This window comes from Manduca sexta, chromosome 25, assembly GCF_014839805.1.
Source record: "Manduca sexta isolate Smith_Timp_Sample1 chromosome 25, JHU_Msex_v1.0, whole genome shotgun sequence".
Lineage (NCBI taxonomy): Eukaryota > Metazoa > Arthropoda > Insecta > Lepidoptera > Sphingidae > Manduca > Manduca sexta.
Genome location: NC_051139.1, coordinates 14100142 through 14244320, shown reverse-complemented (window position 1 = coordinate 14244320; position 144179 = coordinate 14100142). Strand labels below are relative to the sequence as shown.

The following is a 144179-nucleotide window of genomic DNA, read 5'->3' as shown; positions in this document are numbered from 1 at the left end:
GCGAATAATTTACAGATTAGACCGTTAAAGCTTTTACGTTGACTGTTGTTATTTTATCGATTTTTTGGTAACAAAGGAATCTGATTTTGCTCATATTCCGTGAAGACGTTGAAGTTCTAAATTTGATATCTTAGTAAAGCAATCAAAATTTCTTCCGTAAATACGTTTTGGTTAAGATTTAGAAGTACTCAAAATGCCTATTCTTTCAACTGTAAAAACTATGAGCCAAAACAAGACTAACCGAAAATGTACCAACAACATGTCTAAAACCTCTTGCCGTCCAATTTCAATCTAAGCTGATGTTATATGATCGTGATAGGTATTGTAAACACGTTTATCAGAAACAATAAATACACGAAGGCACAGTAAATCCGAATACATCAGAATCTACGATCCTGTTCCCATGCCAGATCCACTGCAAATATTTGCGTTGCGTTTGTTCCGGCTCAACGCTCGTTTCGTATACCTAGTACTCGTGCACGAATGTCTTTGGCATTTAAATTTTAAATTTCGAATTCAAAACATCTTATCTGTTTTTTTTTCTTACTAATATTAAAATAAGAAGGTTTGTGAAAAAGTTTGGATATGTGTGGAGAATCTCATACTTTCTGTCGCTTCTCTTGGGATCCAATCGCAAAACCTAACGGTTACATCCTAAATAGAAACATATGAACATAAAAAAATATTAATGTATTTGGTCTGCAAATCGAAAATCACTACTATTGTGCATTCTTAAAAACACGAAAACTATTTCTCTGCATCGAATCACTATGTACGATTTCAAATTCAACTCTTAGTGTTACATTTTAGAAAAGATCTCGTGACTTGCCAACTGTACGCAGGCATTTTCTAGAATAGCTTTCTTTTCCATTTATTTTAAATGTAACAAAGTCATTGAACATAAGATTATAAATCATGCCCAAAATGGTGGTACATGGAGACTTTCCCACCCTCACACCCACCAATACAACTCCTGTAAGCCAGGATCAGCAGTAGCACGCAATTTATGACACCGAGGGATGAAGCTCGGCGAGTCTTAAGGAACACTAATTTGTCTTAAAAGAAGGTATAACTGCTTTTTTATCTTTTTGCCTGGTATTATTCCAAGCTATATTCTAAGATGCGTCTAATTTCTTTGTGACTCACATTTCTTCGATATTGTACATGTTCCTTAATGACCCATCAGTTTATAATATGGCCATAATGTAAGCTTATATTAGTACCCTGAACCAGCCCCACATATTGCACACAAATCTCTCTAACGATTCACCTATATTTTAGTATTAAAAAAAATACACCGATCGACCTTGTAAATTCTACTAAGATCCTCTAACATCGGTTCCAATGAGGCGATAGAAACAAAGTCTTATCATAAAAAAATAAGAAAGTTTAACGCTCCACTCTGATAAGTTGGAGCTTCGCAGTTTGTTCGCTCGTAAAGATATAACTATTTTGAGTTAGTTGTTAAAGTTTTTAGAACTAGCAATAACGTTACGTCTTACACAACTTTATACAATGAATAACGTATGCCTGTTTGTATCTCAGAATTGTGGGACTGGTAAATTGAGTTCAGCCAGAATAATTACCGAATGATTCATCTGTAATAATTTGATTACTTGATCTAGTGCATATGAGAATTTGAACTATATCCACCTGGGACTCAGCTGTCATTTAAACTGCATAAATCTCTATTTTATTAAAACTAAATACCTACAAAAGATTCACATTTAACTATACACAGAGCTAGTAAAACCTAACATTTGCATACATTACCAAATATACAAAAAAGAATACACAATAGCCCATATCTTCAAAGTATAAAAATACATCTATAATACAAGGAAGAGTTTACACTACGCAAAAACGACGCCACAGCCGTATAAGCAAACATATTTGCTGTAAAAAGTCGATAACCGGGCTTTACAGGCATAACAGGAATATTTCCTCACACCCGTTCAGCGGTTAAGTGGGGTATAAGTAGGCTTCGGCTGAAGGGCCTTAAAAATCACCTTTAAGACGCGATGAAATCATGCTAAGCCCTTACCCTACTCGTGGATTCGCTTTGGCAAACATAAAGTTGTCATCAAGTAATGTATCGGTTTCACCCTTTAGTATCCAAAATGCTGATTTTAAAAAGAGTAAGGTAACGTTTATACATGAGAGTTTCCCACGAAAATTTTAAAGTAATGTGCAGTCTATCAGCGTTGGTCAAAGCTTAATTTTGATTAACAAAAGGAGTCTGTGCCCTGTAGTAGAAACATTTATTGTACTCAGATACCTTTATTTTAAACATTAACCTCCTTACTGCCAATTAAGAATAAAATAAGGTTTAAAAATAAAGCAACATAATGTTACCATAAATCGCAATTACATTTGCGTGTTATTTCAAATTCAAACACGGTACTAAAGTTAAATCTTAAATTGTAACGTTTCCCGTAAATCAAGAAGCGAACATGTTTTTGATGAAACTTTGCATGGGTGAAGTTGAGGTGTTAAGTTAACATTTAGTTATCTGCTCGTCGCAGAGTTCCCGCGAGAAATGTAGCGTCCAAGAGAAGCCACTGCGCTTCTAAATGCGTACAATCTATTCCAGTCTGCACATGTACGTGTTTTAATAGCCTTAAGAACTAAGATATATATTTCATTTTTTTTTTTGTTGTGTTCCATTTTTCTTTTACCCGTATAGCGTTGTGTTAGTCAATTAATCTCGGTTTTTTTCTCTGTGTCAAATTTAATCCTTATTTATTCAGGGGTTTTAAATGCCCTAGTTTCAAACGCAACTTTCACCAAAAACTAAAAGTATTATTTTATATCAACCTTTACAGCATATGTGTGAATTGTTTCTTTATTAAAAAGTATAATAGGTTATGATTCATAAGCTGAGGCACAGAAACACTCTGTTTTCTAGAAAATTCCAACGTAATTCTGGCGAAAATAAGAAAGCACAAAGCAAATACCACACTTTGTAACAAAGTAAAGATTTTGGTCACTCCGATATTCCGCTTGAATCTTATTATGTAGCCAAACGAGGTTTGGGTGGCCAGACGTTGGGATGAAATTAAATGCATTATAGTTTAATACGGCCAAAAAATTAAAAGGGCAAGTTATGCAAACATTATATTAAATATATATTATAGGGAGGTTAAGTGTGTAATTTTTATTGTGGGAGTATTCTCAGGCGTAATGAAAAAAAAAATAACTAGAAGAGAACTGCATTTTCCCTGAGCAAAAAGACGATATAACTTTTATTTTATATGATGCCTTCTATTCTTTCATTCCGAGAATAGGCTTTTACGCAAACAGGGTTTCTTTTTTTTGCAAATAATAATAAAAATCTTCACGTCCTATAATCATATTGCATTAGTATAACGATCAGGGTATAAAAATTGGAATAGGGAGAAAACGAGACCTATTAAAGTAAATGGTTGCATAGCGTCTCTCCCCTTCTCATTTCCCCCAAGTGCGGTCCACGAAACGCGTCACGGTGACTTCGGGAATATGATTTTTTACAAACCACCTACAACGACGTGAGAGCAGAATTATATTGTCAGAAGGTTGAAAAAAGTACATAATAGAGTTCGATAAATTTGGAACCTCGTAGTGAACTTGTGGCTTCGACTTATTTAGAATATGCTTGACAAGAACCATTTTATGATAGATTTTTGTTACTATATGGATGATTAATGAGTATGCGTTAAATCTGCGCTCGTCTGAACCATTAATGAGCTAACTACAGTTTTCAACAAGCAAAGAATACGTATTTTCATTCCCTTTATAATTCAAGTTATATCACAAAAAGGGACCTTGTTCTTAAAAAACACATAATAATCCTGATAATAATAAAGAACAATCCCCACACCTGACAACCCTAACAAGTGTGACGTCATGCGAAAATTTGCAGCGAGAAATATGAAAATTTAATTTTCATAGCCACTTGTGCGTCCGCGTATTTGACCGTAAAGTTGCAAGGTTCCAGACTCGACTAACCACAGACCACGAACGATTTATAATTCTCAACATATTGCATGTGAATTTGTGTTATGATTTGTAAATTGTACACCGTTGATTGTTTCTATAATTTTCTAAATGTTGCACAAGTTCTATATAAATATTATTTTATAGTTATAGTATTAAACAGCTAATGTAGATAGTATTCATTTTATTACCATTTATTTGGGAGCATAGATTAGAAATGTATTTTGTATTTAGTCAGCTTATACATTTGTGTGACAAGTAGCATTTACTCAGAAGTTGCAAAACAATAAATTGCATTACATTGTTGTGTTAAATAATTTTGAATATTATTTCAATATAGACAATGTCGATAATAGTTTTACAATAAAAATATGTCTGCACGGTGCTCCGCCCCGCCCTAAGAGTGCGATAAGTAATATTATATACACTGAATTTATAAAAATAAAAATGCAAAACGTACATACCTCGCGCTAGTTACCCCTCGAATCGAACCTAAACCTGCGTTTCTCAAATCCATTCCTCATTGTCTCATCCATTAGAAGTATTGTATACTTCTAAAGCTCATTTAATTATATTTTTTGCGAAATTTTAAATAGTCAATTGAAATCACAATGTTTCCCATTACAAACGACACGCAAACTACGAGCCCTGCCAGCTAGTAAAAACACAATCAATAATCAACGCACGCAAAGTTTGCACAAGCCGTCAACAAAACAGCATTTAACACATAAAATGTGTTGATTTAATCCATTTGCGTCGCGGTAAATCTGTTTAATTGAGAGTAGTAATGTACTAGGCAATTATATGTTTTATATTGAGCGTCACATTTTACGATGCGTGTGGATTTGTTGGCAGCAATTTAGTTAATTATTGTACTCCAGTAATAAACTTAGCATATCATTATTGCACTATTTGCCTTTGCAGACTGTTGAGAAAAAGCAGGCATCTTATGTTAATTTATGGTATTATAGTGGTATTAATGTAAATATACACAAATTATAAAAGTATGTAGAATAAATGACCGCTATAAATTCTTTGCCTCTTATAAAATGAATACATAATATATGAGCGGCCCTCGTCCTAACCCTCGAAATTCACACTTTTCTTCAATCAGATAAGCATATCTGTCAATAGGGTTGTCAAAAATAGTTAGGGAAAGTATGTTACCGCTCTTCTTAAAACAAATTTCAGAGAAAATGTATTCGTACCCTTGTTTCGGAGGCGAGTGCCCGCAGTTCGCCCGCCGCTGGCCTAACGCAATACCTAAACGCCTAGACTAGTAATCAGGGTTGTCAGTTCGAGGTTCTTAATTTTCTGTTTTTTTTTTAATTATATACTAGTGCTATAGTAATGACCAAGCGCAGACTTCACACCATACTCATATAAACTCTCCAAGTAGTTAGGATTTAATAATTCAAGCGCGCTATTTTGTTTGAGCAAACTAAATATTATCGAGTATTGTGAAATCCAAAACTGTAATGACAATGAGTTGCATAACTCGATTGTCGCCATAATTATGCCAGTAGAGCTATTTCTTTATCCTATTTATTCCAGAATTCATTTATAGAAACATAACCCAATAAAAACCAAAACTCGCGCAGAGCTGTGAGTAAACACTCAAGGTCGACTGGCAGAAGTGCCTCTGACGTTAGTCCACCTATATACTTATCTGTACATATATATTAATACATAAAAACCAATCTCACCAATTAATTGATGCACAGGTATATCAGAAAGGCAACCCTGCGTGTAACCGAGACGACTGCCCGCCCCAGACGACCTCGCTACAACCCTAACCGACTTGATTTGAATTTATTGTAGACTAGCGATTGGATGCGGCTTGGATCGTTAGTGCAGTAGTACACTGCGACAGTATCATGTGCACCTATATATTATATATAAGTATATATTACCTACAGGTGCAGAGAGGATACTGCCGTGTCCTCAATAAAAAAAATAAAGACTGGTTTGATTCAAATTATTTGTAAACACAATTTCCTATTGTATGTCACCAGGGTCCCATCTGAAATCAGCGCTGCAGTATTGGTTACGTTGTACTGCAGTTTCGAGCTGAATGAGGGTTCTCATTGTTGGCACAATACCATATATATAACATAAATATATAGCCCAATTTTTTTTTGTTCCAACTATAAAAACCTTTCTTTCTTCGCTTTAAATTGAACATATTATGAGTATTAATATTGTACTCGTTAGAGCATTTGCAATTTTTAGCCCCATAAGTTACACGTACTCTTCGTTTCTCCTCTGTGATACTTATACTAGTACTGACCGACTTTAAATCTCGGAAATCATATACTATTCTCCAAAAAAAAACAGACAGATGGACAAAACATACAATACCATTCATATAAAATCCTTATATAAATGTGACACACGGACCACCTTTTACTATTGTATTATAAATGCAAATTTTATGAATTTAAATAATAAATCATGAAAGAATATCTCGATCTTATTTATAGTCAGCACAATCAACTTCAAATATAAATTGCCATTCTTAATGTTACGACTTTTTACGCGCAATCTGTTTGAGTAATGTTAACTTTTGTACTAAAGGATTATTTACTTAAAGGTTAAGTGGATAATAGTAGATCAGGAGCAATCGTTCGAGAAATTAATATAATTTATATCAGAGTAATTGATTATAATACGTATTTCTACGCAATAAACACTGTTATAATATGTCGTTTTGTTTTTTTTTGTATACGGACAATGTTATCCCACTACGCCTTAAGATGAATGGAGAATCCAAAATCTGGATTCGAGATAGAGTGTCGACTGACTAGAGAAGATTACCCCTCGTCAGTCGTCACAATTATGCCGACCTGTATGAACAGGCTGATTCCAGAACGCGACATACTGACATGGGCCACTATGGTTGATTTTACATCTAGGGGTTTAGCAAAGATGTCTTTCCACAATCGTTATCGCTACCATTATGTATGAGAATGACATTAGCAGTAGATTTATCGATAGAATATGTCATTACTATAACTTTTTCCGTTTTTTTAGCGTTAACGATTGCATAGGGATCTTGGCTGCGACTGCTTCACCCTAATGCACAGTGGTCGCTATCAAGGCGGAAACAAATAAATTTCCTACCCGATTTGTAGATGATAGAGTATTCTACTTCCAAAAATATTGCACTCACCTTTTTTTTTATATTATTTTATATGTTTGTCTAATGTCTCAAAATGACGGGCTTGTGCCTTGCAAGACAGTAACTAAAAGTTTCGAAAGGCAATACTAAATAAATAAATACATACAATATATAATAATTGGTTATATATATTTATCGGTTTTATAAAGCACTTTTTTAAGTACACAATTTCTAATAATGATTGTCACGAATAACGTTTAATTAATTTCAAATGGAATTGAACGCACTTTTGATAGGCAACATTCTCTTTTTTCTAGGTTATCCGCGTTACCCCGATCCATTAGTGTTTGGCTCCTCGAAATTTCTCAGGTAACCCGGTTTCAACCCTCTAGGGAGTTATATCAAACACGCATTTTACTATACCTATACATTACTTAGTTTAGATAGGATACAAACTAACTCTACATGGCTAGGTTTAGCGTTGGATTCTATAAATATAACTAGGTATTCACATACCTTTTAACCTACACGATAGGTATAAAGTAAGCCCAAGTGTATCCCCTCATCTATACATTACGTTCAGAATTACATTATCCTTTACATTACTTGTGTGAATTATTTACTCATTCCAAAAATAATGAACGAAAAGGCAAAGGAACGTACCTTATATTAAGATTTTCCTTGCGTTCGTACATTATTTTAATTCGTACTAATATTATAAATAGCAGTTTGTGATAATGTTTTGATGTTTGTTAGAAGTAAACGCAGAGATAGTTGAACGAATTTTGATAATATTTAGCACACGGATATACTATAGCCTGGATTAACATATGGGTTACTTTTTAACCCAGTAAGTTGCTCCTACGGTAAATAATGTTTTTTTTATCTCACATTTGAAATAGATGGCGCTAGCGTGTTACAGGTGCCGCTATAAGTCACTTCAATGATTTAGGAACTTGAAGTGCAAAGGCTTTTCACGCAGGGAAAACCGCGAGCACAATCGATAGGTAATAATTAACATAAATATTTTTGTACAATTAATAAAAAATTGTAAAAATCGCTCGCGATATAATAAGTGCCACGCCGCGCCCACCAAACACAATATTACAAAGAACTTTGAATTAAAGAGTCCTTCATGCAAGTGACACTCCACTACGCTCCTCACCCACGCATAAGATGTCAACATATAATTATAATTTTTTGTGTATTTTATACAATACAATAGCTATTACTAACTTTGTTTGAACATCACATACAGCAAAGGTAAAACAAAAGTGTGTTGCGTAGTTTCAAAAAGATATTCGAATCTACTCGAATCGAATATTTTTTTTTAAATCCAGGTGGTTTCATCTAAGTAAAAAAATAAATGTTACATTCGGACCGAACAAATCCAATCCTGAACTGATATTTAACGATACCCATTCAGTTCGGTACATAACCTAGAAATCCGCTTGGATTCACCATCCGTTTTCATTGAAAACTTTTTAAACTGAGCACTTAAGCGCAGCAGAGCGTTTCGCTCGCAGGAGCGTGGCGCGTTTCGCTCATACGACTGGCTTCACACTCAAAGCTAACACTTTTATATTTTATTGTTCATGTTGTGACAGCTTAGGTTGCAGCGCGTGATTGTGGATTACTTTTATTGGACGAAGATAGGATGTTTCTTTTGTATTGGCACTAGTGTCTTATGGTTACTGACTAGATATTTTAGATGAAGAAAGCTTTAACCCATTTTTTATCTATATTGCTTTTACATCACTTTAAGACGGGTGGTGTGGTTGTATTGTGTGCGGTATATGACTACTATAAAGTCCTGAGTTCGAATTCCGGGTCGGACAAAGTGATATTGGAATATTTCTGCTCAATATCAGTCCAGAGTCATAATTTGAGCTCGATATGGCGATAGGCTCTTACCTCATCACGGGACGGAACATACAGGTTACAAGTGGGTGCGTTGGTTGTATCTCTGGGTACCCTTTGATGATACAAGTATGATGTGTTTTCTTTGTTATTTCAGGGCTATTAAAAATATTACAATTAAATTAAATAATAAAAATCAAAACCTAAGTCTCTCAAGACCTTAATAATAATTCATTCAAGTTATGTCATTATTAAAAACAGAAAATTTTAAATAAACGTTATTTATATTGTAAGAGGAAGAGATAAGATAAAAGTCTTAAAGACCAACGACTCCAAAACCAAATGCTTATAACAAACTTTATCTTTAATATTTACCTAATACCTATTCCTATGTCCTTAAGTACTATTTTCCAAAAATATTTTATATACAGACACAATGAAGCTACGATTTTATTGTACATAGACAGCAAAGTGACAAGAACACACAGATTAAATAACGTGACAAGGGTCACTTTTGGCATTACTTTTTGGCTGTCGAAATGGGAGACACTAAATAAATGAAGTAGGACCTATTTTGATCTATTAAATTTGGAAGTAGTAACCTTGTTCAGCGGGTATTTTAGGACTAATATTTTTCTTTTGAAAATGGCCGAGTGACCTTGAACAATGGAATTAATTATGGAATATAGTTTCATATTGATGCTTATACTCTGCAAATATACATTTGTAATTATTGACTTATATTATTTTAAATAAAACTATAACTAAGTATTAATATTTTGACTTCGATATGGCGATAAACTCGCCCCCGGCGGAACGGCGGAAGGTGTGTGCACCAGTACCGCCTCTGCCTACTCCCTTGTGGATAAAAGACGTGAGTGTGTGTTAAATTATAGAAAAATAAACGTACACACAACGTCACGCATTTATCCCCGAAGGGGTATGCAGAGGCGCAACCAGGGCACCCACTTTTCGCCAAGTGTGTTTCGTCCCATGATGTGACAGGGGGCGCGCCTATCGCCAAATCGGACACAAATTCCAGACTCCGGGCTGATACTGAGCAGAAAAACCCAAATATGGCTTTGCCCGACCCGCGATTCGAACCCAGGACCTTAGAGCGCTGTCGTATCACGCATGCAGTATAACTAGGCCACCGAGGTAGTAAAAATAAACTTTATTCAGAATAATCTAACAATCGCAGGCCATAATTCAAAAACACTATAACTACTAATGCCTTTTTATATAGAGCTTATATGTTTAGACTTTTATATAAAGTATGTAAATAAATAAATATGTATTCGTAGAATTGCAATATTCTAGCATAGTAGCAATCACATACTTCTGCTAAAATCCTGCAAAACGTTCAAATCACTTAGATAATCATACCATTAGTAAGTAAGGATACACAAATATTTGACTAATAAACCGATTACTCACTGTTAAACAACATTAAAAGCCGATATTCTAAAAATATTTGTTCCAACATTTTCACCTTTGTGCAAATATTTGCAATATTGGGCCAACGCCGTCATCGCTTCATTGGGACAGTTACGTTTAATATTCCATTTAAACGTCCAGTCTTCAAACATTTGCGCACATATTTGGAAAGCGACGTTGCATGTATTTTCAGTTGGCCACACCTGTTCGCCTTATGCAGGCAGTTATTCTGTTACGAATCATTCTATAAACACGAGCTCGGAGGTGGCCGCTCGTTTGGATATTTTCGAGTCATAAGCATTATGTCCGTGTACCGAAAGGGTTTTGTTGAAAATCGAAATGAAATTCCAAAATAGTCAAGTATGGAATCATGATAGTCTTCCCATTTTTTTATGCTATGTGAATTATGTCTATCGTTCAACTGTGGTATAAAAATAATATCACCTCATCCCACTATCTTTTATTCCTATGACAATTTTAATCGCTTGTTACCGTTCTAGTAAATGCGATAATTACTCTGTCTGTCTGTGTGTTCGCTCTGACGGTACTTTTTGCTGAAATTTGTACAATAAGTTTGAACCGCGAAAAAAGGTATTTATATTATTTTTAAAATATTTGCCACAAATCTACGTAGGCGAACCCGCGAGCAAAAAGTAATGTAATCTTCTTAGGGAGGGGGGGGGGGGTGAGCTGCGTTTCAAATCGTGGAACCTTGACCTCTCCGACATCCTACTTGCGAAAACACGTTACTAACAATTACTGTGAATAAATAAAAGTCAAATTGTATAATCATTGGAAAAAAAATCTTCTGTATATTATTGGCATTTCATAATAGTCTATACCCTCGATCTGCATATAAAGCGTATTAAGGCAAGGTTTCCCGCAACGGTCATTACGGATAATCGGAAAAGGAACTCTTCACGACGCACTCAAAGCGAATGACCCGCCTATTTAACTTAGCAGATATGCAACTTTGAAACTATAAGGTAATGACTGTGCCTAGTATTAAAGTGCCTGGAAGCAAATATTCTGTGAAAGGTTCTTTACCATGTGGCAGGTCTGCCGTATGCAGAGATGTATATCAAAAATAACAATACATTAACATCCAACACTTTTTCCGCTCTATGTAATATAATCTGATATACCCAAAAAGAATTACCTCACTGTCAGTCAAAAAAGCAATTGAAAATGAGTATTGAACTCTGGAGTCCTGATTGTCAATCTAAAGATGCCACTAGACCTAGTATTTTTTCACAGGTTTTCTTTAATGTTCGAACATAAATTATTATACGTAATTCAAGTTTCAACCTCAGTAATAAATCGTCGCCATAAATTGTAATAAAGCTTATGTGTTTTGGGCCGAAAGCAACCCATGAATGGGTTTCTACCTTCTAAAAGAAACGGCGAAATCGAGCTTATTTTTTTCAGCTCAAAGGATTCCGAACGTATTTGCACAACTTGGTAAAACAATCCGTCGATTCCGAACACTTTAATAAACTACTGAAGACATAATATTGTGAAAATCTTTGGTAAAAATAATAAAATGGTTTCTATAAATGTTGTCTTCTAAATTTGAATTACATTCTGTATTCAAAAATGTTAATGGCTGTTTGTGTCGACCCTAAATTGGACAAAGAAGATGGGAAAAATAAGAAGTGGCGCTGATCTAGAATATCAGAGTAATCATTAACGTCTGCTAACAGTTCAAGTTAGATATACGCATTATTTTTCGGCATATTCCATCCTTTACACAAATTTCTTTCCAACGGTAAAATAGTACTTCTATAATAAGACAATGGTACTTATAAATAGCACTTATATACATATAAAAATGACTGATACTGTACACATCATTACACTCTTTTTCAAGGTTGATTTAACATAAATAGAAATGTTCTAACACAAAAGTCTAGTAAAACCAACAATAGATACAAGTTGCACAATCAATGTTCCTACATTTACAAGCATTGTTAGGGTAGTTACAGAATGGCGGAGGTTTTAATGGAAACGATACCGGCGCGATGCGCTTATTGTGTCACTCCTCCTGTAGTGCGTAGGTATGTCGATAATGTGGTACTTCGGAATACTGGGCCGGAATATGGCCCCGAGGGGGACATGATATCGACAGTATAATAATTAAGACATGAGCGTGTTGCTCGTCTGATATATAATACACGTGTGCATAATAATAGATTACATTTCTGCATTACCGTACTCTCGTCACTCTAGGCTATTAAATATTATGCTGTTAAACATCATTTTACAAATATATTTTTACCCTTGGTTTTTATTGTGTTTGTATTGTTTGGATTCTGTTTGTTAGTTGTGCAATTAATACTAGTATGTATGTTTACATTTGTGAATTTTTCAACTGTAAGCAAATTTAAATAAATACATATTGTATTGGGTATAGCTTCTATTGCTTACAGATGCTTTTTATACGGGAGCATTAAAGTGGTTCTACTGCATCTAATGGGAAGCCCAGTGGACTCTAAAAAATAGTGGAAAATGATTACTCGCAAGTCGACATAATTATGCCGGTCTGTTTTGATAGGCTAATCCCAGATGGCAACGCAGTTAAGCGGGCCACTATGGCGGGTTTTACACCTTGAGTACCATGGTCGCTATTCGGACAGATAAAAATATCCTACCACCAGTAGCTCCATAATGGTATGTATGACTCCCACGATACATGAAAACGTGAAAAATCTACCTATAACCTGATGATTATTATTATTGATGATAATCACCAAGTGATGATGACGTATGCCACTGAGTTAGCCATGACCTCTCTTCTCTTCAAAGACAATGAAAACGCTTCTGTTTGTTAGGGAAGCCTGGATTAAAATTAAAGACGTAATACCTTTGACATTTAAGTCATGGAATGCGACCCTCCCGCACATTATTCCTCGTGTTCTTGTTATCGCTGTGGAAAACAATGTCATTACATGATCTAATTATAAGCCTTAGGGTAGGGAACATAAACTCTCTATTTATAGAAACTAGGGAGCGACATTTTTTATTAACCCGTGTTCAACTGCTCTACAAATTCACGTGTAAGTATAAGATTTATTTTTATTGACTGCTTCGGGTGCGTATTTGTAATTGTACAAGGTACGATTACTGCGCTAAGGTCCTGGGTTGAAATCCCGCGCCGGGCCAAAATAATTGTGGCTCGGTTTTTCCGTCTTAAATAATTACTCAATCTCAACTCGGAGTCAGAAAGTTGGCGAAGTGATAGCCCCGTGTCTCTTAAACCACGTAAAGCCGTTAGTCCTGTGCCTGATATATCTGATAAAATAATTATCCCCATACATTTCAATGATAGATTAGGTACACGTAGTCTAGGACGCCCTGATGCACGATGTACCGACGAATAAAAAAAGCGGTGGGTAGTGGATGGACGCGGGCTACTTGGCGCTGAATTGGAAAGGCCTATGTTCAGCAGTGGACGGCGACAGGCAGAATGATTGATTGATTTCAATGTGATACGATATATACTTATTCAATTTATAAAATTACAATAAAATAAGTTGTTATTAGTTAAAGAGAAATATTATAGTTTTATTGTTATAACTGTGTATTTCGGGCATATCATAGTTCCAAACGAAAGAACCTATTTTTGTGTATGTTTCTTATTGGATTAAAAGTTTGTTTGGCCTATGTTACAAATAAAAAACAAATATAACCCTGTATATTACAAAACGTTCACATATAAAAATCCTCATTACATCATCCTTTGTGTTTAAGGCCCGGGTGCATTCTCTTACGGCGAGTGGACAGACGCCATTGCCTCTACATTCATCCTCGTAATTGTTAAATTGTTCCGTAGGTCGTAATTCCTTTACGTGACGCCCTTAAGGTTATCTTCCCTTTTTGCCCAGTTTGAGTTATACAAACCATTATACGAGTTTGTATAGCTTTCCAGATTTTATACATAGATATTCTGGTCTGAGGAATGTTATTTTCCAGGTTTACATTTGTGGTACAGCGTCATATACCCGTACGCGTATTACTTTCTATATTCGATTGCACGAAATTGTGTAATGGTTTTCAAATGCTTTGTTCGAATGTTTAAAAGTCAATTATAATATCTTTTAGTTCACGTTGTGGCCTTTACCTACAGACGGAAAATTGCAGGACATTAGTCTCAAGTGTGAAAATGAATAAGTACCATTTTGCAGAGTTAAAAAGAAGGAACCATACTCTGTAACCGAGTTAAAAGTTAATAAAATCGATTAGTAAATAATTCATAACTCCCATACAAGTCTCTGGGGCAAATACCACATTCAACTTTATCTCCGCTGGCGTGTTCCCGACAAAATACAACTTTTACCCCTCTTTAGAACTCTACTGCAGTATCAAAGGATGAATACAGAATAAAGCAAAAACTTTTACTCAGAAAAAGCAAAAACTCTAAGTACCGGTGAACGTTCCGAAGTAAATCAGAAACTTACTTTTCATACCTCATTTTAATAAAAGCAATTACAAAGAACATTACGAAGTACTCTAGCAATTATGATAGCATAGCGAAGAGGAATGGCTTAGGGAAACGGAAGTTTGGGTTCGATTCGAAGGGTAACTAACAAGTAGTAAGGTACGTTTGGCATTTTAAGTTTTATTGATTCAGTTTATTACTATTGAACCAAAATTGCACGTGTATATAATAATACTTCTCGCTCTCTTAGGGCCGCCCAGATATAGCCGAGCGCAATGCAGATATTTTTTACTGTCAAACTACTATCAAGATTGTTTTTATTGAAATAATATTGAAAATCCATTAACACATCAATAAATTGCATTAGATTCTTCAGCACTATGGGCTAACTGGCAACATTGGTGCATTTACAATTGTCAAACTACTCCGTCGAATTAAAAATTCGATTATAGTTACCATGTCGATTAAACTCTTTCCGTAGATAATCTCAACAATACCATTTTATCACTTTTTCATTTTCGTTTCCACGCAGAAAAACACTTTTAATTCACTTAAGTCATGGTACTATCTTAGCCCATTCTTTTGTAAACAAATCTACAACATGCTATGTTAAGCCAGACGTTTTAAAAATATATATACTGCGGCGAAATTAGTCACAAAATGCTGTAGCGGACAGAGTAAACACAGTTTGCATCATTTGCATACAAATACTATGAATTAAGAGCAGCTTTGTCGCTGTACCGCGATAGTATACTCCATAAAAATATATTGCAAATATTAATTATATATTTTTATAAAATGAGATGGAGCACGGTTATTTATTGGTAGTTCGTTGATGGTAATGTTATATTTAGGAGTAGTAATATGCTATATTTGGGAGTACATATTTGTTTATGAAAGGTGATCAGTCACGCTGAACTGCCGGACATTTTATAGTCTATCTACAACTTTATTAGTTCTAACAAATACCTAATTCAAAATAAACAGAATAACGATAAATGGGTGCAAATTAAAGTGCTACATCTTATAGAAAAGCGATTTTTTTAAAAATGATTGGGTATTTGTTAAAGTAAACGTCGAAACTGTTTACTGAAACTTATTTAGGCAAAATTTTACTCGTGCTATACATTCTTACAAATAAAATTGTTATAAGAATTACAAACAATAACTGTGATACAACAAGAAATATCATAATTGAAATACCAGTAAGGTTCAAATTCGATTTACATAAAACCGGAATTATAGAAGAAAAACGTACACTCCGCAGTAAATTAATTACCGTGGTTTATTCCTTCTGTGCCGCAACGAACTCGGAATATCCCTTTCAAAACACCTTTGAGTTAAAATGGTGCCATTATGTTTTTGTCGACATTTCCTGCTATTTTGTAGTGGGAACTAAATAAGACTAAAGAACTACAAAGGACTATCATGTGCCACGTATCTCTTTATTCTACCGATCAAGGATATAAACTGGCTTTATCCCGAAATAGCAAATGCAAACTATTTTTTTATTCGTTTGAATGACGAGACGAGCTTGCCGTTCGCCTGATGGTAAGCGATACCGCTCATAAACAATAGAAAACCTATCCAGCACTTTGAATTACAAAGTATTATTTGGTATTTAAGTCGCTCGCCATTCTAAGACATGAGACGTTAAGTCCTGTTATGTGCAGTAGTTACACTGGCTACGATGTCCTTGAAACCGAAACACGACAGTGACTACACACAGCTGCTTGGTGGCAGATATAGACATTGCGGTGGTACGTCACCAGGCAAACTCTCACATAGGAGAGACCTACCAGTAACTTCCAAATACGACCTCGAGGTGATCAATAAACTCGCTGCGCTATTTTCGGATAAATACTGCGAATATACCAATCTAATTAAACTACCTACAAGCGTGATAAACATAGTATATTCCAATAATATTTCTGTGATCGATCAAAGATATTCGAGTCGTCTATTAAAATCAACCTTTAAGCGAATATTTTTTGTTTTTTGGGATTCCGTTCCTGAAAGGGACCCTTGTAGGACTAGTTCTTGTCCCTCTGTCTAAGATCCTTTTTGTCGAATCGTGTAGAGGTATCAAGGTGAAATTAATATTAAAACCTTATTGACTACGGTCGCTTTAAGCTGTGAAAAAGTCAAAGTGAGAAACAGGTATGACCGTTGACCGTATTTGTCGCATATATGGTCGATTCACAAGGGAATCAAAACTGGTTAGGTATTCTTCGTTGACGTAGTATCAAGGCAAGCAGCAACATATAGCATATGTAAAGAAAAAAACTGAAAACCATACATATATTCTTTAACAAAAAAAACGCGATTTTACTATTACAAACTCATTTGCGGGTAGTGCAATAACCGTGTCTAACGATCGAACGGCAAAGGTAAGTTTGTCAAGTTTGAACTCACATAATATGTACGGAACCTACAGTGCGCGAAATCAACTCGCATTTATCCAGTTTTTGTTATGTTCTACGGGATTCAACCCACAGATCGACTCCAGACGTCTATGCGCCCACAGCGGCTTAAGAATACCTAAAAATCTTCATAATACTTTCTTAATGCCGGTGGAAATATAAGGAAAATGTTATTTTCTCCACTCACGTAGTACTTACAAGAAAGTTACTCCCAAATATTTGTAGAGCACAAAACCGTATTCCTTTGAGAGCTACCGAATATATCACTAAATTATCCTGCTATTTTATTCGATTTTTTTCTCGCTACGCACGCATAAATCTTCATGAATACACCACGAGTACTCAGAACGAAATACTAATAAAGCGCTCATGAAATGAAATTCATTCCTAAAGAAATAAAGGTGAAAAATAGTTCCAGTGCCTTCGAAAGACTAGGAGCTGGTTATGTAAATTTGTGTATAAAAATATGTTAACAATAAATTACATTATCAAGTAGTATTATATACTGTGCCGCTGCTGGGCACGGGTGTCCACTATTACTTAGCCCTTAGGGCTTTGTCCACCACATTGGCAGACTTCACATACATTCAAATTATATAAAGAACTTTTCAGGTATGCAGGTTTCCTCACAATATTTTCCTTCACCGTTAAAGTAAGTGATAATTCACAAAGAATACACGCATAAATTTTCATAAAAGTTAAAGGTACGTGCCCTTAGGTAATATAACTATGCGAAAGATTAAAACGTTAGTAAGAAGCCTGTTTAACAAAGAATGCGTAAGGTATATTTTTGTTGTGAGAACTAAAATACTAAAATTACGTAAATTGAACCACTTCTTAACAACTAAACTGAAATTACTTAATAAAATTGAATTAAGAAATGTTGCTACAAGCGACATCTATTGATGTTGCCACTAGATTCTTTGACGCCAGCCGTTCCACAATATAGTACGCAAACTGTTATTTCACAAATTTTATTAATCACTAGCCTTATTTTAACAATATAGTTATTTTAGTAATAGTTATAATGACACAATTAAATTCACAAATAATAATAGTGTATGGTCCTCCACTCTATTTATGAGCCATCTTTGGACATTTTAATCATTTTTTATTAGACTTAAAGCCATGGCATGCAAGTCCTAGTATCGTAAATACGCCTATTTGAGGTTGACCTCTCTCGTTAAATAGCACATACCACGTATCGGAGGCTATCCTGGACTCTACACGACCGATTTTAATTAAATTGAACGCAGTAACCAACTTGGATGGCCACTATTGCTTTGATTTAAAGTATTATTTAACGATCAAAATAGATCCTGTTGTTTAAAGGTCAATAAATAAATAAAACAAAAATATTCCTTCCAAAATGTGAAAGCAGCCTCTAAATACACATGTCAGATGTTTTTATTAGATCCTAGCAAGAAATTACAATGTCTATAATTAGTCATTCTCTACAAAAGTATATTTCTACGTAAAATTTTGCAAATATAAGCATCATATTATCAATCTTGTCCGCTGACATAAAAATATAATACGGTTTCACTACAAAATCTACTTTATTACATGACAAATTAGAAAATAGAGCAACTACACGTCAACCTAAATAAGAATACACTACAAACTCCTTATCTATTTATCACGTTGTCGTCCCGCATGTAAAATATTATGTCACGTTGTATAGACTACAAAAACTATAAGTCATTTATAACCAAAGAGTTCTAAGATTATAGAGCGGACATTGAAGATTGTCGCACAAAACTTTTGCGCTCATGCGATGGTTACTCAATCTGCTGTGGAAAAATAAAACACCAATGTAAAATACTTCATATTTTTTCTGTATCGTGATTTGTACGTTTTTAATGCACATAGAATATTTTCTGTAAGTAATTATGTTTTTTTTTTATATCTAAGGACGTTATGACATCTTGCCACACGGACATTTCAAATAAGACAACTTATTAAGTACCAATTGGTAGTAAGTTTTGGAGTACAATTTGATTCTTGTGTCCTGTCTGTAACTATACTGTTTAATGTCTTTGTTTATAACCGTGTACCGAACGATGTAATGGGAATAACATAATTTATATACAGGTACTTAAATAGGATGGTTTATTGACGATGTTTACTTTCGCACACCCTGTAAATTGCAGGTAAATGTCTACCGCACGCTGCGAGTATTCCCCGTGGATCATGTACAAGGAAGCGACGTGTATTTGCGTTTACCCGATAACCCGCATCAGCAGCCGACGTTTGCGAAGCCTTTCAACCTATCTGTACGATAATGTGTTAATTTAGCTATCTCCGTAAACATGTTTTTAATCTGTAGTCGTTGAATGAATTTAAATTTGGAAGTTGACGAAATTTTTAACGTTTGTATAATGATGCACAAATAATGCTATAAGAACACACAGTCCCGAACGCATAGTGTCGGTAATTTCATAGTTTTCTTTGCCGTTATTAAACTTTGTTTATCTGACAGTCAACTGAAGTAAAGATGCTTACAACACAACGCCCCTATGCTTACAAACTGTAAAGGCTAAAGCCCTCACAGTTTGTAATATGAAAACACTAAAAGCATTGAGAAACAGACTTATAATTATCACACTTTTACTTCATAATTGTGAATACGGTCCTAAATTGTATAATTTTATTCAACCATATTTATTCATATTGTAAAGATTTTTTAATACCAAAAATATTCAAAAGTGTGTACATTTTGGTATACTAAGTCACAAAGTATATTTAGATTACATTAGTTGTCGAATAATATCGCAAAAGCAATATGGTCGTGACTATGTTGATAAACGTTTCATCTAATTCACTTGCACATAACATATTTAAGAAAGTTAACCCATTAAAGCTATTTATCAGAGGCGAACATGAGATTACTCTAAGCACTTAATACAGAGTGGAGGAGGCGATGCGGTTTAATTAACTTAGATATTATTCTGTTTTCATATTATCTCTGCAAACGCGTTAATTTTAAGAACGGGGCGGAGGCTGCTGTGTTGCTTTTGGCTGTATTCACGTATTGAAACACGTAATAGTAACGAAGGGAATACCTCCTTACATTAATTAGCTAATATTCGCGTAAGGTTTGCATTCTGATACACAAGTATTTCGGCTTCAAATGAACAATAAACTCTGATCAGTGGCGGAGGATGAGAATTTCCTTAAGGGAAACCGACACAAAATATACGTAATAAAACTAATGATTATTATAATTCAATTTTAGGTCACTATAAATATTAATTATTTATTAACTAACTAGCGACCCGCCCCGGCTTCGCACGGGTGCAATGCTGACTATTTAATGGATGTTATTATTATGCTTATAAACCTTCCTCTTGAATCACTCTATCTATTAAAAAAACCGCATCAAAATCCGTTGCGTTTAAAGATTTAAGCACACATAGGGACAGAGAAAGGGCCTTTGTTTTATACTATATAGTGATAATATTATTTATTTTAATATTTTTCTTTCATGTATTACGAAAGGGAAGCCGGTTGGAATCCGCTTGTAAGAAGCCTTCGCCACTACCCCTGATACTGTATTTTTTTTATGTTTCAATGTTGTTCAGTTTTAAACCTCTTTGACCACCAGTTCGGCAAATTTTTAAAAGAATTTGTGTGTAGGTACTTCTGTGTCCACTTTTTTTTATGTTTTACTGTTGTTCAATTTTAAAACTCTTTAACCATTTTGACAAATTGTTGAAAGAATTTATGTGTACTTCTTCTACATTACGACATGCTAAACAACAAAGTATATATAAAAAAATGCTTAAAAGAAAAAGTTACTAAACCTTCCATTTTAAGTCCTGCAATTTACATCGCGCCTTCACTTTATAACTAACAAAGACACAAATGAAATAATAGTATAACATCAACAAATTAAATATACGCCATTAGTATCAGAGTTCTCACATTTAATTTTATCTTTATTCGTGCAAAAACAAAGGCCATTAGGTTTATAGTCCTCTGAAAATTCTTTGTTTACAATACGAAAAATTATGACAATGTTTTTCTTACCTCGCCAACTACGTATTTAGCTCTACAGAAACAACACACACATCCCGCCTTTATCACCGAAGGGATAAGCAGAGGTGTGACCACGGCACACATTTTTCGCCTTTACCATATCGGGTACAAATTCTATATGTCAGGTTGATACTAAGCAAAAACTTAATATTACTATGCCTTACGCGGGATTCGACGCCAATACCTCAGAATAGTTTCGTACCGCACGCGCATTACTATTACGCCACCAAGGCAGTCTACAGAAGCTCTACAATTTACAAAATATTACAATATCCAATTTACGAAATTATAATAAGTTTTGCAACTAAATATAATATGATTCAGCGGCGGTTCAGAGATAAATACTATCAATAAACCGCTGTTAGACAAAATGATAGTTTTAAAATATAATTGCCAAGTTTGCATTAAAACTTCGCTTAAAATAATAAATTTTGGTACTACTTTTTTCTTGTTTATTTGGCCTATAAATAATAAGAGGTTGCGATGACACGCTAAGGGTAATACCTAAAAAAACGTATTTATATGGGATAATGTTTAGAATATTCAACATTTACATTTTAAATAGAAAATATATTTTAGTTATTGACCTAACAGAATAAAATTCTGCCACTACACCGACTATCATTTGCCAACCTAACGAAGGAGCCACGTACACTGGTACAGGTAATATAAATGTGACAGCTGCTACCAGTCCACCTGGCGCTGACGACTGACACGAATACCGATTTTATACGAGCATATTCGATAATATATAAAACCTGCAAATACTCGTGGCGCCAATCTTTGACTTGTGTACTTAATAAGTCCTAACTTATAAATAAGTCCAAAATTAAACTAATTTTATCGCAATTTCTCAAAATTATTCAAACTAATGTTTAAAAATAAATAAAACCGAATTGTGGGTAGCGAAAGATTTCAGCCTCAATACCTAAGTCCTAACTTATAAAAAATAAAATCCAAAACTAAACTAATTTTATCGCAATTTCTCAAAATTATTTAGACTAAGTAATGTTTCTAATACAAATAAATAAAACCGAATTGTGGGTAGCGAAAGATTTCAGCCTTCATAGGCACGAACGGTAAATTAATTTCACTTTAATTAGACTGAACAATAGTTTGCTCATTTTTACAAACACGAGAGTAAATAGTACTCAAAAATACAGACGACACGAAAGTTTTAATGGGACCTCTGACCGATTCTACCTTTAGGTAAAAGTAAACAAATAGCCTACTTTTTCTCCAAACTATATAAAGACAGACAAATTTATAGACGTCGTGAACGAATTGGTGTTCAAGAGATATTACAGAACCCGGCGGCGATGTTTAACAATCAATGTTGCCTACACGTACCTACAATACAAATTTAAAATCATTTAATTACTTGCAACGGCAATGGGATGCTGTAGATGATGATATTGGCCGACTGTTATTCCCACATGCCACTTTGATTACACACGTCCCATCGTGTGGAGGTGGGTGGAGCAACAGGCGCCCGCCTGATCAATGAACTTCCCCATTCCCCACCCGCGACCTTTCTGCGCGCACTTGTTGCGCGCGCGGACTAAACCAATGCACCACTGCGCTACACCACCTCCAGGTAACCACCACCGACTATCGCCTTTATTCCAATCCATTAGAGACCACTTCGTGCTACTTCAGTACGAGTTCTGACTGACGTACTATCTTTATCTTGAGAACACTCATGGCCCATTATGCTCCCTTTTGTTAGACCCCCAATTATCTTTTGTACATATAAAACTGTAGAGATCGCGTTTGTTTAGAAATCCTTTGTGCAAGCATCTATTAGATCTAGATATGGAAAGTGGTTTTTAATGGGACCGTCTGTTTGTCCATCCATCACGTTCAGACAGTTTGCTCCTTTAGAGTATGGTTACACAATGCAATTTCCATTTTAGTTTGATACCGTTTACTTTAAAAAGTTTGTTTCAGACAAATAGGTCCTAAGTTCTTTAGTAACAATAGCAGGATTTTAAATTCACTCGAAAAACATGTTCTACTCCATAGGCCTTTATCGTAAACATTTGTACTACTATCATCAATTACCAATATTACACATGTAAGTGATTATAAAAAAACTTAAATTCAAATTTGGCCGCATTATGTTTTTTCAGGGTTTTGATTATCCATAGAAGTTTGTTTATTTTTAGTTCTCCCTTGAGTAATTTATGGAAGATATACGAGTCTACACCTTTGATTTATTACAGTAATAAAGGTACTTTCAAACTGGACCGCTGACTTCAATAACTTTATGATCGATTATGAACAAGGTAAACCTATTTCAAATAATCCAAACCTAAATAAACTACTAAAGAGAAGCTCTGAAACTGCCGAGTGGCAACAAATGACTCCGTGATTGATTGACTCGCAGTGCCTAACACTTTCTGAAATGGCTCGGAAAAATTGCGTTTTTCAATTTTGTCTCTATTCACTGTGCGCGGACAGTTGGGTGGTTTTCATTCGAATCTTTTTGCTTTCACCGTTCTTTTATTTGCATTCGAATAGTAGAGACTAATGTAATTTTGATATATTCGAGCGTCACTGATTATGCCTTCCCTAATCGTTGATCATCTTCTTCCAGTGACCGTCCTGAGCCGAGGTACGTAACCCATCAGTGGCTTGCTCTCAGTATGGTCGCTTAATTTTCAAGTGTTGCAAGCGCGTAAAGCTCTCTCCCAGAATTCCGGTATGTTTGTATAAAACGATCCTTGTCAGACCAACAAACGTAAGCTATGGTAAAAAAAAATATGAGCCTTAGTTTAAAATTTTGAATATTATTCTCAATTAGATAACCTAAATTTATTACAAAAACAACTTGGGGATGGAACCCATGACCGCTAAACAGTCCAAGTACGCTGACACTAGATCAAAAAGGCTATTCAGACCGTTTGAATACGTATTTTTTTTATACTGGTTTGGGAAAGTGGCCTGTGGGGTCATTTTGCCTACCTTACCTAATGGTAAGTGAAATGGATAGACCAGAGAGTAATGACGAGAAATGATTACTCTTCGACAGTCGACACAACTCTGCCAGCTTGTTTGAAACCGGATAAAATGCCTGATCCCTGTACGCGACCTACTCGGTTTAACTTGAAGTGTAGAGTACTTTGATTACTATAGGCACCTTGTCTACAGTAGAACCTGGGACATTTGTAAGTCCATTCCATTCCCAACTAAGCTATCGCCGCTAAGTATTTAGTGTTATCATTAAATCTATCTTTATTTTTATTTTACTACTTACTTTAAAATTGGACAAAGACACATTTTTGCTGGAGCATAAATTGTGATAACGACCGCGGCGGGAGGAGCGCATTTTATGTGACATATTGTGTAAATAGGTTTTAGAATTTACATTTTATGGAAGTAAACATGGAGAAGGAAAATGTTGGATTCTGCCACCTTTATTTCATACTAAAATTTTATTTGTATATAATTATAGGCATTTGGGTGTTGTGTACTAGCTAATCAAAGATATACGATTTTTTTATGAAATTTGCCACTCAAATAGTTGTAAATCAAAATATAGGCTACAATTATCCCGACAAAACGCACAGTGTGATGTTAATTCTGGAATAAGAAACAAATATGCACTAAGTCGGTAACAAAGTAGTTGCTTTATAAAAAATAAGAAAGATTTACATAAAAAACAAACACTAACAATAACTAAATATAAAACAATGTAAAGCTAGTATTTTTTTCTTTACTAGCGCTTCTACGTGATTACTCTACACTGAATTATAAATATTCTATACAGCTAAGTAAATGCACGTTAAATCTGACGTTGGCAACACCCGATGTCATACACAGAGTTCAGACTCGACGCTAAGAAATAAGTCTTGTCATTTTACTAAGCGATAAGATTCTTGTAAACAAGACTTAACAACAGGCGGTGTACTTAAGTATATTAGTATTCAGTATTATAAAAAAAACTTCTGTACTAGGTATATGGAAGTATAAGGGACTCTCGGGATATCATCAAGTCCTAAAACCAACATTTCAGAATTACACAAACATTTGTTTCGGTGCAGGTGACATCCGCGCCTACTTATTTGACAGTCGGCTCACCTGTACTTCAAATACTACACGAATCTTGAAAATGAGGAATAGAAAATACATTTTACTACCATCAAGATCTTTTAGCAATAACACATGAACGTTAAATTCACGACGATTCTCGAACGAGCCATAAAATATAATATTCATACGACTCAAGTAAAAACTGGCACAAGACAGTAATACTCAAGATCAGCACAATGTCGCGACGTAACATTTTACGTTTCGTTTTACAACTGAGTTTACTTTTGTGTGTAAAACCGTTATGCAACAAAACCATTGTGGGCCGAGCGGTTGCGTTGAATAGTTACACAGTACACACATCACAATAACTGTAATATACCGCTTTCATATGCAAAAACCGCAAACAGGAACTGCACCGCGTTGTGATATTAGCGAATTCTTTTGTTTTTACATGTATCTTAAATACTTCCCTTTGCGCTGATAAATACTCCCTCAAAGTTTTTCGCAGTTGTTTAAGTATAACAAGGAATGTACTTAAAGCTTTTTATTACGTTTTTGTTCGTCTTTCTCGTGTTCTTCAAATGATAACAATTGAAGTTTTAATGTAGGTTTATACAATTTTTTCGCTTGCTACTTATTAATAACATTTTTATTACATTAGCAGGAGTGGACAAAAAAAAATGTATACTTAAATTAGAGTTATTTACTTATCTTTCCATTTAAGGTTCCTAAAGTTGCTATGAAAACCCTTAAAGTAGATTATAACATGAATCTCTACTATTAACTTAGTTATTTTTCAGGGAGAGTTGTATTATCTAACTCTATGAGTAACATAGAGCGAATGGCATTTGGTGACACGTCTTTGGCTTCTATCTTCTGTCTTTATAATATAACGAAAAAAACAGTAAACCATTCATGGCATTAATAGTAAAATAGTTGGTGGTTGTTAATGTTTTTTCCTACCTCGCACCGCTCACTCTCCTTCCGTCATTAACATATAACCATAACTTACTTATGGCTTTTGGGGTTTTTAGATATGGCATTAGCATCCAATCTTTTAACCCATCTCTATGTTTGAGAACTAAAAAAGAATCAAGCCCGAACCTGTAAAACGAATTTCTATACTTACCTTATACCAATTATAGTTGGGCTTCACTACAGAAACTAAACTACAAATTAAAAATTATTTTGCAATGTGCATGACAAAAAACTGTATGTTGAGATGTGAAATATTTTCGCAACATACAATTAGTTGGTATCTATCGAAATTCTCAGGGATCTTGAGAGTATGGACCGATGAATGAAATATCCAATTTCGTTATTATCTAAACCTCGCCTCTACATTAATGCCACCTACCGAGAGATTTGTGGAACTGTTTGGAGGTCAGAACACCCTAATATTTTTGTACTAAACGAAATCTACTACGAAAACTACAATATAACGTTATCTATAATACTTCGTAGTTTTATGTAGTTTTTTGACTTAGAGCCTCACTTTATAAACAGTTGAATGTGGTATCTCAAATAATTAACCGAAATTTTAAGAAGACAGTGTGAATAACACTGTAAAAAATTTGCTCACCAGATGTCGCTTGAATGGAATGCGTCAAGGCGTTATCTGTCAATGTCACGTAGATATCGTGAAATACGATAGATCTCTGAATTTTTCGATTTTTATTCAATGAATTAACATGAAAATAATCGATTCAAAGCACTGCTCATACGTCATCATTCACCAGAATAAATGGTTACAGATTAAAAATACTTCCGTCATGGGACAATTTTACCCCCTCAAGTTACCTCTGTGCCCTCTGTCACCATGAAAAGTTTCGCTGTTGCGATGCCAAAAGTGCCTACATAGTGTAAATAAAAAAATTGTGAATTACTTTTCAAAGAATTATTTGCATTATTATTAATAAATTTTATTTAATATTTCATTTTTTATATTATTTATTACATCAATGACGAATACAGTGGCCGCTGTAATAGATTGACTAATAAGAATCAGTATAATATATTATACATTTTTAATTCGGCTACAGATATGATTCTCATCCCAAATCATCTCTGTAAATAAATAAATTTAAACTTATTGACTTACTACACTTATATATGTGCGAATGTGTAATTATTTTCACCAAGACAGTAAAAAAAGTAATTTACAGTTAAAATTTTATTTCTTCGCTTGGCAACACTGGCCTTCGGGAACCACAGAGTACACAATCGCTAGTGAACATCAATTTTGTGCTATTTTTGTATTAAAAATTCCATTTTGTGCCGTCGTAAAAACATTTATAACAGACACGATAAGACATATACGCCTGATAAACGGATATATAGTACCTTGTGAAACTAACGTGTAAGTTGTTGACCTTTGTCTAGCGCTAAAGTCTGTGTGTTTCGTGTAGCTCTCTCGAATCTCAGTAGCGTGCGCATAATGAAAAATATTGGGAAAAGTTGGCGTGACTCGGCTACGTTGATAGTGCTCACGAAGCGTAGTGGCGCGGCGGCATCGGCAGCGGCGGGCAAGCGCTCGGGTGATGTTGGCGGCGTTAATTACGATATATTGTTGCAGACGCGCACCGGCGGAGCGTCGTTCCCCAACAGCGTCGTGTTCCCTGGCGGGGTTGCCGAGCGCGCTGACGGCGACGAGCGCTGGTCACGTCTCTTGACCAGCTTCGGCTTCACGCACCAGGACTTTGAGTCGCTGCACCGCCGAGGCAGTACTGTTCCGGCCATATTTCAAAGTAACCCCATTCAGAGGTAACATTAGCATATTACAATATTATCGGCTACCGTGATATTGAACGCTAATGGACAACGTTAACTTCTAACAAAAGTAAAGTGATAAACACTATTTGTCAACATAGATAATTTTTATCACAATTTGCTATATAGATGTCACCAAACATCTAGATATATTATAAGTTGCTACAGAAATGTCAGAATTAGCATATTTTTATCTATCCACGATTATGCAAATTAAATATAAAAAATGAATACATTAATTTGGAATTCTAGAACTGTTCTAATTGGACAAGAATTCAAATTTAGAATATGTTTAAAAACAAAGCAGCGCTCTATTCTCTGATGACAATTTTAGGCACATATCTTTGAGAGTAACTGCAATAAGAGAGACATTTGAGGAGTTGGGACTTCTGCTCTGCAGTAGGCAACAAAAGAATCAGAGAGACGGCATTTGGGCTAATATCATATCAGATATAGATGTAAAGCTGTGGCAAAATAAGGTGAGAACCATTTATGAAAGTGGTGAAGATAGAATTTATTGATCATCTAATGTTGAGACAGACTACTTACAAGGTTTTGGTTCATTATTACCTTAGTCGTAACAAAGTTTCTACACAAATATAATATTTTTGCATAAAGAATAAACAAACTGTCAAAAACAAAAATAAACAAAACAAATTTCTTATTGGAAAATATCTATATAATGTTACACATGTATAAAAACATTTGAAGGATAACATGTTTGTTAGAAAATTGTCCGCAGAAAGCACTTAACTATTCAGACAATATTTGTACATAGGGAGTCCACATCCTGGGTGAACATATCAAGCCTTAATGATTTCTTATGTTTACATGAATGTTAGACATTGAAATAAAACTATTTTACAGTTATTTTGCAGTCTGCATGGTACGGTCCCACTATTACCATGAAGGCTGCAGTCTTCGAAACATTAGTAAAAACTATAATATAAAAAACCATGATAAAATCTATAAAATAGTCTTATTTACATACAAGCCTTTTCTGGAATGTCATTGTTATGAAAATTTTTATTTTTTTACTAAATAATTCTTTTTTCTTTATTAAGGTCTTGTTATATGTGATTAATTTTCCAACTAAACACTGAAAAATACCACATATATTTTAGAATTTATAAAAAAAAAGTCTCTTGTTACAAAGTGACATATTCAATACAATAATACTCTTCCCAAAAAGGCTTGTATTATAGTCAACTTTTTATCCGAGAAATTTATTCAGTGGAATTTATTTTAACAAAGGTTGGTCAGCTGTATCCAAAAGCAACACCAAGTAAATATACTTATTTTGAGGTTAATTACTAAGTTCATTATTATCAATTTATATTAAAGATTCATACATACATAGTATCACGCCTCTATCCCAAAGGGGTAGGCAGAGAGTATTTCCACTTTTACACTATTCTGGCATACTTCTCTCGCTTCCTCCACCTTCATTAATCTTTTCATGCATTCCCGCCGGTTCCGGGTACTTTTGACCTGACCTTTACTAAGAATATCAGATATCTGACATTCGAAGGTTCGGTGCGGTCGACTCTTACCGGCTCTTCCATCCACATTCGCCTTATAAACCCTCTTTGTACGTCTCTTATCATCCATCCGCTCCAAATGCCTAAACCACCGTAGCATATATTAAAGATTCTTTATGAAAAATTAGAGTACATATCTGACAATAGGTCTTAATTCTGTCGGTAAACTAATTGGTATTGTGGACGCATTTAGCACAAATTGAATGAAGTTGTGGCTAAATGATGATTACTAAAAGGTCTTCTCATTAATTAATATGTCAATTAAAGTGATTGCTGTTTAAAAGTTTGTTATCTCTGGCTAGTTTTCTCGGTTGAATTTTATTCAAAGTAATATTTTAATTACAATGTATATAATTCATAATTTTTGGATTAGCATAAGTTTGTTATTAACGGAGAGTGAATAAGTGCAAAAATATGTGTACTTGTCACACGCTTAAACGGTGCGAAGATTCGGGCGGGTCCAAAAAATGGTTATAATTCATAGTCCGGGGGCCTCGGAGGCTACGCGCGTTATGCTGCCTAGAACTACAGTAACTACTCCCCTGATTGCTACTGTAATTACCAGACATTCCCACCTAACACACACACACACACACACACACACACACACACACACACACACACACAAACACATAACGCATTTGTCCCTAAAGGACTATGCAGAGGCGCAACTAGGACAACCACTTTCCGGCAAGTATGTTCCATCCCATGATGTGATAGAGGACGATCTAATAGCTATATCGGGCACGAATTCACAAATACTGATCACAAAATCCCAAATAATTCTCACCTAATGTTGGGGTGATAACCACTCCAACAGTACAATAAGTTTTGAGCGATGTTGCTTTTGTATAATCGTGGCGCCTGCCGTCAGACAATCGGCTTGCTAGTCTCGTCATTCAATAGTGTAAAGAGAACGCAGTTGGTTTTTCTATGTATTTCTTTATTGGCGATATATTGACGTATTCATTATCGCTTGATAAATATTTAATACTGGATAATGCATTTAATGATCTTAGATTTTTTTTAATAATAAAACAATTTCATATAAATATAAAATCTATTTGGCAAAATTAAAATACGGTTTTTTTAATTTATATACTATAACTGTCTTTTTATCTATCAAATAATTAAATTCGTATCGGTCTTCAAAATCTTAGAATACGTCGTAAAGATTTTGTTTGTTTTGCGGCATTAAGTTTCTAAAAGTCCTTCAAAGTCATTTTGGATGACAATGTTACGATGTCAGTCAATATTACATCGTAGGACCGACATAGCTAACAATTGATATTTTTATTGATTTTATTAACATTGATAATGTAATTCCCTTTTCTGCATTAGCAAATACGCTAAATATACAAGTAAATAAACTCAGATGGATTATGTTCGACTGATAATAATTTATAGTACTAACAAAATATTGTGACGTCGTCTTTTTGTTATATGTTTAAACAGCTTCTAGCCGCTTCACGAACCGCCTTGAATTGCAAAGTTTTATACATTGTCATTTCATTCGTCTGACTGCCTCGGTGGCGTAGTTGTCCGCCTCACGAACCGCGTAAAATTGCTAAGTTAAATTTTATACGTATGTCGTTCTAGTTATCTGGCTACTTCGGTGTCGTAGTCGTACTGCATGCGCGGTACGGCAGCGCTCTCCGGTCCTGGGTTCGAATCCCAGGTCGAGCAAAATGTTATTTGAGTTTTTCTGCTCAGTATCAGCCCGGAGTCTGGAATTTGTTCCCGATATGGCGATAGTCTCGCTTCCTATCACATCATGGAACGGAACACAATAGGCGAAAAGTGTGTGCTTTCATTGGCCTCTGCGTACTCCTTCGGGAATAAATGCGTGATGTATGTGTGTGTGTGTGTGCGTGTGCGTGTGCGTGTGTGTGTGTGTGTGTGTGTAAGTCAGTTGTGATAGGCCTTGTATCCGCCACTCAAGAATTACGCGTAAAGTGTAAGGCTTAAATTGCTTTGCATGTTTCATGCGGTGTTATACAACAAACCGCAACAAGGCGCCATGTCAATTCAGTTGAATATATTACTAATATCATACTACTTATATTAAAAAAAATGCGCAGGATTGTAAATGTGGTAGGATTTATTTTATATCCGCCCGGATAGCGACAACCGTACACAAGGTGTTAAAACCCGCGATAGTTGCCCACGTGTAAGTACCAACACGATACCAACTGGCCGGCATAATTATGTTGGATTGAGGACATTCTATTGGACCCCACTCCTATTACCATCAGGTGCAGTAAAGTTCCTCTGCCTTGACAGCATAAAATAAAAAATAAACACTTGGCGAATTATCCCGTCCTCGTCTTCTCTCTATAATACTTTTTTTTTTGTAAATACAGCCTAAAATACCATTCTCTGTGTGAGATAACCACGACTGACTGTGCATCTATTTAAAAAGATAATAATCCAAAACTTTCCCGTTATTAAAATGTCCAATGACTATTATGCGGTTTAAATTTATTTTCCCAAATTATTATCACTTTAGAACGGTTCTTGAACTCAAAAAAAATTACGTAAAAATTATTATATTTTAACTAGATAGAATGACGTGTGTGAGAAATGTATGTTTTTTTTTCAAACGCTACACTTCTTAATATTGTGAAGTCTCACGTTTTATATACTTAAACGTGTCAATAACTTTGTAACTACAAATCAATATTATCTAGAAAACCATGGTATGCTGTACATTATAAAATATTAAAAGTAATAATATAAGCCCTTTAATTGAAAATTGAAAGTGTATTTGTGATAATATATTGTGTGGTTCACAGTTTGTCTAAAGTCGAATAAATAAATGATTGTAGGTTAATGTCGCCATTCTTAGTGACTAATTAGCACTTATCAAAATAGTTGACGTAATCTCCCTAAGTACGAAAGATAAAATATTTTAGAAATGAAATACTCGATTTATTAGTAAAATATATTTTTCTTGATTCTTATTGTTATTTTAAGTTAATAAATGTGATCATTGCTACACTTCACAACTGAGTTGTAGAGACCTTACAAATTGTGCGGTGTCGAAATATTTACACTGAAACGCCATCCTCCGCGCAACCCAAACGAGTTACTTATTAAACTCACGTGCTGCGAATGCAACCCCTAAAAACTGTGTAAAAAACACACACAAACACAACCATCACATCAGGCATTTATTCCCGAAGCGGTATGCAGAGGCGCAACCAGGGCACCCACTTTTCGGCAATATGTTCCGTCTCATGATGTGATAGAGGGCGGGCCTATCGCCATATGTGTGTAAAAAAACATTTTATATATGACCTCTGGGCACTGTCAGCGCGTGAAATCGATTGCTCCAATTGTCATCGGCTTACAAATAATCTATTGATGGTTTTTCAATTGTTATTCTAAGTAGTCACTATAATATGAACCCGCATTGCGACGGTCTAATGGACTCGCTTCATTGATACTTGGAACTTTAGATATCTTAGTAGAATGGCTTTTATTCGAGTGTATATACAAAAGTTTACAACCATCTACTTAAGTATATAAAGAAACGTATTCAACCGACGTATGGAATAGACGATAATAAAATTGTATTTTAACATAATCCTGCGCATGTTTTTTTTTCTATTTGAAAGGTATTCCAATAGCATACATAAATAAATGTTATCGTATATTAGCTCCGATGTCTAGATTTTGCGGTAAAGTGACACACAATAGCTTGTCATTACCGTTTGTAAGAATAACTGTTTGAAGAAATCGCGCCACGCCTCTTGATAAGATTAAAGCAAAATTTAAACGAGTACTAGAAAAACAAAAAATACGTGGTCGTGACTCGATTATTAGGAATATTATAAATTTATCTACAATTTCAAACTCGCTACGTAACATAATTAACAGTACGCGAAATTTAACTTCACCTAACTGAAAATTTTCACAACTGCGCTGGTTTGCAAAGACTAAATACATAGAAGTCAAGTGAGCCACTAATAAGGCCTACTTAAACTGCGGGGACTATCCATAGCTACGCCAAAAATCAAGCTAATTTGTTCCAGCTAGCCAAAGACCCGGACGAGTTGTGGAATTTATGCAAGGAGTATAATTGTTACCCGGACATATGGTCGCTTCATTACTGGAGCAACTGGCTGACTCCAAAGATCTTTCCCAAGCGGTTCGACACAGCGTTCTTTGTCACCGCAATAGAGAGTAAGCCCGACTTTATCAAGGCCAGTTCGGAGGTGTTCAGTGTCGAGGTAATTGCGACATTTAAATCTACGTTTAAAATCTAGATAGCGTTACTAAATGCGTAATGAGGTTTTGAAATTGGTTCTTAGAGCCTATGTACATTACGACGTTTAATCGCGCTTCAAACGCGAGAAAACGAGCAATAAGAATATAGTGGGGAAAATCATGTATTTATTTTTTACATTGGAATGTGCGCATTAAAAAAACTAAAAATGCGAGACTCCAGTTTAAAAAAACATCTTGTGCTTTAGTCCTTGAGACATAAGCGTAGATAGAGAGGAAAGCTGTAGACTACTGAGAATTGCTTGATGCCTATACCCAGGATGTTCAGGGAGTCTAAACCCTCAAGATATCAAATCTGCAATAATAATTATAAGTCGTTTCCTTTTGTCTGAGGCACACAGGTCCATCCGGGAATGACTAGAATCGAAGAAATTCTATTATGCCTGTATCTATACTATTATATAAAGCTGAAGAGTTTGTTTGTTTGTTTGTTTGTTTGTTTGTTTGTTTGTTTGTTTGTTTGAACGCGCTAATCTCAGGAACTACCGGTCCAAACTGAAAAATTCTTTTTGCGTTGGATAGCCCTTTGTTCGTGGAGTGCTATAGGCTATATATCATCACGCTATACCCAATAGGAGCGGGGCAGTAATGGCTAATCTCAGGAACTACCGGTCCAAACTGAAAAATTCTTTTTGAGTTGGATAGCCCTTTGTTCGTGGAGTGCTATAGGCTATATATCATCACGCTATACCCAATAGGAGCGGGGCAGTAATGGCTAATCTCAGGAACTACCGGTCCAAACTGAAAAATTCTTTTTTGCGTTGGATAGCCCTTTGTTCGTGGAGTGCTATAGGCTATATATCATCACGCTATACCCAATAGGAGCGGGGCAGTAATGGCTAATCTCAGGAACTACCGGTCCAAACTGAAAAATTATTTTTGCGTTGGATAGCCCTTTGTTCGTGGAGAGCTATAGGCTATATATCATCACGCTATATTCAATAGGAGCGGAGCAGTAATGGCTAATCTCAGGAACTACCGATTCGTACTGAAAAAATATTTTTGTGTTGAATAGTCCTTTGTTTGTGGAGTGCTCAAAGTTATATATCATCACGCTATGACCAATAGGAGCGGAGCAGTAATGGCTAATCTCAGGAACTACCGGTTTCAACTGAAAAATTCGTTTTGTGTTGGATAGCCCTTTATTTGTGGACCGCTATAAGCTATATATCATCACGCTATGACCAATAGGAGCGGAGCAGTAATGGCTAATCTCAGGAACTACCGGTTTGAACTGAAAAAATCTTTTTTGTGTTGGATAGCCCTTTGTTCCTGGAGTGCTATATATAGGCTATATATCATCATGCTATGACCAATAGGAGCGGAGCAGTAATGAAACATGTTGCAAAAACGGGGAAAATTATGAGTTTTGAGAGCTTCCGTTGCCTGCGCTGCGTAAACGGTTAAAGTTATGCAACAATGATGTATGACGGGATTGTTTCACTTAAAAAGTTCTAAATAATATAACCAAGTCCCCCGCTGCATCTGTCTGCCTTAACGTGTTAAACTCAAAAACTACCTAACGTATTAAGATGAAATTTGGTATGGAGACAGTTTGAGACCCTGGGAAGAACATAGGCTCCCGGGAAACTACTATTTTTATAACGGAAACCTTTAGCCTGAAAAACTTTATAACGCGGGCGGAGCCGCGAGCAAAAGCTAGTCTTAGATAAAGTGAATTCTTATCAATTATAGATTTCTAATTACGTTATAGAAGATTCCTTCTTTTTATGTTCAAATGTAATCTTAAATGTACACAATGATTTACGTTCAATGTGAAATAAACATAGTAACTACAGTATGAAATTCGTAATAGCGGAAATTGTCTACGAGTTTTTTTGTAACAAAATATAAAATTCAGGGTTAACAAGAATGTCAACGACAAATATTAGATTTTAAATCTTGAGTAAATCAAGAAGGAAATAATTGGGTTTTCAACCTTAACGAAACACGAGTAGTACTAATTTCGTTTACCAAGTCATGATTTACCGTTTTTTTTTCCTATTGTAATCTAACCATACTATAAATGAAAAAGTAAATTAACCTGAATGTTATATACAAAATATAAAATGTCATGGAACTGAAGCAACGATGTTATCACGAGTTAATACAAGCCACACCGGCAAAGGGCGCACGAAACACACGTTTATATACAAGACGGCAATGACCTTAATCGAGTACATGTAGAAATCTCTTGTTTCAGTGGTCGAGTCCAACAGAAATATTGAATAAAACGAATGTGGTAGTGTATCCGCCGCAGATCTACGAACTGACACGGCTCTCTCATGTGACCGACTTGGAGGAACTGATCAAGTTGGCCAAGGAGAAAAGCATCCACGGCGACCCGTGTATATATCCTGTTGTTGTTCCCGCTAAGGATGGCATGGTTCATTTATTGCCAGGTAAAAAAATATTCCTTTTTATATATATATTTTTTTTATTTTTATGATATTCATTGTAATTTTTTTCGTTCCAGGCGATGACTTATATCCAGAAACTGTAGATTTTAATGACAATAATAAATTACCTTATACAGACAAAACAATATTAGAATTAAGAGAAAACTGCGGCACGATACATCGGTTGGAGAAACCAAAAGCTAGTAACCAGCCGCCGGTTATTGTTATAAAAAATTACAAAACTAAACACCCTATCGACATGGGCGATACGACCATGATACTTAACGAAGTTTAAAACAACCATAGACACAGCACATGCCTTACAGTTCGGCCTTACTAGAAGTACATTAGATCGGACATTTTAATAATAAAAAGTAATTTAAATAAATAAATATGGCGGGGTCGGGACACACGTGGCCGAACAGCCAAGACGACTACGAACTGCTGGAGGTGATCGGCGTCGGCGCCACTGCCGTCGTGCACGCCGCCTTCTGTCGCCCGCGCGGGGAGAAGTGCGCCATCAAACGAATCAACCTCGAGAAATGGAACACCTCCATGGACGAACTGCTCAAAGAGATACAGGCCATGTCCAGCTGCAATCACGAGAACGTCGTCACATACTACACCAGCTTCGTTGTCAAGGAGGAGCTGTGGCTTGTGCTTAGACTTCTCGAAGGTGGCAGTTTGCTGGATATCATTAAGCACAAAATGAGGATTTCAAATTGTAAACACGGCGTGTTCGACGAGGCGACCATCGCGACTGTCCTCAAAGAGGTATTGAAGGGTCTCGAATACTTCCACCAGAATGGACAGATACACAGGGATATCAAAGCCGGCAATATTCTGCTCGGCGACGACGGCACTGTCCAAATCGCCGATTTTGGCGTGTCTGCTTGGCTCGCGACCGGACGCGACCTCTCGCGACAGAAGGTGCGCCACACGTTTGTTGGCACGCCGTGCTGGATGGCGCCCGAAGTTATGGAACAGAACCATGGCTATGACTTCAAGGCCGACATCTGGTCTTTTGGCATCACTGCTATCGAGATGGCCACCGGCACGGCGCCCTACCACAAGTACCCGCCAATGAAGGTGCTCATGCTCACGCTTCAGAACGACCCGCCAACATTAGATACAGGCGCGGAAGAGAAAGATCAGTACAAGGCGTATGGGAAGACGTTCAGGAAAATGATATCGGAGTGTTTGCAGAAGGACCCCTCAAAACGACCCTCGGCTCCCGAGTTACTCAAACACTCATTCTTCAAGAAGGCGAAAGATCGCAAGTATCTCGTCCAGACGCTCGTGTCGATCGGTCCGAGTATGGAGACCCGAGTGTACAAGGCAAGCAAACGGCAGCCGGGCGCGTCCGGGCGGCTACACCGCATGGAGACCGGCGAGTGGGTGTGGGAGAGCGAGGAGGAGGACGAGGACGACGACGAGGCGGCACGCGACCGCCCCATGAACACGCTCGAGCGCGCCGAGTCCTCCGACTCGGAGGGCGAGGAGCCGCGGGCCGGCTTCACGATCGGCTCGCTGGGCACCGGCGAGGCGGCCGAGGCGCCGCAGATCGACCTCGTGCTGCGCATGCGGAACGCACGCGACGAGCTCAACGACATTCGGTTCGAGTTCGCGGCCGGCAAGGACTCCGCGGACGGCATCGCGACGGAGCTGGTGGGCGCGGGGCTGGTGGAGGCGCGGGACGCGGGCGTGATCGCGCAGCAGCTGCAGCGGCTGGTGGACGCGCAGCTGTTCCCGGGCGAGACGCCGCCGCCGCGCTCGCTGACGTTCCGGCTGGACTCGGCCGACCCCGCGGCGCCGGCCAACGAGCAGGGCCTGGTGGGCTACGCGCAGATCTCCATCGTGGACTGAACTCTGTCGGACGCACTCGGCCCGATGTGGAATTACTTTAGTAGTTTACGGTTTGTGCGGCTCCAGTTTCCGCATCCCGAAGTCTCGCGCGATGTGCGGAAACCGTCGCATGGCTCAAATGGATACATGTATTTTACACTATGATAATGATTAAGGGTGAATCTGAATTTGTAAGAGTATTTTTTGTGATCGTATCGTGTCAATTTCGCTGCTTTGTTTTTTAAACACTGTAATCGATTTATTTTGTTTTGCTCATAATTTTACGTTATAAAGTTATATTGAATTTTAAATATGTAGTTAGATAAGAATGTTTGATATGGTGCCGGCGGGCCGCCGGGTGCGCCGCGATACTTAGATTCCAAATCATCCTAAATTTACATTTTGTAATACTATGACATATTTTATACTATATTGTATGTAATGTAAGTGCCATATATTATGAATGTGTACCGTAAATATGAGTTTTACAATGAATCCCGTTCGTTGGCGATCATTACAGTGTTGAATTTGAAATAGCAGGTCTATGTAGCACCACAAAATGTTCTTTTTACATTGTTATTTGTTTGTTGCTTATTTTGGAAGTATTTTTAATAATAAAAGATAAAATCTATTTCGGCAGGATGTTTTATTAAAACCTCTATGATCTTTCAAAAAAATAACTAAAACCTAACTTACGCTAATGTTACACGCTATGTAGCGAGTGCCTCGGCGTCGGCGACCTCACCCACTTACTGTCGCACCTCGCCCAACACAAAGCAGGTCACAAAGAAAACCCTCATTTTGGCAACTATATATTGTGTAGAAACGAAACTTGTATATTTTGTCAATGTTCAGGCTCGTTACAAGACATCCTTAGATCTAAGCGAGTTAAGAATTTAAAAAGCAATAACGTTATAAAAATAAGTTATGTTAGGTAAGTACAAACTTAACAGTAGCATGTTGGTCCACAAAGAAAAAGTCCTACTCACCAGCTATAGTACAGTAACAAGACTAAAGGACCCTCTCCACTGCTTTATGTGAATTGATTCTCATAGGACTGCAGTTTGCACTTGACCGCATTGTTCGAATCTCAATTTTAAATATGTTTTAATCAAATTAATTAATTTCTCAGTATATAATGATTATAACTTTATTTGAAGGGAAGGCATTAACCTAGCAGTATTATTGCTAGAATTTAATATGTGAAAACTCTAAATACAATACAGCCAGGAACCAATTTCAAATCAACTATAAGATTGGCGTTGGTACTCTACGTGACATTCCCCCACATCAGGCTATGTGCTATACTCACTATAATTTCCATTTGTATTTCGATCACGTTATTAAATATGCAGGCCCAAAGAATCAATTCGCGTAAGTGTAAAGTGGTCCTAAGAGAAAATCAACATTTACATTTAGCCTAAACTTAATGTCCAATATTGAGTTACATTTTTAACATTTTTAATAATTCTTAATTGACAACTCTATGAGAAAATGATTTCTTAACCCTTTAAAATAACGTAATTTCAAAAGCAGCTTATTTTACTTAGAACATAGCTACATACTATATTTTAGTAAGTCAATTTATGCTGTCAGTGGTTACGAATTTGCGTTTTAGAATATTGTACACGGAAACTTCAAATAATATACTGAATGTAAAGATATTACAGAGTTACTTAGAAAATTCAAAACTTATAGCAGTTGTTTGGTACTTACTTGCTAATATTAGAATTATTAGCAAGCAAGTACCAAATCTAAATAAGCGCGCAAATGTTCTTGAATATAATAAATCTAAATACAGTAACACTTCAAAGCTGAAATTAGGTGTCAATTATAATATATCTACAGTTTTATTAAATTGAATATTAAACAAATTTGTAACCACTGAGCAAACGTAAGTACCACAATTTGCTTTGTGTAAAAAATATTCCAACCTGACTTTTATAGAAATGTCATGAGTTCCATACGACTAGTTCTAACAATATGAATGCATCAGAAGAAATCGAATACATCACGTGACTAGGCGAAAAGAAGCATCTCCACAGACCCTAACCTAGGGCGCACAGCACTGGATTGTTGAACACAAATTCACATGAGCTATGAATTTATACAATGTAGCATTTTGGTCTCTACCTCAACGGAGTAATGTAGAAAATTGTATGTATTTTTTTGGATATACACATATGTCTCTTTAAGAGACCAATGTCGAGTGAGTGAACGGATTCACATGAAAATATAAATTATTTCGTTGAAATTCATTATGTGTCGTATTTTCGGGTTACTTCGGTTCAGCTCTGTGCTCATTATATTTAGGATATATATAAAAAAACTTCGTATATTTCATGTAATTAATAATAAAATATGTTTATTTAATTTTTCTGTCATAATGTCAATATCTGCGTCCCATGCCGTTAGCCCTACGTTAGGTACTGCGTCCGAACAATAGCTCACTTAATCTAACACACTCACTCTAATAAGGCATTAACAACATTCACATGTTATATAATTTTATCATTGCAATTTCCAACGTAACAAATAAATATTTCAAGCAATGAAAAATACGTGAAAACAGTTTAGAAAATATATTAACTATTGTGCAACATTACATGACTAGGAAAGAAAATTCAATATGGCACATACCAAAATATAAAGCATATATATTAATACATTGTGCTCACTTATTAATAACTATACATTACAAAACTCCGCAAGTTCAGTTTGTACCAGGGATGGTGAACCATTGGCACGCCTATAATATCCCAACCATAATTTTTGTCCAAACCAAAAAGAGGTACTGGGCAATAAAGCCGGTCCTGGATGGCACGTTATCCGCACATTTCATTTTTTAATAATGGCACGTTACCCAATAAAGGTTCGTCACCCCTAGTTTAAACAATTTTTGAGTGTCGTTCAGAAACTTACTAGCCATTTTATTATTTAACCAAAAATAATTTTGTATCAAATGCGCAGACTTATAGCGATGTAAACATTATTATGTAAACTGATTTGCGCTGTTGTTCAACCGAAAGACAATAAGTTGAATCATAAAAACCTAACCATTTACCAAAAATAATTAAATTGCGTCATGACCTAACCATTTAATACTTGGTGCGTTAACTTACAAGCTAATAAATAAACTTTAAATGTAAATAAAATTGTAAATAAATACTTTTGTTTGGAAGACGAAAACATTGAGTGGAATGTGAAGAAGCAACTGCTTGAGATTCGTTACATCGCAGATCCGATAAGATTCTAACAAGATGGTACGTGTTCATCGCCGAATTATACCCTGACCAGAAAAATAAAAATCCTCGCCATGTTTTTAAATGTGGAATATATTTCTTGTATGGACAACATTAACTTATTGAAATAGCAAGTGGCACCAACAAGCATACTTTTTATTTTTCTGGTCAGTCTTAATATTAAAAAAAAACGTAAATTGTTAACAGATTGTGACACGGTTGATTTATAATTAATTTAATTTGTAAATAAAAAAAATATTTGTACATAAAAACGGCACCATCATTTTTTTTTCAGCGAAATAATATTTTGATACATCATCAGGGTAGTTGACTATTAAATAATAAATAATTTCATTTTTATCACATAGCAAATTAAATTATATATTGCAATTTAAGTTAATAACCGATATGAAAAACAGATCATCAAAAAATTAACACTGCTCCTTTACACCTCAATTAGAGCATATTTCCAAAAGGACACAAGAAGTTGCCTCGTCTGAACCTAGCGAGGCAATTCTAGCCCTTATTGACAGGCGAGACTGGCTTAAAGTAACCCACTTCATCTAATTAAGGCTTTAATTTGCCATACGTCATCACATGTCATATTTAATCACTACTTTTTTATTGCCTTAATAGGCAAACGAACAAGCGGTCCGCCTGATGGTAAGCAGCATCCGCCGGCCATGGACTAAAGCAATGCCAGAGGCACAACCAAAACGTTGCCTACCGGGAGGTGAGCACTCTTTTTAAACCTCATATAAAGAAGGACATGTCATAGCGCTCGGGCAACACCGATGCTGTTCATACCAAAGTTAATAGTAATGACATAAGCTCCCTTTACTGACCATCTGATAGGATAGTGTATTTCTAAATCAACTAGTTCGATTCCTGACTAGAACTTTTGTTTTTTCAAAACATATTAATTATGAGTTTTTATGAATTCAACTAGTCACTCTTTGACGTTTTTTTTATTTTGAATTATCCATCCACGCTCGCTTAGAAAGTTCACTCTTTTTATTATTTACAGTCCGACCAACCTATAATCTTATTTAAAAGGCAAACTATCTAGCGTCATTATTTCATCACAAAAAACAACATAAATTGTCAACTCCCTTAATATTTATTTACTTTTTTATGCAGAATCTTACAAATCCCTAGTGCCGGTGTGCTAAGCTTAAAAATAAATTGTACTATAAGAAAGCGTATAGCGGTGACTTAAATATAAATGCGATTAAATACAATGTACAAATATCTATTTGACTTCGCCAGGAAAACAATAGCAAAAAATAAATATTTATTAAACACTAAATTATTTTAAAATATAAAAAAAATTGTCTTGTAAATAAAAATATAATTTGTGCTCCTCTTTCAAAGAAATAAATTATATAATTAGCTTAACACTTAACCATAATAATATAAGTAGATTACTGTTTATATTATCTAGCTCAGCAGCTTAACAAATCGTTATAATCCTCCAAAAAATCTTTTTCTGCAAAATTTTAAGTACTGCCGTGTTTCAAACACAACATAAAAACATATTATAGACAAAATGTTTTCCTGGTAAAGATATCCGAGATTCAAAAATAGACTTAACCCTAAATATCCTACCGTGTGCTTGAAAAATTTGACACAACTCTGTAGACAGCGTTCAGATTATTAGATACATTAACGGCATCAGTCCTACCTAACGCATCAGGCTAAAGAAATTTCAGTACAAGTCGGTAATACAAACGAAAATGTCAAAAAATCGCATATCAATATACAACGTACGCACCAATCACAACGCTCAGTTGACATCGACCGATCGCGTCGGACGACAGCCGATCGGAATCAAAACAACTCGACCACCTTCCGCTTGAGGTACTCCTTGAGGGGCGCGTAGTAGAGGCGGCGGAGGGCCACCAGCTCCGGCTTGCGGCGCAGGGCTCGCAGCGGCGCCCACTCCGTCTCGAACACCAGCAGCGCCACCAGCGCCAGCGCCGCCCACACGAACACGAAGCACGGCACGAACGCACGCACCAGGCTGAACGGCCGCGACCCCGCTGCCCCGCCCGCCGCCGGCCCCGCGCACTCCTCCGCGCACGCGTGCGACACGTGCGTGCCGTGCGACGCGTGCGTGCCGTGCGACACGTGCGTGCCGTGCGACGCGTGCGACACGTGCGACACGTGCGACGCCGCGCCCGACTCCGACGACGACTGCTCCAGCAGGTCGCGACCCGCGTACTCGGGGGCGCACACTGCACACAACACGTACACAAATATTACACAGGATGTAAAATATTATTTTATTACATCATGTCTACATAATTATTAATATTAAGACTTAAAATAACACACCTTTGCTCCTTATATTTTTAATTAAACTAGTAATACTCAACCATTTTTACATTGGCCACAAAAAATGATAATAATAACGAAAGCTCAGCAGGCCACAGTTTCAAAATAGCAATATGTTTTAAACTGTCAAAACATTGAATATGTGATAATGTTGTCAATTAAATGTAGTACCTGCAGGCTTGGACTCCTCGGAGACGGGGCGCAGATGGTCGCAGCAGGAGAGCGCGATGTCGACGGCGGGCCCGCTGAGCAGACAGCCGCCGTTGCAGGCCTCGCCCGCGCCCAGCGGCCCCGCGCCTGCGCCGTCCACCGCACTCTCCTCGAGCGGCGCGCTGTGTGTCGACCGCGGCAGGCTGCTGTATGCTGTCAAGTAACATCACTAGACAATCAAATACAAAATCATAAGTAGTAAAAATCATTCTAAACACCAACAAAATAGGAACAGATATTGACCGCAGACTAGGTTTGCCTCCTTTTACACGATGCATAGTTCTGTCATCATCCATTCTTTGCAACCACTTATAACTATCTTCAGACCACAAGAATGAAATTATAATTATATTTGATGTTTCGCAAGGTTTCAATAGATTATATATGCAATATACCGTAAAACTCACCAAAATCACCAGTCATGGGTGTCGACGGTGTCGCCGGTACGCTGGAAGCTTTCCTTTTACCTCCCGTGGTCGATCCTTCTTCCTGCAATAGAAAATCTGTATAGTTAAAATTAATAGTCCTTACGGTGAGAATATTAATTCTGCCGCGATAAGGAAATAGGTGAAAAAAAAAAAGTTAGATAATATGTTTTTATACTGATCATGAGTATGTATAACTCAATTTGGGAAAAAAAATTAGTAACGTCTTTTTCATTATGACAAAGGAAAAATGTACCACAGCTGCTGCAAGTGTATAGAAAAGTATTTAAAAATATTATAGCCATTCAATATTCTGGGTGGTGTTGCTACAATCTAGAGCAGTATTATTATTGTTAATCACTATTGTTTACCCTCAGGCGAGCTACTTACTCGACTCGTCATTCAATTATACAATAGAAGTTACAAAGTGAGTACCTGTGGATCTCTAGGTGCCAGCAGTCCGTCCCTCTCAAGAATCTCCCGCTCAGTGCGGCCCACGTATTTGAACTTGGTGCCCCACGAGAACAGACCTCCGCCCGAGTACACGCACGCCTCTGATGATGATGGCAACCTGAAGGAAGCAAAGCTGGTTAAACGTAAAATAATGCTACAAGCAGTTTTTATGATTTAACATATTTATGACTTAAATTAAATTTGAACAACTATAAGAATGGAGAAAAAAAATTAAATATAAAAAAATGTAACATCTCATAATTATTATATCACCTGTATTTAGTATGACAATTTAGTATGAGAAATTATCACCATATGTCGAAATTCAAATATTTAATTTGTTTTGATGCTTAAAAAATATTTTATTATGATATATCTTATGTTTCAAAAATACTTGCTTGTATGCACATAGTTACTTAGGCACTATACTTAGGGTGTCTTATTTATTTTATATGTCAATAAAAAATATTACTTATTAGTATTATAGTAATTTATAGTAAAGAATAATAAACTCACGTGAAGAAAAGCATTTGTTCTATGGCGCAGCACCACACATGCCGGCACGCGGCGCCGCTCGGACATTTGAATCCCACCGTGTGTTTTTTCTGCAAACATAAATTTACTATATTTCAAAGCCATCATTACAATGATACCAGTATCGAAAGAGTAAAAAATAGTCTTAAGAATACATTAATGTTATGGTTGAAAAAATAAATATTATGTAGTTTTTTTGGGGGGGCACACAGTACCCACAAGAAAAAATTCGAATAAATTGCCATTAAAAAGTACAGAAAAGGCGGGGTGTACAAAATATTATGAACTTACAACTTTCGTAAGTTATGGTGTACCCAAAAAAGAAGTGCCAAAAAAAGGCCTGTATATACACCGTGATTTTATAGTCATTTTGGAACCAAAATGTGGTTACTTAGAACAATTTGTTGGACCAGACAAAAGCATGAATTAAATGTACTGTTGTTAATTAAAGAAAATAGTTTTTCATAATATTATTTTTCACTCGTTAGAGTTTGATAATGATAATAACGTCGCGATAATTATTCATAGTTATAAATGGAGCCGGTCGTTGTGATCATAGTAGTACCACCAGTTCTCATTTATTATTCGTAAGCATTAATTTTAATGTTTTAAAAAAATATTTTTATTTTATTACATTGGTATTTTTTTAAAACTCTATTATTCACATAGAATACAAAATTTTCGGTTCCAAAAATATTATAAAATCACGGTGCATAATACATACTTATGATGGCCATGACACATATTAATATCCAAAATGCATAGCATAACACCAGATACACAGACATACAATAATTAACATTCAACTCATAAATATTCATTCTGAGTGATGTGGCCAGACCCTATGCATAGTTGTTTATTCCATACTTTGAGGTCACGCTACACACGTGTTTGTTATTAGCAAAACTTAGGTAATCAGATGGAACATTTAACATTACATCACTAGAATCAATAAACTGTTGCACATCAAACACAATAAGTCCGTGTAATGAGATAAACAAATATAATGTTACTAACTATTTCTTGCAGCTTCACACGCGTAAAAGAGTTTTAGTATAAAAGTCGCGCTATATGTATTCTCAGGGTAGAAAGTAGCCTATGCCCTTTTCAGGTCTTCATGGAATTCCGTTGGGTAGTTTTTGAGTTTATCGCGTTCAGACAGGCAGACAGATGCGACGGGGTCTTTGTTGTATAATATATTTTTAAGAGGAATTATTCCGTCATACATGATTGTTGCGTAACTTTAAACATTCACACAGCGCACGCAACGAAAGCTCTCAAAAGGAAAAAGAAATCCCTTTTCTGCAACATTTTTCGTGGATGCTCTGCTCCTATTGATCATAACACGATTTTATGTAGCATTTAGCCTTCCTCAATAAATAGGCTAACACTAAAATAATTTTTCAAATTGAACCAGTAGTTCATGAGATTAGCGTCAGGCTTAAGGTTCGATCCCCAGGTCGGGCAGTGTTATTGGGTTTTTCTAGTTGGTATCAGCCAATATGGCAATACGTTGACCCCTATCACATCATGGGACAGACTACACACGGCAGAAAGAAAATGTACCAGATTTGCCCCTGCCTACCCCATCACAGATTAAAGGAGTAACAAAGAATATGTATATCAAAGAAACGTTTTTGAAACGTCATTATAATAATGCCGGAGCGAACTTTACAATGTGTATATAGAATGATTCTAATATATCTGAGAAACAATTTCTTACCTCTGGATAATTAAGATGAACTATAAACATTCGTCCCTCAAAGTTAATTTTGTGCACCTCGGACCATTTGAAGTGATGAGTTTTCCTACTGCCTTGAAAAGTTAGGATACCGCTATGGTTGATACCTAAGTACAGTTGATTCCCTCTGTGGTCCTGGAAAAAAATTATGTTGAGGCAAAACGCCCTTTAAAAAAAAAACAAAACTATCATTAGTTCACACCTGTACACTTAAAATTGAAGGATCGAATTGCAATAAAAGAACACCTAAAAAAATATATAACCTAATATATCTACATCAGTATCAGTGAAATGAAGGATAAAGATGGAAGGAATAAATTGAACTCACTAATAAAAATGTATCACTTAGTCAGTAAGATACACTTCAAATATCCAGTGTTAGTATTTTAGTTTGATTTTGGAATACATTCCCTATATAAGGATGTGTTGCGTAAATGCCCATATACTAGAAGATACAGTAGCTCATGGTCTACCTTTACAGGATGAGGGTCGACTCCATATGTGTCCAGCTGGCAGGCGATCTTCACGAAGGATCGTTCCGCCTCTTGCGTGGACATGCCTTTCACCCCTCCACTGCCTCCAGGCGTCCCCTCCACAGGCTCCCTGTGCAGTTCCTGGAATTGTACACATTCAAATAGTAACAAAAAAATATATATTTTGAATCCGTATGGCGCGTAGTATGCAAAATATATTTTTGACTTTTTCACTCCTTGTATCGGCATTACTATATGTAATTTGATAGTACTTCAACTAACCTGTATCCTCGCTTCGATGGCATCTGTTTGTCTGAGAAGCAACCTCATCTCCGTAACATAATTCCCAACATGAATACTAGGGTCGTAATCACCAAGTTCAACTGAAATTAACAACAGTGAACAAAAAACATCTCTCAAACAAGTAACATAAGCAGTATGAGGGACATTTTGGGCAGTGATATTTTTAACTATTAATCTCAAGGTAACAAGTGCAGTGCAGTGACATACAATGCTTTATAATTAAGAGTTTTGTGTGACATTATTAGCAGGTCTGGCACTAATATATAAAATTTTAATACATACTTTGTATTATAAGTGCTCCTAGCATAGCCGCTTCGTTGGATGTACAATACAACCGTCCATGTAAGAGATCCCTTTTTAATTGCAAGTATATCTGGAACCTAGTGACGTCTTCTTTCAGTAGTAGAGGATTTGGTGGATAGAACTTCACCCGGAAACTAAATAGTATCGGTGACGCATCTGCAATTTAATTTGATATATTTATAATCTTTGACTTTGACGGAATAAAATTAGTAAAAGGTTATTTTACAAATATTATTCCGTCATTTGTGACTTATAATGTGAGAAATACTCCATTTATCATCCAGCTTGTTGTATTTTTAGACTATCATAGCATATCGTAGGCTGATTCCTAGGTCTATGAATTTTTACCTTTTTTATTATATTATTTTTGGAAACTAATATTTTTTTATAATATAGTTGGGGTCTCAATCTAAATATATACCCATTTCTCAATTATATACATTATAATTTATGTATTTGACAGCTACTTATACAATTTTAGGGACATGGATATTATTTTGAGTTTGTTTACAAATAAAGTTTTCTTTACAGTACACAGCATAATATTTTGAAAATTATATAATGTCACTGTAAAAAAAAGAATTCAAATTGTATTCAACAAGAAACATTGTAACTTCAATCTCAAGTTTAAATAAAATCATTATCTAACATTGACTTTAAAAGTTAAGAGAGTCAAAGGTCACTGCATGATTATGTTTGTGAGTAATAGAAAACAGTTGGTATAAAATGTGATTTAACAATAAGTACCATGCATGTCTGAGACTCGGCTTAATGGTCTAATTCTTTTTCATTCAGTATTAATAAAATGTATAAAACCATAGATCTCTATAGTACAAGAAATGTTTTTCTAGCAAGTTTAAAGTTAATGATGATTAATACCCTTAATAAAATGCTTATTTAAAAAAATATAATGACTGTATTATATTTTATCCAATTACTGCCATTGAAAATATTTACACCTTACGCTGGCCTTGTGCAAATTGGTAGACTTTATACCTTTGAAATATGTATTTCTTTTAATCCACAATACTATTAAATCTACCTTAATAATTTTTGCTACAATTTATATACATAATACAGTAATTTTAATATGATTGAAATCTTGTAACATGAATCAAATGTGTGTTATTTAATATCCATCCACTTGATGTGTTACAGATTGAGTTGGACTTGTAATAGGATATTGTTTCTTTCCAGTCACCTGAATATGTGGAAATACTCGATTTCATTAAAACAAATATTTTTGTGACAAAATAAAACGTAAAATAAAAATCAAATGATATTGGAGTTATATTAAATTTATAGTTTGCAGGCATTCTATACAACGCCAAAGCAATTTCTTCTCATTTTTTTTATAATGCTCTTCTATGCAAAAGTAAGGAGCGCATAAGCCAATTTTGATATTTTTAATATATCTAACAAGTTAAACATGCAATGACTAATCAGCCAGTGTTAAGAAAATTATTATGAATTTATTTGTAGATGTGTTTAATATTTTGAGTATTTATTTACACTATTTGGCTAAAGATGGGTAATATACTCTTCAGACCCAATATAAATATTATTTTTTCAATAATTATAAATTGTGTTCATATCCGTAATTTATTGAAGTTAATAACTCACCTTTCACTTGTTTTAAAATTGATTTTGCCATATGCAACCAGTGCTGAAAAAAAATAAAACAAGTTTGAATACTAAATTCACTCTAAGTTAAATGTGTAAGCAACATAAAAATATATTTTTAATTGAACTTACTCTTTGACCGCCGGCATCTACGTACCGAAGCCCGAAATAATCAGTCTCAGTAAGATTTAGTTGTTGACACACATGTTCCAGCAAAAATTTTCCCTTGTACGTAGGCTAAAAAAAATCTGTATAAATATACAATAATATAGGGAGAACATAACAACATAATATAAAACTTACGTGAAATTCACATTCTAATATTTCTGTATCCTCCAAGAGTCGCACAGTACATTTATAAACAATATCTCCACGGCTTTTAAACATGCTGAATATGTACAATTTTCAACTATTCAGATCTAAAATTTTAACACTGATTATACATTTCATACCTTTGCCACACAATTAACCTAATTTTAATTATATTAACGAGGAAAAACGAATTTTCATTTGTTTCGCTTTTCGATTTCGGTGTAGAAAACGGGTTGACAAAGATGAACGCAACGAGGGGGAAGGGAGAGGTATTTGACATTTTCAAGTTTTATCGCCGTATAAAATATTTTTTGTCATATTTTGAATTATCATTACATACCTACCTATACCTATTTATTTATGAGGTATTTTGCCAATATTTTTAATAATTTGTTGTAGCATACGAATAGTGTATAAAAAATAATTAATTTATTTGTGATGAGATTTACATTTTACTATAATGTTCATTGACTTATTTAGGTCAATAAATAAATAAAATATTTTATATAAATAGTTCATACAGTATTTGCATATTTTTTAATTTCATTATCTTTCTAAAAAAAAAACCTATGGACCAGTTTGTTTCTGAACTGTATACGTGCGTGCGAAAATGCAACGTCATTTCCTTTCTCTCTCATTTTATGGAAAATATTCAGCTAGGAAAAATAATACCCCATTTTTAGGGAAATATAATAAGAATTTTGCTATTCGAGTAATAAAATGTATATCTAAGAATAAAATAATAAATAAGTAAGAAAATAATTGATAATAGTCAGTAATGAAATGAATCACGTTTTTCAATTAATATGCCGCTAAGCATAATTTGCACTTTGTGTGTAAATAATTTTATTTATTATAAAATTAAAATATTAAACTTCGCTACCGACAATTACTAACATTACTAAGGGCTTTTTTCATTGTAATATAAAAGTTAGACAAAATACTATTGAAATTATAAATTGTATTCTATTGTAATAAAGACTACACGGCTCTTGCGGATCATTTCATTGTATTTCAGAATATTTTATAACCTAAACCTCACGGACAGGTGACATAAATAACTGAAATAGATTTCAAGTGTATTTTTTTTACATTAGTAGAAAAGCTTAGTAATGGGTTGACTGTTCTGATATTCGAACCCAGGATATCCCAGCCCACAGCCGATATATGCTGCACCTACAATTCTACTAGTCCCGTACCACACAGAAACTTAGTTAAATACTAGTACTTTCTTTTATCCGTGCATCGAAAATTAACTTGTTAAAAATAATAACATTGTATTGATAAATACGAATAAGTCTTTTTAAGGTTAGATGTTTTTTCTAAGATAGCCAACTGCCACAAGTAATATTAGTGTAGGTAAAAATTAAAAAAAAATATTTATTTAGAATATCTCTTATATTTTAAAACTACGTGGGTTCGTGATTTCTTTTTTGATTGCACGTGTCTCCTAAATAGTGGGGTAATTTTATTTTAGTATTGCCACACAGAGCACCGGAAGTGACTCTTCGAGTTCTAGCCAGCTGAAAGAAAGACAATTTCTCGTCCATTCTGTTGGAGTCTATCTCGGATATTACACGCAGTTTGTAATCCGTGGTGAGTGTCGGAAGAATTGTTTAGTGAAGTGCTATAAAGTGAACTATTTCACCGTAAGCATAAATAATTCACCCATTTATCGCTGGAAGGATAATAACAGTTTTATTTTAGTTTTAATTATATCGTTCTATCGCGCCGATAAACAACTTTGCCGTATGTTCCAATGTAATTTGCTCATTATCCACGTTGTCACTTTTACAATACTATTATTCATTTGTTTTCATTAGGTATTAATCATTTCAAAATTAGAAAATTCCCGTAACACGGCAGTGCTTACGCGTCACACTTCTCGCAGGCCGGCGCACACCACCACGTGGTTGTTGCAAATTTGTTTCTAATATTTTGGAGATACTTAGCTATTCTCGTTTTTTCTATTCGGAGCAAATCGTTAAGTATGTGATCATCTTGCGAATTATAACGCACTTTTTTGTGAATTTACCATAATGGCTGACATCCATTGTGAAATGTCAAGATAGGGCGAGGCGGCCATGCGGCGGCCATATTGCCGGCCGATCGATACATGAGGCTGCGACCTTGCAAATGCCGGGTCGCATCATTCAATCCCAGTGCAAATCTGTAGAAAGCAAAATAGTTACAACAATTCTTTTTCTTCTTTTTCAGACTAACCAAAAATGGGCAAGGAAAAGATTCACATTAACATTGTCGTCATTGGACACGTCGACTCCGGCAAGTCCACCACCACAGGTCACTTGATCTACAAATGCGGTGGTATCGACAAACGTACCATCGAGAAGTTCGAGAAGGAGGCCCAGGAAATGGGTAAGGGTTCCTTCAAATATGCCTGGGTATTGGACAAACTGAAGGCCGAGCGTGAGCGTGGTATCACCATCGACATTGCCCTGTGGAAGTTCGAGACCAGCAAATACTATGTCACCATCATCGACGCTCCCGGACACAGAGATTTCATTAAGAACATGATCACCGGAACGTCGCAGGCTGACTGCGCGGTGTTGATCGTCGCTGCCGGTACTGGTGAGTTCGAAGCTGGTATCTCTAAGAACGGTCAGACCCGTGAGCACGCGTTGCTCGCCTTCACACTTGGTGTCAAGCAACTGATTGTGGGCGTCAACAAAATGGACTCCACTGAGCCCCCATACAGCGAGTCCCGTTTCGAGGAAATCAAGAAGGAAGTTTCTTCATACATCAAGAAGATCGGTTACAACCCGGCCGCTGTCGCTTTCGTACCCATTTCTGGCTGGCACGGAGACAACATGTTGGAGCCCTCCACCAAAATGCCCTGGTTCAAGGGATGGCTTGTGGAGCGCAAGGAGGGTAAGGCTGAAGGCAAATGCCTCATTGAGGCCCTCGACGCCATCCTGCCCCCTGCTCGTCCCACCGACAAACCCCTGCGTCTTCCCCTGCAGGACGTATACAAAATCGGTGGTATTGGAACAGTGCCCGTGGGCAGAGTTGAGACTGGTGTCCTGAAACCCGGTACCATCGTCGTATTCGCGCCCGCTAACATCACCACTGAAGTCAAGTCTGTGGAGATGCACCACGAGGCTCTCCAGGAGGCCGTACCCGGCGACAACGTTGGTTTCAACGTGAAAAACGTGTCCGTCAAGGAATTGCGTCGTGGTTACGTCGCTGGAGACTCCAAGAACAACCCCCCCAAGGGCGCTGCTGACTTCACAGCTCAGGTCATCGTACTCAACCACCCTGGACAAATCTCAAACGGTTACACACCCGTGTTGGATTGCCACACAGCTCACATTGCCTGCAAATTCGCCGAAATCAAAGAGAAGGTTGACCGTCGTACTGGTAAATCCACTGAAGACAACCCTAAATCCATCAAATCTGGTGATGCCGCCATTGTCAACCTCGTTCCCTCAAAGCCCATGTGTGTGGAGTCCTTCCAGGAATTCCCGCCCCTCGGTCGTTTCGCCGTGCGTGACATGAGGCAGACAGTTGCTGTTGGTGTCATTAAGGCTGTCAACTTCAAGGAAGCTGGTGGTGGTAAGGTGACCAAAGCCGCCGAAAAGGCCACCAAGGGCAAAAAGTAGCTAGTGCTGCACACAGCACAATTCTTCATGCAACTGCGATACTTCATTCACCGAAAGGTGTTCAGAAGGAAAGAAAGGCTACGAACTCATTCCTTTTCTATATTTTTTACAAGGCTTATACTGTAACATTATTTTATAATTTATATAAGGTTATACATATATCTGAATTATTTTGTTGACTGCAAACTAAAGTGTAAATTCATAGAATAAAGGTAGCCTCCATTAATTTGATGTGCAACATTTTATTTTCTACCCTGATTACACAAAACGCACCGAACACAACATAACTTTTTACACCTAACACTTATCTAAATAATCTTGATACCATCATGCAATAAGTATTAGACCTATTAGAAAGTTACAAATCATAACTACAATGCATGAAAAGCAATTTTACATGAAAAACATGAAAGATTTGCAGATTGTAATTAACATTACCAAAGTAAGAATAAAAAAATATATAAATTCAGTTGTTGCTTCACTTGGTGCCTGATATGGCGATAGGCTCGCCCCCATCACAGCATGGGTGGGAGCACACGTGGCAAAAAGTGTATGCTATTGCACTTCTACCTATCACCCTTCTGGTGATATATTATTCCACTTACATCCCAATAGGTAGATCATTACATCGAAATGCATTGAGTAGCTATTGGCATGGCGAAATCCAGATGAATCAAACCATTTCCTTCACCTTCATACTTACATGTAATATCTAGATGTTTACAGAACGTACCTAATAATTGACTAGGTATCTGACCAATCAATTTGGTAACAAAAATAAAGTAATGATTAGTATATTTCAAGCCTTTGTTTTAAAGATGGAAATTGTTTTTATGTTATTATGTACTGGTGACAATTTAAACGACAATATTTTACAGGAGAGTTAAAAAGATATTTTGCAGTTGAGCCCCAAATCTATACTTTTGAAGTCAGGATAAAATTGTCATCCTAATGATTAAATATTCAACATAATATTAGGATAATCGAGGGCTAGGGAGACCAATACTAAACTGGACATGCTATATGTCATTTGAACATTGCGTTAATAAATGGAACCACATATAGTTCCACCTCAGATAACATTGTGCCAAAAATCATGCATGAATAACGAATATTTTCACCAAAAGTGCTGGTTTTAAAGTAGGGCATGTAAAATTGAAATTTCTTATTATTGATTACTACTTGATTAATTACTTTGTTCGAAACTTACACTTATCTTTGCTTTGAGTACCTTATTATGAAGTATTATTTTCAAAGAGATAAGTATGTTTTCATTTAAACGTTCAAAGTCAAGTCAGTGAAACCGTCAAAATAAACCATATTTGAGAATTTTTAAACTATGTAGGTAGCTAATACATATTATGATTAAAATTTTTACTATTTCAGTAGATAGGTATGTCAATAATTAGGATTTAAATTCATTTTCTATGTATGGCGCAACACACCCGCAATTTACCAGAGTTACGAATCCATTGAAATGTTTACTGCTTACGTACTGCTACTGAAATGAGTAATGCATTATTTGAGTCAGCTCGCAGGGATATGCAAGGGATTTCATAACATTATTTCAATAATATAAGTATAGTGACTCGAGGTTAGTCTTTCAAGGTACCTACTTAAGTGGGTACTTATATTCTTAAACATTTCCCAAAATATTTTTTGGAACTAGGTATTGGATTAGGAAGTAATTTAGTGATTTACACGATAGACAAACTCTTATTAGTACTTATACCTATACAAGTTTCAAAACTAAAATACTTTTAAGCACTAGTAATTTTATTTTTCAAAATATGATATGATCTTTGGGAATTACTTAACTTATTGGTAAAGGGGCCGTTCAAGTATTACGTAACGCAATTTTTGAAGATTTTTGTAACGCATCGTAACGTTTTACAAGACCCCCCCCCCCCCCCCGCCAAATTATGTTACGTAATAATTGAACGGCCCCTAAGAATCTATACTTATGTATTTTATTGCAACAAAACGGAAGCTCTGCTTACCACAAGTATAAGTAATTAAAGATATAAGGGAGACTGATATCTGAATCTTACATGGTCAGGCCCCTTAATCTAATCGTGTTTAAAACATAAAACTCGATGCAATAATTAGTCGGTGTGTGATTAACAATCACACCGATGCTTCATGACTGTTTTGCGGTTGCCTTTCGTGTAAAGTTTTCGGATGAAATATCAAACTGAGACACGCATTTATTCCTGTCTTATGAATTCGATAATACTTATGTCTACAAACGGTAAGTGTCTTGTACGTAGGTATATAATTAGCAATCACAAAAGAATCAAATCTTTTGATTAAGTATAAGTACCTACTTTCCAACTAGAAACTAAATTTAGAAAGTGATTTAGGAGACATGACGTAGGTATCTACATATTATCTAGATCACCTCTTTTTTTGTATGAGGTCATTAAACTAGCTGGCAAAATTATTGGTCATACGCACGATGGGTACCTGTATAGGTTTTTTCCTACTCATATAATTTTGTTACGGTAACTTATTGATCACTGCTCAGTATGCTATTACATTTTATACAAATTTGCTTTATGTAAATAATTATTATATAAAGATAATTCCAAGATGTTTTGTAGATAATCAATGAGTCTTAAGAATCACACGTAGATGCCTACCTATTCAAGAACAAATTTAAAGTAAGTATAAATAATAATTCAATGAATTAACAATATTAATTTGGCTTCATATTTTTATAGACCCTTAGCATTATAGGTAAATCGCTCATATGCACAAAATTGGTGCTGCGCTAACCGTACATTGAAATAAAATTAGGCTATGATGATGATGTGGCTTCCTTATTGGTCAAAAATTATAATCATTCTTAATAAATGTAAATTTTTATAGTACCAAATTGGTTGTAAAACCTACTACATTGACATTGCTTTAGAATGTAGAAACGATTTTAGCGTAGGTGTGTTGTCAGTTGTGCATTACGCGTGCGCGTTACCAGCCGACGGGCAACGCCCTACGAACCGCAAATTCCAAATGTGTATAATTGAAGTTTATTGCTACGTAGGTGCTATTAGGCGTCTCCATTATATTAGATAGGAATATGCAAAATATGGATACAATAAAATAAATTACTTAATACAGTATAGTATTTAAAAGGTTACTCCTTTTCTCTCATCTGAGGAATCTTTCTTCTATCTTTATTTCCTCTTCCGAAGACGTAAGGACCATTTCGATGCAAAGGAATTTAGTGATTCTACATTTTTCAATACCTAAGTGGGTTAATAATATTATGTACTTACTTAATTATTTATATACCTTACGGGCACAGTTATAGCAATTCATTTTTATTAATAAAACTCATGCTTTTCTACTGATCATAAATGAGGAGTAGATACATAGGTAATAACTGCTAGAGGTATAAATATACAATGTTTAAGATCTAAGTAGCATATTGTGCCTGAGCATCTGCCTTCCTTTTGCATATACTTAACTTATAAGAATAATAGTTGATCGATGACAACGTAAGCAGCACACTTCAATAGGTACACACTACTCAGAACACTCTATGCCTAATGGGTATATAAAGCAAATTCACCATTAAATAAGTACCAAATTAATAAATTGTAAAGTAATATAATGGATTATGGGCGCTTATGGCTCAAAAACCTCTCAGTAAAAGATATTTACAATAACACTTTATTTGGTAGGTCATTTTATAAATAATACAACGAAGAACTTGAATTTATATTTAATAGTACACTACCTACAATAATTATTATGCACAAATTTCAGATTAATAGGAGATGTTGTTAGTCCCGTCCTGGCCATACTCCGCATTTTCTTCTTGCTCCAGTATCGCATTTGCCCATTGTTCAGCTTCTCGGTATCTCTTTCTTCGCACATAAGGAGCATAAAACATTCTGTGGCACACTACCACTCCAGAAGTTATAGATATAGCCATAAGGAGTTTGGTTACAGGCGAAGATGACCTAAACCATACTTCGAAGCGCCCCATTATTTATTCAGAAACTTTTTTCACGTCACTTTCTTCTGCTGCTAATTCAGCCAATCTATTGCGTTCTTTAAAAAAATCGACAAATAAAGGCTGCCAAATGTAGACCCCTCCGACAAAGCCTAGTATTGTACAAAGAATAATTTGACCAGTTGTTATACCTCGAGGTTTGTAAATGCGCATTATAACACTGCTGAAAAAGTAGTGTTTACAGAAGTAATAGCATTTCCTTAAACAAGTTGCTTTTTGAAGAAAAAATTCTAAATTTTATTTTTAGGTTATGTTGTTACGTCACTTTTGTTTTCTTTAAGTACGTTTTTTAATAGTTTTGGCAACTCGTCCTTTGAGCCATTTGAGTAAGTCCTCAACGCCATCTTTTTGAGGAGGGCTTAAACTGCTTAGGTTCAGAAAAAATAGGGCTTGGCATACACATCCGGAATATCGTTATGAAAACGGGAACGGGATTGATCTTCGTAAAAATGGATCCTAAACCGATATATAAAATGTACATAGGTATTATGTAGAGACAAATATTGATAATTCGTAATATTGATTTTGCCATTCCAGAATTCATAATGTTTTCCAGTATCATTCTTATTCTTGAAAAGATCAAAATATGTATGAGGTATTATAAAATTATATGCGTGGTTAGTTAACTTTCATAATGTGAATTCATAACGACATGCTGAACACATTAGCTCGGTCAAAAATGTAACCACAGAAAAAGTAATTTGAATAACACCTTAGATTAATAACTAAATACAGAAAACCAGTCGATAAGTTACGTAAGTCAACTCATTTCCTTTGGTGTTCCTTTTTCTTGTTGTATTTCTTTTATTGTAATGTAAATATTTAATGTGTGTAATAATGTAATGACGAGACGAGCTTGCCATTCGCCTGATGGTAAGCGCTACAACCGCCCATAAACAGTAGAAACACCATCCAACAACCTTGAATTACAAAATATTGTTTGGTATTTCACTGCGCTCGCCATCCTGAGACATGAGATGTTAAGTCTTATTATGTCCAGTAGGTATACTGGCTATAATGTCCTTCGAAGCGGAACACAACAGGGACTACACACTGCTGCTTGGTGGCAGAAATAGACATTGCGGTGGTACCTACGCAGGTTGACTTTCACATGTGAGAGACCTACCGCCAGTAAAAAGTATGTATATGTAAATATGATAAAGACGAAGAATTGATAACCCTATAAATTTCGAATGCGTGAATGAGTCTGCATCACTTTCTATCACCTGTTTTTTTTAAATTTCTGGTGGATAAAGTCCAACCCGTAAGATAATGTAGTATCTATATAAACAGCGTAGATATATCAGCATGTTTCTATAGCTTCATTATTGTTCTGATGCCGGAGCCACATACAGACAAATATTTGAACAAAGACTTTTCCACACTACTAAACATAGTTTTTCACCTACCACACAGGCTTTGGAAATAAATTCGCTCACCGTATTCAAAGAGACAACAAACACGATGGACCGCGATTTTGTGAACGCGGTCTACTTGTACTGTTTGTGAATATAATTATTTATTACATGTTCCTATACAAAAATAAACTAAAAACTAAGATATGGAGCAAGATAACAATTTACTTGTTATTCTCATCCAGGCGACACTGACCAAATACCAATTTTTATGGCTTTTATTTTTAGGTTTTCATATAATCGGTTCTCTTTCAAGCAACTCCATAAAACTGAACTTTGTGCAAGTGTGGCAGGATACACAAAGGTTTTAACTTAGGACGCTTTGATGTGTGGTCGAAAAACTGATACCAAATGGCAAATACGCAAACATTTAAACAAACTTTGCACAAATACGCAATAATACAAATACCCGTGCCACACATGTGTTCAAACAAATGTTCAAATAAGTGTTCAAATATTTTTGCTATGTGTGGCGCCGGCATGAGAAGAAACTGTCAAGAATATTTGTTCAGCATCAAGTGTCATTTCAATGAAATGTCACTAGTCGTCTGACATTCTGTCTGACATATTTACATGTGTTGTCTGTTGTGAATTGTAGCTCGTGTTATACTTTTCTTTAATGCGGCTTACTACCTAAACTGGAGCGAATTTAACAATATTAAATTGTAGTTGTATGAATTTAGAATTTCTTTAAACACAAAGATGGTCCCTACTTCCCGGAGGATACCTAACATTCTAATAACAGGCAAGTACTACTCAAATATAAGTTTGTAACCACGTGTAATATCTGCGAATCTATTTTATTTGAATATGTGAATTTAATATTTCAGGTACACCTGGAGTGGGTAAATCTACAATATGCCGAATACTTGAAGAAAGAACCGAGCTGATATGGAGAGAAGTATCGAAGCTTGCAGCAGAATTTAACTGTTTGGATGAATTCGATCCAGAGTACCAGTGCCCGTTCTTAAATGAAGACAAGGTACCTGAAATTATTTATTGATTGCAGTTTAAAAAAATAATGTGACATAGTATCATTTTTATTTGTATTGAACTGGATACCAACTAAAAACCAAATATAGTAACTCATGCAACGAGTCGCGATGTTTAAAGCCTTCCAGATTACCTAACATAAATAAAGTAAGGCGTTTCAGCATAACTTATAATTCCTTAATTTATTATTATTATTATATATGTTGTATCCTGGTTAATTTGAAATAAAAAAAATACTTGCTATAGACATTCTCCACCACTTACCTTAGGCAGTGCAAGAACATAATAATGCATTATATACATTTATCACACGCCCACATAATATTTTAAACACATATTTGCCAAGCATGATTTAGACATCTGGATATTCTATTTTTCAGTTAATGGACCACATGGAAGGTATGATGGCTAAGGGAGGTAACATAGTTGAATACCACGGTTGTGATTTCTTCCCTGAAAGATGGTTTGATGGTGTGTTTGTGATCAGAACTAACAACACAGCTCTGTATGACAGACTTACAGCAAGGTAATAGATCGAACTATTTTAAATGTTTTGAATGCATGATAATTATATTAATTAGGTCCCATACCAGTTTAAAATATACAAGGATTACTATATGGCAGTGGTGAATGGTCTATATAATCTGATTCCTGCTGCCTTCCCTTTCATAATTTATATAAAATCAAACTACTAGAACAATGATTTGCAAACTGTATTTGTATTAGTACATATATGTTGTGTTGGGTTCCCTTTAAGAAAATTTCACCCTTTGCCACTGCTATATGGGTCAGTGGGAATGGGTCCATATAACCCAATTCCTGCCTGCTTCTCTTCATGTAGAATCTAATTCTCATTAGAATGTCTTGCAGACTGCATTTATACATATTACTTTCTATATGTCAGGTTCCATTTCTGAAAATTTGATCTTTCACCACTGATATGCACAATACACAAGTATTGGTAATGATTGAGACAAATTTGAATTTTTATTGTTTTTTATTCACTATCTTGTCCCGTATGAATTTTTAATGCCTAAGTTTTTATGATGACTATAATGATGATCCCATAGATATATAGCAATCCATATTATCTCATAAAAACAGTTATAAAATTACATCAATTATTTTCATTTTTATAAATGCGTCCATCATATACACACATTACCTATCGAAATATTTACAACTAGCGACCCACCCACCCTGGCTTCGCACGGGTGCTATATTTCTCCACTATTTAATGGATGTTATTATACATATAAACCTTCCTCTTGAATCACTCTATCTATTAAAAAAAACTGCATCAAAATCCGTTGCGTAGTTTTAAAGATTTAAGCACACATAGGGACAGAGAAAGCGACTTTGTTTTATACTATGTAGTGATTACCATCTTAATTTTTGCTTTTTCAGGGGTTACACAGGCAAGAAACTAGAAGACAATATACAATGTGAGATATTTGAAACAGTATTAGAGGAGGCACAAAATTCATACAAGCCAGAGATAGTGATTGAGTTACAAAATGATTCCGATGACCAACTTCAGGCGAATGTTGATGCTATTGTGGAGTGGATTGAAAGGTGGAGAGAAGAAAATATATAGCCACATATAGTTGTTTGTTATTATTTTATTTATTACTATTATCTTAATAGTACAGCCATGAAGCAAGCATTGTGTAATGGAGCTTCCACACATTGCAGTTATATGTTAAGATTTTATCAAGAGATATAACAGTAAATTGCAACAAATATGGCATATGTTACAGGATGCTATGTTGTACAGGGTTTTATTAATATTGCGTTACTAAATAAAACAACTTATTTTCAAAATAATATGACAATAAGTTACTCAAAACATAGATGTGAAATAAAAGAAGTGTAAGTTTTTAAGCAAATAAATATCAATGACAAAGTAATTTAAAAAGTATTTGGTTTAATTTATATACATAATTCCAAAATTAGCCTAAATATATATTATGTTATATAACTGATGTGTGGGAGCATGTATTTCTGTTTTCATATGAAAACTGCAGCTCGATTAATAGTTGGCAGGATGGTTTAAAAAAATGTAGACCCCTCTACCTTTTTTGAAGTTGGTAAAAATAATATAATCTTATTGCAAATTGGGTAATGATCCAGCAAAATATTTAATTTCACTCTATGTAATTAAGTATAAGGTGTGTTCTGTGGACACTGTAGAAACAATGTCAATTTGTTATTCAACAAGATGATAGCCTTGCTAAACTAGCATAATTACTTTTATTGTATATTTCATGAAGTAAAATATAATTTGTTAAACTAAACTAAAAATTAAAAAAATGAAAGAGATCTTCAATGAAATTGTTGATTACAGAGGCATGTTAACAGATTCAAGAAATAAATTATTTTATTAAATAAAGATATGAGTTTTATTTGCTTTCTTTGCTTGATAATTGATTTTAACTATTTATGTTCTAATTTGTTAAGAGCGTTTACGCATCCGCGCGCCGTATGTCTCAAAAACAGCACTTTTCGAAGGAGATAATATCCATCAAAACATTATTTTAAAAACATATGAATTAGTAATTATTATAGAAAATTTTGTTGTCTAAAAAGTTAGTAGAGAAAATTTTTAGATTTATTGAGTATTTGTAAATTGTTTAATGATTACTGAACAGAGGTTTTCAAATTTGCGCTTCGAACGTCTATTTCGAAGCTCAAAATATCTTAAACCACTAAGGAACATAACAATATGTTATTTTTATCTAACTAAAAAGATCCTGAAGAAAAAAAGTTAGTAGAGAAAAAATATCTTTTTATGTTTAATTCATGAGAAATAAAAATTTAAAGAATTCGAAAATTTCAAAAATGTTGGTCATTTAAATGATTTTTTTTTATCACTATACCTTACTTAATTGAATATAATATTGGATTACTATAATAGAAGAACATCTCCTTAAAAACATACAATTTAAAAATTCTACAAAATTAGTTCTGTTATTTTTCTATAAATATTTTAAATACCACTATAAAACGCAACGCGCAAATCGTTTCAAATTAGTCCGCCTTGAGGCTTTCTAGAGAGAGGACGTATCGCTCGTCGCTCCGGCGAGACTCCAGTTGGACTTTGCTGTGCGTAGAAAAATAGTTACGTGTATACAGTGATTGCCACATCTTAGTACTTTAGTAAGTAAAATATTTTTTCTTTAATGATTGACAATAATTTTAGTAGTTACTATAAATTATTATTATATTATTATGTTTCAGACACAATGGGAAGTAAAGCTATTTCTAGGCAAGAAAAGGAAACGTAACAACGCTGAAACTTCGGCTAAAGCAAAAGCTAAAAGATTGATGTACTAATGTTATAACATGCGTCTGTAGTATGGTTGTTGCTTTTTTTACTCATTAAACACTTGAGCATAGTTACTCGAAGGAAAAAATTGAACCTTAAGCTAAAAACAATTAGCCCATTGAAATGTTACATGAGCTTTGTATTTTTAGAGGACCCAATTTTATTTTTAGAACATGTGTCGGGGGTCAATAGAAGCTTAATCTCAAGTTTGTGAGGTCGCCCCCTTGTCCCCTGGCCGCCATCATGGAAAAGGGGTGAAAACACTTTTTCGCGATATCTCAGAAACTATGAGTCTTACATAAATTTTGTAAAGTCATAATTTGTAGCAAATTGTTTTGCCTACAAATATGTTTATATAACTTTTTGCCCTAAATTAAAAATTAAAGAAGTTATAAGCAAAAATGTGAGAAAATGTTTATAAAAGTTTTCTTTTTGCTCTATAACTTTTTTACATTTTACAAAAAAATTACCTCAAACTAACTTGTAAATGATCTTTTGAGGAAAATTGTTCCCTATATTTTTTTTTTATTTCATTCATTTAAAACGCTGTTACAGCGCTCCAAAGTTTACCGGGTTCGTCAATGCTCATGAGAATCCGGTCGAAACAAAATGTTTAACTTATTTTTGATTTTTTTTATTGTAAATATAATATTATTACAATTTTTTTGTTAAATTCGTACAACTTTACTTATTTATTCCTAACTCTTTTCTTTGCCATAGAACTTACCAAATTTAACTTATCGAATGTTATGCAGGTAGAAAAGGTATGAGTTACCATTTGGGGATAAAGGAGAAAAAAAAACATATTTGCAGGCAAAACAATTTGCTACAAATTAAGTATGGCTTTACAAAAATTTTGTAAGACGTATAGTTTCCGAGATATCGCGAAAAAAGTGTTTTCACCCCTTTTTCCAAGATGGCGGCCGGAGGACAAGGGTGGCGACCCCACAAACTTGAGGTTAAGCTTCTATTGACCCCCCACACATGGCCCAAAAATAAAATTGTGTCCTCCAAGAAATGCAATATTCGGTCCTTAAATTGTAACATTTCAATGGACTAAACGCACATTTCAACACTCGTTTTACGCCCGCGGGGTGCGCGGTTGTATGCGGTACCCGCTGTATTGGCGGCCAACTATTAGAATCGTGCGGGCCACGGTAGCACCAGCGCGCTCTGTGGTTAGTAGGTGGGCGACTGCAGTAGTCGGTAGGGGAGGGGTGGTTACAGAAATCTGACGCCATTTTCCTCCATCGTGATCGTTTCTGATATGATATAAAAAAAGAAGTCTTTTATTTCTCACTTTTTAGTTATACACCTAAAAATGACATCCCATTACATACACCTTCTGACTCAAAATATAAATTCCAATATGTAATTTCTAATGACTTAATTTAAACTTTCAATACGCTAAATATTAAAAACTGCAGATCTATGGAGTAATTATGTGGTCCATTATAAACATCGTAGCACAGTAATTTTCCTGATTTATTGTCTGATTACGGAGTTCTGGTGCCTATCTTTCGGCTTCATGATGAGCTCCACTTTACTAAAGGGTACTTTCTAAATGCAAATGCATTTGCATTTAAAAGTGAAAAAACAATTTGTAAAATTGCCGTTAAAATTTGTTAAAAATGTTTATTTTTTTATAATTACAAAATGATACATATAAACTATTTCATGATGAATTCTTATATATATAATAATAGAATTCTTCATTTATCATAAATTCATAAATCATAAGTTACATTCCAATTAGATAATTAAAGCGAAAAGATCAAAATTGGTTGGTCTGACTATAAAGATAGCCGACGCGCTAACTCTACGCACACAGCTACGCAACGGCTCTGTGTGAGTGAATTTTGCGAAGAATTACCTATAGTTGACTTCACGCGCGGCACGTAAACGCTCTTAACATTAAATTGTAATTATATAAGTTTCTTTTTAATTATAAGCAGGTATATGAACTTTATATTGACAGGTAAATAAAAAACAGTGTACAAATACAACCTAATTTATTAATTACTCCACCGACGTTTAAGAAATGCATTCAATATTACTGTATTTCGAAACTAAAATATATAAAACTGACGCTTTAAACTCGATAAATGAGTTTACATACAAAATTATAATATTCTTACTGTATCACACACACAGTTGGAACGCGGCAGGACAAACATAGCGGCATGCAGCTACAGATATATTGACATGTATACCAGACCTATAACTGTACTTGTAATAAATATATTTCTGTACTTAAATATAAAGTTAGTTTAGATATTAAAATCTGCCATACAGTTTTTCACTGGTTTTAAAATATGTTACAAGCCCCTTGATGTAATCAATAAAAAAGGGGTATTTATTTGTTAGTGTATTGCAAATCTATCTTGTGTTCTACAACTGAACCAGTAAATTAGGGTCACTGCAACCGCATGCCACAATGTCTCACACAGATTTAACCGCAAATCACTCAGTCCACTCGCACACAGATCTATAATGTTTATTCTACAGCTCCTCCTTGCTGGGTTTCGCGTTGCCCTTTCTGTCATAACCCTTCAGCTCATCACTGGCTTGTTCTGATACGTATTTGATGAAGTCTTCTAGAGCGCGGCCACCCTGGAATGTTGAACATTGTAAGTTTAAATGCAATTACAAATAATACTGGACTCGCAGCAGATATTGCAATACACAAACTTCTGGCTGTAAATTGCGATGGCATACTGGAATAGCAGACTCCCTCAGTAACCATTTTGCTGGTAGGATATATTTTATATCAGCCTGGATAGCAACCACTATACTAATAAAGCATGTGTATATCTGGTTCTAACAGACCGGTATAATAGGGGACCGGCCTATGCTTGATTTTGTACATTATTCTATATGTAATGGCTTTTAATACGAAAAAGAAGCACGTCTGAGAAAACAGCATAAAAATTGGTTAAAAAATGAGCGAGTAATTCATATTTAAAATATTGTAACGTGCAGAAGTGGGCACGATGTGGGGATATCGCTTCATCTCTTTCTTTCGCACGCGTCGTAATTCCCAATGACGTCACATGTGGATATTTTGTCTCTTTTCTGTTTCTTGTTAACTACCCCTTGCACCGAAATTCAAAGACTTATAACTTGTTGATTTTTTACCAGATTTTAATAATTCCTTTTGTGTTATAATTTATATAACGTAAATATTTGATAATAGTAAAGAACAAAAATGAGTCCGGTACCCTATTGTGTCGACTGTCTATTGGACCCCACTTCACTTACCATCAGATACAGTAGGGTCACATTGCCATATATATAAAAAAAGATGGTACATCGGAATATATTTGGGAATTGATCATGTCTGCATCAACATTGTTATAAAATAATTTCTAAGCACGTTTTTAAAACAATTAAATATATGAAACCTTAGCAGTAGATTAGTTTCAATATTATCATGTATGTATATTCATCACCCAATATCAACATAAAATCTTGATGGTAGTACAAGAAAATTGTCAAACACAGCACTTACATTATATCTGACTGGTTTCTTGGAAGAGTCCTTGGGTTTCCAGAAGATTGTGGGGAAACCAGAGACGTCGTATTGAGATTTGGGCCAGTCATTGGCAGTCGCGTCAATCTTGATGATGTCCACGGCTTCGTCCTTCAGCTGTTGGAACAATCATATTCATTAGCTATCAAAAATTATATTTAAAAATACATCATATATTATTGTAAAACTTCTTTTTGTGCCATTTCGCGTGCACCATACTAAAAAGCCCTAATGCATTTTGAAAATAAAATCATCAGAAATAATATACTAAACGCAGCTTTCAATAAACTATCACAATAGTTATTTTTGATCTGTCGCAAAAATGCATCAAGATTTTTTTTTAAACATTTACTTGACTTATTTTGATTTGCTTATCCACTGGATCGGAACGAAGATTATGATTGAAATAGTTCATTAAAATTGGCCGTTAATCAACCAGAATTCAGACTACAGAAAGAGTAGTATGACGTCATCCCCATACTAACCTTGCCACCGAGCTCTTCCCACACGGGCGCTAGTTTCTGACAGTGTCCGCACCAGGGCGCGTAGAACTCCACCAGCGCGTCGCGGCCGCTGTCCGTGACCAGCTCCTTGAAGTTCTTGCCGACGGCAACCTTCACTGGGCCGTCGTTGCTCTCAGGCACGGGTTCCGACTTGATGAAAGGCTCCAGTTTACCGTCGACCAGGTCCTTGGCGAACGTCAGTAGGTTTTCAATGCTGTTGAAGAAGATGTTATTTTGGATGAACTTAAGCGCTTGAATGGATTGTTCATTTCCTTGGTGATGCTTTGATGTGTTAGTGCTAAAATATAGCAGTTTTTCAGGAGAACTAGTATATTGTGTAAAAATGAAGTAGTTTCCTGTTACATATTATTGATAAGTCGAAAACATACAATTAAAGATAATTTTAATTATTCGACATAACTTATTTTTACGATTAACTTTAATTATACGCATTTCAAAATGTTAAAACAAAATGCATCGAAAGGCTTATCTGTGTTTTAAAATACCGATAAACATGTAAATGTAATTAATGGAGCGCGGCACTTCATTACGAACGTTCAAGTGTAGCGTATATGCGAATATAAAATGCGTTCTTTTGTTAACGACAATATAAGGGAATATTTTTAGATCCTAAAATTATGACACATTTGGACATTCATTATAATACAAATTATTTTATGGCTCAGCCCTTGTCCTTACAATACTTATTGTGTGTACATAATAATATGTAATTAAGTAATTTCGCATCTAAATAAATTTTAATAAAACTGTCTACTGCACATCAATTTTTTTTTAAATTATTTAGGATGTTGTTTATAGCATATAGCCACACTACGCCACAAACCAAGTATGTGTAAGTTTAGTAACTTGCCAAACTTGCAACTACTTGAATGGATAGTCCATAGCTTTACAGTACAGTCAAGACAAGTGCTACCAACCTGAACTCAGCGCTCATGACGAACTTGTTGCCGTCGGCGTCGCGTCCGGCCACCATAGGTTTGTCACCCTTTGCGAAGTCAACTCCAAATTCGTTCAGCTCGTGCGTGAAGTCATCTTTGTCGCTGACGGCGAATGTTACCTCGGACATCTCTTTGGCGACCTGATGGCAAAGTGATTATGGACTTTAGGATCAACATATCTAAGTAACATTTCCTGTTAAACTTCATAGAGTCTGTTGAGTAAAGAAGTGTGAGAGGTTTCAAGCATTAAAGGATAACCCATATAGAAATCTATCAACACATCATTACTCATTAGCAACAATCTTCAAGGAAGAATAACACTAACCTAAACTCAGAAATCTAATACACAAAACTGATGTCTTATTACCTTGAGCACACGGTTCCTCCAGTAGTTGGTGCCCTTGGGGTTCTTGACGTAGTCGACATCGTAGTAGGCGACCACCAACGGGTTGGTGAAGTCCTGGATGTTGTCCTTCTGACGCACGCCAACCAGGCCGTGGCTGTAAGTTTTCAGTTTATTTAATGCATTGGTTGCGGTGAATATTCGAAGAACAATGTTTGAGGAATATTTAATTTTTTTTTACATTTGGTTTGGTTTTATTGTGCACAATTTATAAGAATTAAGTATTATTAAAATATATAAGAGCATTGTTATTGTTATAATATAATTGTATCGAAAACCCATCAGTGTCCATTGAAGTGGCATTTAAACCTTTAATCAATATTGTAGTTATTAGAATATTGACAACAGTAGAAGACAGAAGCTTCGAATTATATTAAGAATACACTATAAAGTAAAACACGTTCATATTTGCTACATATTGTTCATCATTAAAATATAACACCCTGTATACTCGAATCTAAATGGCGGAACAAACAATACCCCCTTCACAATAAACAGTATTCATGTTCTTAAGCCCTTTCATCACAATATCTTGTGTCTACAAACAAGAGTATCAACTTACTAATTCTCCTTGACGAAAGCCTTTAGCGAGTATTTCTCGGTCTCGCCTTCGTACACCACTGAAGAGTCTTCGAACTTGTTCTGCAGCCTCTTGGGACGGTACAACACCACATTGTTCCTGTGTACAATTGTTCTTATGTAATACGATAATGTAACTGGTTACATGTTGTTTTGTTGTTCATATGGTCTATTTGCTAACTGGTTTAAACATGGTAGAGTTCATTATTCATAGGTGCGTAAATACTTGATTATTCCAATCATTAAACATTTTTACATAATTTAAATATGTAATACAATGGAAAAAAAGAATTGTTTTACTATGTTATTTGTAAATATGTTTCACATAATGTATTTTAATGTCCTATTTTACACCTTATTATTGTTCCTCATTTGGAAAAGGTTATTAAAATTTATTGACTATGATGCAAAATGGACTTTTCCTTATTTTACAATTTATTTTTAATCCATGTTATCGATTTTAAAAATCGTGTCATGGTTTCTGCTAGGTATTACACGTTTAAATTGAAAAGTTCTTGTTTGCATTCGTTATGCACTAGATATAAATTTATGGCGCATGTAAAGGTAAATCATATACATTATAAGAAATAGAGAAAACTAGCGTAGTTAATTCATTTTATGGTAGATATATAGGAGAATAACCAATAAACTTGGTATGTAAAATTTTGTTTATAATATTAAATAAGGTGTAATATTATATTCATAGTACAGTTTTTTTCAAAACCGGTCTATTAGCACTTAGTTGTATTTATGTGACGCAGATTTAAAATTAAACTATTTTTCGGATTTTAATACATTAGTTTAGTTGGGGAGAAAACTAAATTATTAAGACTGCGATAAAATAGTTTAATTTTCAAGTTTTATTATGCTTCTGCTGGCACTTTATATGTATTTATATAATCAGAACAAGACGTATTTGAAAGTGAACAATATACATAAATTTCAATCACACAGGACGACCGTAATCAATCACAAGGGGAAATAAAACAATTACTGAAGTATGAAATCGCGGAAAATTGCGTTTAGAAACTCAATGCCTGTTGGACTTCACGGACATTTTGGTAACCATAATAATATAATTTGTAGACTAAACTATATTCTACCGGCATACCGCGCCGGCCGCTTAATTCGCCGGCGGAGGTGAATGACACCGGTCAGCAAACAGCTGAATATTTACTTAAGCCATTACCCACCGTGACGCGAATAGTATTGAGTCATCTATCGTTGCCTGTTAGTTTAAAAGCCTTACGACTTAAGGCATGTCCCCGTGCAAACGGTCTTGAGTAATAAGATATTTTACTATGTTCGATTTTAAGTATTATTCGTAATAGCAAATAATAAGATGAAGATGCTCTTTTGTGAAAGCAGGAATGTAATTTTTTTTTTTAATAAAATTAATAAAAGTATATAAGAAAAATAGCCTGATCAGTTTATACTTGTCGGCACGCGTGTAAAGGAGGGAATATGTTAAGATTTACGAATAATTTATTCAAAACATATTTTTTTGTATTTTTGAAACTTTTAAATTACCCAAATATTTCTCATTGAATTGTCTATCTAATACTGTTAGTTGCAAATTTAAATTATGTGTACTTTAGAGATATTTTACTCCTTTAATTTATCATAGTAATAATCGTATCGAACAGATATTTTCTCGGACTAGGTCCACGCCCCACACCATAGCAAATACCATTGAATTAAGCCCGGAAATGCGTGGGAAACAATATAACCCCTCAATCGGATACATATTGATAAATCAGACATGTCACATTATTAAAGTACAGTCAGCCACAAAAATAGCTCAACAAATGCAAAATTTCAAATCGCCTTTAAACTTATGTGTCTTTAACAACAGTTATTTTTTCTTCACTAAAATACACTTTAAATGGTCAACTTTATTTTAGGTAAAGAAACCGGAATACTTCGGTTGAAGTTAATGTGTAAAAGTGTTTTGAAATTTGGAATTTATTCAGCTATTTTTGGCGCTGACTGTACACCTACTCGTATTCGTTTTGCTTAGCTTTATTGACAAAACCTTTCTTTTTCAAACGCATTGTATTGGAGTAATGTAAACGAGCCTTATATTTCTCACTTTCGAAAATTATGTTAGCGGGCTATTCGATTTCAAATAGGACGAAAGTACGTTTCATAGCATTTTTTCTACTATATCTCGCTAATAATAGCGACAAGTGACAATAAATAATGTAATGAAATAAAATTTGGACGAATATATTATTACCTAAAGATTTCTTGGAAATGTGAAATAATGTTGGCAAAGTTAAAAAATCTTTATCCAACGCCGCAATATAACTGCCACTTCACAATTTACGATATGATGATAAGTTATCACTTTTAATAGTTACATGCGAATAACGGTAAACGATTTTATTGGCTAATGGTATCAAATAAAAATATATTTCCAATGTCTAAAGAATTTGTTGCTATGTAGTTTCTACAGTTTTAAAAATATTTGAAAATTTCTTCTTAATAAGTTACAATACAAAATATGAATGAAAAATAAACATCAAAAAGAGCATCAAAATAAGTTGTAAAATGGGATATCAATGGATATTTTAAATGTTGCAATCAGGATATTCAAGCAAATAGTGAAAGTGTTTGGCTGTCTCGCTCGCACATATGTGCCATAATAGCAATGACGTCATTCTCCTATAAATTGATAAATGGCTTCTTAGATCAACTGTGAAATATTTAATTTCTTAGAGACTCGTTTGTTTTATTAAAATCAACAGATTGAAATGCAAGAATTTTGACTTAAATATTGCAGTAATTATAATATTTTTATATAATACATGTTTTACTGTCTTTGTAAAGAAAAGAGCAAAATGTTAATTAAATTCAATTAATTTAGTTTCTTTTATGAGTTTCCGTTGGTATCTTGGAAACTAATTACCCCTGGACAGTTCACACAATTACGTCAGCCAGTTGGGACTGGATAAACTTAGGCTTCACATTTACGTGGGTCATTATGGCAGGTTTTAATACCTTGTATATGGTGGTCACTATTCGGGCAGATATAAAATATATCTCATCACCTGCAAACCCTATGTTTCTGTTGCCTATTTATTTTAATCACATAAAAGTTGTCATAATTATGAGCACCTATATGTGATTTAAAACAGGATAAAGTTTGAATCTTATTTTTTATATAACAGCAACTGTAACAAAAAAAAAACCAAAAACATACTTGTGTCCAGTCTTCTCCAGAACATCTTTAGCCGATGAATGTCCGAAAGTGACTTCCTCACGCATCTTGTCAGCAGTCTTGAGGAATTCTCCCTTGAGGTCTGATTCCTTTTCGAAGAAACCAATGACAACCACATCATCCTTGGAGGTGAAAGCTTCGAAGTCAGCAACGGATTTGAGTTCCTTGGAGCTGGGTCCGACTTGGGCGCGCATGTACTTAACAATACCATCTGATAATGGAAAAAGTGATTATTAGCCTGAGATGGTTAAAGATTTATTTTTTGTATCAAATAAAATAAAAGTATATAAGATTTCAGTAGTGAGAAACAATTGAAAAAAAAAAACCCAAAAGTAGTTTATCTTTACACAAATAATCAATTTAGTATTAACATATTATCATTAAAGTTTTTAATGTAGGTACTTTGAATTTTTCACATGAATTGACGGAACTAATATTGGATTTCAGATACACTGAATTATATTGATACCAGCTATTAACTCTGCACAAAATGTACCTTTGGCTAATTTTGATAGAATGTAAAATTATTATTTCTTTATCTTTTCATAAGTCTACAAAATCTCTTTTTTTTTGTTATAAAATTAAGAATTTTTGAATACCACAAATCGCTCAATAAGGAAGTAACTCTCCTGTAAATTTGCCGTTATTAAGTTACTATAGTGTTAATTGTAGCTGTCAATATACAGGTGTAAAAACAACACCCTGTATAATAAAGACCTTCTAGAAAGAATTGATATTTGGGCAATTTGTGGCAAAATCTGTTTGTATGTTTTAAGAATTGGCTACATTGATTTTTAACAATTAAGTGATTCATTATAATCTAGTAAGGACATTAGTCATATTAAGTAATTGTTTACAAAAATTATTGCAGATAATAATTTACTGTATGAAATGCTGTCTATAAGATGTTTTTATAGTTTTACCCACAAAACTTTTTTATTGTGGTTGTAATGACATGGCAGTTTTGACACTTACTGGACTCCCTAGGTCCATTGTACTCGGATGAAAGCTCGCCCTTCCTGAAGATCTTAAGTGTGGGGTATCCCGATACGGAGAACTGTTCGCATGTGCTCTTGCCGCCTTCAGTACAGTCTACCTTCGCCAGAGCCACTGGAGGATCATCGTTCTTGAGCACGCCGGCCGCTACCGCGTATTCCGGCTTCAATCTCTTACAATGTCCGCACCTATCAATTAATAATAGTTTAATTGACCATGAAACACTTTTCACATCAATATAGTCACTGTAAGATGTGAATGACTTACCATGGAGCGTAAAACATGACGAGAGCGGTTTCATGTTGAGCTATTACTGTCGAAAAGTCGGAATCTGTAAGATCAATCACGTCTTCTTCGGCAGCCCGGCATAAATATATTACGCCTAACAGCAACACTATCTTGAGTGATCCTAACATTTTTATTATACAGGCGCTCTTCGTAAAACCGTGCGTAATTCCTCGCCGTCTATGTGAACCTGAGGAAAGAGCTATAGAAAGGACAAGAACCGGAAAAATACACGTATGATGCTGCCGATGACACTTGCCGGCACAGCGTTGGCTGATTCTGATTGGTCCGTTATAATCGCGTTCGTAAATGGTTGTGGAAAATAAACAATGTAATTTTTTTTTTAAATTAAGATTACCTAAATATTTTATTTATAACACTCATAAATCAAACACATGTTTAGAATTTAAATTATACTTTTACTATAAAAAATCATTTGTTTTTTTTTTTAAAGAACAACACCTAACTATCACACAATGTTGCTACAAAATAAAAGAGACAATTCAGTTCCACAGTGTAATTTTTAAAAATTTCTTTGTAATATTAGAGGCCCTTACGGCCCTTACCGCTACCGCTACCGATTACCGCTCACGAAGTCGTTGTTGACACCAGTCTGATACAGATATACCAGCGGCAGTATCGGACTCGCTTTAACGAGTAATAACGATGGTTGTAATTTTCGGATAATAATATGCCTGACCGAAGAATTACGCATTGGATTAAGTGCGCACCAATTTCTAACTTTAGATCATTTATCATAGTGCTAATTTAAATAATAAGAATTATTAACCTCACACTGTATCGTTTCGCCAGGATTGAGTTATAGCAGTTAGACAACCACATAAAGCTTTGAAGCTTTAAGTAGTTGTCTAACTATGTCGCTAGTTGATGTATTATGATTGATGTATGATGTATGAATAAATCAAGAATACTTGATTTTTTGATGTAGTCTTGTATATAAAAATATACAAAAATATTGTTTTTTTACGTGGACTATCAGGTTTATTTATTTTATCTGGAATATTTTTTTTACGTGAAGTGTTATTTATATTATGATATAAATGAATCCGTATTAAACTTACAGAATATTATTTTTCGTAGCTCTACGTATGGTAATCCTTGTTATATTTTTTTTTTATCAATTCGTAGATTTTGATTCAAAACCTTGCAATACCGAAGTCACCGCTTTTTGTCAGTTGGCTTCGCTGTCAAACGGAAAATGGCAGCGACGAGTGTTGTCGTTCTCGATAGAGGCAACAATACAACTTGTACCGTAAATCTTTTCGGTAAGTAACTATTAAGATAATTTCTTATACATACAATCTTATAATAATATAGCATTTTTAAATATACTCGTAATATCAGCATAATATTCTGTGATGGTGCCTAACCTTAACTTCTTTATTTATTTTGATGTTAGGCGCGCGGAAATTAAAAAAATAAATAATTTATTTAAGTTTTGTCTAAATATTAGAATATTATTGAGTGTACCAAAAAAATGTGTTGAGACGTCGTCGTATTAATAGTGGTCGTGTACTAGGTACTTAGTTGTGAGGTAACGAGTTTTTTTTTCAATGAATAGAATTTAGTTGTCTGCGGCGGCTGCGACCTTGGCTATTGGATTGTAGGAAGTAAACTGCAGATACTTGCTTTTAAATTGTAGGTTGGTATTTGATGTACTCACAAAAAAACATAGGTAATACTTTGGTAATTTGAGCAATGTGGTTGAATTAGTCTAAGTGGTTGAACTCAAATTCTCATTACTTGCTTGAAAAAGTTTTTAATATATAATTTGATGTTTATTGCTTCCTTTTGAATAATATATTAAATATTTGAAGCACAGCTTTCCTTAAATTTTATCATGAATAATATTGAAAATATGCATACTTTATTATTAAAAATGTTTCTAAATATTTAAATTCATCAGTTATTATATTTAATTTGAATGAATATGTAAAAATTAAACTTACACAATGATGTATAAAAAGTAATTATAATTAGAATAAATAAATGAAAATAGTAAATTATTATATGTTTAAGTAATAAACATGTGTGGTTTACATACAGTATTCTCACACAACAATGCATCATGTCTTGTATTTGTACATAAATTAGATATTCTACTACATCAGTTACATCCTTTGTATAACTAAAAAAAACTTTTTATAATTTATTGTTGCTCATACATATAATTTTAATTGTTTTTATATTTGCCTGCAGGTGCCACGGTAGTATCATGGAGGGTGAATAATCAAGAACAGTTATTTGTAAGGTAAGATCTTGTATACAACTTTAATAAAAATGTAATACTTTAAACACATACAAGTTATAAATACCGTTAAAATATAAAGTGGATAGCATGGATTAAATGAAATTAGTTTTAAATGAAACCATATACTTTTCTTCTTGAAACAGTTTACTATAAGTTATTATGCATATACATGTAAAAAAAATTAAAATTTGAACAAAGTAAATATTATTAAATAAATGGCCACTATTGTTACATGAAAACAATTTGTTGTAGTGGCAACAATAATCCAATGTATGAACTTTCAATCAGAAATACACTTAAACACATGCTATAATCATACTCAACTGCAAATGATAAAAATTAAAACTAGGATTTTTGACAAATATATTTTTTATTCATCATAGATAATTTTTGGCACAATGATAGCAGAGGTAAATACTTAATGTGGTTTCATTTAGTAAGGCAACATAATAATTGCCCTGTACATTTCAATTTTTTAATTTGTGCCTAGTACTGTTATAATTAGAAGTCTTATTAGATGGATGTTTTATAATAATATATTTTTTACTTTTGACCACTTAATTTGTTTTTAAACCTAACAGAAGTCTGGAATTGACATACCTAGTTAAAAAAATGCATTTTACTGACGAAAAGCTTGGTAATATGAAATCTTTATTTATTGAGGTTCTTTGCTAGTTATAAATAAATTAATGTAGGTAGATATATTAAGAAGAAAAAAAATATAAGTACAAGTGTTTCAAATAAAAAAATTACGCGCGTATTACTTAGGATTGGAATTGATGTTCAATATGGTAATAGGTTAATGCCTTGCTGCATGTCGAAAATAATCTCGCTGAATGTTTGTTGTACTAGTTGTGTGTCAACCTACCCTTCCAGCGATATAGGCAATAAACCTTAAACTTTGTAGAAAGTACATCACAATAGAATTTCCGTTTGGTTTACAAAAATGTAGGAGTATTCAAAGTCCATTTGCAGTTTCACAAATGCTCTGGATAATTGGTAAGTTTTTGTTTCGAGATATTATTTCGAGAATCGAAATAATTATATTGTACAGGCGACCTGCCACGGCTTCGGGTACTAGAACATAATATATTTCTTTTTTTTTTCTGCCCGACAAAAAAATTATGAATTAGCCGTCCTATTGAATGACTTCGTCCATTGGTGAAAACTGTATGAAAATTAATTCTGTAGTTTATGAGTTTATCGCGTTCAGGCAGACGCGGCGAAGGGACTTTGTTTTATAGTATGAATAGATTTCTCGGCGAGATTTGTTATTTACTAGTCCTGACATTCGTCGTGCTGATTGAAGTAAATTCTAATAACTTTACTTTGTTAATAGGTATTTTTTTAACTCCAAAAGGCACATTGTGGAACTTTTCTGAAGAAATGCTTCACGCAAGGGCGGGGTAATATCCAGTGTTAATAATATAAAATCTAAACAAATAAAGGAAATTAGTGTCTCTGATTTCGGAAGAAAAAGTTTTCCGTCAATATTTTGTTAGTCTATTTGGGCAAATTTTTGTAACAGCCGAACCGATTTTGATGAAGCTGTCATAGGCAGGTAGATATTTAAAGAGTATTCTAGACTATATATCAGGCGGAATATAATGTTGCCTAAGGCTTAATAAAACGTAGTCATAGCAGCGATAAAAAAAAAAAAACTAGTAAATGATAATATTCTGGCGCGAAAGTGCACTAGCATGGACGATCTCTCGTACGAAACTTATCCCCAAAGTGTATGGAAGGGCACGCCTGGCCATTACCGACAGCTGTGTCCGCACAATCTAACTCGTACAAACATATGAAACACTCGTTTACAGCGTATAAAAGAAATAGAAAATGTTCTATCCCTGATATAAGCAGTGTCTATAGGGAAAGATTGGGAAACGAGTGGGTGAGAGACCAGGCGCCTTATTCTCTATCCTACACGTTATTTTAGACAGTGCGTAACAAGCACGTAACGCACGTCATGTTTAAGACAATAGAAATTGGCGTACAGTGTACCATTCCACGTAAATTTCATGAAGATAACATGGAACGGTCGCGTTACTCGTTTATTTTACAGAATAAGGCCCCTGGTGGTAAGCAGTCAACGTTGCCCATGATCATGGGCGCCGGGAGGGGGGTCAAAGTAGGTGCACGTGCACCCGCCTAGGAATAAATCACAAAAAATATGTCACCGAATAAATCTGCAACGATGGGAATTAATGAAATAGTATTAAAAAACCATGCGATTTGAATTTGAAGACAACTTAAAAATATTATGTATTATAGTGCGTAGGTTCAGATGCACCTCCCTAAAACTAATCTTGGCGGCGCCCATGGCCATGATCACTCATAATCAAGGAAGCGCGAGCGCATTGTCTACCCCCAACTATTTATTTCTTAATTTTATAAATCTTCACATATTTCAGCTGCTCCGTTCAGACACCGTAAAATAAATTCCGAACACAGTTGTAATTTGGTAAACGCCATATTAAAACAAGTTTACAACTCTATCACAAAAACACGAACCATTCACCAGTATTAAATCTCGTATCCTTATATAAAAAATGTAATCTAAGTCAATGTCCAATTTACACGTGTACATAGGTGGAAAAAATCCAGCGGTGTAAGTAAAAAAAAACACCTAATTCGGCCAGATGTTAGGCACTTAATGGCAGATTTTGCATTTGAATCACGGCGGTGATTACCATTCGGCTATTAATTCATATTTGACACCGTGTAATTACACCTAGTGTGTAATTAAATTTGCATTAATTACACTCAGACGTATTTGCATACTTTTAATGGATATACGTAATGTTTGTGGGTGATTTGTGGTCGATAGCTTAATTTTCATTCGTCGATTTTCTTTCTGCGTTATTTATGCTAAAATGTGTATTTAATTTGTGTAGTATACATAGATTGTAAACCATTGGCTAATACTCGTAAATGATGTGTTGAATTTTAATTACCTTTAAATAAATCTCTTGTAATTTCCTTGATTGTCTATGCACGATAATTTTATTTGAAGTTTCGCTTAATCTTTTCAGTTTGTTATTAATGCATTAATATTATTATGTATAGAATTACAATAAATTACGAATGTAATACTTATCAAGCACTGTTTTCAAATGCCAATTATTTCCTTGTATTCAATATTCCTTTTACCTCATGCAGATTACCTAAAAAAAAGTAATTTCTTCTGTCGGCGACTCAATGTAACAATAATTGCTATTAGAAAACCTAAACGCTTAAATGCCCCAACAAGTGATCTAGCATAATGTTTTTTAGATGTTTTTCTAGTTAATTGTACACAGATACTGCCGTTCGATTACCTGAATATTTTAACACCAATAGCTGCCATTGGAAGTCTGCCGGTGTGACGAAACAGCTTAATAGAATTCAATTACGTTTTGAAAAAAAATGTTGCTTACACTTCATCCGAGTAAGGCACGTCTCATAGCAATGAGCTTACTGCTAACGGCTGTGATATAAAACGTTTCATTGGGACTTCAATCTACATCCGCGTAGACTGAAAACCCCGTGTTAATCTTTATCTATATTCTATACTATTATAATATATAGTGGGACTTTTGTCCTGAAAAACTTTATTTCGAAGCCGCGAGCAATAACGTATAAGCAGAAAACGTTGGTTCTGACGATTTGTATAGCGATTTAAAAACATAAGTGATGTTTTAAACTATTTTGATAGTTTTTCATTTGCAAAAACACATCCTCTATCAGTAATTGTGGAAATAGTATGGGACAGGTATTAGCTTGTCAAAATGTAGATACATTAGGTAGGTCTATAGCTTTCTCAGAAAAGCGTAAAATTTAGAGCGTAATTTTTGTTGACTGAAATCGAACCTATAACCTTACTGCTCACAATCCCTGCATGTTACCACTAGACCAATGTGTCGTTTTTATTTGTTTGACGCTACACCTTTACCGTTCGCCTGATTGTAAGCGATACGACTGCCCATAAACAGTAGCAACACCAAACAGAACTTTGAATAACAAAGTACTGCGTGGCACTCTACCGCGCTCGTCATAAAGTCATAAGATGTTAAGTCTTAAAATGGCATAAAACGTCTTCTTGAGTATAAATGCAGCGTCTTTAGATTCTTCTTCTTCTTCTCTTAGGGCCTCTCCAACTAGTGAAGATTGGCGGTCAGCTCAGCATACTTTCTCTTGTCCTTTGCAGGGCGAAATATTTCTTCAGCGCTTGCAATCCCCGTCCACTCGCGGATGTTCCGTAACCACGATTTTTCCATCGACCGATTTTCTTTGATAATATTTCGATTATAAAATCTAAATAGTTGATTCTCATTACGTGCTCACGGAATTCCCAATGGAGATATATTTGCGTCCGGTTGGTAAAAATAGTTGCGTGTCAAAGTAAATTTGTGCTCTGATGGGGCATTACATTATATTTGACGCGTCCTCTTGTGTACATTAATATGTTTGTGATCTTGTCAATTGTTGGCTGTAACGTCAATTATAGGCGAACTGCTTCGAGGCTTTGTTGATCACAATATTATGTGTGTTAGATAATAGTATTTAATATTGTAGACGCGAAAGTTTGAGTTTGGATATTAGAAGTAAATACAGTGACTACTAAACGGGTGTATTTTTTATTTTTTATTTGTTGCTTTCAATGACGAGACGAGCTTGTCGTTCGCCTAATTGTAAGCGATACGAGCGCCCATAAACAGTAAAAACCATCCAACACCTTGTATTACAAAGTGTTATTTGGTGTTCCACTGCGCTCGCCATCCTGAGGCATGAGGTGTTAAGTCTTATTTTGTCTTATAAAAGTATTTTGCGGATTTTATCACGATATTGTACTATATTTTTTTCCCGACATTTCGAAGATTTTGTAGCCTTCGTGGTCACGGGGCCGATTCACCACCATCACCAGCTAAAATACATACTTTTATTCCAATGCGTAAATATAAGAAATCATTATGTAAACGGATATTGCTGATATTGAAATCTTTATATTCCGAAAAAGTGCACAGAGAAACTTATTCTAAGAGTAATTTACTTACTTGCGTCGAGGCGCGAGGTAAGGCAAATCGAATATTATATTTTAAGGACAGATTCTTTCAAACCATTTGTAAACTTTATATAAGGTCTCTATTCAATGTTACTCTTGAACATTTTTAAGACTATTTCACGTCTGTATAACCAGCGCAGTGTTGTGTCACGCAGTGCTTTATAATTCAATGTTGTTGCTACTGTTATGGAACCTCGTGGTGCTCTATGTGAGCGGGTTTCTGGCGTTAACCATCGGGAAATCGTATCTTCAATTACGTCTGATGTCAATACACCAGTTGCGAAGGGTCCATATAAGCCGATTCCTACGGGCTTCCCTTTCTTAATATATGTAAAATGTTTTTATCATTAGAACTATTTCCAGACCGCTTTTATATATATTAGAAACTATATTTTGTATCGGGTTCCTTTTCGCAAAATTCATCCTTCGCCACTGCAATACAAGGTGTATTATGATAACGTATATACATAAGTATATAAAACTTAACTGCAATACATCTTATAAATCTTAATCTTCGATCTATTATATAAGAATGTAAAAAAAACTATTCAGGTAGGTCAATTTTCGCGATGGATAGAAGATTCTTTGGAACCGTTTATTGAAATAAGCCGTTAGTAGGACAACAAAACGTTCAAGAAAACACATTATTATTTTACTGAAAATTATTTCTTAAAATTTTTTACTAATAGAGAAATAGCTTAAAAATCACTGAGAACAGTGCTATTTAACAGTCACTAGCTAACGCAATGCTTTAGTGTAATCCACTACTGTATAAGGAAGAATTGCGTGTGCCGATCGACGAGGTACAAGAATCTTAATTAAGACATCTTTTACGGATTCTAATTCATTTAGTTTAGACTACAGATTAATTAAAGAATTTCATGCTCTTGAATTTTTTATTCTTGAATGAAAATCGATGACATAATTTTATAAAATTGTATTATTTAAAACCAAAGATATCCTCGAAACTACACCATTTATTACAATATACACTGTTATTATATTTACAATTACAGTACATGTATTAACACATCAAGGAAATGAGCGGCAATCTTCATTTTGTCTCGAACATCATTTGTAATTAAGTGTTGCATGACGTCACAACTGATCACTCATCGTACAGAACCATTAGTCAAAAAAATTATAAACGTGTCCGTAAAGAGTTATAATAATAGTGTACATACTATAAAACATTAAAGATGTATATTTCATATTGTAAGGCGGGGTCGAAAAATATCGTGAGGAAACCTGCGTAGCTGAGAAGTTCTCTATAAAAATTTTAGGGGTATGTGAAGTCTACCGATCCGCACTAGGCCAGCGTGGTGGAATAAGGCCTAATCCTTCTCAGTAGTAGAGGAAGCCCGCGCCGAGTAGTGGGACGGTATATAATACAGGGCTGATATTATATGAGGTGGAGACTATATTTGATGTCTGCTGACGGAAAGCGATTACCACCACTCCTAAACTTTATTTCCAATAAAAGGTTATCTTATTAGTTATATAAAATAATAGTGCATTTTCGCATATCTTGCTTAATGTTAATATTCTTCTTGTTGTTTTTTTCTAAATTGTTACAGGCCGATACTTACTACTTACTACTTTATAAGTATGGAAGAAAAACTAAATGGGAAGTTTTTATTAGAGCCACGGAAAACATAGTTTTTAGGATTTTAATCTGTCTGTATGTTTGTATACGCATATCGCAAAAACAACTACATGGAATTTAAGTAAGGTTTCACTAATGCAATACATTAACCCCCTTATTCATAGACGTTTTTTATCTAACGACGGAGTAAAGCTGTGATAACAAGTCTGTTTCTCAGTGCTGACGGCATAGTCAGTCTTCTCAGTGCGTAGACATAGGGCCGTTGTGATTGGCTAATATTGAGATGCAACAATAATGGCCAATCACAACGGCCCTATGTCTGTTTCTCAGTGCCGTTGGGCACTAAGAAACAAGCTTGTTATCACAGCTTTACTTCGTCCTTAGATAAAAAACGTTTATGAATAAGGGGGTTAGAGGTAAATCTTAAAATATCGGGACTATTTTATCCCGGAAAAAAAATTCACGCGGCTGGAGCCGGAATCAAAAGCTAGTAAATGATAAAGTTTTGGGATGGTTGAACAACTCTTAGTATTAGCTTAATAGTCTCGAAACTAATAAACCTAAGAATACGAGTACGTTTCGCCGGTCAATTGTATATAAAACACAGTTATGATAGGTTTAAAAAGTTCATATTAATCTAGACATAGTAAAATTTTACTAGTTTTCATAGCATTGACGTCAGTAAGATTATCGTGATAATCAACAAATGTAAATTAAATTTTTAATCAAAAACGGTCGTTAATTATATGTTGTTTAGGCATCTTTCTCTCCGTCATGAGATCCGTCATCATCTGAACATGTGCAGGTTCTTATCTTTGACCAGTTTTGTGTCTGACCGTGGGAAAGACCATTCCTGGAATAAAAAACTCATAATTTACATTTTAGAGATAAAGAGTCGTCTTCGTGTTAATATGGGACAATGCGATATATCTGTATGCAAAATTTTATCCTAATCCGTTCAGGGATTTCTGCATTTGCTTTTACAAACGTCTAATTATCTACAGTAAGATAACATTTAGGTCGCTTTGCTATTGAAGAGTTAAAACAATCTCAAATTCTTTGTCAATCGTGGCTCACACCAGTTGTAAGACTGTCGAATCTTATAGTTGAAACCATATGCGAATGTTCTGTCTTCATCTGCTTGATCTCAGGGCATAGCTTGTTACTTTCTCGGGGGCTTCTGCTCCAAGAAGAAAACGACTTCCACATCCTTATCTTATAGGGTTGTTTTAAAAACTGCAAGTAGTAATAGTCTGCTTCAATATCCTGGGATGGACTGTGATGTCACACGAATCTGATGTGGGTTTAGACTCCTCCCCGTTATATCTGCGCCCACGCCTGCCCTTATCCATAAACCAGCTACACGCTGCTAAAATTGTCGATTTAAGTGATCTGTTGATAGGAAATAATATGTCATCGCGATGCTTATTGATAAGAATAATCCCATTGAACCTCTTCCACATCCGTTAGTTAATTGAATACAATGGCGCGTTCGCTTGTTTATCCGCCTCGTGTTCTTTATCTATGTGCATTGATTATGAGCGATACTTGTGCCAGTGATGGAGTCTGGTGGGTGTCGATGGGGAGACAGCCCCCCGAATGTTTGCTACATGTGTTTTTTGATTTGTTAGTTACGACCAGTCTGAAGTTGTGTCTAGGATTTGTTTGGAATGTAATGTTTCGGGTTGCAATGTATTATGTAGGGATTAGAAATCTGGATTTTAGGTGGTCTATGGAGAATCGTTATCGATTCGATTATTAAAAGGGAATTAAAATTATAACTTTCGTTGATCAAATTAATTTGGTAGTTAGTTTTATAAACGAAACATAATGTTCGTTTAAGCAAACATTAGTTAATGATTATCTATAATGCAAGCAAAAATGAAACAAATTGCAATGCCTGTAAAACATTTTTCAATTTGCCTGTCAGTAACTCTACAGCACTTGTAAACTGCAGTCAAAATGCGTCAACTAGAGACGATAAATCATGCGTTAACTTTGTCGAACGCTAACATTCGCCGCACAAAAAGCACTAATTACGGCGATTACAAATTGAACAAAACACACAGTTACGCTATCGTCGCAATTAATTCCAAATCAATTTATGGCACACGTATTGTGCGGATGCAATTTGGTGTTGCGACAAAAACTCGTCTCGTATGTACGGGGCGCAGCGTTCGGCTCTAACAAACGACCTTACGCCGCTAATGATTGTACTCTACCTACCTACCAACGGCTAATGGATGCGTACTAACTGCCATGTGTGTTTAAATGTTTTTTTTTTGTACCAGAGATGCTAATTCAGCCTGTGATGGCGGTCAGTGCCAGTTTTAATCTGGACAGTCTAAATTATGACTAACGTCTTAACTGGCTGCATTGCTAGTTGCAAAACCAAAGTCATGTGACAGATTTTTCCAGATTATCCCACTCTGACAACCATCACTGCAAGTCGGTAGTGCCACACATTTTATGACACCAACTCATGGATTTCGGTGAAGGTCTGGAAGCACTAATCAGCCTCAAGCCGCAATGTAATTTATCAAATAGGATAGGGAGGAGTCGGAAATATATTTTTCCAGTTCCCTTTATAGCACAGGTATTTTTAACTTGAATCAAAGTGTCAGGGCCGCTTAATGCTGTTGCGTTTCGTATTGATAGATTTTCGATGGCCCCAAACATGCCTTTCCCTACGGTATGACGCCGCTATAAAAAGCCATGTTCAAACACTATTGATTACCATCTGAAGGTAATAGCAACCAGTTACTGGGCATTAATAGGTTTTAAATCTGATAAATGTTGCGTTTAGTATTGTTGATATCTGAAGGCCCTAGTATGACATTCCCTAAAATATAGCGGTATACTGCCTTCAAGTAGCCATGTTCAAACACTATTGAGTACTATCTGAAGGTAATAGCAACCAAAGTTACTAGGCATTAAAAGGTTTTAAATAAAGGTCATATTAACTCACTGGATACAAGCCACTTCTAACAGTTTGATATAGATCTTTATAGGTGACCTATGATCAGCAATGGACATCCAAAGGCTTAACATGATGAAGAATGAATATTAATAACTCATGTCTCAGGGTGATGCTGTCCAGAGCCAAGCGCTAATTTGCAAGTTCTGGTTGTTTTTAGTGTCTTTTGATTATACTTGGTCTTTCAATCAGACAAGCGATTAGCTAGTCTTGTAACTCCGATGCATAAAAAACTGTATTTGCAAAACGGTATCCTTGCGGTTATTTTTTTATATTCTATTCATGTATAAAGCCGCGGTTAAATAGCAATTAACAATAAATACTTGGGTGCGAGATTTGAATAATAATCCGTTCGTTCGTTCGATGCTACGCGCGTATAACTAAACAAGGATTTGAGAAATGTTCTAAGGTTGTAAATCACTTGGTTTAAGTTCTTTATTTACTATTTTTAAGTTTGTGAGAAACATAGTTTTAATTTTTCATGGCTCCGTACATGGGAATGTCCTTTTCAGGAACAAAAGTCCTATACATGTTTCTTGAATAGAAAATAGCTTGTACGATAATGCAGGACTTGGTCCGTGGTACCAAATTTCACCCAAATACGCAATGTTAGGGGTTTCTGGATTTCTACATTCTAACAAATATCCAAATATTTTCGCAAACGGTCACCGGTCGTACCAAATTGGTCGTGAAGGAGTTACAATCTTTGTTATGGGAGTATAAATAGGTTTCGACAGATAAACACAAAGAATGGACTCAGACTCTATGTAGTTGTCTCTTCAGCCAGTTTTTATTTCTTCTATATATGTATCATCATGTTCAATAACAAATATCTTATTAATTTGCTTTGATAAGATATTAATTCACCTATTGGCGTTTAGCGATTTTTGATAATTTCATGATAGCCTTCTATGCAGTTTTATCAGTCGAGTTAAATTTCACTTTAATATAATTACGTATAATAAAGAAAAACCTAATAGACGGTATAATATTTTGTGAATCTATAATTAATATAACAGTGTAGTGTAAAGCGTGCTACGTTAAATCCCATCGGCGAAAGCTTTTAATATGTTATTAGAACGGAATTTAGCAAATTAAATGAGCGGCGTCCACTCGGTCCCCGCTCGCCGGCAAAAACTCTTCGGCACGCGCCCTCTGTTCTAATATCCAATATAGTTTGTACTTTTGGGGTTTTTGCGCCTCGCCCGCCGCCCGGCGTGGCGCGACCGCTTGACCCTTTTATGACTAACGCATTTTTGACGTCCAGTCAAATTTTGATGTGGTCTGTACGTCACGTAAACTTTAAACCTCGCTCTAAGTAATTAGATAAAAACGAATACATTACTACCATCGTGTTAATGTACCCACGGACGCCTCGGATAATAAACGACTTGAGTTTTTATTTGCAACACAGTGGCGGTAATTTATACACGCGCTCTGTCCGCTCCATTCGCTTTAGCTTAGACCTGAATTTTTTGGCGTTGAACATTCATCACGAGTGATAGTGTCATAAAGTTCGCAGCTCACACACTTTTCAAAAGCAACAATGTGCAAAACAATGGCGTACATTACACACGTCGCAACCCTGACAGAAAGTGGCGCGGCACATCCCTGCGGGTGGCTGGTGGCGAGTGCGGTGCGGCGCGGCGGTGCGCGGTGGCGAGCAGGCCCGCCCCTGCTCTCCGCGTCTTGTTTTTGTGGTCGCGTCTGCAGCCGCCCCGAGTCGCCGCCACTTTCTTTACCTCCCCCGCCCCGTCGCGCGCCCCTCCCTCTCCGCTCACCGCTGATGACAAATGGTCCCCGGACACCCCGCTCGTTCCCCGGCCGCTAATGCCCAGATAATTTTATGCCGCTCCCGATGCACAGACAAAGCTGGGACGGGATGACCGCGAGATTACCCCATCGATCGTCGTCGACGCGCGTCAATGAGTGCAAGCTTTATTTTATGCTCAACTTCACGGCTCAACGACGGCTGAGACGGGTTTACCACGCCATTATGTGGAAATTGATGATGCTCGCAATTATTGCTTTGTAGAGTTTCACGACGTTATTTGCCAATACAAAAGACTGCCGTGTCGAGTGCTCATCTGAGAGAGCGCGGCGGAGCCTGAATATTGTTTCTATTCGGAAATACAATCCAGTAACTGTACCGGCGGACGTGTTCGACAACTAGTCTTACGTACTATAAAAAAACAAAAATGAAACAAGACATGGTTAAAGAATGTCAGCGTCACCCAGCGGGCCGAGCGCGGACGACCTCTCCGTAGCCGCCGCGCCGCGCCGGTCACACGCCATTGACTCCAGTGAATAGTCGGGCCCGCTCCGCAACCGTCACATTATCTCCCGCCTTCCACTCTCTTGATAAATCTCGATTTAAACGCTCTGGGTGTTGCGACTACTAATTATACCTAAACCCGGCATTCGACACTCTGTACACTCCGCCCGCCTCCGAGACGACTTCGACTGTCGAAATTCTTAAATAATGTTTATGATTCGGGAACAAGGTTTTCCTTATTTACATCATTAATTATTATAATGCGGACTCGTTACGGAATCTGTCCGCTGCATGTGCTTGGTCCGTTGTGGAACACATGTTGCGTTTTTTCTGTCGTCTCCGGTGACATCCAAGTCGTGGACTGTGAACACTGCCATGCCGACACATGCGATGCTAGGCGGCTGGCGGCTCCACACAGCACAGATTTACAGAGCCGATATTCAAATTTAGCGAGCGACACCCACAAACAACATTCATTGTGATTGCTTACTATGATTTAGTACAATTATCCCCGATGTTTGCTAACTCGTTCAAGATTTATACGTTATGACGACTGTAGTCTGTACCCACGGTCGTAATTATCTTTAACGAAGATGATTTATCACAATTAAGCCACCTTTACAATTTTGACGTGAATTCTTCAATATAGCGGTCTTGACCTTTGATTTCTGTTTAAATAATGAACGTACAGATGTTTCCTGCGCCGGTTAATATGGATTTAAAATTATGTGTTTAGAATTAAGTAATTGTTTGCCGCTATGAATGTAACGAAGGACGGTATTGGCGTTATCTAATGGCACGTAGATTATCGGGTTGGCATGAATTTGCTTTTGCTTTAATGTGTACATTTGCTGACTATTATCCAGCTTTATTATCGACCTACGCGTGGATTGCGTTGTGATCACAGTTTTCGTTTGCTCATGATGCTGTAACCTTATTTTGTTTGGGTATATGATTATAACCTCGTGGATCAAATTGTTCACTCGACTGTCGTTTGAACAATTGTTTATTTCGACAATATAAAACATTAATTGTTATCGTCATTAGCCCTTTCATTGTATTTGTATGAATAGTACCCGCAATAGTACCCACGCAATTTAAAAAGTGGTGTAAGTTAATTTTGTTTTAAGGTTTAGTGAGCTGAAAATATAGTATTCATGTAATGAAATAACAATGATTTTTATCCGTGTAACTGTTTCCAATTGCAATAGACTCCAATCAAGAATTAAATATGTATTATGTGTTTACGTGTCAATTTATTTGTATGGAATGAATCGATTGTTACGAATTTTCCAGCATTGAAATGTTTTAATTTTGAATGTGGAACATTGTGTTGTGTTTTTACGTAGTTGTTTTTGTAAACGGAACGTGTCTAGTTGTCTGGGTGGTGCGGCTAGCGGCGCGGCGGTCGGCAACAGTTCGCCATTAGTTCATCTCATCTCGAGTGTCGAGTCTCGACGCATGACATCACCAGCATGTGTCCCGTGCGGCCTTACTTGGTCGCATCGCGTATGATCTATCGGCTAATACACACTTGTAACAGCTGATAGCTATCGTGACTAGATATTTCGTTCGGCCGCGCTCCGTATACGGTCACATTGATTCAGCGTGTTGGTTCGTCGTTAGTTTTTTGCCGCATAACTTTTTGTGTCATCGCCCATTTCAGCATTGCACCTTGTATTTATTATCATGAATTAAGATTTAAGATAATTCGATTGCTAATTATTTGTCAGTTGTGTTGTTTTGTTGTACTTGTATTGCTATTGTTCCGTGGATTATTTCGTTGTTTTTTTTACGGCCGTGTGTCGAAGTGACTTCCATTGTTAAGGTTACAATTTTATTTTGTACTTACAATAAATATTTCTTTATCAACATAAACATCTCTTTAAAAAATGCTGTCTACATTGATACATAGATACGTTTGTATCCATTTATTTCCAAGACGTTGAGTTATCTCACCAAGTCCCCTCGGGTGATGTTGAATGTACACTGGCAATATAATAGCCAGTAGAAATTAGCATAGCGACATTTATCTGGTGTACAAGAGGTTTGTCTCGGAGATTTCGTGTAATCGGCTTATCTGGGGTGGTGTTGTTAAATTGGCGCTGTTAAGTCGCCGCAGCGGAGTCGGCGGCCGGGGGCGGAGTCGCCGTCTTATTAATCGGCTGTCGGGAGCATCTGCTGGCGCTATTTACACTCCGCCTGACCCCTGTCGTCGAGGTGAAAGGAGTTTTGTTGTGCGACCACTTGTTCTTGTGCCGCGCGTTTGTCTCTGTCCGGTGTCGGGCGGTGTCCACCCCTGTTTACAAACGACATTAATTAACCGGACAACCGGGCCCCCGGACCGGACACCACTTCGCTCGCATCCAGTTCGGTTTTGCCTGTAAAAACTGCAAATGCGAGGATAAATGTGCGCGCGTCGAGATGGTCTTTTAATTACATCTCGTGTCACCTGATGTTCATGAATAGTTATTAGAACGGCGTATTGGCGTAAATTTACTAGTTTATTTGTTCTTCATGCTATTAGTACTGGGCAGTGTACTGACATGTTTAGTTACTGCAGTACAGTTACAGTATGGCCGCGTTATTCGAGTTACTGTGATGGGCAACTCGGTCAATAGTTCATACATCTGAGTTAACTGATGTTTTTATGTTTCTCACGAAGTTCCTCCATATTTCATTGAAAATACATACCTACATTTTTTTTTAATTATTCATGATCTCATAGTCAATTTATATTTGTTTTTCTCGCGAGGTTCTTCTACATTTAATCCGAACAAGTTCAAAAAATTTAGAAAAGTATTCATGATCTTGTAGCTTTATATTTAAGAGCAAAGCGTCGACGTCTCGCAATTTTAAATGGTACCAGTTGCAACACACAATGTGTAACTATCCAATTCCATCGTTTTGGAATACATCGTGAACCAATTATGCTAGAACAGAAGGCTCCATTCACAAATACGGCTGATGTTTGTGAGATATTGGTGCAGTGATGTGATGGCACGGAGTTAAAATAAAAAAGAATCTACGTTTTATGACAAATCGGTTCAATTTTTATTGCAAGTTAAGCTTGATTCCTAGGTGGAAAATAAATTATCAATTTTGTACTGAAAATACAGATATTTATGTTGCATAGGACGGAAGATGTGCCTGATATGGAAACAAGCTAGTCCCCTATGACATCGTAAGCAGAAATAATCCCAGTGAATTCCTTGGTTAAAAGTAAGCTTCGTGTGTAAGAAATGCACAATGATTGAAGTCTTTCGAATCGTATACACCAATATATAAAGATAAAATAAATAACCTGCTTGATATAGCCGTGTAACCACGTCATTATAGAAAGGAATAATTCATTCCGTGTAGGCCATACATAACTACATAATATCAAGTGTCGAAATATTATGAGTTCCGTTTTCCATACCAAAATACATTAGACGCAGCGCCGGTAGCCGCTCTCGTTGAATTTTTAATACCATTCTAAGGTCACAATAATTGATTGTAATCTTAACTTAAATAACAAATTACATGTTACATACGTACAATGCTAAATGTGTTGTGTAATTAGATTTTTGTGTTGTACAACGTAAGGACATGGTTCATTGCTGCTATAAATCATTATATTTCAGCGCAGCATCAGCATTATAAATTTAATTAAAACTTATAAATCAATTGATGGCCAAAAACAATCACGATGCTCATTAAGTGCCTGTCAAAATAGCGAATGGGCAATTAATATGGCTCGGGCAAGTGCATCTATCGTTGGGTTTAGTTGTTAGGGATATGTAACAAAGCAGGAAAGACCTTTCAATATTCTCAATATTAACCATTATTGACTATTTTTTTATTGTCTGTCTGTTTATCGTATTAAGTAGTTGTCACTAAGGTTGTATATTATATATAACTGTACTTGCTTCGGCAGTACATGTAGTAAAATTGGAAAGATACAGAAATTAGTATGGCGCCTGTATAAAGATGACAAAAACCCTTAAAGATGGAGGGGTGGTGAAGGTTTTGTATAAATCTAGGCCTTAATCACACCCAGGGACGGTTGTGATGAGCTATCTTAGTGCAGCAAGATACCCTGCAGCCATCCCATAGGCGCCGAAAACGGCCAGCGCGGGTTTTGGCTGGTATGGCTGGCTCCTTTAAATTGTCCATAGTTATATAAGTGAATTTAATTGTTATTTAGAAATAATATTAATTATTTCTATACTTTGTTTTGACGTATCTATAAGTGCAACTTTGTTCGCCTACGTGATAAATAAAGTATTTTAAATTTTATGCCGGTGTAGGGTATACAGGGGTTAGGGACTCGGTTCAATGCTCGCTCGGATGATGCTATTCTCCCGAGTGTCGATATTGACCGTAGAGATGGTTTGTTACCCCGAAGGCACATAGGCTACTTTTTATCCCGAGAAAATATAAAGCGGTACTTCGACCCCAGAAAAATTATTTACGCGGACAGAACCGCAGGCAAAAGCTAGTAATTCCATAATTCAAATAAAAAATGATCACGATAGAATTAAATCACCGTGATGATTGGTTTAGTGTGATTTTCAATCTACACGAAAACTGAATAGAGCGGATTATAGAGAAAAAATTATCATTAATCTTTGGGCTCTACAATGGCATCAAATAAATTATTTTTTTAAATTTATAGTGATGTGGCGAAATTCATTGATGTTGCGGGGACAGAAAAAAAAACCAATTGGGGGAATGAATTAAATCCAATAGCTGATAAGTCAATTGAAAGAGTTCTCAAAAGTTGTGTCAATCGAGTGAATAGACACGGTTTTTTGTACGATTCGGATAAATACGGCGAAACAAATCCCGCCGCGTCTAGATTTGGTACTAATAAAAATGTAAAAATCCGCCGTACAGGTACAATTTTAAAGTTACTAGAACATTTTGTACTAGGTGTGCCAGCGACTCGGCCCCTATGGGATTTTATTTGCATTATTACCATATTTACTTTGACAGGATGATATATATTACGGAATTGTTGTTAGAGAAACATTTTTCTTTTCAGTCGTTTGTATTGAATACGCGAACACATTAATTCTATTATTTTATAATTAGAGCTATAGATAATTTTCATTTAAATCTCTAACGAAACGAATTAAAATGGTTTGGACTTTGGAGGTCTCTTGCTTGCTATTGCTTTGTAAGAAGTTTTAGCGCGGTCGCTAAATGACAAGTCCCCTAGGAATTTCTCACTTCTTCAGACTATCAAATTGAATATACAATGTCAGCTCTCAAAGTTCAATTTAAAAGAATGTTTCATTGGTGACTGATTTTATACCGTGAATGTGGTATTTCTGGATGCAAGCACATTAAAATGAGATGAGTCCCTTTTGGCCATTTCAAAATATCTTAGTTTCATATGGCGAATGGTATGCCGCCGTCTCACCGATAAAATGTAAATGTATTTTTAATATATTATAAGAATCCGAATGGGCGTATGGTACCTTTAATGGTAATAATTAACGCGTGTCATAGACCTTTTAAATCCAGGGATATCGGCTTTGGTCTGCCTACCCTTGAAGGATTCCCTTGAATATTACAAACTCCCCTATTCTTCTCTTTGATTAATTTCGTTGCGGGATAAAACCAATTAGTGTTCCCTAAGACTTGCAGAGCTTCACCGCTCGTTGTCATAAAATACGTGCGACTGCTGATCCTGGCTTACAGGAGTTGTTAGTAGTGGATATGAGGATGAGAAAAAATTCTCATACCCTTGAAGGATGTTGCATACTCGGAAAAATCATAAACGAGCTAAAAAAGTAAAACTGTTAATGTTCGAAGGTTTTCTAAAAGACAATATATATCATTCTGCCATCATTAAAACGGCCTGGTATCATAGAGCAGCTCTATCACCATGTAATGATTTCACGCCACGGTATATAGTCAGCTTTATAGCGACCATCAGAGAGAAAATGGTGGCACCATGGAGTATTCAAAGAAAAGAACTCAAAAGTCTATTGTAAGCGGTGTATTGGTTAAGTTGATTTTTTTTTTATATTAAGCCGGAAATATGATTGTCGTTGGGTGTTGCACAAAGAGTTGGCGTCGCACGTGCGGCCGCTCGCCTCGGCCCATGGGTTCGGCCTACGCGTGTACAATAACACTTTCCCGCCCGCCAAGGTTACGGTTTCTAAGCTCCAGTACTTATCAGTACGGAATAATAGTACCTACGTACTACCAGTTACCATCGGTGTTTCACTCGGCTTTGCTTCGTTTGTACAAATCTGTAAGATTATATCTTTGGCGTCGGTCATTTTGGACGATTTTAGTTAAAGTTTAATAGTGATTTGGTGAAAAAAAAATATTGATTATTCAAAAGAGAGTTGTAGGTTTTTTTGTTGATATCTTTAAAACTATAGATAAGTATGTATAGTATGATCTAGTTACTGAAATTTCTGTCGAGGTTAAAGTCGAAAGATGTCATCAATATCAAATAGTATTTCTCCAATCCGAAATAGACCAAATAACAATGATGAACTTACTCCCGAGTTAAAATTATGAAACGTAGATGGTTGTATGAATTAAACTTTTTGGTTTCCCATTGAATGAGAACGGGTCTTTTCTCCAATTTGCAATATGCCTCCGAACACTAAATTATATAGTAATTCTAGTTTGGAGGCGATCTGGCCTGTTCCTTGCGTTGGCGATGTTAACCGATGCGTGTTATGTTACCGATGTTTGTGGGTTTTCGTATTACACACCGATATTCAAGCATTAATCAAATGTTATTCATACTGTCAATGGTTCTGCGGCGAAATAAGCTATTATTAGGATTTCTTATATGTTCTTTATTTGGTATTTAAGTAAATATATTTTTTAGACGAACCTGAATTCATTGTAATTATTGTTTTTAGACTTACGAGTGCAAGTTAGTTTTGATGATCGGTTATAATTAATGGTGTTAATACTGTTAATTGTATACATGAGACGTGGCTTAAGAAGTTTTCGAGATTAATTCCATTGCACAATTTTTTAAATTTATAATTTTTCTGGGTTCTGTGGCGTACCCTGGGAGATGCCTATGTTCCGCAGTTGACTGCAACGGGCTGATGAACTTTTCTAAGGAGCATGCATTTCGGGTTTTCTATTTTAATCTATATATAATATTGAATATCAGCATTATGTTCTGTTAGATTGACGGCTTCGATAGCTTGAATCATTGAAAGAATTTTTAAACAACAATTGAATGCAATCTTAGTTTTTTGTACAACAAACACAACTTTATTAGGAGCAACTGAAGTAACGGTTGACTTCATTATCTAGAGTTTCCACTCCATTGCCATCTTCTAGTTATTTGTAATTAATTATTAATATAATCAGAAGCGAAATAATTAGTTTGTATCCGAATATGGCACCAAATTATACGTAGCGTGTGATTATAATGGAAAATTTGATTATATTCTGTGTGGACGACGCTCAAACCACTTTCAGAAAATGTCAAAGCAATTCTGGATTATACATGAACCAATAAAAGCGAGTGAGCCTGACGAGAATTACTTCATATCGATGGTAATTTCAGTAATAATCGAGCTAGTTTATCAAACGGCTACCGGTTTTGAACACAGCTACTTTGTAACCAAGACGAGAGGCACGTCCCCACTGCACCCAGGGGTACCTTCGGTTGGGAAATAGAGAGTTAGATAATATTGTTATTCGATTGTTTGGTTTCTGTTAAACATAACAGGAGGGATTGTTACGTACAAACTTGTTTGTAAGATAATTAATGTATCCAAATATTTTGTAGATCAAATTTGACCAAATTACCTTTGCGGTTCGGTCCTAAGACGGTTATTGCACCAAACGCAAATAATAGTATTTTAGCTTTTCTTGTTGTTAAAGTACATAAGGGTTTTCAGATTTTTTTCCTTTATATGTACATAAGTAATTGTTTCTTCCTAAACTTCATGATTCTGAGTCAGCGGAAAGTACTCTATAGATTTGATTCTTTTGTGAAATCGCAAAATATGCAACATAAACGCTCATATCTTTTGATCGCGTTGATTTACAAGTTTGATTTTTTCACAGCTGAAAGAGACCGTAGATTCGAGTTTTTGATATAAACTCCAACTTAATACCTTAACGCGTTCCTAAAGAAAAGAGTTTTGATAGATAGGCGGACTACAAAGTGATCCTATTAGGGTTCCTTTTGAAGTACGCAATCGTAAAAATGGAATTTTTATTATTTTTATTGGTTTTCATTATCCAAAAATTCTTTGCGTGCAAAATACAACTAAATGCACACACGAAAACATCCATTAGATAAATTTCCAGTACGGCGGCATAGTGGTTTACATCCTGCACTTAATGCCAAAGATTTACATTTTATCTCGATAAGTCGTGAAGTGTTTGGCTCAGTTCTCACAGTTTGCACGAACCGGAGTGCAGATCACTCGTTCATGAGGTTACGCACTTGTAACGTTACTTAATTGTCATAAACACACATGCGAGCCGTAAATACAGGGTAATTTATTATATTTAAGCGGTACGTCGCTACCGGTGCTCCGCGGGCCGGCAAGATAATAATACGAACAGCTGGCCCGGGGCTGGCTCCTAAAACGATCTAATTGCACCCTCGCGCCTTGCACTGTTGTGTTGATCCGACCTTTCGTTTGTCCATTCTCAGGAGCCTGCGCCATCGTTGGCTGCTTTTTTCTGCAAACCAGTTTACTGTCTTCTCTTAATATGTCAAAGTAACACGCTACGAGTCATTAACTCGGCAGCGCTTCAAATAGGTTTCACTATACTTTTTGTGATTGTTTTTTCTCAGGTTCACCCGGTTAAAATAATTAGAGGATTCATTAGCCGCGTTGAAGGGTGCTTATTGAAACAAGACGCTGAGTGTAGGCCGCGACGTTGTTATTCTTATCAGCGCGGCGCTCAGTTTTTCATCGAGCGATAATATTAATATCGAGCATTATACATTCGCAATAGGCGCATGGAACCGGTCGCATTTAACATTGTTATTGAAGCGCGCATTGTTTAATAAATTCTATAATTTCCCAGCTTACGGGCTCTATCGATATGCATAGGCGCTGCGAGTCAATATTTAATGGATTCCATTCATAAGCATAATTGGTCGCCGGGGGCTAATAAAAATGTACTTAAAGCTAATTATACAGTTATCGTTGAGTGGTTGAACGGTATCGGTGAGTTTTGCGAAACGGCTGTGATGCGCCGGCGCAGGCGTGCATCTCACGAGAACACCACAACAATGTTGAGAAACGTGATGATTGAAATTATTTAATCAATAGTTGTAGGAAAGTTGAGAACAATGAGTATGGGAGCAGCGGCGAGAAATGTCGCCAGTCGTATGGTTTTTATGGCGCCTCGCCGAGCGCCGAGCGTCGTGCGCCGAGCGTGGTGCGCGGGTGCCGGCTGCCACCGAACCGCTCCCGTAATGGATTATAGCGCGGTTAACGTTTGCATGTGTATGTACGCTCTGGCGATATTATTTCGCCACCTTCGATAATTGGTTGTGACCAATTATCGAAGGTGGCGTTCGATAATTCGAAGGTGGATATATTTTTTGCGGGAAAAATTATTATAGATTATGAAATGGTAATGTTTGTTACACATTGACACAATAGGACGGTAATGTTTCGCAAAAATGTTGTGGTAATGAAATTGAAATGATAGTCCATCATCGTAGAGGTATTTATAATATTTGAAGTGATAGAAAAGATCCTATTGATAAATAATTGTATTATACAGATAATGTATTTGTATTAATATGACCAAACAATATATCATGATCACTTTCGGGAATGGAAATTATTGCTAATTATCACTTCGAACCCTTCCCCATGTCATGAGTACAATTTGAAACAGAAATGATCCCTAATAACTGTGCATAGTTTCTGCTTTCGTACAATTAACTATTTACTCCCCAGTTCTGTACATATTTCAGCGTTCGACGCATCCACGCAAACGAAATGTCAATACGCGTCCACAATAACAAAAAGCCAAGCATCTCAATAAAAACAACTGCAATACTAATTAACACGAACATTCAGGGGATTTATGACTTCCAAAACTCCCTTATAGTCGCTAATTAGTGGAAATATTACAAATATGCGATAAACCGAACGATTGCAGAGAAAGCGATAGGGGCTCGATGTTATATTTACTGTCGCTGTCTGAACCGGGCACTGGGGAACTTGTTTGCCGACGTAAAAACTGGGCTCCGGAGCGGACGAATCGGCTCCCGGTAGCCCATCAGGAATTTGATGCGGAATCTTCAATTAAAAGTTTATCTATCCGATGTCCCGTTTCGCGGAAATCGTTTAACTCTTAAGTCGTGCACCGTTTTAGGCGCGTCACCTTTATGCTGTGTGTCGAATGGGCTGTGTTTCAGCGGTTATTGTGCTTTTGGTGTGGTAATAGTGTATTTAAAAGTGGTTTACTTTTAATTATTTTATTTATCTGATGATTCTTTGAACAGGTTTTAGAATCTGTAGGTGAGACTATGTTTAGGACGTATTTTTTGGAGTAGTGGATACACTGTGGTTGATGATTATGATGGCTTCTTGCGTTATATGTTTTGCTCTTACTCATGTTTTTCTATTTAATAATAGAGTCGCGACACTAACGTTATCAAGTTAGGTTGCCTTATTTGAGTTTGGCAATAGTGGAGAACCTTATTCCGATTTGACTTCATTTCATATCAAATGTTTCCATTGGCGTTTTAACTTTACGCTGGCTTATATTAAAACATGATTGACGGACAATAGCTTTTCTGGCGAGGTTACCAATGTGACGTTGGTTAAAATTATTGGCAGATAACCTGCAGTTATGTACAGAAGAAACTTCTCAAAGTTTTCACCTTTTATGAAGTAATTTATTTGGAATGCCCAAAATCTAAACTATGTTTTGTCCTAATTGGACCAAATCACATGAATGATAGTTATGACTTTCGCTTACTACAGGATCAATTCCGATTACCGACACTGTTCAAAGTTGTCCTTCTGCAATAATTACTGTAATAAATATAGGACTTCGATTTTTAATACCTTACTCGTCTTCAATGTCTCTAATTTGAGAATGAGAATTTTATTTTCCTTCAACGTATACCTCACAGCTTACGTTTCTTATGCAAATAAAAATTATCCCTCTTGTTATTACGATTTAATAAATATAATTTTATCTTATTTTTATAAACTTTTTAAAATCTCAATTGATGCAGAATGAATGCATAGTGACTTTGTAATTAATTTTTTACCAGTGTCACCTCCATTTGTAATCTATTCAATCTGAAACGCGACAAACGAGAAGATATTATTCATTTAACCAACAATTACACTTCAGTGTTTAAATGTGTTATGCTCATTAAAAGAAGCAAATCTAATCTAAATCTATGTCCGTTGGAATAGTGAAATTCCTCCTCCTCCTTGCGCCGTTCTCCTCAGTTCTGAGGGTCGTTATCATCTCTCACCAGCTTCCATCGTATGATTTCGCACCATCGATCCCATCAGTGCAATTAATGTTTCGTACTTAAATTGTTTCCATGGTTGACACTGAAGAAAGCTGTCCGGAAACGAAATATAAATTTGGTTTTGCACTCTTGTCTGTATCTAGAAGACGTAGTATTGATGCTTTAACAGACGACTTTGTAGCCAGGGGCATTGTGGACAATATGAGACTAATATCCCAGAACGAAATGCGATGCAGCGCCATACAGTACTCTGCAATTCAAATTACCCAGGTGTTAAGTTTATGAGCGGACACGTCTTACCATCAGGTGCATGCTCAAGTAATTTGATAAAAAAAGGCAAAGATAGTCAGGACTCGAGATATTGGTGGCATTTGTCGCTCGTCAGTCGCGAGATGCAATCATTATGTCGATCTGCTAAGTGGCGGAGTAGATCATACGATTATTAACACATGAATTGCGCTAATTATTTTAGTACCTGCTGTCGTGTAGTGAGACGGGCTGGGTTACTCGGTAATCGTATTAAATATTGCTCTAAAGTATAAAGGATTAAAATGGATCTGTTATTCGAAATGCAGTGACCAGAGTTTCATTAGCGTTAGTAATGATACAGGTTCACGATACTGTTGTCAGTAAATTAACATTGGCTATGATAATTTTTATGCATTACATGTCAGTTATGTTGGGGTTATGATGGCGTTATGTGTTTGTATGTATGTGGTACTTTTTAGAGGTCCGTATTTCAAAGAAATTCTTATACGATATCTTTTTGTCCCTCTGCCTGTTTGTCAAGACGTTCATTCTTAGGAACTTGTAATGCTATCAAATATAAATTTACATGAAATATTTGGGATTACGGTTTTTTTTTCGGAACTGATAAAATCAAAATTGTATGTCAACGCGATTAATAAATATGACCGCTTATGTCACATATTGTCGCAATTTTGCGATTTTACTAAGAAATTAAAGCCTAAAAGGTAATTCGCGTTGTCTTAGAATCATGAAATTTGGCGAGAAGCCATAGTCTTGCATTGCAATATGTACTTTAATAAAAAAAAGCGAATTTACTATTACAAACCTATTATTTGCGGTTGATGCAATAACTGTGTCTGCTGATTGAACGGCTAAGTTAAGTTTTGCAAGTTTAACTTACATATATTAAATATATAGATACCTCACATAGATGTTTGTACGGAACACTTGATGCGCGAGTCCAACTCACACTTGTCCGGTTTTTTATAGCTTAGGCATGCAAATTAGCTTGTCACCTAATGTTAGTGATCTCTGCCACCTATAAACGTCCCTACTATACCAGAATAATCGTGAATGAGTTGCCAGCTTTAACTCAAAAGTATTAGAGTTGCAATGGGGCTTTTGGGCCTCCTAAAGCTTCGCTCACCATATGAAACTCAACAGCATGATGTTTTCATGTCAATTATTATACATTAAAGAATTGTCAAAAGATCGTGGAGTCCTATCACCTTACCACCAAGTCAACCAGCAACCTTATTCTCTACGCCACACGTTATTTTGACAGTTCGTAACAAGCACGTAACGCATCGCGTCGCGTTTAAGACATTAGAAATTGGCATACAGAATATCATTCTACGTTAATTTCACAAAGACAACGTCACGATCGACTTACCACAGAATGGCATAGAATAAGAATAAGGCCCCTGCATATGAACATTGTTACCCAGCAACGGCATTGGACTGACACTACCCAAGAATCTCTTTAATTCCTTTTAAACATTATGTCTTTCTTAATTGGGAAACCTATTTAAAGGCTAAAAACAAATGCATCTAGTCATTTACACTTAATTTTATCTCCAGTATTTTGTTTTTTTTTTTTGGCCGTATAAAAACTTTTAAAACTGGCCAGGAGCGCGTCCGACACATTAATAAGGTTCTGTAGATGTTTAGCGTACGGCCATTTACTTAAATACTGGTTGCCCGCAATGAAAATTGTATGGAGCCAATTGCCAGTAATAACCTCGGTTGCTTTTTGTCTAGTTTAATGATTTAGGATAATGCAATTTTTACCTTATAGCCTTTTGTTTAATGCAGTTTTTTTTATTTAATAGTTGATGAAATGTTTCAAAACGTAATTTGTCAATTTTTCATGCCGTTGAAACGATAAAATATGTTGCAAATTTAATATATATTATGTTAAACATCATTTCAACAACACGGTAAATATTTTTATCAAAATAAATGTATTTAATTTGACACTCTAATACACAAACAAGCTTTTGTCCGCGTGAATAAGTTTTTCCGGGATTAAAAAGCTTACAGCTCTCGGGAGTAATGTAGCTTCCTATAAGTGAAAAAAAAATCGTTTCAGTAGTTCCATAGATTAGCCCCTACAAACTTACAAAGAAACAAATAAATTATTCCTCTTTATTATTATAGAAGTACATGTATAAAAATGTTTAAATTTCGAATACATAGCGTCTCGATTCTGATAAACTATATATTCGTTTTTTATATAAACTTTATCATTTCATTACGTCTCATTAATATGTTAATGACATAAGTATTATGAGTTAAATTACGTAAACATAAAAATAATGTTTATAATTAAATTAATCTTAATGATAATTATTAAAGATCTTCTTATAGTTATTGCGTTTTTTTTTCGGTGATCTAATGTAGGCGTTATAATAATATGATAATGTTTAAAATTATATTATTAATTTTTTAGGATTGATCCACATTAGTACATAAATGATGGTACAATATATAAAAAACATACAGGACTAATTAATAAACATTACACATGGACTGTCTCAGAGGCGTAGTTGTAGAGTTACGACTACAGTGCTGAAGTCTCGGGTTCGATCCCCGGGTCGGGTAAACTGATATTGGGTGTTTCTACTTAGTAGGCTCACCCCCTATCACATCATTGGATGGAATACATACGGTGGAACGTGGGTGCATCAGTAGCGCCTTTGCCTAACCCCGCGGGGATTAAAAGAACGAGTTTGTGCATGGGGTTTCCGATGAGGAACCCTAATTAAATAATACTCGTTTATATATCGATCATAAATTTCCGATAATTAAGTTTGAAAATATAGTTAATAAAAACCGGAACTTGTTAACAACACCATCGCACAGTCCGGGACAGATGTTAACAGTCTAACAGAAAAACTTAGACGCGGCACATACACGGCAACACAATTTTAAACGTTGTTTTATGTACAGTCAACGACAAAAGTAGTAGAACAAATTTAAAATTGCAACACGGTTCTACACATTAACTTGAATTGATATTTTTTTTTATATAAAATATAGTGAACCTTTTAAAGTTTATTTTATTGAAGAAAAAACGATTGTTGACAAAACACAAAAGTTTAAAGGCGATTTGTTATTCCGCATTTGTTCAGCTATTTTTATGGCTGACTGTACATTTTCTCGTAGAATTACCTGCGCATCTTTCTTATTGCACTTGTAAAAAGCAATTAACTTATTATGTCCCATGATCTTAAATACACACTGCGCAGTAAAATATCGTTTAACTGACGGGCACTTTCAGCGCGCACACAATACTTTGCGAAAAAAATAACGAGAATAACCAACCGCGGGATGTCTTCTCGCAGATGACATTTATTAATTTATCAGTTTATTAACATTTTCGTACCTTTGGTTAATTTCAATGTAACAGTACGCTGCATGCTTGCCATAAATGGTTTTGTTCAGTCTACGTGTGACGTGGATTTTCTACAGATTTGTAATGGATTGTTCGTCGTATCGTTTGCGAATATGTGATAATTGCAATGACTGTTTGTTTATTGACCTTCATGAGGCGTATATCGTTGCTTCTGTTTGCTACTGATCGAAAACTGCTACTTATTAACAAGAAGCTATTAAGAAGGATCAAACACCTAACACAAGCCTTCAAAGCTTTATATATTCAATTTGAACAGTTTCCAAGCTCATCAAGGCTGAAACGGAGACCTCCTTGCGAGCTGGGCTAATCTGAATGAGAAAGGCTCGTGCGTTCCACTCGCCGGCGGACATTATCCGAAACGGCTAATGAATCGTTTCGCCGGCGTCTGCGCATCAATATTAATGTAATTTATCGGAACTCGTTCGATTCGTTGTTTGTTCAAGTGTAATACGCGTGAAGTGGTGTGTGGGAGGCGTTGGGCGGGTATTGGAGTTGACGAAGCACAGCGCAAGACAGTCTCTGTGAATACAATTTGTCATAGCAAAATCTGCCTTGCGCTGTAGCATGGGTATACAATCCCTTGATTATATTTATATAATGTTCCGGTACTAAAGGGGAAGAGATTTGTAGTGCCGTAGACATAAATATAAATAGATATGGCAAGATATAAGATAGTGATTATATAAGGCTGTATCTCCTCGTGAGTTGTTGCCTCTTAGGTACAAAAAAACGCGTTAAAAGTGTTAGACGCCACAGCGCCATTACCGCAGTATTAGAGCAAGAGAGGTATTGTGCAGTAAATTTCCCTTTGAGCTCTAATATAGTTTTTAAGCCACGTTCGTTTAATTATTGCAAAATTATTATATTTGAGCCCATTGAAATAATTTTTGTTCAGATGATAACTAATTATGAAATTAAATGTACCTATTTTTTTAGAATAGACTTAGGTAGTTCCAAAGATTACTTTCATAGAAATTATTTATTTCTTTACATTAATTACCAAGTTTTAAAAAATATATGTGGTATATATCTGTGTGGAGCAGTTCTGCGTCCCAAATCGCACCATACGCCCAGCCTCACTGATTGCACCGGATTGCTCGAGGCTCGGCTTGCTTGGATCATTGGTTCGAATCATTTAATTTCCGCCTTTTGTGGGTCATTGTCGCTTAGTAATACGTTTGGTTATTATTCTTCATTAAATTCTGGCGGAGATTATGAGAATTGCGTTTGTTTGATACGGAAATTAATATGTTTAATTACTGTTGTACAATATTTGTGTTGAAATTGTATTTATAAAACGAAATATATTAACGAGCTAACAGATAAGAGATTTTGCACTTTATTGCACAACATTTACGATATCATAAGGCGCAATTTGTAATTTTAATATGTCAATTAAATATTACACCATGGCATTACCTAAATTAGAAATCCAACGCAATTGAATCTCAAGTATACTGGAACTAGTTTGACCACAGAATGATTCAATAATAATACAAAACATTCGAGATATTCGCGAAAGCACCAAAAGTGCATTCGCGTCGGCTCGCGGAGCGCAGTGGACACGACGCGTTCGTCATCGCACGACACATACAAACTCCGAAATGCTAAAAATGGCATAAATAATTTATACGCGGCTTGCTCGAGCTAAGTTTTTGTCGCGCCGACCTGTCCACTGATGCATTTATAATATAAGGGTGCTTTTTGCATCGTCCCCCGACTGCGGAATGCAACCGCTAAAATTGATCATGTTTGAAACGTGAGCTGGTGGAGTAATGGTGGTGCGGTCGAGTTTAAGTGTTGCGGTGCGGGCTAATGTTGCCGCGTATTGTATTGTAATGTTCGATGGTATAGTCACGTCTGATGGACGCTCCGTGTTCGGTTATGGTCGGCTCCCCTGTTTGCTATACGGGTTTTGTTGAACGTTTATCGTGCTCCATGTTTCACTTCAGGGTGGACTTTCTTTTTGGATAGGTAGGATTAAAGGTCGTTGTGGCTACTAGGTAGGGATGTGATTGATTTAGTAGATCTAACTGGTTAGATATTGAGATTGAAGATCAAGGCAAGGAGATAAAGGAATCGATTTTGAATTGCGTTAACGGTCTAGATTAAGTCTGTTAGTGCTCTTTCGGCTATTAGGTACAGAGTGACTTCTTAATTTATATGTGTTAGTTTTGCAAACTGTCGTCTGGTATATGTGGATAGCGGGTACACGGCTTGTTGCAGTACCTACACTATTTAAATAGACTTAAACAGAGCGCTGGATGAGAACAATGCAATTCTGTATCCAATAATTTATTGTACTTTTATTTTGCTACAATTGTAGAGCCGGGTATTTTATCAAAGGAACACACAGTCTTATTAATGTTATAATTCAAAAAACATTTGAAGATGTTTGTTAAAAGAAAATGTCGAAACAGCTGAACGGATTTGTATGAAAGTTTCGCTATTTTTATCCGAAAAAGTAGACAGTGTGGCTATATATAAATTAAGTTTAATCATGAGGATATAGTTGACAGAAAAAGGTAATTAGTAATTACGTGCGCTATGAATTATTTTGTATGTGCGATGCACTATAAATTTGATGAAATAATCTAGCAAACTTACCCAAAGTGCAATTTACGACCATCCATCCAGATGTGTTCTGTGCAAAGTACAATTATGGGCGACAATGAAATATGGGATCACAAGTCTGCTGTGTGGTTGCAGCGGTATTCAACTAACTTTGAGGATGGAAGGAGAGAACAAATAAAATTACGAGTTGTGATATATTACGTAATCGGAAAGATGTTATTTGCGATCGTAATTTAATAGATCAAAAGGTGTCATTACGACAATTTATTGCAGATTAAATATTAGCTAGCAATTGTGGATTAGTAACAAAACTCTGTTGAATGTTCCTTTGGTTTAAATGTCCGGGACAAATAAAGACAAAACAGTAATTAAGTCAGTAGTGCCGTACCTATTTTACCAAATATAATTTAAACAAATTGTTAAATTAGCTTCAAGGATATTCCTCATATATCCGTCACGATTATACACGTCTTATGATGTGATAGGGAGTGAGCGTATCGTCATATCGGACGCCAATACCAATCTGTGATAACCCAGATGTGTTTAAAGTGAAAACTCACAAGAACAATTTAGTTGCATATTTTACTCTTTAATAACTTTGTATAAATGTTCATTGAACCACCATGCCGTTGCAGGGTGATATAATGTGAACTTATTTGTTCTGGTTAAAACGGTTTTATTTATTTAGGAAACAAATTATGACTAAAATTAATCGGACGCAGTTTCTATTAATAGGTAATCCATACATACATACATAGAAGAGAGTTGACGAGAATTAATTAACAATGTAACAAATAAAAAAATAAAAAAAAAGCAAACATTTACCAAATTCAATAAAATATGGTAAATTCAAAAGAAGCAAGCATCTAAATGATCTACAATAGCAATTAATAGCTTCCTTATCTGGTGATTTATAAAATATCGATATTAGAGAGTAAAACAAACTTCATAGAATAATTGTGCAGCGCGCAGTCGCATCACTATACTCCACACAATTATCTGCAGATAGAGATTGTCGCGGCGCGGGCCGGCGCCATATACCGTTGTGTTTACCACCGTCAATGTATTTTTGTGTTGTTTTTGCAGTAAACAAGCCGTGTTCGACGGCAAAAGGGCGATCCGAGGCGGGATACCGTTCGTCTTTCGTAAGTATTTGCACAATTATAACTATTTTTAACGTACTGAATAACTGTAACTTGCCTTTGGTATAAATTGAAAAAATATTCTTATGTAAATGTAGTGCATAGGCATTTATGTTGAATACAGTATAATGTTTACAAAAAATGTTTGTGAGTTTGTATGTTTGTAGCGGTTAATGTCTGGAACTGCTTAATCGATTTTGAAAAAGGCTTTCACTAATAGAAACTTACGTAATGCACGCGTAAAATATTTATTCCGAAAAAAGAATATGTTTCACGCGGTCGGAGCTGCGGACAAATGGTACAATTATAATATAAAAATTAACGGTAATTTTTTTACGTCATTCGCATAATATACGCAATATAAAACTAAACATGATAAAGCTTTAATGTATCTACAAATTGAAATCATAATAATAAACAAAATTTTCGTTAATTATTATCACACACGAGTCGGTTTTATCGCGTTTTATATAAGTGTATCAAAACAATTGCTATTTGTAAACATTATACATAATATTGTTCAAAATTTTCAAGTTTAGGGTTACGCATGCCAAAATCCGAAGCGAACGTAAAGGTCTTGGTTCTGCACAAAATACATTATACACGTGTCGGAAGAATCCCCAGGGCTACGTTATCAACGAGATAAGGAACTCGTGGAGCAAAAATCCATGAACTATTATTTTCTTATATCACAGGACACTTCCAAAAAAGGCTATCTGCTTGGGTCACACGTGGAATGCTTGCGCGTATTTTGATGTGATTTTTTTTTATTCATTGCAATTACGAATTACGTAATGACGATAAGCATTTAATGATGTAATAATACTATTCTAATTATAATGGATTTTAGTTTGGGACAAATTAAATATCTCAATTATTTTTAGGTTAGAGTACAATACAAACAAACTAAAAATGTCAGTTTTATGTATGATATTGACAACTTGTCTCACTTTCATATATAGCTAATTTATTTCATGGCTTATCTGACGATTGAAAAATGAACCCTAAATGCGATACAATCACTGAGCAGTTTTTGATTGATTATAATTTAATATTTCCGTTTAATTATGCCGCTCGGATACATGATAGAAATCGGAACTTCTCTAGGTCGGGACCCTTGCGCTGTATACACCTTATGCTGGCATAAGATTTTCGATTGCTCAAGCAGTGTTATCAACCCGCATTAGGAAGATTTTTTCCTACTTTCCACTAGTGACGAAAGGTGAAATTTTCCGAAAGGCAACCCGACACAACATAATATAGCTAGTAATATGCGCAAATGCGTCTGCAAATCCTTCTAATGATAATAAGTTTATACATAAAGGGAAGCCTGCAGGAATCGGGTTATCCCTTCAGCACTGTTTTCCACACCTTGGCTCATGTCTAACATAGTTTCGTACGACATTGCAGCTCAGTTCGGACAATGGGCGTTCGGTCCGCAGCACGGGTTCGCGCGGGTGGCGCGCTGGCACGTGGAGAAGATGCCGGAGCGGCTGCCGAGCGGCGACGTGGAGGCCGTCTTCAGCCTCATGGACGACGACTTCACCAGGTCCATGTGGCACTTCCAGTAAGTGTTTAGACTAGCAAGTTCTCGCGGCTATATTGGGCAAGAACTTTCCGATGCGTCTGTTATAGGCAATATTTGAATACACACGTGGCTCGCCGCAAGTAATGCAAGCTTCATAATTTGCAGAAGTCGGTATGCCGTGATTGTTTATACGTTAAACATCGCTTGCGGAAGTGAACTTCTGCAAGTGTACTTGCTAATCTTCACCCCGCTTTATACGTGGTCATTTTTATATCAAGTAGTCACTTGTATTCTTTCTTATACCTACAAGGCAAAGTGACCACACTGCACCTGATGGTAAATACAGTGGGGTCCAATAGAATGTCGACTGATGAGAGATGATTACCCCTCGGCATTCCCCCTTCGGATGTATGTATGAATCCGTCTCAATAGGTACCAACGCAATATCTATTTCTACCTTCAAACACTACTCCGGTTTGAAGTGCATTGTAACCAGTCTAACTGGGAATTGTGACTCTTAATAAGAGCACTGTTGTGTTCCTTTTTTAAGGACATTGTGGCGAGCGTAATAACTAGGGCTGTAGCCAAGATGCTCTCTTACAAACACTAGCGCTAACGTTATGTATGAAGATGACATATCTTACCGAAGACTTATCGATACGACATCTCATTCCCATACATTTTTTCAATTTTCTATTAGCGTTAACGATTGTAGATACCTTGACATTGTGAGATTCAATGTATTTTTAAATATTTAAATTAAACGCTGCAATGCCAAAAAGAGCTACTCCAATAGGTATTGCTGATGGTAATAGGGAGTCATCACCACTAAACTATTGACATGCTCGTGTCAATTTAGTTGTATAAAACAAAGAGCGTAAGTCTAACAAGGTGACGTTTACACTTCCGTGTATTGTTTAACATGAATGATATAATTACTCATAATAAGTACTGATAACAGTGGCATATGACGTTCTAATGAACCCGTGAACTTTGCGAAACATTCGTGTCAATGTCTGCGGATATTAGTAATTTGTTTACTTATTTTTACTAATTTGTTTGCGATAACGCTCTTATTCAATTATTCAATGCTATTGCCAATGTCAATGATAATTTTTAATCGTCTTGACTCTAGAGTCATCTGTGTATCTATTTATTAATATGTATTGTACCACTTTTTAAGCACATTGCGCGCACGCTGTGTGAGATTTCGCATGAATAAACTTCATAAAAAGGATTTAAGAAAAATAATATTATTTCATACACTTACGTCTTTTATCCGCGATGGGGTAGGCAGAGGTGCAACTGGTGTAACCACTTTCTGCCATGTGTATTCCGTCCCATGATGTAATAGGCGCGAGCTTATCGCAATTTCGTGCACACATTTCATATTCCAGGCTGATATTGAGTGAAAGAAACCGATATATTTTTGCTCGACACGCGGATTAAACCCAAGACCTCCTCAGCATTGTAGTTGTTCCCTAATACAACTACGCCACTGACGCAGTGTGCAATATATGTTACAAGTATATTAAATTCTACGGTCTAATGGAGGTGCGCGTCTTCGTGAATATGAGCTATAAGCGATGTTGTGCGTGCTTGTCAGGTTCAGACTGACGTACCGACTGATCCTGCGTGAGAAGGAGTTGCACTTCAACATCGGCGTGTACAACCCGAGCAAGGAGCTGACGTTCAGCTGCCAGCTGTTGCTGCACACGTACTTCAAGGTGCCCGACGTGCGCCGCTGTCAGATCACGGGCATGCACGGGTGCATGTTCATTGATAAGGTATGAAGATATGCGCACACACGTGTGCACTACAATATCTCTTGCGTACTTAGCACTCCATTGAGATTGGCCGCCGTAGCCGAAATTAGATAGGAAGGAAAAAACATCACAACGGTGAGAAAAGGGAAGTTAAGTTTGAACTTTAGGTCAATGTTTACTGGCGAGATGACTGCTGAGGATTTTTAGATATAGTTGTATAAAAACTCTTATGTTATTTGACATTATACGAGCAGGTTAAATTTCATTGATAATTATAGTTGTGTTTTTATATTTTTTGTAGGTCTGTGTACTTTTACACACATCACTAAAATCTACTGCATGGAATTGAATGCAGTTTTCACCGATGTATTGCTAGATGTCTTACTTAAAATATATGCTCAATTTTATCCCGGAAAATATAAAGTGGGACTTCTATACTGGAAAAAAAAACCACGCGGGTGAAGCCTCGACCTCTAGTAATGAATATTTGCAGACCCGAGAGGGCGCGGTGTACCAGGAGACGCGCGAGGTGGTGACAATCAACGAGTGGACGGACCGCATCTACCAGAACACTATGCAGGAGCACATCATCACCAACGTGGTCAGCGGACGCAAGATGAGGATACAGAAGTACAACTTCCCAGATACAGGTTAGTGGGACATGGTCTTGTAGTTAGGGAGAACGTTCTAGAACAGAGGTTACCAAACTTTTTTTTGAAGTTATACTTCTTTTGGCGCCTTAGGGAAAATGATGATAATAAAGTTTTTTCTCATAGACCCTTTTTAAAATTTTGCTGGTTTCGGTGGACCTTTTTGTTTTCTCCTACGGGCCCTATCAATATTATCTGCATATATTGATAGGTGATCAAGTGAATATTTTATTACTTTACTATTAAACAGTTCGTGGGGTCCACTTTCGAATTGTGAACCCCCATTTCTTGGTCATGCCAAGTATACCCCCTGTCAAGGCTCCTGCGGATCCCCGGTGGGAACACCTGGACTGGGTTGGGAATGAATGTTCTAGAAGACAGCTTTTTTTATTGCAATCGAATGACGAGACGAGCATCCCACTCGTCTCGTAAAAGATAAGACCGTAGTATTGTAAGGTTATGGTACGAAGTTTCATTTACAACTAATATGGTTATTTCCAACTATAAATACAATTAAAATCAGTATGAAAATGCGGAATACAAGATTGGAATCATCTGTCTTTATCTGCCGTTTCGATCAGACCAATGAGAATATTATTTTTTAATTGCTTACAAATAACTTATTTTGATTTGTTTATTCTCGGTATTGGATCGAAGATTAAGATAGTAATTTCTTATTGTGACAAATGTAAAGCAATTAACTACTCTGTAACATTTGTACACCAACCGAATTTTGTAACATTTGTCTTTTTTAATACAAATAAATTTTATTATTACTTATTATTAATTGTTTATTGAAAACGACCAGGATTGGCCGCACGAAGTTAGAAGTACAGGGGAAATTTAATGATGTATTCAAAGGTTATTGATTCATGGACAAAGGCTTTGGTTCGCACAAGAAAGAAAGCTTAATAATAATAGCTGTTATTTATCAAAGACATAGCAAAGTTGACCTCGTGTAGATATATTGTATTAGTTTAAATATGATTTAAAAACTTGTCGAGTAACTAAAATTAAGACAATGTTTCCAATTGAGGTGCTGCAAAATTAAAATTATACACTCCTACTAATTATATACATAATTGTATTACAATTTACAGGGACGGACTTTAAATAGTAACTTGGGTAAAAATATTTTATGTATATTATTATACTGACTAATTTTTGGTGATTTGAAATCATTAAGTTTTCGACTAATTACTACAGTAAACTGGGTACACGAATGCTCATAAAAATTTAATCAAAAATAAACATTAATAACTGTAATATAAATATTAAATTTGTTGTACGTGGTGTGCGCAGTGATCTGGAACCCGTGGGCGGAGTACGCGAAGGAGATCCCGGACTTCGGCGACGACGAGTTCCCCAACATGGTGTGCGTGGAGGCGGGCCGCGTCGCCGCACCCATCGTGCTGCTGCCCGGCACCGCCTTCGAGGCTAGCCAGATATTGCAGGTTTGCATAACATATTTACATCCAGTAGAGTTCAATTTTGAATAGCAGATGGCATCCGAGGGCGGGGAATACGCTGAAGCATAATACAAAATGCGAAAACGTGTGATATTCGATTTTGGATGAATTGGGAGTTTACAAATAGATTTTAGAACCTTCAGACCCGTAGCAAAAAAAATCTGCGAGTAGGGGAAGAGTCATAAATTAACTTAAGTCAGCAAGTAATTTGACTGATATTATTCATAACATAAACCTGCAGTGATTTGCTAATTAATACATTGCATTGTTATTTCAGGTGATGTAGGTGGATGGCGCCACATTTCACACGCAGCCGTCCACGTCGAGCGAAGTCAATTTGCGAGGTATCCAGTAATAGCGAGACAATACTTTAGTTGGGCTCTTAAAATACAATGCAGTACATTGTACAGTCGCGTCACAACGTCCGGGTATACCGGTCCCGTGTAATAAATAACTGTAGAGTTATGTATAATTGTTAATAAATATCAATTTATTATCATTAACCAAAATTGCGTACACTTTTTTCTTGTTTTGTGTGTTATGTTGGAGAGCGTGTACAACGTGAATGATTTAATCGATACGAAATAAGATTAACAATTCGATAAATGACCCCCCATCCAAAACCTGATTACGGTCCTGTTCATTAGTTAATTTCCGCACATATACCCAGTAATTATATTCAAAATATATTTACGAATATATCCTTAAGGTGATGAAAAAATCGGCTAATGGTAAATGAGTATGCACACGATTTGACGTCCATGTATGTCATGTTTGACTGACAGTTGACCTTTATCATCGACCTTCGGAGCAAACAGGTATCGCTCCTTGAAACAATGTCTAGTAATAGACACGCATAATGTATGGTTTTTGAATCGATCAGTTGATCATATTGGTGTAGATTTTCTGGTTTCCGCCTTCATATTTGCTTTTACGTTATTCTTTTTTTTTTCATAATTAAATAATGGGTTAGCTACATGCTGGGCCATTGTAGTTTAGACATATCTAGCGGCATCATAGACTAAGGTTATAGGTGCTGTGGTCAACAAAATTTCATAAAACTAGATAAATAAATCAATTGAAGAAATTATGTACGTCTTCCCGTCTTGGCAGCATAATAAGGCAGTTGCTTCTTTGTAACTTTATGTTGACTATAGCGAATAAACTCTACATAAATTAATATGGAATATAACTTCCCTCGCGTTTAAAATTTTTAGCAATTTAAATTAGTACTAAAATCTAGCTTTACTCTGTCTTCCGCTGTTTCTTGTTACAATTGATCTGTTTTGTTTTCTATGTACCGTATGTTTACGCACAATTATACACAGTTTTGCATTCCAGTTAGTGTTATGTTTTTAAGGTTTGTGATTTTATCAAAAGTATGTTATGCATCATTCCATTTACTGACAAAAAGTACAATATTCTTTAAGGCCTCATGTTTAAGAGTAATTTCAGAGACCGTAGCCAAAATGGCTTTTACAGTCATTGACTCCAATAGAAAAAAAAATGTATGGGAATTATCCTAACGATAATTCTCGCTAGGATACGTAATTCCCAAACGTATAGTTAGCGTTAACGATTGTAAAAAGGCATTGTCGCTACGATCTCTGACATTTTTATACAAAACGTATCACTAAAATGAATAATTTGATCGTAGTGCGTAAAAAAACTTTAAATAAAATTCACACTATATACTGTAGATGTTTTAGATTTGCCACTCACAATATAACACATTCCAACTTATAAGAAGACGTTATGGAATATTTTTCAAGTTATAGATTAATTTAATTTTTTTTAATAACATAAACTTAGCACGAAATACTCAGGCCACTTGTTTTATTTAACTTATTGTTTTAACTAAGCTTACTCATAAGTTTTATACGCAACGAAACGAATTTGACTTTTTGGAACACCCGTTAGGTGTGATTTTTTAACATCTGGTTTGTGCTCAGTTCCTTGTATTGTAGCTGTAAACGATCAAATAATTACGATATCCTTTTCTATGTGTTTGTATCGCGCCCGTATTTGGAATTAAAAGCCTCTGTAATTCTTGTATTGCTTTATTCTAAACAATAACGTACGGAAGTAATCTCGTGTACATATTCGCTCGTTCACATTTGTAAATTGTTTTTTTTATATTTTTTGTTAATTCGGAACATTTTTGGAGGCTTTTAACGTATACGATATTGTAAGAGTATGTACTTAGATGTAACGAGTTCCTTGTTTAACGATTGGGCATAGGTAATGTAATAAGACGGTCGTTCGCGTCGACCACTTGTAATAATTCTGTACCAGAGGTATATTTTCATAGTAATCAATACGTTTGAACTCTAAGATTTTGTCGTCAAATGGGACTGCAATGCAATACATTGAAAACTCCTAGATTTTGTTGTACATCCAAGATTTTTGAATTACGTAGTTCTTGGAACCTCAGACTACTCAGGATGTTTCTGAATAACAAGACTTGCATTCCAATCACGGCGGATATACAAGGGGGTAATGGCCCCTAAGGCCCAAATAGAGTCCAGCCTTGTTACTTTAGGACATTAACTTAGCAACTTGGAACAAAAACTGCCTTCTAGCGAAATCGTATATCCGCTGGTTCCAAAGTAATTCGTCATATCTATGTCATATACCTCTAAGGTACAGCATGTAATATACATTCGATAATCGCTCTCTTTAGTAGATATGGAATATAAAGTTTTTACTCTTCTCTGTATTTCATAGTTGTAAGCGGAACGTGATTATCATATCCGGATGTATATGGGACTTAGAATAAACAGTAGGATAACATAGTGACTCTCAAACATCGAAAATGCAACGAAGTGTACTTCCATAGGTGCAATAAAATGAAGTAAAATAATATTTGTGTTTTATTTTCTACCTTTACAATGTAAAATGCAATGACGTTTTGTTTTCTGGCTGAACTGTACATAGTTTATGTTCAGATATCGATTAAACTTTATACAACAGCATATGAGTCATTTCATTTCAGACATGGCCATCTTCAGTCAGTTTTGATTTTAGTAATTTTGATGTTTAAAAGCTTGAAATACATAAGTCTATAAATATAAACTTATTCACACCAGATTTAAACAGTACAAAAACGACCGCTATTTATTATTTTGGTACAAACTTAACCACTTCCCTGATTGAATTTGTGCGTTTTTGGAATTTTAGTAACCATAGATATGACCATGTTTGAAGTTTAGCAACTCGCATGCTCTCAGGAATCTTTTTCATCATAGAGAACTTGTATAATAATCAATTAAAAACAATAAACAAGAATATTACTACACATAGCTACGCGTTAATTAATCAACACTATTTTTCTGCATTAGCTTCACTTGGTTGAACATCCCATGCACCAACTTCCATGAGTAAATCCTTTTTGGACTCGAAATATTCCCTGTACCATGTGATGTGATCTCTCTTCTCTTGGACTGTGTAGAAGGGATTCTTTGACAGACCTGTGCAGACCAGCTCCATGAAATGTCTGATGGGACCTCTCTTGGGACACCAGTCTTCAAGGTGGGAGTCTATGAAAATATGTTCTGAAAAATGGACACTTTTCTCTTCGTCCAGTCCTGGAAATAAGATTACTATTTATTTCGCATCTCCAGGAGAATAGTGCAACAATTGCAGTACAAAGTATATAAGAAAAGACAGATTCCAAATAACACTTATTATACAGGGTCATTTTGACATAGTGTTACTAAATGTATAAATCTATATATTTATATATGCGAGTATGTTTTAATTACATTTGTTTACTATTTCTCTTCTTATTTGTTTTTCACTTCTTTTATTATACACCTACCTCCGTCCTCTCTACACCACTCCAAGGTTGACTGGGAGAGAATGCCCATGGCATTAAGTCCGCCTGTATACCATGTGTACAAAGTGTTAATAAATAAATAAATAAATAAATGAAACCACATACTCGTCTTCACCTTTTCTGACATTGTGCCTAAAATCATTTCAGAATTTTGTTATCATTTTGTAGTTTAATACAAATATAGCATGTGAATGAGTGTATTTCTGATTGAAAGTATGACGTTGTCGCTGCGACGAATTCTCTTAGAGCAGTAGTAGTAGTAGCATTGGCGCATGGAATTAAAATTACTTTTAATTAATATTTATTTGGTTCGAAAGTTAGACTTTTTTATTATACATCTACGGCTCAAGTAACTTATTGTCAAGTGTTATTTATAAGTAGATAAGTTTCATTTAAGTAACGCAATGTCAAAATGATCCTGTATGTTATAATTTTAGATTTCAATTATTCTGAGCAAAACAATTGACTCTTATACACCTTAAACTTTGAAATATACTTGGACTTATGATCTTAAGTTTGTTCGTTAGAACTGAGGAAGCAGTAAATTAAATTAAATAACTAGCTTTTATCTGCTGCTTCCTACATGAGAATGTGCTTCTCAAACAAAAAGTAGCCTATAGCAATTAGGAGTAATGTAGCTTCCTGTTTGTGAAAATCGATTTAGTAGTTTAAGAGATTACTAATCGAAAAACAAACAATAAAGCTCTTCAGTTTTACAATATTAGTGTAGATTAACTACAAACATAATAAGCAATTTCTGTAGTGTTTCCTTTACCTTGTTCATTATCAATGGGGAACTTCCACACTTTTCCCTGTTCTGTCCAAAGAATCATTTTCTCAAAATAGTTGGTGGGTGGTTGCATTGTGGCGAGAGTCAATTCTCTTTGCTTCAAGTTCTCCCACATTTCCAATGTTGTTCCGTAGTTTTGTTCATTTACTTTGAAAATACCCAGTGGCTTTCCACTGAAGATGTTTATACTCATTGGTTGAGGGAGGGCACTGTGAATATGTATGTAATGAATTATGGTTCTTATAGAAACATGCAAGAATGCATATTTTGTTAAAGGATTTACAATCACCATACTATATTATAATATGTGGAAGTGACCATTACGATAAGATGTTGACTTGAGCAGCCATGCAAAAGGTAATATCAGTGTAAAATATTTTTGTTAAAAAAATAAAATAATCAGGCTTCAATGCATACATAAAATAACCACCACTTATTTTTTATGTATATTAAATGTATGTATTTTATATGTCTCTATTCATACACATCAGTGGCGAAGGTAATCCGAGGCAAAAAGAATTTAGCCTTAGTTAACATGGCAGCGCCCAATTTAACAAAAACTAAGATGATCAGAAATAAACCTAAAAGGGAAGCCGGTAGGAATCGGTTTGTATGGACGCTTCGCTACTGATACACATTATAATTTACCTTCTTGGTGGTGCTGTTTCTGGGGCTGTAGGTTTTTTCTTCCTCTGGTTGTACCGTGTGGCCTGGACCTCTGCTTTAGCACTGCTGACCAGTCGCTTCACTTGCTGCCCTCTGGTTTGAGTTTGAAGTTTATCATCACTATCTTTGCTTCGATCCACCTTCATGCCAATCAGTAGATCACTGAAACATTTTGGGGAATAATATTTGAATTATATAATTTAATTACCATTTCTTTCGCTAAACTATTATGTGGAAAAAAATTGGTGATGGTAAAGAACTAAGACACTGCATTAATTAAGAAAAAAAAAGCATTACAAAAATAAAAATGTTAAGAATAGGAACAGCAAATATAAGTAAAATGAGTTCATAAATTTATATTTAATCTACTTAAAAAAAGGGGATTCTCAATTTGAAGATTTTTGTTTTTTTAATCTTTTTTTTACAAAAGCAATAGTTATATTTTAAGTTCCAGGGTTAGTAAACAAAAATTAAGTACTTTTTCACTAAAATGGATTTGATAATTATTACATGGACCCAATGAAACAGTTACCTAAGAGAAGTGGATGACTGATTAATTTTGCCAAGGATCTTGGACAGTAGCTCTGCTTCAGTTTGTTTGACGTTGCCTCCGATTGCTTGAGCTACATCACCGGCTGCCTTTGTTATACTCTCCTCTGAAACACATTTTATTATAGCCTTTCATATAATTTGTATTGAAATTACGGATGTACAAATTGACTATAGATACCTATATAAATAATACACATAAAAATAGCCATTAGTCAATATTGGTTAAATAAATCTGATTAAATTAAGCAGGTGTACATTTCAGTACGCAAAATTCTAATAGTTCAGTATAAAAGATAGTTATTACGATATTATTTTACCTATCTTCTCCGTTTTAACTTCAATTTCGTCGTCTTTCGGTCTCCGGGGTCTTCCTGGCGCAGTAGCGAACTTTTCTCTGTACTCCGCCTCGTCTATTGTGGGTTGTGCCATCATACTCTTTAAAAGTTCCTGTATCTTTTCCGTCGCTACATCTTTTTTGTTACTTTGTTCTTGGGATTTAGGGCTAATTTCTGGAGTTTTACCATTATCGGTAGGTTTATCCGAGAAATATCGAATGATTACTCTAAAGTCCCGTTTTAAACGAAGTCTGGAAAATATAAAAGTTTTTATAAGTACAATAACTCTACTTTAATTCAATTTTCGACATAAACAACGAACCTGGTTAACATTTTTATTTATAAAAATAAATATTGTTTAGAATCTTAAAAGCTGGTTTTTGAGGTTATAAAACGAAGTTTTGTTTCACGCATATGTTATAATGTGTCAAATAAGATGGGGTGAAACATACAGACTTGTTTCACCAAATAAAATTAAATATTCCCAAACATCGATATTTTATGTGTCTCTTTATAACTATAGGTATATAAGACATCTGCATAAATAGCTTTTTTTTTCGTGCACCTACTTTATGTGCTATGTAAAAACTTTATTACATATTGTTTTCACAAATTGTTAGCTTGTTTTTATACGCGTGTGTTTGCAAATAACATCGTTCTCTATGTTTCCCGAGAATAAAAAAAAATATATATTTATATAAAAACGATGATTGTATGTATAAGACGTGTTATTCATTTTTTTTCAGTAATAAAACTTATTTTTATTACATTACGTAATGCAAATGATGATCAGTAGAGATTAGATTATAGGTAATATGCATTTGCATTGTTATAATGCCTAAAATCATTCGACGGCGTTATAATAAAATGTAATACTCAATAGTATCATAATAGATAATAGTAGCACGTATATGAGAAGGTAACAATGAGTAGAGTTTATTTAGGTAAAAACTTGAATATTGTCGGCATCAGCGAGATTATAATTCTGAATAAAATGAACACACGTCACCCCCGTATCGTTGAAGGGTAGACAGAGTTGCAACCTGGGAACTTACATTTCCGTTCTGTTTTCCGTCTCACGACGTGATAGGAGAATCTATGGCCATATCGCGCACAAATTGGCCCTGGGCTGATAGAATAGAAAACCCCAATATCACTGCCGAACCCGGGATTTGAACCCGTTATCCGTGTTGTACAGCGCGAGTCACCGAGACATTCTATCACAGAAAATATTTTAAACTGTATAAGTAGTTATTAAAGGTAGAAACTATAAATTAGATTATTCATAATAAAAAGACATTTATTCATAAGGCGTTTTATTAATTGAGTGTAAACACACAAAGATATGACAAACATATTACAAACACACTATGTGATTAATAGGCACTGGTTTATGTATCACTGTACAAATGTTAAATACTACATTATAATTATTAAACATAATATTATCACTAATGATACCACATTTTGACTTAATATAAATATTTTTACTCCTAATTGCATCGTATATTTATAAATGGCTTCAAATGCTTGAAAAATCTAAATTATACATTATATTCAAGTACGTGGCAACTATCGCACAAATTAAAAGTATAAGTAATAAGTAAAGTTCGAAAGGCTGTTCAGAGGTGTCTATGGTCGTTATAGTGTTCAAGACTATTGCAATTGTTTGTGTAACCAGGTTGCAGTTTATGGGAGTCATGACCCACCCATCCAACTTCAAAATATATTTCAAAGATTATCATAAAATTGTGTTATGAACTATGTCTTTTATTACTACCGATTACCGATCCGATACCACGAAAAAGTTCAAGCGGACCGTGAAGAAGCTATTAGGCAGGCCGGTATAACTGTGCCGACCGTCTGGAGATGCTTTTGCCTCTTGTTGATCGACATTTTTTTTGCTTAATATTAAGTGCAGTTAAGCAATTTTGACCAGTTTTGATTAAGACAAAATCAATTTTTTGCTTTAAGCTTATTTGGATTTTTTAACAAAAATATTATCAAAATTTATAAAACATGTACAACACAAGTGTTGCAGTTTAAAAAGAAATGCAACTATTTTTAAGCTTTAAATTGTGCAGTAGAATACAATTTAATGGCAACGGTCAAGATGCGACGGCCGTTTATTACAATTAACTCCAGATACTTCACAAAATGGTTCCACTACACTGAGCCACAAACAAAAATATATTCTAACGCAGCAATATAAGTCTTAGATTTATGTGGCTTCTAAATAATTGGTGTTTTATATCTGCTTTTATAAAATGAATAATTTTTCAGAACAGAATTTGCTTTTGAGCTCATTCTTGTGTAAAGTTGCCACATTTGTATGTTTTATAGTGAATACGTACATATCATAGTATTAATTTTAAGATCACCAAATTTATTAACACTACTATTAAACAAAACTAAACTTATTTACATGACTGCATCACATATACTTATAGTATACTACTTATCACTTAACAATTCAGCACCAAGACAAACTGAGAGTTACTTGTTATTACACAGGGTTGATTTCTGAAATGGGGCAGCTATCTTACGCTGTAGCAACAAGAAAATTTTTTCTTAAGTGATTGTCCATAATTTTTGAAGAAACTAAGATCTGCATTGATAAATTTTGAAATAAATGCGCAGTCAACAAGAAAATGGGAGATTTTTGCAAAAACTTTTTTTATGCCAACCGATTATGTTGCCTATAAGAAGCAGAAGACTGTATGGGGGATCGTAAGAGGTTTGAGTACTTTTAAAGTCAGGAATTAACCTCGCTTCCCCGTCTCAAAAATACACCCTGTATAAATATCTATCTAGAATCGGGCTAGTTCCTAAAAAATATCCTTGAACATAATAAAAATTAAGTGGAAGCACGTTTTGTCTAATAAAATTAGTGTCTAGACAGACATATTAATTAACAAATGGGCGCAAATCTTGCATCAACACATAGTAGACCTATGTCAATTCATATTTTAAAATGCCATCTAAGGCTAATAATATCAACACAAACTTCACTGTTTAACCAAAAAATAAATCTTAACAACTACTGAATACAATTAAGTAATTTTATGGTCGCAAAGTATATTGCGTATAATAATTATTGTATAATTATAAATGTAAAATAAATGCAAATAATGCATCTGAGCAAAGACGTAACTTTATAAGGTTTGCACACAAATGCTAGGTATCTCCTGTTGTGTGGCAGATATGTCATCGACGTCACATAGCCAAATCAAAAACCTAGTACCACAAATGTAAACAAATATCTACACACTTATTAAATAATTCCCCTAGTTTCTGCTCTCTTGGGCAACTTCCTGTATAATAATGGTACTTTGTTTATGCATGTATTTATGAATACACTTTAGAAACATTGTTTGTTGCGGCACGAATATCCGTCTCCTATCGTTGGTATATTGCAAGAGGTGGCTAGCATTTTAGGGCGGAGTATACTACACTAAATACATTCAACATATCATCCCGCGTCATAAATAAACATTACACTTGTGGGATACTCTTCGACCGACAGTGAGATCAATTTTTCACCTTCAATAAAGGAGGTTTTATGTTCAACTATATGAAACACATTTTTATGTATGTTCACTTATTTCTCCGACAATTATGGACTTATTGTGAAAATTCTTTTTGCGTTATTTTTTTTATAGCTCCAAAATGTTACCATTTTAATTATATTGGTATAATACACTCGAATTGGTAGATGATGAGGGGAACTCAATTCGCAAAATTAAATAGCATTTCGAATTTTTTTTTCTGCCACGTGCTGTTTGGGTCTATCTCTTCCAAAAAAATAAATTTGTTAACAAAAATAAAACCACCTAAATCAAAAATAATTTAACATTATACATGTGTCACTGAGAACTTCTTAAAACACGAGCAATGTAAGCGGGTTTATTTTTGCTAAATAGTTTTTATAACGGATACGAACGTTCCCTAATAACTAGTTTTGGGGATTACAATAAAGTTTATATTTCATTAGTTTACATATTATGAGAAGTGGACATAAGTACAATGTGATGTATATTTTATATTTAAAGGTCCCTATGTACATTATGGCACACTCAATACAAACAATAAAGTCTCACCGACTCCAATTACAATATTAGCACCATTTCTTACCACCGGCAATACATACTTTATTTTGTTTAGGAAAAACCAACACACACACTACCCTTAAATTAACGGCGATGGATACAAAAAGTATAAATTGGCGAGTTATAGGCCCATAGTACCAAACTGATCAGTAGTCTGACATTTTTCTACAAATCTACGATCCTTACTATTTTACAGCCTTCAAATGTACACCAAGTCTTCAAGTGCTATGCACCTCACTAAACTACAAAGTCAAGCTTTATATTTTTGACTCACCGCGACAATTTCCACCGCCGCTGATATGCAAATCACAGCCAATTTAGGAAAGTTTAATTAAACCGAAGAATGAGTAGCCAGGTCGGAGCCATACGGTTCTGTTGGGGTCTCGTTGGGCAAGGTTGATGGTGTCGCCGGGTTGGAGACGCGCGAAGGCCTGGGCGGAGCACGATATCTGAGACTTGGCGGGCGTGCGGCCGCTCGAATCGTCCCCGCTTGCGCATACGGCCAGCAACCGTTCCGCGTCATGATGAACCGCCCATATGTAGAAAACCGTAGGCACTTTCGTTAAATACACCACCTGGAAACAAGTTTTTAATAGTAGAGCTATACAAATCTACTAGTTTTAACTAAAATAAGGAGTTAAAAAAATATTACTCTATTTGATTTAAGTCGCGACCCCCAGTAATTGTCCGCCTAAACGTAATTCTGAATACGTGCCTGTCGAAAGCCGCTAATCTGTGAGGTCATGTTTAAGTTTGCACATTGTTAGGACTAGTCTAGCGAGCATCACGTTGTGAGCGGCTAACCGCGGTTACACATTGAGTAATTGTACGGTTGTAATATTCCCCGCTCTGCGCATTAAAACCAAAGAGAATATATTAAAACGATAAGCGGTTCTAGAAGTTATGGTAAAAACGCGTACAAAGCCGTTTACACACCAAATGAATAACATTGAGAGTTCGAATTGTTTTCATTTGACACATTTCATATTATCAACGTGCGGTTTGCTTGCAATACGAGGTGTCACGCGCGACAATGAATCCAATGTATAACTGAAATTCTGTGACCATTTTTGACTACTACATTTTTTTTAGGGATTCAAATTTTTTTTTAAAAATTCTAGACGTAAAATTTAATGTTATGCCATTTTTTTGTTGCCGCCATAATTTATAAAAGCTATAACTATGAGTGATGGTATGCAAGTTTTGTAGGGATAATAATTCTTCACTACATAGTATAAAACAAAGTCGGTTTCTCTGTCCCTATGTATGCTTAAATCTTTAAAACTACATAACGAATTTTGATGCGGTTTTTTTTAATAGATAGAGTGATTCAAGAGGAAGGTTTATATGTATAATAACATCCATTAAATAGTGGAGAAATATTGCACCCGTGCGAGGCCGGGGCGGGTCGCTAGTTTTAAATAAAGTATGGCCAATGATTCCTAAACATGCGTCTAGTACTTATGATAACGGTTCCATAGATTATTAAACGGTTCACACTTCGGTAGTGATTGCATTATGACTATAAGTCTTATTATATATCTAACATATGTTATAACACAAATACATTTTTATGTCAAGTTTATGATGTAAGATGTTTGTTGAATCATACATTGTGGTTTAATTTATCCTTATTATTGGCACATGTTGTTTTATGGTGTAATGAAGGGTTGGTTATTTTTCCCATGTCATACACAAAATATTTATTACTAAAAAGCTATTGTTAAAAGGGTGGACAGAAATATTTGCATTTACTGGGGTGTGACAAGAGGCTTAGAGCAATCAACCGAGATACAGACGGTAGTCTAAAGTTTGTATTATTTTTTAATACAGTGGATTTACTTTATTTTTAATTACTAAAATTTTATAATGAAAATAGAACATTGTAGAAATTCTTGAAAGTGACAACCCTAATTCTTAATAACAGGAATAGTAATAGGTATTGCCTCGTTGTAGGCATTTAACTCATAAATATAAATAATTTACTTACTTGTGCATAAATTAAATACAGTCCCTCTTCTTTAACAGTGACGTAGGTGTCGTTAATCAATACAATTTTATCGTAGCTGCTTTTGGATGACACCTGGGTGTCTCGGACCCACGGGCCTATCAGGGCTGTAACAAAAGAAAAAAAATCTATAATCTAAAATAACCTTTCGAGTAAAATTTTGTATTTTAGGATATGAATAGAAAACATACCTAATCTAGTTTTAATATATATTAATGCAACTATATAGTAATATTATTTTCTTTATTTTGAAACTATTTTTTTATTTTTATATATACATATCTAAAAAACATGAATACATAAAAAAATATAAGAGTGAGTGATAAATACAAAATATGTTATGTGAGTGTGGAATAAAAATTATGATGACTTGTTTAGTAGTAGTAGTGTTGCGGGTAGATGGAATTCCCTAAAAGTAATTTACAACCACAATCGGGACAAGCCCGGACTACTCACTACGACTTTCTCGTGTCAGTTATTGTCTAACTGACAACATTTTCCATTCATTAGTTACTGCCTTTTTGATTTTCGCCCTAATGGTACATTTATTTATTGCTTTGAATGACGAGACGAGCTTGTCGTTCGCCTGATGGTAAGCGATACGTCCGCCCATCAACAGTAGAAACACCATTCAATACTTTGAATTACAAAGTATTGTTTGGTATTCCACTACGCTCGCCACTCTGAGTCATGAGATGTTAAGTCTCATTATGTCCTGTAGTTACACTGGCTACAATGTCCTTCAAACTGGAACACAACAGTGACTACACATTGCTGCTTGGCGGCAAAAATAGATATAGCGTACATAACATATTAGCCACATAAAAATATATGGACAAATAAACGCTGGGAACGTCGTGTTAGAAAAAAGCTTATTCTGCTTTAGTCCGTTGAAATTCAAGAGCGGCAGGATGAATAGCTATCCCTCTGTTCGAGGCGTACATAACCTTTTTATACGTACCACTAAGGCGTCTTAGTTATAGTGCTTCGGGCTACAACGCGAAAATCACTGACCTATTTAGGAATTAAAAAAGCTAATTAAAATGCATTTTAATAAAAAGTAGTGTTTACGATTAACTGAATGATTTTATTCTTATTGAGTTTATAAAGTTAAGTTGTACAAAAAAAAAAAACAAACAAGAATATGGCGGGTGAGCTGTTTGCAAAACATCGGTGGGACCACACGTTGAGTATAGCCTCAGTACCATAATTCAAGAACGATAAAATATATTTTAAAAAATCTACCCACATTTTAATGATCTTTATTAACTTTAGCGAAATTGACAGAATTGAACCAAAAAATATATATTTGAAAAGGCATTATTTGATTACATTTTGTATTTTCCTTTCTGAAAATAGTAGAGATGCAAAATAAGCGAGATTTCTTTCACCTTCAGTTCAGAGACATAAAATCGGATTATTTAGCAGTGCACCGTACCGCTGTGGCATTTGTATAACAAGGAGAATGTCTGAGTTTATAGCATAAGTATAAACTATAAACATCTCAAATCGATTAAATCTTAAATCGATATAATTGAGTCCTTTAGATTGTAAATATCAAATAGACGAATATTAATTATTAGTGTATTTATATTTGTTCATAAATTCACTCCATGCATTATAAAGGTACGCGCACAAATTGCCCGTTTCGGCATTTAGGCGTGCCAACAGCGGAACACAAATGGTGACCAATAAATTAGTTGGTCCAATCGGTTTGAAATTTTGATGTCCTCGGGTTTTAAGAGTCGCAGATTATGATTTTGGGGTCGAATCATTCGCGTCAAATCTTGCTACTAAATTTTAATAACTAAAAAGGATTTAAAAGCAAAAAACAAGCTTTTATTTAAATGTTCTAAAAAACATAAAATCAAACTTTGTTTTATACCTAAACTCTTTATAACCTTAACTGCAATGACGTTATTTACGCGCAGATTTTTTTAATGACTACAGACGAGCAAGTCCTTTACCTCGGGGTAGGTGCAAGAAACTAGCAACGCCATCTGGACTCTGAATAAATAAACTGCGTGGAACGTACACTCGTCACTCTGAGATATATTTACATAATATTCATTAATAAGATTCAGGTGCACGTCTTAAATCCGCCTGACTGAAGGCTGTCCTTGAAACGTCGGGAGAAAATGATTGTGTGACTGCCGAGCGGTAATCATCTCTCGTCAGTCGACAGTCTATTGGACCCCACTCCACTTACCATCAGGAGCAGTGGGGACACTTTGTAGTACAAGTATAAAAAAAAAAAAAAAAAAGTTGTACAGCACTTGGCGAGAAATAGACATGGCGGTACCTACCCAGACTGTTAAAGACGAGAGATCCTCCACACAGTAAATTCTTTTCCCACCCTTTATCAGTACTTGCTTATGCTTCGTTAGACAACTATGCAATATCGAGTTAATCATACGTGATGTAATTACAACTTATCAACACTTTCTTTGTGCTATAAGTAATTCTTGGTAAATGAGTATGTTTTTGTCGTTAAGTACTATAGAACAAGATAATACCACTCTAAATACTCACGCCTTATCACTGAAGGTGTAGGCAGAGGCGCAACTGGTGCAACCACTTTTTGCAATGCGTATTCTATGCTATCATTTGATAGGGGGCAAGCCTATGCTATATCGGGCACGAATTCCAAACTCCGGTGTGATACTGGGTAGAAAAACCCAATAACACTTTGCCCGACGCGGGGATCGAACCCAGGACCTCAGCATATTACAAAGTCTTCGGGTCCTGCATCCTTTCATTCAGTGTTAGTCACATGAACTTTATCAGCATGTAAATAAGGTCTTGGATCCACTAGTTTTAAGAGATGATGTTAATACTCAAGTATTGGATACCGTCAGAAACGCTATTTGTTATTACACATCAAATTTAAGTAGGTTTTGAAGAATTACCTAAACGGGAATTAACCTTTGGTAAGTCATCTGTTATGAAATAACTAACATAGACAGTGCCTACCCCGTTGTTAAATATGAGGCTTAAGTATACAATTTTAATATATATCGGTGGCGTAAATGTACTACGTTACAACTGCAGTGTTCTAGGGTCCGCACGCCGGGTTGGACAAACTGACATTGGATTTTTCTACTCAGTATCAGTCCGGAGTCTAGAATTTGCGTCCAATGTGGCGATAGGCTCGCCCAATATCCCATCATGGGACTGAATACGCATAAGGAAAGTGGGTGCACAGTTGCGCCTCCGCCTACCCTACATTATGAGACGGAATACGTACAGCACAAAATGGGTGCACCAATTGCGCCTATGGCTTTGGGGATAAAAGGCGCGAGTGTGCGTGTTTTGTTTATTTTCTAAGCGTTCTATTAATAATTCAGATGTTTCTACAATAAAAGTAGTCCAATATCTCTATCACTAATTAACATTGTAGGAATGTTTATAAAACGCTTTTTACGATAGGAAATCGGAAGCAAATTATCTAACTACTTAATGAGAACTGTACGTATGTTTAAATATGACAATGTTTACACTTAAGTTATAATGTATGAATTTGAGCCAGTACTAACAGTACTACTACAGCGATACGGTTTGTTGTTTCCGGTTAGGTATGTCCTGGGTATCTCGGATGGTACGATCCTGGTCGTTATATCGGCATATTTAGATTATTTTTTTAAAGAATACTAACTATAGATCTCGGCTGTACCTTTGTGAAAGACCTTTCCTCTAAGAAAAGTTGCCTCTGTACTTATAAATAAAAGTAGGGAATACCTCCGTACTTTTAATGTTTTATAACCCAAAGGTAGCCCATTTTCACAAATAAAAGTAGCTAATATGGCTTCTATTTCAGTACTTTTAGAGTTTGTAACTCGAAAGTAGCCCTTATGGCATTACTTTATTGTCCGTTTATCGATCTAGAACATTTTTCTCAGGAACGCGTAGAGGTATTAAGTTGAAATTTATATTAAATAATCAGGGTCTAAGGTTTCTTTCGGCTGTGACAAAATTAAACTTTTAAGTCAATACGATCGAAAGATATGATCGTTTGTGTCGCATATTTTGCCATTTCACACGGGAATTAAAGCCATCGGGGTACTTCCCCGTTGTTATAGAATTATGAAATTTACCAAGTATTTATATTTACTTATATATTTTGGTTGTGGAACGGACTGCCGAGACGAATGTCCGCAGGTTCAAATCCCAAGGGCACACACCTCTGATTTTTCTAATAAATTATGTGTGTATTCTTTGTGAATTATCGCTTGCTTTAACGGTGAAGGAAAACATCGTGAGTAAACCTGCATACCTGAGAAGTTCTCTATAGGAATTTCGAGGGTGTGTGAAGTCTACCAATCCGCACTAGGCCAGCGTGGTGGACTAAGGCCTAATCCTTCTCCGTAATAGAGGAGGCCCGTGCTCAGCAGTGGGCAAGTATATAATACAGGGCTGATATTATTATATATTTTGATACTTTATTATTATCTCATCTATCTTAGCGGCGATAGCCTAGTTGGGTGTGGAACGGACTGCCAAGACGAATGTCCGCAGGTTCAAATCCCGAGGGCACACACCTCTGACTTTTCTAAAAAATCATGTGTGTATTCTTTGCGAATTTATCGTTCGCTTTAACGGTGAAGGAAAACATCGTGAGGAAACCTGCATACTTAAGAAATTCTCTAAGAATGTCGAAGGTGTGTGAAGTCTACCAATCCGCACTAGGCTAGCGTGATGGACTAAGGCATAATTCCTCTCAGTAGTAGAGGAGGCCCGTGCTCAGCAGTGGGCAAGTATATAATACAGGGCTGATATTATTGTTTTATTTATTATTATATTATTACTATCTCGCTTGTCCGTTTTTTTTTTAAAAAGCAACTTAAGATATAAGCAAAGTAAAAATCAAAGATTTTTTAAATCTCTGTTACGATCCATATATATATATATACGACGCTAGCGACACCTGTTTAAAAAAATTTACTCAAAAATACAAATGTTTCCTACGCGAGTAAATTGCCGGGTTAAATGGAGCCTAAATGTTAATCCAGGACATTGTTTATCCGTGTGCCAAATTGTATCCAAATTCGTTTCGCGGTTTCTGTGTTTACTTCTAACAAACATCTCAATATTTTCACGAACTTGTTTATATAAAGGAGTTGAGATGAAGACTCTACATTTTAATTCATAATTTAAAACTATATAAAAAAATCTTTGTCATATATTTTGTAGTTATAAATATAACATATTTACTATCATACACTACTACAGACCACAACATAGTAAGTTTGTGTGCAAACATTGTCTAAATGATAACCAAGCTTAGGAGGCTGTTAATGAATGCATACGATAATACTATACAAAAGGAAATATCTAACGTTGTCTGGCTCCTTAATTGAACGAGATTATCTTACTAGTGGAATCTTCTCCATCTTGGTATCTACTATTTTCTTACATGAGCTTTTTACATTAAACCTATATTTTAAGCACACCAGATAGGGTTCAAAATTGTTCATCACTTAACAGACAATGCAAATACTAAAACACATCCTGTGACACATACAAATTATCATTTCAATCACATATTTTATATGGTTGCGATCCGGCTTACATTGCGTAAATAGCGCTCTTACGACCTTGGGATAAGAGTTATTCTACATTTGTGGTAATATCATTGTTTAAATATGATGTATAATTAGATAGTTATGTTAATTATGTAATATCGAGGAGTAGGCCAATGATTAGTCAGACAAATGCCAATAGTGTTTAGTCAATAATAATGAGCTTCTAACAAAGAGTGGAATAACTACGAGGCACGAACAATTTGTTCAATTATTAAAAATAAAAATAGAAAAATAGCACTATAACAGTATTTTGAATTTATTTTAGCGACAGTAAAATGTAAAAAGTCTTAAAGCGTGGGCAACGCGACTGCGAATTGGACATTTTCAAGATCCTAATTACTGTTTCAAACAATGAGCTGCCATATTAAAAATGAATTATGAATATCTAAGTCTTGTTTATGAATACAGTTTCAGGCACTTTATACTTAACTTTTTTATTTTATTTAAAACTTTTCCTTAGTGTCTCATTTAAAAATTTGTGTATGGACCCTATTGTTATAAAATATGGTAAAAGTTTTCATTTCAAAGTATTTTTTAAATGTTTTACATATAACATATGCTTAAAGGTACAGATATTATTATTATGAGAATTATTTGTAATTTTTATTATACATACTGATAACTAAATCCTTAACTTACAACAAATATTAAATTACCATTTCTCAACGTAGCTTTTTTTTCATAAATAAAAAAAACTTGAATAATTGTGTGCCTATTTAAGTAGATGCTAGAAATATGTTAGTATCATGTAAAGTTACCTAATACTGATTTATTCAATGTTTGAGTACCTATATATATTTTGTTTCTTTGTACAAATACACAAATATTATTTATGTTTTCTATAGAAGATTTAATCATATACTTAGATAAAACAAATCAACAAATGTGACAGTGAATACATATTTTCTCTAATATTATCTTATTATCTATGATATATGAATGCTTAAAACCTTTAGCTCTTATTACATATTTGGAAACTACCAAGCTTAAAGTAATCTTTTACAAAATTTAGAGAAACAAAGGTTTGTGACCACTCAGTATTATTACTAAAACCATAGTCGGTTATAACTAATTCTACCAGCCAAGAGTATAAGTTTTATCTAATGTCATTAATAAAGCTATAACATAATATATCTATTAATAACTATAGTTTTTATGTGGCTGGAATATTTCTCAATTTAACATTAAGTGGCTATAGAACTGGTATTGAGCCAGAATAATAATATAAACACAAGGAAAATAGTCTGCATCTTTGTTAATTCCTATCAAAAGGTCATGACATAATGTAACGTATTTTGGCTATATAGCACATGCATGTATATTTAAAATACTGGTTCATTAATATTTATATTAAAAAAAAACACACTTATCAGTGTGTACTCACATTCTTTCCCCAGATTGAGCTCATGTCTGGCACCATTGAACTGGGCTATCAGCAACTCTGGAATTTCAAACAAAAATATTATTATAAAATATATATTAATAAGTATTACATTTTTTATGGTACAAGTAATTGTATGAATGTTAACAAACCTTTGTTTTGGAAGGGTAAATCAAGTGCTGAGTCAATATCTTTGTTTGAGTGTTTCTTCTTAGAATCTACCAGTAACATGTCATCTCCGAAATTTTCCACATAGTACTTTCGTGTCTTTTGTGCTGGGTCGTCGCTGTAGGTCTCCATGCGCGCCCTTCGCGCCTCAGCTACCGGCCTTGGCGGTGCCACAAACTCGCTTTGTTTATCATGGCTCAGGTTTTGAATCATATGGTCCTTTAACCCGTCTAGTTGTCTTCTCATAGAGATCATTTCATTCCAATAGTAAAATGCGATGGAACAACTGATCGCCATGCAAATAACGCTCAGTAAAAAATTTAACACGAACAAAAGCTTTATTTTCTTGGAAGACGCCACTGAGAATGTCGTGTTTATATGCAAACCCAAGTCGGACGGTTTTTCTACAATGAAAAATAACACGTTATTAACACGCTCACATTAAAATATTTCGTATATTGTTTCAATAGTCACCTGTTTTTAAATGTATGACTGTCCCATCGTGTGAATTTAATTTAGAGTCTCTTGTTTTACTTGTATTTAAAAATATGTTCGCCGCACCTGAGTTCAACGGGACACCTTCGCATAAGTTTATTTTTCTTTCTCCGTCCATTATTGTTTACGCTCGGTAGTAAATGTATATACGATACGCGGCTCGTACCACCGTCAGTCTGGGCGTCGTCAATTCTAAACAAAGCATGAAAAGCTTTAATAAGTTTGCGCCGCCACATGCGCCGACCGCATATTGATAACCACGGTACGATAAAAAATACGACATATTTACATACCAATACGTGCTCCAGTTTACACCGATTTGTTTTTACGTATGTTTTCACTTAAAGATAATACAAACTTATACACATTATCACTAGACGTAGGAGTTCAATAAAAAATAAAACAGTAAGTAAACAAAACAAGCGAACTTTTCGGCCGTTCGCTATGTTCGGGCGACTTCGTCAAGGGCGCGTGCGTTGCTTGACCGCTACTGACTGCCCGCCAAATTCGAACTGAGCTCACTGTCAGCGAGCGTATGCGCCGGTACTGCGAAGGCCTGAATGCGGAATGACGCGAATCCGCGATGCTAAGATTAGCGCAGGATTGTTCAGCACTAGACGCTAGACGACTTTCAAATGGCACAGCAACGGCCTTATCCGTTTTATGTGTACCCAAATCATAGGATATTCGCTTGTTCAGCGAATACTTGGAAGGCTGAAGTCTTACTAAGAAAGCACGTATGTTTACGTTGTTACTGTATTTTAGGTATTTAATTATATTAGATACTTGTTTTTGTATTTTTTTGCCAGTATTTACCTGTATGTTGATTAATTTATATTCCCTACAATATTCGAAATTATCCCTCAATTAATTTTATTCTTTGTCTGATTACTTAGGTACATATTATATTTATAATAATAATGACTAATTCTTAGCGTTTCAATTCATTTATTTATTGGCATTTTTATTACATAAACCTGGTCTCAGTTTTTGTACTATGATGATATGGGTAACTCTCGAAACAATATCAATAATTAATTAGGTAGGTAATATTATTTATAGTTACAAATATTATTATGCGTAAGGTAAGTATTACTATTGTCTATAATTAAAAAAAAGTTCATTTATTTTTTTGTTCGTTTCTTTCGTATTTTTATCACGGTTTATTTTGTTGAAATAGGTACCGACCTTCTAAGTTAACCTTTAATCTGGAGAACGAATAATATTATGCTATATTTTAATAGCTCGGTAAAATACACTTTGCAGTGGGATCATTATTTCGGAAAATACTTTCAACCAGGCGGGTGGGGCAACCGCGACTGAAAATTAGGGATTTACCCGAACCGCCTTTGCAATTGAAGTGGTATAAATTATTGTAGCGATAACAAATAGAATGTTGTGTCATTGTACCAGTACACATGTAAGTATAATATTACTGTAACATAAAAAAGAAGTAATATGGTCGGTTTAGTATAACCACATTTGTCTGCACGCATTTGTCAATGGTACACAAAATCTTAATCTTTCCCAAGTAAACGCGTTCATGACCCGAGCTTGGCGACCTAACATCGTGTCTTTATATACAGCAGGGAACAGCAACGATTCTGAAAATTACAAACACAAATTGAGAACGTGGACAACTAATCTTATTGAGTCGTAAATTATAAGTAATTCGCTAATTACTGGTCGCTACCCGTCCGGGCTTTTCACGGGTAACAGAGAATATATTATAATGCCGTTCAAAACTTCAATGACTTTTAAATACACGTAAAGCTTCCTTCGTAAATCATTCCATCCATTTTTGAAAACCGTTTGAAAATTAGTTCTAATATTTCTGAGATTCCTTATCGCATTCAGACAGATAGACAGACCGGGTGGAAGACTTTTTTCTAATATGTAAAGATTTATATACGAATAAAAAAATTAAAGTAGTTCGTTAGATTTATTATCAAAAGAATGTATCGGTCAAGAATTTATCGCAAAAACTCAAACGGCAATGATTATTTAGACAGACGATATAGAACGTTCTGCCCCATTCTAAAGGTCGAATATCCTCTTTTTGATTTTTTTTAGTTATTCCTAATTCAGTGCTGATTTAAAGTGATTGATGAACGAACTAAACTCGGTTTTGAAACGCAACTCTAAAAGTGCAAGCTAAAAATATATATAAAACTACCCACGTTACGTATCCGTGCAATTACTTTGGGAAACGTTCGTCAAACTGGAATGTGCACCACTGCACCAGCTGCTTACATTTCGCCTCGTGGTTACCCTGAATATTTTCGCGACGGCTATATCACAACCTACAGGGACGGCGTAAGATGTTAGGCGAATGAAAATGCAATATTTAAGTATGTGAATGGAAGTACTCACAGTGGACAGGATCTTTGCGTTTTTAAGTAGGTAGGTGTCTAGTAATCGAGGACCCATTATGTTTAAAGCAACTGGTTTGCCTAGCAAATGATTAAACCAAAATAATTTATGTAGTCTCGCCGATTAATATGAAGATAATTATTGTTATGCGAAAAAGCGTATTTCGTAGTTAGGACAATAAAACACCAACTTCAGCAAAATTTTATACATCTAATTACCTGAATTAAATTTATAAAATATCCGTGATATGACTAATAACATGAATAATTACGGGCAATGCCTCCTTTAGTAATAATTGAAAGCAGGTCAAATTGTAAATCTGAATCATCCATGGACTAACTGTACAACAAACAACACGACGTATTTTAGTGGGTCTTAAAATTAGTAGGAAGAACTACTTTGATATATTTCATGCGAAGGAATACAAAGGTTTAGCTTGTATGGGATAAATCATTGACTTAAATCGGATACAGATTTTTTTGTTATTGCCAGTAGCAGGTGGAGCACGCGGCAGGTGGTGAGATGCTCCTCCCAGTAAAAAATGACGATGTCGAATCCCTGTTTCGCGTGCTGCTATAATTCCGGCATATTCCTTTGTCCCAGTTTCGCATCACCTCTTCAGATTTTATAGTGTTATATTTTTGGGAAATAAACCATAAAATAATTTGATAATGTTAAGGAGACTACAACTTTTTGTGTTTCTGCTCACTGGAGTTTAAATTATATAAATAAACTGCTACGGTGCATCGCTTATGTGTTAAAATTATGCAAATACATAATTAATATCATTATGTTACATCATATGTAAGCTATTGGTATAAAAAAAGTAATAAAATTCTCCCATATTCTGTTTAAATTTAAAATGAACATTTAATATAGCGATTAGATTTTATGTTTTATTAATTTATTTTACGGCATATGCATAGTTGACAGCATTTTAAAATCTAAACGTTAGATAAATAATAATGATTTTAAACGGTCCTTCAGCCGGTTCTGCAAAGCGAGAGCTATTTCTGAAATCAAGCCCCAACTACATGTGCTTTGAAATTCTCTATGCACATATTATACATTGCGCATACAAGCTTGAAGCTATAAAACGGAGACATTTTTACTGACCAAATATTATTTACTAAATAGTAATAGAGAACAGTAGGTATCATAGATTGTTTCGTGTTCGCCGAAGAACCTGCCGCGGGTTTTGGTTAAAATGTTGCTGTAGATAGATTTTTTTATGCCGTGGCGGAATTCTCACTGGCTAGGGACTCGGCACCTATGCTCGTGCAGATGATGCTATACTCCCGAGTGTAGACATTGGGCCGTAAGACCAGTAACCAACATAACCGTTCCACTCATGTCCCAGTGGTGGTAGCGAAAACATGCTTTTTTTGCGATAAAAATAAGGTATGTTAGATTAAATAAACACGTCTAAACTCTAACGAAATTAGAATTAAATTATTTAATTACGCACGAACAGGTGTAACCATGACATGAACATATCAGAGGGTCTAGATCTCAAATATGACCTCTTATGAACATTGCATAATGATGATGGTGTTACGAGGTAGTAACTAAATGTAAAATGTTCTTTCTCTTGAAATAAGATAACTGTGTGCTTTCATTCAGTAAAGCAATGTCAATATGACCGTGTATAGTACTTAGTATTTTTAATTTTTTAATGAGAAGCCGTTCACAGTATACCGAGAATATCATATCGGATGTTGTTATAATTAAAGTACCTATGGGAACATGGCAGACTTGTCAAGGTTACTCACACTCGTTACTATTCCCCTGGTGTCATGATTACGAAAGATACTTACACACACGCACACACACACACACTCACGCCTTTTATTCCCGAAGGGCTAGGCATGTACGCACAACTAGTGCATTAATTTTTCGCTATGTATATCCCGTCCCATGATAGGGGGAAGCCTTTCGCTATATCGAGCATAAAAAACAGGCTCAGGGCGGGTAAGAAGAAGGTAAAAAATTCCCGACAGAAGGAAAAAAAAATTCGAAACGAAGACCTTAGAGTGGAAGTCGTACTGCGCACGCAATACAACCACGCCACCGAGGCTGACTATGAAAACTACATTGAACTTAGAATTTCTGGCTCTTCTCGTGTAGTTAGCTTATAATGTCCTAGGTTTAGCATGCGGCTAAATCTGCTTGTAAGACATTTTTTGGATAGCAATCCTACTATGAAATTTTTCGAGAGTTTCTAAACACGCTGTATCCACGCGTGACACGCTAAAAACATTTAAACATCTTAATAAACTTGCACATAATTACAACTCATGTAAAATACTGTATTTATTTGTAAATAAATCCTTTGAAATGTAAGTTCAAATTATAAATCACAATTCCTTTGAAGAGCAGTCTAGACTAGTCACTAAGTACTTTATTGCAATTGCACAAAGTGCGTTATCTATTTACTGATAAATATTATATCAGCAACCTACATTTTGGTTTGTTAATGTATGTAAACACACTTTCATCTTATCTCGAACGTCTCATAAGAGACATCAGTAAATATGTGATATAGGCTAGGTATGTCCCACACCCCATGTTTATCAACATATCATTCATTCAGAAATAGAATAATATGTACCAATACCTTTGAGGTTCAAGCCGTTCCCTCCCGCAAAACGGCGTGCTAACCGTATTTTTAGAAGCTAGCTAATTAATCGAAATTTATTTATTAAGAAAAAAAATATATACATTATATTTCTATAAAATGTTGCCTTTACTTTGGTTATTAAATTTTTGTATGATGTGGATCGAAATTTATTTATTAAATAAAAAAAAATATATACTTCTATAAAATGTTGGCTTTACTTTGGTTATTAATTTTTTGTATAATGTGGATATTGTTTTATTAATTTCATAAGTAAATGCCACTAAAATTTTTGATTTCGTGCATCTTTTCCTAAAGTACTCATCATATTAATTTGCAACCAACATTATTAGGCAGATAAGTTTGGTAAGTTAAAATGTACAAATGGACCAAAAATTTATTTTTAAATCAAGTAAGTATTCTTAAATCTTTCCATACTTCCTCCCGTAATTATAGAATGAATGAATGATCAAGTCCGTTTACATCGGTCCTATAGAAAAATATTTCTTTTATATATCCTTAATATTCACTCTCCGAGCAACTTGATTCATGAAATAAACACTGACTATAGATAATAAAACTAAATTGTATATTGTGTGTGTAAACACGCAATTTTCATTTCTGATGATCGAAGACGTAGGTAAATAATCAATATTAATTGTAGACGCATATATTAGTACGTTAAGTAGTTTATGTAAAAATATTCCAAGTAAGTAATTTATGTGTTGAACTTCTGTTTACACCTGGGGCCTTATTCTCTATTCCGCACGTTATTTTAACAGTGCATAACAAGCACGTAACACAACGCATCTTGTTTAGGACTATAGAAATTTGGCTTACAGAATACCATTCCACGCACATTTCTCGAAGATAACATGACACGGCCGCGTTACGCGTTTACACTATCATACAGAATAAGGGCCCTGTAAAGACTTGATGTAATGCTATCATGTGTCATACTTAGGAATAACTAACAAGAGTATGCTCTTAATGCTCTTAACTCATATGTTATTAATTTCTAAACCACTAATGTTGACTAGAAATGTGAATATATTAAACACACCCTAACCACATTACGTAAACCATGCATAAATGAATACGCATGAGAAAGTACATTTTCCCTGTTGGTTGATATCTTTGAGGACGAAACCACTGGGTGTTTAGTCAGTTCATGGTTATGGACGATGAAGGAAAATGACTATTTGGAAATATAGCTTACTAATTATTATTACAAATGTGAAAGTTTGTAAACATGTTTGGATCTTTGTTACAAGTAAACGTATAAAATATTGAACGAGTTTGAAAGAACTTTAGCAACAGATAAACTTTATCTAGTCATCGTACGAATCAAATTTATTAGCTGATTGAAAAACAGGCCCATAGAGAAATACTATGATTAGATGATACGGGATTATTTAAAAAGAAACGCCCTATACATGAAAAAGATCTTCTTCCGCTTCTAAAATATACACATAGGTATATTATGTACACTTTTTGGTTTATAAAGAATATGCACGGGGTTGTGTAGGTTTTGCTAATATTAACACCAGATTATCAGTCCAGAAAGACGTTATCCTGAGGCCTAGCCTTTTTTAACTGTAAATACCAAGAGTACCGACAGATAATATCAGGAAGGGGCAAGATGATCATACACGGAAGGTTTTGTCTTTTTTCGTTATTTTACTCTAAGGAATAACACCACCGTAGCCCGCTCTTGAGTACCCATATGCTCAGAAAGCGTTGAAGAGGCAGCTTATAGGGTAACAGTTAGTCTAATAGAATTATTTTTTCTAACTCTTCGGGAAGGTATTTCCTTATGACATGTGTAGGTCTGAGATGTCCTTAGTCGATCGATTACGGCTATGATTAGTGATGAGAAGACAGCTTAGGCACGGTTAAAAACAAGACAGACTACGTGTGCATGTATACTTGACATATACATTCACTTTTAATAACTGATTAGTACACCCTTAGTTCGCTCTTAATTACGCCCAAGATTAGTGAGGGCAGATTGGCAAGGCAGTTTACGTATGGTCAGACGAAACTACGTACACTTTACGTACAATAACATTGATTACAAGAAGTTGCCATTGTCTGCAATTTTTTTTTAAACAAAATCACTAATGAAAGTGTGTTAATTGTGAAAGAAATTGGATCTGTTAATGAATCACTCAGCGTACTACCTGATTCACACGTACGCAAATTTACCGACTTTTTTTGCATAACACTTGCTTAAAAATAGGTACACCTTTGTGCCCGTTAGGTAATTGATGTCATGTTTTTTTCGCAGAAGTAAGCTTTTATATAATAATTCTATTTAATTCAGTATCAATTTTATACGAGGCAATGCATTATACAAGGTGATTTTTACATTGCGTTACTTTAGGAAACCACATATTCGTGTCTACCTCTGCGACATTATGCCTAAAATCATCCATGAGTAACAAATATGTTTGCCAAATCACTTTTAGTTTTCATATATATTTTTTATCATTTTATAGTTTGATACAAATGTAGTATGAGTAAGTATATTTCTGCCTGAAAGTATGATGTTGCCACTCCGACAAAATTCTGTTCTTGTAGGTAGTAGCTTTAGGGCATGTGAAATTAAAACATTTTTTTTATTTATATTTATTTTGTTAGAAGCATCCTTTTTTATTTTATATCTATAGTTAACACAATTAATGATAAACTATTGTTTTCAAGGAGACAAGTAATTTATTTAATTTTAAGTCCATGTCAAAATGTTACTGTGTAACGACAATATTTTAAAATAAAACTATGTGTTAAAGAATTATATTTACCAGTAGTTATCATATTTAAATTTACTGACATGGATTCATTAAGTTAGGCAATCATAACAGAGAATGAATTTCTTAACATCAAAATCAAGAATATGAATATACGTCATCCGAAAGAATTTGACGGTATTTATGCCACTCAATGAGAGGCCATTTGGCCCAAATTACCGTTAAGGTGATGTTTACACGTCACCGCGGTAATGTTAGATAGATAACAATACCGTGGCCTCATTGTCAATTGACCTAGTCTCGAATGTGTTATTAGAACATAGGTAATCATTAAGATATTTTTACATATCGATTGACACCGTGCATTCCTATGTCATATTCAAGGAATGAAAACGTAGGTAAACATTCATCTACATTTTAGTTACTTCTATTATAATTTTTGACAGGTAGATTAATTCGAAAAGAAGGTATTCTTTCATTAGGTACATTTTATTTTCCTTCCCTGAATATAAAATTGTTATATGATTAGGTCGGACAATCTTTTTTAACTAAATTCCGGTTCATCCAGGTCCGCTCTAGTAGAATCTAATGTAAATAAAATAATTCTAATGAGTAGGTTTAGGCCTGGCCCACGCTGGCCTAGTGCGGGTTAGCAGACTCCACACTATTATGAAACTCCTTCTTGGGTAAGTATGTGTTCCTCAAAATGTTTTCCTACATCGTTTATCTATCTATCCCTTCGGTCAACAATGTTGATCGAAGATCTATCCAGTACATATCTCGTTGTAATAATTAACGATTATTTTTCACTTTATTGTATGACCTTCGCTAGTTTCATGCCAGGGAGAGGTTTTACATAGCTGGTGACTTTTTGGAATAATTAGTGATTATTATCATTCAATACACATTGGCACTAAGTACTTAGGGACTAAGTATGATTTAGACATGACTTATTGCTATTTATTACGATCGTAAAATAGAAACGCATTTACCTCCTTTTAAATAAGTAGGTACTTCCGTATCACTGATTATAATCTATGTACGATACGTATTCGTATTTTGATTAGCGATTACAATATAAATTGTAATTAAAGAGCATTAAATCATTTCTATATTTGTTGAAATTACGCTAACAATCAACCCTTTAACATATTACCTACTTATTGGTATCTGTAAACTGTATTTTGTAAATTTCCATGGTTAATCCCAATGTTTTCAGATATGTTATATATAGAATAAAGAAGTAGCAATATTTCTAAATCTAATTTACTTTCGTCTCGTAAACGGCGAAGGAAAACATCGTGAGGAAAACTGCATACTTAAGAAATTCTCTAAACATTTTGAGGGCATGTGAAGTCTGCCAATTCGCATTAGGCCAGCGTGGTGGACTAAGGACTAATCCCTCTTAGTAGTAGAGGAGACCCGTGTTCAGCATTTATATTCTATTAATATTATTTTCGTATATTGTGAAATGTCGTAAAACGGTTGTTCTTAATTTAAGTTGTGAGTCTTAACGCTGAATTGTGTTTGAAGTACATATTTGTACATTATCCTTGTAAAATTGACCATAAATATTTTTAAAACTGTAATTTGTATGCTTCCAGCCACTGCTTACAATTCAATCGTCGATATCAGCCATCAATAGACAAATTCGTCGCTTTGCAGAAAGTCGATAGGGATACATGGTTTTGGTAATTTAAAAAATGTTTTACAGTAAAACATGTAATATTCTCTGAAATTTAAAGAATGGCCAAGACGTGGTGCAGCATTAAGTATAGGATACCCGTGCAATTTAGATGATGCGATTGCACGGAAGACGAGGTATCGTTGTGGCTATAAAATCTACAATGACTGCTAAAAGTATCGCATGTGCTCGGCTTTACCATACTTTAGTATATCTTTTTTATTCAGAGAAAGATAAAATAAAATGCAACGAAATATCTACTTATTTTTCAATTATCTCCATTGCATTAGGTGCAATTGATAGATCTGAACTAAATATTAAATTCTGAAGAGTGATATTGTTATGTTTCTTTTTGTGGATAATTATGCTATATAGCGCATACACGATGATCAAGTACTAATTGTAATCCGGAATAGTGAAATACTTACTTAACGTACATAAACATACATACTTTATCGTTTCCAATAGACTAAAGAAAATGTATTTCATAAATGGTCCGATGAATCGGGAAAAAATTAACTTTATCGTAATTTTTCACTTCTTCATCATTTATAGGTGGGTCGGTAAATAGAGGATTTTTTGAGGTTTTAATTTATATATACGGCTATCACTATGATAGCCGTATATACAAATTTGATAAGAACGCCCGTAATTGCAAAGAGACAGATTTTTTTCCAGTAGATGGAATAGGGCCTCCTGACCTTACTTAAAAGTAAAAAAAGACTTAAAGGCTTCATAAGTTATCATTCGAAGCTGCAAGTATTGAAAAAAATATATATTTTATACACCGGCCAGGTTTTAATATCAAGATGAATGTAAAACAAGTATAGAGCATTTCATTACTCTACTACCAGAGCTACTAGTGAAACATCGCACAAAATGTTTGCTATTTGTCTAGGAGTAGGTACTATTGACAAATAAGGAGGTCCATTGTTACACGTGTGTGGTGATCTCTGCAATATGTGGTGTAAATAATGTTTAGGGCCACTACGACGTTAGCGTTGACTACTAGGACCTAACTGATGACTTATGATTTTTTTAAGACAAAGAAACTGTGTGGAAAATTTCTAAATTACAAAATACTGGCCAGTTGCTGTTTTAAAAAATGTAAATAAAAAATAAAAATTATACTGGCCGGTTTTACACAATCTTTTTTATGCGAACACGACTTGTATTTTTAAATTTAAAAATAAAAACGACGCGTTAAAAGGTTATGAGATGATTTTAGTGCGTAACGGAACCATGGTTTTGGGGGTCATTGAACTTTTCTTAACAGTCGTCCTGCCCAATGTGTGTCGGAAGGAACCGTTACCGACCTACTGTCATGATCTAGCTGTGCGAAAGTGATAATTATAAATGAGTGTACTGTTCTCCTAATTAAGTTGACGGCAGACTTACTAGAAAAACAGAAACGTAAAACATATATGGAAAGAATTGATTTAATAAAAATATTGATGAAATTAGAAGAATACTTGCATTTACAAAGATCATCGAACTTAGTTAAAGTGTATTGTTAATTTTTTTTTACATTCCGTTGAATTCACAAACATACATGTTAAACATTTTTAAACCTTACAATAACGCGCATTTGTCATTCTTAGCGCACATTCACACTTCTCAAAATTCACGTGTTGGGCTCCGGCATTGCAGCATTGTTTTATTTTTTAAATCCAGTTTTTATGTTTTTGCGACCAGTATCTTGGTTCATGATTCTAGATACGGTGCAGTAAGTTTTTATACATATTGGACATATTGTTCCAGTCTGATCCTAGACATTTTTATCAAGAGATGGGTGAGATAGATATATAATCAGACCAGGTAAGTAAAAAACCTCGCCATGTTGTGGTAAAATATAACGGAACCAATTTCTGGTAGTTGACAAAGCAAAAGTGTTGCCCTTAAAGCCAGTTTACTCTTTTCTTGGTCACGCTGTAAGTTGGTCCAGGTTTGTTCATTAAGGCGATACCTCAAGGTCCATTTTCATACATTTTGTTTCACCTTTAATCTGGGTAACTAAACAAGTATTGGCAAGTAAAGAATTTAAATTCACGTCTAGTTAGTGATTAGTTCTCGCAGTTGAAAGAAAAACGTAAAAATAATTAATAATCATGGATATTTCGGCCTTTAAAATTTAATATGACGAAATTTTAAAGGCAGAAATATCCATGCATATTAATTATTTTTACGTTTTTCTTTCAACTGCGAGAACTAATCACTAACTAGACGTGAATTTAAATTCTTTACTTGCCAATACTTGTTTAGTTACCCAGATTAAAGGTGAAACAAAATGTATGAAAATGGACCTTGAGGTATCGCCTTAAGTTATGATGACCACCGTGAAGTAGCACTTCTTGATAGCTCAGAGAATCCTAAGGGTATATGTCATAGGGATCCTTTTACAAATATAGACAAGGACCTT

General features: G+C 35.2%; 9 protein-coding genes and 1 non-coding gene across 13 annotated transcripts; 6 read left to right on the top strand and 4 right to left on the bottom strand.

Annotated features, from left to right (window-relative positions):
• Positions 1 to 27507: 27507 nt before the first annotated feature.
• On the top strand, positions 27508 to 38805 carry LOC115441474 (STE20/SPS1-related proline-alanine-rich protein kinase). The gene is made up of 3 exons (XM_030166283.2): positions 27508 to 27689; positions 36134 to 36332; positions 36407 to 38805. The coding sequence occupies exon 3, from the start codon at positions 36723 to 36725 to the stop codon at positions 38193 to 38195; it is 1473 nt and encodes a 490-aa protein (XP_030022143.1). The 5' UTR covers positions 27508 to 27689; positions 36134 to 36332; positions 36407 to 36722; the 3' UTR covers positions 38196 to 38805.
• Positions 27768 to 36624, top strand: LOC115441456 (nucleoside diphosphate-linked moiety X motif 19). The gene is made up of 5 exons (XM_037442792.1): positions 27768 to 28093; positions 28434 to 28578; positions 33678 to 33875; positions 36134 to 36332; positions 36407 to 36624. The coding sequence occupies exons 1-5, from the start codon at positions 27768 to 27770 to the stop codon at positions 36622 to 36624; spliced, it is 1086 nt and encodes a 361-aa protein (XP_037298689.1).
• Positions 38806 to 38973: 168 nt separating the features above from the next.
• On the bottom strand, positions 38974 to 50404 carry LOC115441473 (FERM domain-containing protein 5). Of its 2 annotated transcripts, none has more exons than XM_037442600.1 (12): positions 50122 to 50404; positions 49951 to 50055; positions 49819 to 49861; positions 48175 to 48351; positions 47872 to 47972; positions 47590 to 47730; positions 47099 to 47251; positions 45358 to 45446; positions 44824 to 44959; positions 44371 to 44452; positions 43925 to 44132; positions 38974 to 43653 (listed from the first exon to the last, which is right to left on the bottom strand). In XM_037442600.1, exons 1-12 carry the CDS (start codon positions 50203 to 50205, stop codon positions 43203 to 43205), a joined length of 1770 nt encoding a protein of 589 aa, XP_037298497.1. In that variant the 5' UTR covers positions 50206 to 50404; the 3' UTR covers positions 38974 to 43202. The 2 variants fall into 2 exon arrangements, with proteins under 2 accessions (XP_037298497.1, XP_030022141.1); XM_030166281.2 differs by having other exon boundaries at positions 43925 to 44116; positions 50122 to 50403.
• Positions 50405 to 51592: 1188 nt separating this feature from the next.
• LOC115441475 (elongation factor 1-alpha) lies at positions 51593 to 53981 on the top strand. Of its 2 annotated transcripts, none has more exons than XM_030166284.2 (2): positions 51593 to 51726; positions 52348 to 53981. In XM_030166284.2, the coding sequence occupies exon 2, from the start codon at positions 52359 to 52361 to the stop codon at positions 53748 to 53750; it is 1392 nt and encodes a 463-aa protein (XP_030022144.1). In that variant the 5' UTR covers positions 51593 to 51726; positions 52348 to 52358; the 3' UTR covers positions 53751 to 53981. The 2 variants fall into 2 exon arrangements, with proteins under 2 accessions (XP_030022144.1, XP_030022145.1); XM_030166285.2 differs by having other exon boundaries at positions 51617 to 51779.
• Positions 53982 to 59724: 5743 nt separating this feature from the next.
• Positions 59725 to 62562, top strand: LOC115441477 (adenylate kinase isoenzyme 6 homolog). Its single transcript, XM_030166286.2, has 4 exons — positions 59725 to 59931; positions 60017 to 60168; positions 60560 to 60705; positions 61587 to 62562. Exons 1-4 carry the CDS (start codon positions 59889 to 59891, stop codon positions 61774 to 61776), a joined length of 531 nt encoding a protein of 176 aa, XP_030022146.1. The 5' UTR covers positions 59725 to 59888; the 3' UTR covers positions 61777 to 62562.
• A 2940-nt stretch (positions 62563 to 65502) lies between these two features.
• Positions 65503 to 74283, bottom strand: LOC115441478 (protein disulfide-isomerase A3). The gene is made up of 9 exons (XM_030166287.2): positions 73970 to 74283; positions 73682 to 73890; positions 72689 to 72917; positions 69467 to 69583; positions 68869 to 69001; positions 68481 to 68641; positions 67525 to 67756; positions 67019 to 67156; positions 65503 to 66120 (listed from the first exon to the last, which is right to left on the bottom strand). The coding sequence occupies exons 1-9, from the start codon at positions 74116 to 74118 to the stop codon at positions 66010 to 66012; spliced, it is 1479 nt and encodes a 492-aa protein (XP_030022147.1). The 5' UTR covers positions 74119 to 74283; the 3' UTR covers positions 65503 to 66009.
• An 853-nt stretch (positions 74284 to 75136) lies between these two features.
• LOC115441480 (glucose-6-phosphate 1-epimerase) lies at positions 75137 to 115275 on the top strand. Its single transcript, XM_030166290.2, has 8 exons — positions 75137 to 75273; positions 76208 to 76259; positions 106944 to 107002; positions 108410 to 108566; positions 110134 to 110314; positions 110787 to 110943; positions 112246 to 112397; positions 112690 to 115275. The coding sequence occupies exons 1-8, from the start codon at positions 75207 to 75209 to the stop codon at positions 112696 to 112698; spliced, it is 834 nt and encodes a 277-aa protein (XP_030022150.1). The 5' UTR covers positions 75137 to 75206; the 3' UTR covers positions 112699 to 115275.
• Positions 92065 to 92174, top strand: LOC115441497. The gene has a single exon (XR_003938471.1). It is a non-coding gene; the product is annotated as a U6 spliceosomal RNA (small nuclear RNA).
• On the bottom strand, positions 115273 to 119000 carry LOC115441479 (28S ribosomal protein S31, mitochondrial). Its single transcript, XM_030166288.2, has 6 exons — positions 118916 to 119000; positions 118576 to 118844; positions 118239 to 118362; positions 117689 to 117868; positions 117026 to 117249; positions 115273 to 115999 (listed from the first exon to the last, which is right to left on the bottom strand). Exons 1-6 carry the CDS (start codon positions 118924 to 118926, stop codon positions 115737 to 115739), a joined length of 1071 nt encoding a protein of 356 aa, XP_030022148.1. The 5' UTR covers positions 118927 to 119000; the 3' UTR covers positions 115273 to 115736.
• Positions 119001 to 119892: 892 nt separating this feature from the next.
• LOC115441466 lies at positions 119893 to 132985 on the bottom strand. Of its 2 annotated transcripts, none has more exons than XM_030166269.2 (6): positions 132630 to 132985; positions 132403 to 132528; positions 131826 to 132245; positions 131677 to 131733; positions 124693 to 124817; positions 119893 to 123277 (listed from the first exon to the last, which is right to left on the bottom strand). In XM_030166269.2, exons 2-6 carry the CDS (start codon positions 132452 to 132454, stop codon positions 123020 to 123022), a joined length of 912 nt encoding a protein of 303 aa, XP_030022129.1. In that variant the 5' UTR covers positions 132455 to 132528; positions 132630 to 132985; the 3' UTR covers positions 119893 to 123019. The 2 variants fall into 2 exon arrangements, with proteins under 2 accessions (XP_030022129.1, XP_030022128.1); XM_030166268.2 differs by having other exon boundaries at positions 132316 to 132528; positions 132630 to 132981.
• Between the last annotated feature and the right edge of the window lie 11194 nt (positions 132986 to 144179).

What these genes read in the sequence shown, in the direction of transcription:
- LOC115441466 (XM_030166268.2), bottom strand. Translation starts at nt 132,454, where the DNA reads ATGGACGGAGAAAGAAAAATAAACTTATGCGAAGGTGTCCCGTTGAAC. An exon ending in TTTACCCTTCCAAAACAAAG is followed by an intron (nt 131,734 to 131,825) that starts GTTTGTTAACAT and finishes TTGAAATTCCAG; the next exon opens with AGTTGCTGATAGCCCAGTTC. An exon ending in TGTATTTAATTTATGCACAA is followed by an intron (nt 123,278 to 124,692) that starts GTAAGTAAATTA and finishes ACTTGTTTCCAG; the next exon opens with GTGGTGTATTTAACGAAAGT.
- LOC115441473 (XM_037442600.1), bottom strand. Translation starts at nt 50,205, where the DNA reads ATGTTTAAAAGCCGTGGAGATATTGTTTATAAATGTACTGTGCGACTC. An exon ending in TGGCACCTAGAGATCCACAG is followed by an intron (nt 44,453 to 44,823) that starts GTACTCACTTTG and finishes TTTCTATTGCAG; the next exon opens with GAAGAAGGATCGACCACGGG. An exon ending in ACCCATGACTGGTGATTTTG is followed by an intron (nt 44,133 to 44,370) that starts GTGAGTTTTACG and finishes TTGATTGTCTAG; the next exon opens with TGATGTTACTTGACAGCATA.
- LOC115441478 (XM_030166287.2), bottom strand. Translation starts at nt 74,118, where the DNA reads ATGTTAGGATCACTCAAGATAGTGTTGCTGTTAGGCGTAATATATTTA. An exon ending in CTGGAGAAGACTGGACACAA is followed by an intron (nt 69,584 to 72,688) that starts GTATGTTTTTGG and finishes AATTGTACACAG; the next exon opens with GAACAATGTGGTGTTGTACC. An exon ending in GCTTTCGTCAAGGAGAATTA is followed by an intron (nt 69,002 to 69,466) that starts GTAAGTTGATAC and finishes GAAAACTTACAG; the next exon opens with CCACGGCCTGGTTGGCGTGC.
- LOC115441475 (XM_030166284.2), top strand. Translation starts at nt 52,359, where the DNA reads ATGGGCAAGGAAAAGATTCACATTAACATTGTCGTCATTGGACACGTC.
- LOC115441480 (XM_030166290.2), top strand. Translation starts at nt 75,207, where the DNA reads ATGGCAGCGACGAGTGTTGTCGTTCTCGATAGAGGCAACAATACAACT. An exon ending in CGGGATACCGTTCGTCTTTC is followed by an intron (nt 107,003 to 108,409) that starts GTAAGTATTTGC and finishes ACGACATTGCAG; the next exon opens with CTCAGTTCGGACAATGGGCG. An exon ending in AGGTCCATGTGGCACTTCCA is followed by an intron (nt 108,567 to 110,133) that starts GTAAGTGTTTAG and finishes CGTGCTTGTCAG; the next exon opens with GTTCAGACTGACGTACCGAC.
- LOC115441474 (XM_030166283.2), top strand. Translation starts at nt 36,723, where the DNA reads ATGGCGGGGTCGGGACACACGTGGCCGAACAGCCAAGACGACTACGAA.
- LOC115441479 (XM_030166288.2), bottom strand. An exon ending in AGTTAAAACGGAGAAGATAG is followed by an intron (nt 118,363 to 118,575) that starts GTAAAATAATAT and finishes AATGTGTTTCAG; the next exon opens with AGGAGAGTATAACAAAGGCA. An exon ending in CCCCATTGATAATGAACAAG is followed by an intron (nt 116,000 to 117,025) that starts GTAAAGGAAACA and finishes TCTTATTTCCAG; the next exon opens with GACTGGACGAAGAGAAAAGT.
- LOC115441477 (XM_030166286.2), top strand. Translation starts at nt 59,889, where the DNA reads ATGGTCCCTACTTCCCGGAGGATACCTAACATTCTAATAACAG. An exon ending in CGTTCTTAAATGAAGACAAG is followed by an intron (nt 60,169 to 60,559) that starts GTACCTGAAATT and finishes TCTATTTTTCAG; the next exon opens with TTAATGGACCACATGGAAGG. An exon ending in TATGACAGACTTACAGCAAG is followed by an intron (nt 60,706 to 61,586) that starts GTAATAGATCGA and finishes TTGCTTTTTCAG; the next exon opens with GGGTTACACAGGCAAGAAAC.
- LOC115441456 (XM_037442792.1), top strand. Translation starts at nt 27,768, where the DNA reads ATGAAAAATATTGGGAAAAGTTGGCGTGACTCGGCTACGTTGATAGTG. An exon ending in TAAAGCTGTGGCAAAATAAG is followed by an intron (nt 28,579 to 33,677) that starts GTGAGAACCATT and finishes AATTTGTTCCAG; the next exon opens with CTAGCCAAAGACCCGGACGA. An exon ending in CGGAGGTGTTCAGTGTCGAG is followed by an intron (nt 33,876 to 36,133) that starts GTAATTGCGACA and finishes CTCTTGTTTCAG; the next exon opens with TGGTCGAGTCCAACAGAAAT.